We start from the raw sequence: 128,903 nt of genomic DNA, 5'->3' as shown, positions 1-128,903 counted from the left end.
GATCACATATAAACTATATTGAAAGTCTGTTTTACTTTTTGCTACTGATACAAAGCACTGTAAGAGACATCTTTAGCTTCCAGTCAGAGAGACAGGACAGCGTAAAGACTAGCAATCTGCTTAGGTAAAACTGAATGTAGAACTAGTCCTACTGATTTTACCCTTACTGAAGGAAATATATGTAACCATTTTGACTTTCCTCAATTATTATTTTCATTTCTTCATGTATAGGTCTTTCTCATGGCTACATTTTGCCCTCCATTCTCATTTGTTTGATTTTTCCCTGGTTATTTACAATACAAAAAACATCTGCAAAAGATTTCAAGAGCTCATTCTGTGCCTTGGAAGCTGGGAACCAGTGTGACTAATTAAGGCATCTTTAACTTGCATTGGTAAGTAATAAAGTTTTCTACTGTTCATACATAACTTGGGATTCTTCTCAGAATGAGCGCATGAAGTGAAAGACAGGAAAATCAGTTCTTCTTGGTCTATACCTGAATAGACTTTTCTTTAAAAAGATATGTTAGTTGCATCCAGGCTGTGAAGTGAAAGTTTTTAAATCCTGCAAATTAAATCTGCAGCCACATTAAAGGCGTCTGCAGATTTAAGAAATTATTCTCATTTGAACAATGTTAATATATTTCAGGAGCCTACAGAAGTCGTATAACTCATACAAACGTATAACTGCTGTAAGATTACAACTGGACTTGCAATACGTTGATAGTCCTTTTGGTTGGTCATAAATATATATATGTTTATATCCATCTTTGAGATGCCAATGTTTTACTGCTATTACTTTTGTGTGCCAGTCCTGGAGAAGAATCATGCTGTACTCAGTAAGGTTAAAATACTGAAAAAATAAAGACAATCCTTTTTACAAAGAGTTTATAACCTGAGACAAGCATTTTTTTCTGGCTAAGGAATTTTTCAACATACAAGAAGTTTTCTTAAAAAATTCAAATCAATGGATCACAATTTCTTTTTCCTCTTCTTTTTGAGGGCAATCATTTTTCTTGATGTGCATTCAAAGATAGCATGTAAAATCTGTTTTAAAAAACTGGAAAGCGTCACATCTTTATTGCGAGGTGAAGGAAGTCTCATACAAGCACACAGTATTTGCTAAGCCCCTATGATTTTGTAAACTGGCAGGCTACCTCCCCAGCCAGGGAAAAAAATCCAGTACCGCACCCAAGCCTCTTTAAGGCCCTTCCCTCAGGCACAGTTTACAACCTGAAATGCAAACTTTACCAAGCAGCACAACACAAGGTTATTTCCCCAGACTAAAGCTGCCTCCAAGGGCCCCTCCAACCAGGAGTCGATGGATGCAGCTAAGTTTCTTCATCCTTAGCAGGACTCACTTGATACTTTCCCTTTTGGTCAAAAAATGGCTCAGGACCAGCTAGTTCCAGTGCTCCTCTGTTACTTCTTGAGGCTCAAAGGGGCAGCCTTGGTTATTCACCTGCTCTTTGATATGTTTCACTTTTTTTTTTTTTTTAATTCAATCTTGTGTTTTCATAGATAACATCCATTGATATGACTGCCTGAGAACATAGATAAGAAATTTTCTATACCTATTATTATCTTTTGTTGCTCGGTTCATGGTTCCTCTTAGCAGTAATAGTGTGTCTCTCTAAAACAATTTGTTCCACTGGAACTCGATGTACAATTTTGCAGTTTTGTTCTACCAAAATCTTCTCCTTTATATGTTTTGTTGGTCTGGTTAGTGTCAAATTGATTTATGTAAGCAAATCCAGTTACGTCTATTGACTTGAGGTTTGGACCAGACCCAAATTAATTTCTACAAGAAGATGACCAGAATCTTTTAGTTGGAGAGTATTAGTAGAAATCTGCTGTAACATTTATTGAGAATGAAATGTGGATTTCCACATAAGCACAGCTGAATTAAAATGAAATATTTTTTTGTTTCTACTGTGAATAATGCTTTTACTGATCCTGCTTGTAACACTTCCAATCATTCTAAACTTTCTTTTAACAAAGTTGAGAGACCAATGCACACTGCTGGCATTGCATCATAGATGTAAATTATGATCTCAAATGGATGAAATCCAGCAAAGCACTGATGCATCTATCTAATGTTTTGCCTAAGGTTTCTGAATGCTAAGTAGATACTAAAATTTATTGCTATAGGGTTAAATTAATTCCTCATTAAATTTCATTGAAGTCACTTTTACGTGCCTTGCCAAATAAATTATACTGACTTAATTAATCCACTCTTCAGTATCAATTATTAAACACCTAACAGAAGTAATCTGAATATCCTACCAGCAACTTAAGTAATGTAGATAGAATATGACTATATCTATTAAATACTTCAGACTCCAGGAATAGTTTCTGCCAAAGAAAACAAGCTGTTCCACAAACAGTGAAGGGATGAAACCCGGATTCTTCTGCACTGTACCTGTTGTTCTCCAACTACCCTTTACAGCAGTAACCAGAGCTGTCTCTGTATCTCTGTGAGACCATCATCAGGGCCACACCGTGGCTAATGTGAAACTGCATACATGCAGAACATGTAACTGTTCAATTTTAGATGTTTTTCCATCTGAGGGAGCACTAATTTGAGCCCCCCTGTTTCTTACCACTGAATTTTATGAAGATTGAAGGAATATATGAAAACTGTTTTTCCATAAGCTTTGCTTCTACAGAATTTTGCAAAAAAATCCCATCCAGGTTACTGATGTAGAAGGAAAATGAACTTAGTTCTTGATCTCCATGAGCACAGAGCAAAGACAGACTTCATTGCTGCAAGGATCCACTCCATCCAAAGATGATGTAGTTGTTAATGTAAGTCAGATGTGTTAGCCTTTTCAGAGGTTGTCTGCAGGAATGACTGGTACAAGTTACACTTGATTCAGTATGAAGCCTTGTGGGAAATTATTTTATCCATAGCAGAGGAACAGAAAGAACCATTTCTTGCCATTGTGTCCATGCATGATTTGGGAAAAATTACTTTAATGCTAACTGAATTTGGCTTACACTGCACCATTGTTACATCTTTCAAGGAATTCATTGCATAGATATAAAAATAAGAAATACATGAATTTAATGCAAAGATGAAAGTTCACCACACCACCAATCAGCAACAAAATCACATAAAGCAATTATCATTTTAAGCATATTAAGCAAAATTTTATATAGTTAACCTGTCCTCAGAGAAAGCTTAGAAAGTGAGACTATAAACTTTTCACAAGGGGATACTTTGGAGGTAGCATTATGTTTAAATAGAATAGCTAAATCAGTTAAGCTTTTGATACCAGTATTATAATATTGTTTCATAAGGCCTAAGTTAAGTTTGTTTTTATAAACAGGGTGGATATGAAAACTGAGGAGATGAGTAAGATATCTCCAGTTAAACTGAAATCTTGCCATCACCCATGAGGCAGCTGCTGCAGCACCCTAAGACTGAAAGCTTCCATGTTCCTTTTCGTAATGTATGATGTACAGACTAGGGAACTTAGGACTGATACTGTTTTTTTTTTAATTGGTGTTTCTCCTTTATGCTTTGTGGCTAATATTTTCCAATTATCAAGGTCTTGCATATTTTCAGCACCCACCCAGCTCTGTGGTATTATATGTATTTTTTGAAGGTCTGAGTGACAAGTACATTGATATAAGTGAATCATCATTTTGCAGGCATAAAATTTTATCAGATTGGTTTTCTAATAGATTTATACATTTAAGACAGTGCATCTGCTGTACAAGATTAGCTCATGGAAGATAGGACATTTGTGCTAATAGCGAGTGAAAGAATTTTATACTTTAAAAATGTGAAGCAAAGTAGATAGTAAATGAGCATCTTGTTAAGTAGTTCCTGGTTATCAGATAAAGTAAACAAAACTGAACTAAAAGGATATTATTGTGCAAGATTAGGCCAAGTTTCCATTCCCTCCCTGCTGGCGTCACTGCTTTATTCTCCAAGACTACATTTGATGCTATGATACACAAAATATAAGCAGATGACAAAGCAAGAAAAGCAAAAGAAAAGAACAACTGAAGTGCATTATTTCCTGTGATTGCAGGATGAATTAGCAATACGTGCTGTGGGATTCTTCAGTCTGCAGTACATGAGAATTGATTGAGAGATAAATAGGGACTTGATAATTTCATGAAGAATTACCCCTTTAAAATGAAAATTCTGGGGGGGGAGAAAACAAAGGCTTTAACCAAAAGCTGAAGTATAGTATCAGTCTGAATGAAGCCACATTTCTTATTCATCTCATGATGTTCGCTGTCACAATAATACCATATATCTGCTTTCAGCTTGACATATCCCAATTTTACAGGATGAGTTCTGAGTCTCATGTGCAAAGGAATGTGATTCAGGAAAACCCTGAAGGTAGCAGATTGACAAGAGAGGTGAGTATAGGGGTGTCCCTGACACAGTGGCCATGCCATACAGTTTGCCCCTTCTGCATCGCATAAAGGTAACCGAATCTCAGGCTGCCTACAGACCACAGACAGCTGTACAACCTTGCAATGTGGATGCACGGCAATGCTCCACACTCCGTGGTACAGAGGGCAGCAGACTGTGCACACCACTGGTATGTCTGTACTCAAAATGAGCCTAATGAATGCCACGTGGCTGAGATTTCTTTTTCAGGATACCCCACAACTTGCCCAGATCCCACATCTGAGTCTGCACTTCAAATAAAATGGACAGATACTCAGTGAGTCTGTTACAGCCTCAATTGATACATGAATATCAAATAGCAATTCCTCTAGATGTCTTCTGGAAGCCTGAATTTATTCTTCTGCTGCAAGTCTTTGTTGGTTTCCCATGTTTTAGGCAATTCCTCCCCACTCCCCTCTAGGACAGCTTTTTTTTTTTTTTTTTTTTTTAGGTCAGTAATCAGAAAGGGAAAAAAAAAAAAGTCTCTGAGAAGCTAGCATTTGGAGTTTTCTTGACAACATATTCAGTCTGTTCTGCCCAGCATATATAGTTGGGTTTGCCAAAGGCAGGTCCCAAAAATTTAAAAGGGCAGAACACAGAAAACAAAATCAGAATAATTCTAAGATACACTTAGAGTTTAGCAAGCTACCTTCCCAGCAAACCAACTATAATTATGCCTCCCACAGGCATACATCTGTCAGCATTTGTTTTTCATCTAAGGTCTATATGAAGAGATCAGTAGGGGAATGTCCCCATCAGATTTATATCATGAACATCTCACCAGAAAAGTGAGACTTTTCAAACTGTATTCGCCCTGCTTTGATTTGCACGTCTGGATACTTGTGTAATGTTTTTTAAAAGATATTTTCCAGACTCTAAGTTCTTTTTTACTACTGGGGCAACAGAAAATTATCCCACTAGTGTTACTGGAAGCTTGTCTGCATCCCTGTGTTCAATAAACATACCTTGCAACAGACATACTGGTAAAGACAGAGCTTATGGTAGTAGCCAGGATCCATGACAAACTTTTTAAAGTGCTTGCTAAATTGATGTGTACAATCACATACAACAGAATGCTGTCACTACATATATATGTGTCATTATAACATGCTTTAGCACAGACACGTGCATCATATTCCACCAATTCATAATTACAGCCTTCTGTTTTCTCTTCCTTATGTCTGTAGCTCCCATTAATTTATCCTGTCAGTCACCTGCAGCAATTAAAAGAAGACTGAATCACTAACATGAAGATTTTCATACCTTGCAGAACTTTTATATAGATTTTAAATATTTACTGTGATCATGTTTAAGTATTCTTGCCACCTACACAAGTATCTAAGCCGTTTGAATCCTGCTAAGCTTTTGGCTGTGATCATTTCTTCTGGCAGTGAATTTTACAGTCTAATTCTGTGCTGAATGAAAATTGTTTACTTTGATCAGTTTAAAATTTGCCTTTTTTCAATCTCAAGGAATTTCCTCTTTCACTATGAGGGAAAAAAATAGTGGCTTTTTCTAAGCCATTCCCTAGCATAGACTTTGGTCATGTCCCATTTTATACATCTCCTCTGCAAGACAAATTCTTAAGCCTTTTAATCTTTCTTCATGTAAGAAATTTCCCATGCCCCTGATGATTCTCATCACTTATCTCACTCTATATCAACAATACACTTCATAGATCAACTAGAAGTGAATGCCACTCTCTGTTGTAATCATATCTTATTTTTTTATTTGCATTCAGCACTAAAAACAATTGATCCGGGATTTTCGGGGAGTGCTTCACAGTGGCTGTAGCTACCATGCTCTTGGCAACCATGCTTGAATTTGAACTCCTGCTCTCGAATCCACAAGGTTCAAGGCAGTTCCCCTCCTTGCAGACACTGAGCTTCCCCTTCTGGGCTAACGTTTGGGTCACTGCAGATGAGAAACAGTCTGAAAGCCAGCAGGGAGGCAGCAGGATGACAGGGGAATTTGGGATTGAGCCTAAAGTGTTTCAGGCAGTATAGACATAACTAATGTCACTGAAATATTTTATTCCTTATTGTAAGTTTACATACCTGTGAGGAACACAGATGTGATGGACTTGGCAGTGTTAGGTGTATGGTTGGACTCAATAATCTTAAAGGTCTTTTCCAACCTAAACGATTCTATGATTCTATGTTCAACCATCCAGATAGGCAATTTAGCCAGACTAAATTGCCATTACATTACCATCTGACATCACTTGCCATATAACTTAGCTAGATCCTGTTGAAATTGTATAAGGTCTCGACTAACATAAATCAAGAACTCACATGCAAAACTTGTTGTTCTGCTTACTAATCCATCCTGAAAGAAATAATAATATATTTAACAAGTCCATTCATACTGTGGAAAATTTGAGACACTTTCTATTTACCATATGTACAAAATTATCATTTATTAATACTCTTCGCTTTCTGGCTCCTAAATCAGCTTCTAATCTAGATGGTGTCATCTTAAAAAAAACCCAACCCCAACACCCCCCCCCCCCCCGCCTCCCCCCTGAAACAGACAGGCATTTATTGGCTGCAGTTCTTTTCATCTTGTCAGATAATTTAACATATGGAAAAGTGCTTAGTGACATTGATAATATATATATTCCAAAACTTAGCACCCACATCACATAGTGGGGAATAAGATCTGGAATTATGCTGTTTTTTCCCCTGGATCAGGTCTTGCTTAAGAATATTGAAACACACTAAATATTTTTTTAACTAAGAACTTTAAAACTACTAAAAAGCTGGGTAGCTTCACTTTCAGAAGTAGTAACATAATTCGAAAGACTTCTTGCTTAGCTAAAAGTAATGATTAAATATTTTATTAATTTATTTGGACTGTTACAAAAAAAATTTAGTAGTGCTGGGACTGGAAGTGCCCAGGAAACTGCTGAAAAAACCAGGATTGCCAGTAATGCTGCCACCTGGATTGAGACTGGTGGTTTTAGTTCACTTCTTAATGCACATGCCTTAAATATATAATCCCAGTGCACAGGAAGGAAATGAATGCTTGTAGTGTTTACCAGAAGTGACCTGGTTAGTCATTCCTCTGTCAGGGCTGCTGGAGCCAGACTGACGAGGTTCTCTGATGGTGCTTTAATTACTGCTGAAGGAATAATGTTTAGTTATAGACTTTTTTGCTATCAGATGAATACCTTTCGTGAACCTTGCATTCACTTACAAACAGCACTGAGGTATAGTCAGGGCTTGAGGACTAAAGCCTATTATTTCTTGAACACCTTTACCGAAGACATTGACACAGGTTTCAGGCTTAAGGAAAGGCAAGGAATGACCACAGTGTATTTATGACTGTTTGAAAATACTGTTGTAATACGAAGTAATAGTGAGTCTGTAAGAAATTGTTGTTCTTGTGTTGTTTTTTTTTCCTCAGGTCTTCTCATGATATAACCTACTACACTTAAAATGAAGAAAACCAGCAGCCTTCCAAGTTCACTGTTAATGCCACAGAAAGACTACATAGTGTATTATCTCTTACACTGGGTTTAGATCATCTTTACATTCTTACAACTATTATTTATTTTCTTTTTTAAAACACTAATTTGAAATCTTGAAAAAAATGTTACATTTGACTATCAAGAAACAAAATGTGGGTCAAATCTGTGGAGGTCACGGTCACTGAAAATCAAGAGCAATAACGTAACAGAGATGAACGTAAAACTAAGCATGAAATTATTATTTGACAAACAGCTGTTGATTTGTGTAAAAAGCATGAATAAGAAGGATAAAAGAAGCATTTTTGCAATAGGATGATTAGGCGTGAAATGAGAAATGTCACTATTTGAAAGAAAAAAAAAAGCTAAGTTTACATGACTAAGATTTACTGGAGTTTTTAACATTTGAAAAATGGAATCTAAGTAATTTTGGAGGCTGGAAAAAGTGCCATTTCCAAAGCAAAGCCATTGGCTTCCAAAGTAAAGACTGGCAGGATGCTGTGTGGGTTCTAGTGCTACAGTGTCTTAAGTTACTTCACTAAATGCTCAGATAGCACGTGCTGGAATCAGGTTTTTAATTCAGAATTTTGTCATCCTGGCCATATAATATTAAATCATAAAGTATGACAGCAATTCTTCACTTGTGTGTCTTCGACCTTTATCAAGAGATTGACAACTTCTGTCAAACCTCTGCTGTAGAGAACATTTGGGTCACTTAAGGTCCACAGGACACCAGCATTAATTAGAAATCTTTGTTTCCAATTCTATTTTAATCTTAGCACTATATGAAAAAATATTATATAGATCCTAAGTTTGTGCAGCTACATATGCTGTTCTGTACAAATTAGTTAGAAATATGCAAATAACTTAAGAAAACAATCTGCACATTTGCATACAATTTGTATATGAACACAAACTTCCGCTTATGTTTAACACACTCCACCTCCGGCTGTGACCAGGAAGGATGTGGAGTTGCAGATAGTGGCAGTTTTGGCATGTGGGCCAGGATGAGACAATAGTTAGGTGGCAGTTACAAACCCAGGGTATGCGTGTTCGTAGGGATGTGAGGCTATGTGGTGGGATATAGGACACCTGGGGCACGCAGGTGGCTGGAGGAGGCTGGATTTCTGGTTTTGTGAAAGCTGGCTAAAAAGACGGTAAACAAAGTATTAAAGATCTTGAAGATGGAAACATCTGACTTGAGAAATATTCATGGGGTTGTCTGTCTAGCAGCTCCTGAGTATGTAGATGAATGCAGGCATCTGGGGAACAACTGGGCTGGAGGATGTAGAAGCAGCCGAGTCTGTCAGAAATGGCACTCAGCAGGGAGCACTGGCAGGGCCTGGGAACTGGGATGTGTCTCCTCCCCTTGCCACTGAAGCTTACAGTTTTCTCTGCTTGCCCTCCTCTCCTGACACAGTAAAAGGAGTAACTGTAGGGATGTTCCTTGATTACCTGATCCCAACAGCACCTGGAGGCTGAAACTGTTTTAGATGGTGGCTACAGTAATGTGTCAATGAAGTAAAATCAAGACCGCTATAGAGCCTAATACCTTGCCATTTTGCTGCTTAACATTACCAGTAGAAATGCTAATTAATATGGTTTGCATTTACCTGCAAGCCAGCACATTTAATCCCAGCCACTAGTCACTGGATCGTAACAGCCACTAGTTACCAACGAGCCAGGTTAATTTGAGCTGTTTCAGGTCCAGAACTGAAAAAAGCTTGTAGTTAACTTCAAAGCCATACCAACTCTGCTCCTGTGGTGGTACACAAATGTGGAAATGGTGTTTTGAGGGCGTGTTGTAATGCGCATAGCCTTCAGCGAACGTAGGCCAACTCAGAATCCCACATTGTCATCAATGATACAACCATTTTTAATAACTTTAAATACACTTGCCTACATACATGCACATACGGTCGCAGCCATTTATTAAGTGTGAGGTGTGAGTAAGATGTAGCAGTGAGGGTTACACATCAAATGCCAGGACTGCACTCGACTGTAAGATCACAGTCATGACAGTCGGTGGCGGGGTGGTGGGATTGTGGTGGGATGTTGGCGGAGCGGTGGGATAGCTGCCGGGCGAGGCCGGGGCAGTTTGCCCGCCGGGGGGCCGGTGAGGCGTACAGGCCCCACCGCTTTTGGGGCCGGGCCCGCTCCGCGTTACGCAGGGCTGAGCACGGCGCTACCGGAGGAAGCTGCGCGCAAAAACTTCCCGGAGCGCGGGGCCGCAGCGGCCCTTCCCTCAGCGCCTCCGAGGAAGCCGAGGGAGCCCGCGGGCGGGCGGCACGGGCCCTACGGCAGCGACCTCCCCAGCCTCCCCCAGCCCTCCTGCCGCGCCAGGCAAGCCCGCGCCAGCCGCTGACGTCACCACCGGCCCGGCGCAGGGCGGAGCGCGAGCAGCGTAAGGAGCCGCCCCCCCTCGCCCCGCGCGACGGGCCGCCCAGGGAGCGGCCGGGCGAGGCGGGAGACGCCGCGCATGCGCGAGGGCGCGATGAGAGCGGGCGGGCGCGCGGCGCGCCTGCGCAGGGGGACAGCGCCAGCCCCGCCGGACATCAACATGGCGCCCTAGGTCCGCCGCGCCAGCACCACCGCGGGCGAGCGAGGCGGCCGCCGCCGCCATCATGTCCCGACACAGGAACGTCCGAGGCTATAACTACGACGAAGGTAGTGGCGGGCAGGAGGCGGCGGCGGAGCTGCGGGAACCGTCCCAGCCGCCGGCCCCTTCGCGCCCCTCCAGCCCGCACGCCTTCCCCCGGCGGGGCCCTCCGCGCCGCGGCTATGCGCGGCGGTGTCCGCGGGCGGGAAGGTGTGCCGGGGCCCGCGCGGGTGGAGGGGAGGGTGCGGGGGGCTGTCGAGGGCGGTGGGAGGGGAGAAGCAGCCGCCTCCCCTTCCTCCCCTCCGCGGGGGTTGGACGAGGCTCCGTGAGAGGCCTCGCCGCCCCTACCCCGCCCCCAGCCCCCCCCCCCCGCCGCCTCCCGCCTGAGTGGCGGGTGGGGCGCACGTGGCCGCGCGGCCGCTGCCCTCCGGGGCCGCATCCTGCTGCCAAGGTCGCCCCGGGGCTCACACGGGCAAAGCCCAGCTTTGGCGCGCAGGCCGAGCCACGGCAGGGCTTACCTGCCTTGTCTTAAGCTGCCGAAGTTGACTGCTTTTCAGGCGGGTGGGAGTGACCCTCTGTGCAATTGAACCTGCCCTTCTTTAGTCTTGTGAAACTTAAAAATTTGTGTTCCCAGTCTAACTCTAGCAAATTGTTGCTGTTGTTCAGCCATAATAATAGACATGAGGCAGCAGCTCTTCTTTGTAGAAGAAATGTAGTTCTTGAAGATGGAGTTGAATACCTGAGGAAGACCCTGTTTTTCAGACACCTTTCTGACATATGTAACTTCCGTGTGCATGGAATGAACAAGCTCTTGTGTAAGAACTCGGTCATACCTGCAGTACTGAAGCTTGCGTTGTGCCCTGACCCATTAACTTAGGCAAACTATGAACTGTGCACTTTTTTCCAGAGGCTTCCTTTGTGTTGTCTTGGGCTGTGGAAAAGTGGACCACAGTTGATATTGGTGTGGGAGCAGCTATTTTGTTGCCTCACTTTGTCAGGATAGGTAAAAAAACACAGGAAATACTTCTGCCTACCTCTGGTCTTTTGCTGCTGAGTGAACAGATGCAATGTCAATATGTGTTACAGTAGCACAGATTGGGTTATGCATCACAGTCTTGGAATTGGGGAAGTCATGTAAATCCATGTGAACTGTGACATTTGTGTGGCCTACCCTGCAGGTTTTACTAGTGCAAATTTACCCATTATAGGCAACATTTTAGACTGGATTGGGGATTTTACTGTGTCATTCTTTCATCCTCTATAGAGATTTTTCTTCATCACAGAGTACTTGAAATGTTGATTTCAACTGAATCTCTGTCTCTGTGAAGTTGGGTGCCCACTCTGTAGAATTTATTTCAGTGTTTGTACACTGTGATTAGAATCTCTTCTAATGAGGTTGCTGACATACATAGTAATTTGCGGTCATATGAGGCTTAAGTTGATAGTGCTATTTGTAAATTTACTATTGCATTACGCGTAAGGTTTAATTAGAAGTATGTATATGTGTGGTCTTTGTATTTATACCATGTACAACTTCTGTAGTCGCTTACAATAATTTATCCCAAATGAAGTACGCTTCTGTCATCTTTTTTTATTATTATTTCATATAATGCCATTTGTTCTTCTTATGCCATTTATGATTCTGTAATGCTTTGTCTGGCCAAATTATTTGTATCCTTTCTAAAGTAAACATTTGCAGTATTTTTTGGTCTCCTTTCATAGGAAGGCTTCTGAGGTCTTGGATCTTGTGGCCTTTATTTGACCATATTCTATTTCTGCTCTCTTCTTTTTGAGGTATGGTAATATTCCAGCAGAGAGTATGTTGGTGATACAGTTGTTGATACTGTGGAATGCTTCTGTTGGTTCTATTCTGTAATTCCTGTCATTTTTTAATGATCATTTTTATGGTCAATGAAAGGTGAACCATTTTCACAGAGATGTCTTTCTTAGTCTAGAAATTAAACTAGTATAGGATATACAGGTAGTTCAGATAATGCACACTGACAAGACTTACCTTGATTTCACTTAGTACTAAATCTGAATTAACCGTTCACACAAGTCATTTTGGAGTTCCCCGTGACACTCTCCAAGTATTGGCCAAATTATGAAAAGGGATCTTACCTTGAAAAAAATGTATAGCTGTTCTCTAGACTTTTTATAGATTAATTGGTCCTAGCAAGGAACCAGGAGACAGTGGTCAAAAAGTAGATTAACAGTGCACTTTTTTTTTTAAAGACAATCAGTCAAAACAAGCTTATAATATGTTTTCTTTATCCTGAGATACTTAACTTCCAAAGTAGCTTCCTGGGTCCTTCATTAAACTTTTCTTATACTTGTGCCTGCCTTTTTAGCTACTGCTTTTCATTCGTGTTTTTTTGAAAATTACAGAGTTGAGTTTGAGATAAGTGAACCTTTTGTGCTGCAAATTCTGAGGCTTTTATAGATGTGTACAGTGTTTGTAATGTCCCAGTTCTGTGGTCCATAAGTTGGTATCCAGTGCAGATTTTTTTTAGTTGTTAGCTGCTTTTTTTTCTCTGGCTCTTAGAATTACAAACAATACATGTTGTTTGTGAAACTGCCAAGTGTATGCAGTAACATCTTTTTTCATGTATTTCCTTATTAGTTAGTGAAAACTACAAATTTATTTTCAAGGTTACATGGTACTAGGATATTGGGGGAGGGGAATGTGATTGCTTTCTCTTTGTGTTTCCTCATAACTGATTCCTCTTTAATGGGGAAAGTGTATGGTTATATTTAAGTAAATATATAAGGTTCTTGGTTTTTGGCTGAAACAACTTTGCATGTTCAAAGGGAATTGTGAATTGTGTTTTTGCCTTGCTGAACTCAAAAAGTGTGTGGCCGTAAGGATGGACTAGAGAGGAAAGCTGAGAAGTAGACAGGTATGGAGTAGCAGTGCTAATCCTGAGTTGTTGGAGTAGGGATTGTAATTGAACTGTCTTGTGGTTAAGACTGTCGAGAGGTCAAGCAGAAATATCAAGAGAAGTGCCGTGGGTGAAGATTTGTGGAACTGTAGAAAGCTGTGTTTGGACTGTGAGGGCAGCCTTCCAAAGGAGATGCTGAAGGAAGAAGTGTGAAGCATGGCAACCCTTGAAAATTTTCAGCTTTCCTAATGAATAGAGTATTAAAATTACATTATTGTAACTCAGAATTTCTTACCAAGGTAAATAAACAGTACTTACCTGCACTTCTGGAATATTAGATATGCATACTTTCTTAAAACCTTGTGTAAAAACTACACTTTGAATTATAATATTAAGTATTTAGAAATTGTGCAGACTAATCTTACTGTTTCTGCTTCATAGATTTTGAAGATGATGATGTGTATGGCCAATCAGTAGAAGATGATTATTGCATTTCTCCTTCAACAGGTTAGTTCCAATGGTTACCTATAAGCACTGTCCATTGATGCCTACTCTGATATTTATTTGTGTATAAAACGGTTTTTAAAAGCTAGTGAAACTTTTGAAGAGTGCCTAGCGGCCATAATAATTTTCAAGTCAGTTAGGTAACATGAGGCATTGCTGTACTTTTGGAAGTCACATTAGACAACTGGGCACATCTTCAGTCAAACAAGTATATTGTCTTGGATGGTCAGAATAGACTTGATAATATAAAAATCTGAATGTGTTGGTAGTCTTGAAACGTTTGGTATCTTTCAGAATTGTTATTAAGATATAGCTGGGCTTAACAGTTATGATTCTGCACCTGGTAATTTGTCTTTTACACAACTTTGGGTAAATGTGGGGTAGGGAGTCTTATTGTGGGATGCAGCACTGATCCTTACTGGCTTGTGTTCTCATGCAAGATCTCATGGAGCTAAGAAGCCTTCTGGCATTTGTAATGTTGCAAAGTAGGTATGAAAACAGTGATGCTGTGTGCTCAGGTAAGATGTAATTGGAGCGTCTCAGCCCAGATGAATTCGGTCCAACTGTAGAATCATTAGGTTGTGTTCTGCAGTTGAATCTCTGGCAAGATTTTCCCGGATTTGGTGGCAGTGTTTCTAGAGCTGAGTAGGCTCTGAAAATAGTATGGCTGAGGCTGATGTGAAGCTGTGTTGCAGGTAACCATGCCACATCTAAATCCACTGCAACTGTGATGTAGTCTGTGTCCTCTTGCCACAGGTACTTGAGTTAATTAGGTCTTTAAAAATCTGTTCCTCTGTCATCCTGTTGATTTTGGTTAGTGAATCTAGGTGTGTATTTTTATCATTTGTAGTCACATTCCCCAGCAGATTGCTTGCATTCGGTTTCCAAGTATTGCATTTTATGCTAGAATTTTTCAGACACTTTCTAAGAAGAATTAAGGTAGTCTTGTATTTTGTGATGAAAACATGCAACATGCTTACTTTTTACTCAAGTATAAACTGCTAAATTACAAAACTAATTCTTGCTTGTGCACAGCTATTTTCCTAAGAATTCCTTTTACCTAACCTTCATTTATAAAATAATCTGATCTAGATTGTATAGTAATATTTTAATACTTCCTTCAGTTATGGTGATTGAATTTGGAATGGTATGCATTTGGGAAACAGTTGCTAAGGCTATACTACTGCTGGATATACAAATGCTTTACGTATGTGTTTTAGAGCTGGAGAGCGTATTACATAACATAAGGAAATTTGTTTACATTATATTTTGTACATTTCTGAGAGAGGTAATGACTGGGTCTCATGTTCAACAAGAAGTTTTATCTATATATGTCTTAATGTGTTGCAAAATCAGAGTGGAATTATGTACTTGTTTAAAGTTTTGTGTGAATATGTTTTAACTCATGGGCTGTATTTCTAATGAAATTCCAAGAAGAGAAGAATGTGTTTAACTCCATTAAATTATCAGTAGTTTGACAGTGCCATACTGTGAAAGCAATGGTATTTTCATGATAATTTTTTTTTTTACTTGTAACTGAGGTAAAAAAATAATTGCGGAGTATGGTTCTGAAGGCATTAGGCCGTAGAGAGTAATTTGGTATAGAAAATACTACTTTTTTGAACCTGGGGCATATTCTTTTGTTTGAATATTGAACTTGAATAATGCAGAATGAATATTGAATAATGCAGAATTACTGCATTACATGGATATGAGGATATTGCCCAGCCTGTGGTTTCACTGTGAGGATGACTTTCTTATATTCTAGCATGAACTGTTGTAAGCTTTGTACAGTCTTCAGGTAGTAATCATTATACAGTAGTGTTCCCCACCCCTGAAACCACTGCAACGGCAGCATCCTAACACTTTTCCCCCTTCAGATATGTTTTGTTTTTAAAGGAGGAAAAAAGATTTGACTTTTTTTAATACTTTGTTTTGTGCCTAATGCAGCAGCTCAGTTTATCTACTCCAGACGAGACAAACCAGCAATGTGTGCTGAGCCATTAGAAGAAGAAGGATATGGCTATGAAGGTACAGATGATACAGCTGATTATTTTACATCTAATCATCAGTTGACTGACGTTGATAGAGGTAATTATAGACAATAAATAATTCTCAAAACAGTCTATTTTATGAATTAAGGACTTACTAAAATAGCTTTAAATTAATGTTTGTAACTTGACTGACGCTGCTCACAACTTCGTAATCTTGTAGAACACCACCCTCCATGAAATTAGATAGCTTCAGTGGTGATTCTTTAAGCTTGTAACTGCCTTTTGTATAGTACTTGGTTGCATACTTTGAAACATGTTTTAGTTTCTTATTAGATGCAGTGAGATTTGATGTGAAATTCATACATAAGAACAACTGTACTGGCTCAGGCCAAGCATCCATGTAGCTCAAGGTCTTGATACAGCAAATGGATGCTTAGGGAAGAGTATTAGAAATGGAGTAGTTGTAGAATGATTTTTTTTTTTTTGCTTGTATTGCATTCCAAATTATGGCAATTAGCAGTATTTCAGAGGTTTTCAAAGTCATGCATTTCCTTGAAATAGTAGCCAATATCTTCAGATATCTGTATCCTCTGCAATCTTTTCTTACCCTGTTTTGAATTCATTTGGTTTCTATTCTGTCCTTCAGCTGTGAATTCCACGTTACAAGCAGAGTTCTGAGTGGTTGAGGGCAAAATACTTGCTTTAGTTTTTTAAACTTGCTTCCTGATGGCTTAATTACATGCTTTGTGAGAAATACTCACAAGTATCCTTCCCAAGTATTAATAGTTAACTTCAGGTTTTAATGTTTTGGAAAACGAGGATTATTTTTAAAATCTTGATAAGCTCAAAGTAAAGTGTGTTGGTGAATGAATAGTCAATAAAATACATGAATGAAATGTGGTATTTAAAACAAGTTACAGAAAATTCAGAAACAATGGACAGAATAGAAACAATCTAGATTCCATGTCAAGTAAATTGGTAGAAGCTATGCTAATGCGTAGACACACGGGTAAAACATGATAAATTGGGGTGTAATAGACATGTTTTTACAGCAGGAAATAATGCTGTAGAGGGCAGTTTGAAAGAATCAGTATGTGGATACAGGTGATCTGGACGATACAGTATGGTACCCTGGCTCTTCAGAATGCTTTTGACAGACTCAAACAGTTAAGAATTGACATTGAAGAAAGAAGGAAGGTAAAATTCTGGACTAAAAGAAGATGGTAAAGAAACCTAGAAATAACCATTTCTGCTGTGAAAACAGCAGTTGTCCCACAAGACCTGTAATGTTTGGTATAGTGTGCAGTGTTGGCCGTTAACACAAAATGATTAATTGCGGTCCATCTGGCTGCAGAGAGTTTGGTAAGATTGGCCTTGTTGAATGTTAGATAGTAAAATGGCCAACTGGCACATTGTGCCAGGGCTGTGCCAGTACTTGTTCTGCAGAGCAGATATCTGGAGTGCATTGCCTTGCTATTTGGATTACAGGTTGAGGTTGCTGATTTGAGTAACCAGTTGGAATTCTGTGGTGTCAAATTCCCTTAGCAAAGTTCTTTAAACATCACCATCTTTGAGAAGGTGTTCAAATAAATAATCTGTAGTAGTCTTCCTGTTGTTCACTTACTGTTGTCTAAAATCTGAACTAGCAGAACCTATGATACACAGGAAGATTCTCTTCTGTTCTCTTGTGTTTGTATGTCTGATCAGCACACTACTTCCAGTGAGTGGCAGCCTGGTGAATTTTCAGTCTTCCTGGTGTGTGGCAAGTCAAGACTTAAGAAACTTGTCTTACAAGGCTTATACTGGTTGCAGAAATATGCTCCAAAGAAAATTGATTTTATCAGCCAAAAAATGTATTACAGGTTTAGGAAAGGTAAAGATTACAGGTAGTTTAAAACCTGGCGCGTTGATCCAGAGTTTTCAGTTGTTGAGGCCTGAGGCCTCTGAAAATGCTGTTTTACTTTGGGTGTTAATTATAACATCTGTAAACACTGGAATTGTGTTGTTCAATGGGATTCCACGTTGACTTATTAAATTCGGATAATTTTAAGTTGTTTATTTGTGCTTCTCAACAGTGAAGATATTTAATTTCACAACATCAAAGGATTTCAATATTGAGACTTTATAGACTAATAAATAGTAGTTGGTGATATGTTCCTTATAGCAATATCTGGAATTATTCAAATATTCTGCAGGGTTTGGGGGCAGACTTTATCATGGCAGTAAGTGAGATTAAAGTTAATTTCTAAAGGTTTTATCTCTTACTGTGATATTTTTCTCCTGTTTTTGTTAATCAGATGTGTGGTGCTAGTGGTTAGGCCACTTAAGACATTTTTTTTGTGCAGCTTATAACAGTCATATGTCTCTTTTAGCCCGTCTTAATTCATGCCTTGATCAAATGAGAGAAGTTTTGGCAGAGTCTGTACCAGAGCAAAAAATGGTGCAAGCAGTACTGGATAGTAAATTTGATGTACAGAAGGCTTTGGATCTTGTGCTTTCTCAAGGCAGTAAGCAAAATGTGAAGACCAAGAATGAGGACACTGTGACTGTAGGAAAGACAACAAAAGGTATACTTCTATTTAATTGTTTACACTGAAGATGATTCATTTCTAAGTACAGTTTAATTTTGGCTTTACAGGCTGTGAAGATGCTTGTTATTACATTAGAAATTTATTAGAAATTTAAAAAAGATGAACTTTTCTATTTCTGTGTTCTAAAAACATTTAAAGGAAAGTAGCTTTTCTTGAGCTAGAAGTCAAAGTAACAACCTTAGTGTCAGTTTAAATTCAAACTGCGAGTATCCACAGTTCACAGTACATTTCTGATTTCTAATATATAACTTAATTGAATAAATAAGTGTCCTAAAAGTTGGACAACATCTTTAAGTTTTATGCTCTTCCATTATTTGTGAACTGATAATCTCCCATCCCCAGTTCCACCCTTTTTTTGGTAGTATCTGTACATTAACTTTCTTGTTTTGATTTATGTTTAAATCTTTGTAATCCTTACTGGCATACTTTGCTGGTTCTTACAGTTTCTTAGGTATTTCAGTAGATACCCATAATTTAATTGTATAACATTGCATGTCTTTGGATAACACTTAGTAATTAAATGCCTTTTCATGTTTCTCCTTGATTTTTCTGTTGCTGCTGTCAACTTTTAAAAAAATGGATATTTCGTTGTGACTGCATTTGCATCTGAAAATTATTGGCTATTGTAAGGTAAGGAGACTTACTTTGTTGTCCAGAAATGTGTATTGATACAGGTGGTTTCTCTTGTGCAGCAGAAAGTGTTGCTGACAACACCAACAAACCTGGGTTTGGAAACCTGACAGCCAAAAGTGGTTCAGCTTGTTACTCTCTAATTAAAAATGACAGAATACTCCTTAATGCTGAAAAATCCAATATACCTTCATCTGAAAGGAAAGGGTTGAAATCCTCTTCACTTGTTCTGTCATCTTGTTTCAGTGATGATTTATGTAAAGAATTGTTTTGTGAACCTGTGAATAAACAGGCAGAGAATCAACTACCAGAAAGTGCTAATACAGTAAATTTGATTTCTAACAGTGAAGATAATTACTTTAGTATAGGAAGTAACCCATCTGGATATTCTTCTTTTAAGAAGTTGGAATGCAAGGAAACACAGGACTTGAAATCCTTGCCAATGCAGAATGTGCTTTGTGATTCTCTGAGTCCTGAAGACTGCATTCCTCTTGTTTCCTCAGATACTTCTGATCGTAATAGTAATGCGTATTTTTACAGTCCTCCGTGTTTAACAAGTGCTTTAGGAAAATTGGCTCTTGATAACAAAGTCAGTCATACTGTAAATAGAAATAATGAACTTGAAAATTTTTCTTCAGTTGTGCAAAGTAGAAAACAAGAAAGCCCCTCTTCAGATACGGCTGCTTTGCCAGTGTTAAGGTCTGGAAGTACAATGTTGGCTGACTTACTTCAGGAGCACCAGGAAAGCAGTGCTAGCCACTGTTACTCTTTGGCTGACCTTTATACCCAGTCAACAGCAAGTCTCACTGATACAAAGTTGGGAATCTCACCATTATCGCAACTAGTAAGTCAACCTCAAACTTCAGGTGGGATGCCAGAGCTAACAGGATCTTTGTCTTCTCTAGTCCTGTCCAAAGTTTCTCCACGAAAGGAGGTTGAGAATTTATCACTCTCGGATTTAATAGCAGAGACTATTGAAGTAGACAAAACTCAACAACAGACAGACTTCCCCATGCTTGATGTAATTGAACTAAGGCCCTCTAAAAGAATCAACATTGATTTAAGTGTCCTCGTAAAAAATACGGATGTTTCTGCAAAACAAAATGTGGTAGGACAGTCAAGTGTCTTGAGCCCTGAATCTAAACATTTAAAAGAAAAACAAGGAAAATATTCTGGTTTTGCCAAAACAGATAAAAAACCCAAAAGAGGTCTTGCTTCTAAGAGGCAGGATTTGTCCCTTTCATGGATAAAGGCATTGCGTGCAAGACCTTCAGCTTTTGCTTTAACCTTGTGTCTCCGTTATCCTCCAAAAGGTTATAAGCGGCGCACAATTGGTATACATAAGGCTTTCCTATACAGTAGACAAGTACAAGATGTAAAACCCAAGGAAACTGGTCCTATAATAACCATAACACCATTTGACTTCAAATCAGCATCTCCTGATGACATTGTGAAAGCTAACCAAAAAAAAGCTTTCACAAGAGAGTAATGAAAAAAAAAGAAAGCAAAAAACCAAACCAGCCAAGCAACCAAACCCACACAAACAAACCCCTCCAAGAAACAGTGTTTATGTCTTGATATATGAAAAATATTAATTATGTAGGACCTATTTATAATGCAGAATTGGATTTTTTTATTTTTTTAATTGACATGTTACATTCTCACTGTTTGGTAGCAAATTTGTATGTGAACTTTTAAGCTGTTGCACTGAATATCTTTATTTTTGTCTAATTTTCACTGACAATATAACATTTTTAACTTTTGCAAAGTCTTGAACTTTACTATAGATATTGCATGCACAAAATTCTATAAACAGCATTAGACTTCTTGAAACATCTGTAGGTGTTGAAGATACAGTTTGTTGGGAAGAACACAGTTATTATTTTGTAATTTAGTTTTGCTATATGGTGTGTATAGTTTGGGGAGCAGGAACCTCAGTTTATATTATGACTGATGTAATAAATATTCTTAAAGTTAGATTTTCTGATAAGGTATGCTGGTAAACTGCCAGTCTTGTAGTTGATGTTTTCAGTCAATGTCATTATTCTCTTCTATCGTTATACTGATTACAATATTACAACAGAAATACCTTTAGTTTTAAAAAGCCTCGCTAACCTCAGGTCTTAATGGTTTTACTTGTGGTAGGACATGTAATTTTTGATAGGACCAAATTTTCAGGGGAGCAAGCAATTAAAACTGTGTGCCTCCCCTCCACCCCATCAGCTGTCAAAAGTGTGGAATCCGCTATTTTGTGGGCATATACATGTATTTCATTGGAAGATTAGCTAGGATTCTGTGGTTTATTCTCAGGTTTTTTGGAAAAGTATTGGCATGAGCGTTTGCTCAATTGAAAAAAAAAAAATGGGCAGTGTAAGTGCTGTTTGTGTCTCCCTCTTGTCTGTTTTGAAGAAAGCTTTCTTTAGTAATGGAAATGTATTCTCTTCAACTGTTTGCACCAGTCGCTGTTACTTTGAATCTTTAAATGAACGATCAGAATTGGGACATTCTGAAAATTTTTTTTTAGCTGATAGTTACCAGATTCTGGTGCCCCTTCTAGTCAAATTAGTAACTACATGTGTATTTCAACTTCTCTTTTAGTAAATACTACTACTTTTAGTATGTTTCCAGTGTCAGTGTCAGTATTTTAGATTCTGAACAGCAATAAGTGCAATAAAAGTACTGCTGCAACTAGAAGAATGTTTGTTCAGATACTGCCATACGCTTATTCATGCTAAACTTGGCAGCTAGTATGGAACAGTAGATACAATTTTAATCTAATTTCTGTTGAGCATGTTGAATCAAAAAGCAGACAAAAGCTTTAGGTTTATTCCTAAAGTCAGGTTGCACTACAGTTTTGTTTCTAAATAAAAATAAAACATGTTCCAGTGCTCTCAGGTACAAATTTCATGTTCTGTATATTTTGCTTGTTTGTCTAGTTGATGCTATTGTCATTTAGAACTATGGACAGTGTGACCTCTGACCTCTTGAATGAAATTAATATTTCTTACCCTTACTAATAAAAGTTTTATATAATGACAGTGCTGCAGTGTTTATGTTCTAGCTGACATGTTAATCTAGCTATCTGTATTCTTACTTAGTTTGAGTGCCTTAAAGAACTGAAGCGTAAATAGTACAATCCAGGGTACATGCTATGATCTGATAAGTTCATGGGCAGGACCAGAATTTATTTACTTTCTTGGAAGACTTCCTACAGAAGTCTGGCTGATACTGATGGTACACTGGTTGTTTTATTAATTAGTCTTAATAGTAAATTCTGCTTTTTGAACAGTATGGAATGCTTTTCAATGATCAGTTTCTCTGTAGTTACTCCAAATATTAACTTCCTACTGCTTAAAAGTTCAAGTCTCTTTTTCCCACTGAGGCAAAATGTCCTACTTGGAGAGTTTATAATTAAAGTTCAGTTTTTCCAGAATTATATATATTCTTCTAGTAGAGAAATTCAAATTTTTAAAAGTAAAGTATTAGTGCAAAGTTTGGCATCATCATGCCTGGTATATTTTTAGGTGGTTTTGCTTACTTATGTTCCAAATACTCTTGAGGCACTAATTAATGTAGGTAGAGATTTCTAATACATGGCAGTTTGGTTTTTGTGATTTTTTTTAATTTTCACTTGAATAGCTTTGTTTTTCTCTAGAAATCTTTCCTTTTACTCTTGCTGAACTTGTCCTTGATTTTGGTCTATTTTCTCATTCCCCTGGCTGCTTTTCTTTGCGTGACACTTCTTACAATTTTTTAATAATTTTGGAATGTAAACTGGACATACACCTAAATGTATGTGCTATGAATTCCATTGGAAAGTATGTACAAGTAGTGGGTGGCAATGCATAGTACTCAGAGCTCACTTTTGCCATAGGTTTCATGCAGATCAAAGTTGAAACAAGTGACTGAAGCCAAAGGGCATCAGCATTACATCTTTATTGTAGATCTTACTGTGGGATTGATACCTCGGTAAACAATTTTGGGTCTTGTGATATAGCTAAATTTTCATGTATAAATACTTTTTCATTTGCATTTGTGTCAGTGTTGTTAGTGGTCTTGAAGAAGCAATACATGCTGTTTAGTGTATAAGAAGTAGGGGTGGGATTTTTCTTCAGTTTGCAATCCTAAATCCCGAAGTGAGTGTTGAATTAGTACAAACCTGCAGGCTGAACACTGCAGAAGGTACCTAAGTGGTGGATAAACCTAAATTCCAATGAATTTTCAGTAGAGGTTGTTCATTTCCATGCTTGGAAAATCTTACAGTTTTGTTTTTATTAGGAAAAGGGAATGTGTTACTATATTTGCTTTTTAAGTGAAGCAGATATTTTAATAATTTCCTTACTGAGAACTGGGTTTGTGTCATTAGTGACAGGTTTAATTGTTTTAGCATACTGCATGATACTACAGCATATGGCACTTCTGTATAACAAGTCTGTCTTTGGCCTTTGCGCTGAAGTGTTTCTGCCTAATGAATGTTGGAATTCTTGTTAATAAATCTACTTTATGCTTAACACTGAGCTTATTTTATTGATGTATGTATATAAATTTCCCCACCCCCCCACCCCCCATTTTTCAGCTAGTGGGTATCTTTGTCTAATACAGGTTGTGCTACTTGTTTTGGAATTCACATATTAACATTGTAAAGTACTTGTGTCTGTGTTTGCATATGGACATAAAGAGAATACTAAGCTACATAGACCTACTACTTCTAGTATTCAGATTGTGTACTTCTAAGGTATTTTGTACATTAAATTTATTTTGTACATAATTTTAACGTGGCTGCTGAATATTTTTTAATACAAAATTGACTTCTGGGTATTGCTTTATCTACCTTTTAAATAAAGTACGTATTCTTAAAGGACTGACTTAATTACAGTTTCTTGTTAACTTACCTGATGGAAACAGTTGTGATTACATGTTCTAGAATAATTGTATCTATTGTGGAAACGGGCTCCAATTCTTGTCTAGGTTTGCATGGGCATAGTTCGTTCTTTCTATGGAAGACTCCTTTGGAGAAAGTAAGGCAAAAACTAGCATCTGCTAGTGTTTCTTCAGACACCATATTGAGGCTCTGGTTTGCGTTTGGTTAGAAATGGGTTTGTAAATTCTATATTTTATTTTTATTTTTAAGATAATTTTGATAGCATTTTTTTAAACCTTATTTGGATCTTAAAAAGGAAAGGATATCAGTGAAATAAGGAAAAATCAACTGTCTGAAGTTAGTTCTCAAGCTTTGTTACAGTGGAAATTAGAGCTACTACAGTTGAATTCTTAAAATGTCTCAATACCTGTTCCATTTTTCTCTTTTAGGTTTCCTTTTTCTAGCTGATTCTATATGAATTTGTTTTGGAAAATTAGCGCAAATTGAAAGTCACAGTATGTGAAGTATAGGAAAATAACCCCCATGGGGATATAAAAAAATATTAATGCTTTGTACCCTTTTGGGATGTGATTTAATGTAATTAGGTTTAGCTGGTTTTTAATTGCAACAGGAAACAGTTTTGTTTTGAGAAGAGTATACTGTTAGGAGTATAAGCTTCACATTAGAAAAAAACCCTATGGGATTAAAACTTCACATACCTGTTTTTTTACTTCCTATTCAGAAATAACAGTATGAGTAATTTCTCATTGAGTTGTTTAGACAGTTCTCAGGGTCTTAAGCTTCAGAGGCAGCAAGCTACTTGAATTTCTGGAACTGTTGCACAATAGTATTTCAAAATCTTACTTCTAAGACACTTAACTAGTGCAGTGAGGTAGTCCTTGCAATTTTGTAATTTGCCCTATTTCCTCTAATCATGTCATTCAAATACATTTTTCAGTAATCGGTAATTCCTGAAAATCTACACTTATGCAAAAAGCTAAAGAGCAACTTCTACTACTGGAAATAATGAATAGCTATACAAAAGATTTCTATGAAGATAGGATATAGGTTGTCTTTATGAAATGCATAAATACTGAAATAAGCTACATACAAGGGCAGTAGTTCAGGGTTATGCACACAATCATTCATGTCTCTTGCAAATCTAAAGTTTTCAGCTTTTCAGAGTTGTTGAAGTGTTTTTGTATTAAAAGTTGATTATGAATTGTGATTGGGAGGAAAAAAGCAAAAATTTCAATACATTGTAATTCATGCAGTAAAAATAAACTATCAAGTGCTGAAAGGGGATGCTTCTCTGTTTTATTGTTTCTTTGGAAGTGAGTTGAATGTTTGTGGACAAGGTATCCTTTTTTGGTTTGTGTGAAGTGTAGACAGCTGGTAAACTCTTCAGTAGATTTTATGTTCAATTCACTGTGTCCAAAATACTATTTAGATTATGAGGAAATGTCATTAGTCCAAGTTATTTATACTTCTGTGTGTGCTAATGGTTTTGACCTTATAGGATTTTCTGCGGGGAAGTAAGAGAAAAAATTTTTGTGTGTTCATTCTGCACTAGAAAACAATGTGATGAAAACGAAAATCAAAGCCAATGGTGATTTATTTATTTCTTGAAGAAAGCTCTTTTGTTCTTTCTGAATTGCTATTTTAATGCAGTTTGGTGGGAATGGATCTCTATTTTAGCGTTGCTGTAGTGTACAGCCAGTTGCTCCTTTATGCAGACTGTTGAAGTATACATTTTTACCCAAAGTAAGAGCTAATTGCAGTTAGTGAATTTTAAGAACTCTTAATCTCAACAATCACTTATGAAATCGTTCATGGGTTTCTAGTGTCTATGTCATCATGAAGGTGTTCTTTTTTTTTGTTTATGGACATGTTACATTGCATACTTAAAACTGGGCCATTAAAAACAATTGTCAGTGACTTTCGAGGTATGGCAGTGGCTTGTTGGTCTAATAATTGATTTGGGTGCTTAGTGTTCATAGGGTCTTTTTAGAAAATAACCTATTGCCCTTCTCTACAACTTTCTGGTAATAAAATGACCTGTAAAATGGTTGTAGTCTGCAGAGATTAAAATGATATATTTTGGAAGAGAACTCATGAACAGTTTGTTAAGAATTAGACTTATGAAGATACAGTGAAAATTGTCTTTTTTCTTTTTAAATTTATGAGAATATGGAGATTTTGGAGAAGAGTTGCTTGTGACTTATTTACTCGTCACATCAATGTATGGAGATAATAGCTGATGAAGATGGACATTATTTTAATATTTCAATTGGCTATTTTGAGTCTCTTTGTCTTTTTTTTTTTCCTTGCTTACTTTTTCTGGCTAAACTACCTTTTAATTTCTTGTTGCTTGTGTTAGTATTGTAGAACTAATACAGATGCTGGTGAGTGAGCCAGATTCTTTTCCATTTTGGGCACCATTAATGGGATTATGAACCACTTTATGACATTAAGATTTTTTTGTTTCAGTGATGCCCGAGCAAGAAGGAGGTCAGATATCTGTAAATGTGCAATCCTTGCAAGAAATGCAAACTACTGTGAACTGAGCATGTCTTTTGACTGTAATTAGAGTAGCAAGGAAGCTATAATTTATTTTTTTTTTTTCAGGTGAAGTCATTCCCATAGTTGAGCTGTCTTTGTGGGGACACTAGCTGTTTTGGTTTATGGTAATTTCTCGGGAATAGCACCAAGAACAGGGCCTCTACAGGGCTATATGTATAAATACTTCATAAGAAACAACCTTCAGAGTAAAGAGTTAATGTTGAAAGTAAGGCACAGGAAGCTGAAAAGCCTTACTCATGATATGCCAGATAATCTAGGAATAGAGTACAGGTCTCAAGCTTTAGTCTAGTTTTCTAGATACTGGACTATACTACTTCACTTTTAGCTGTTAATAGAGGAGCAGCTTCTTCACTGGCATTTATTTTTTTATTTATGTTTTTTATTAATGCTGCAGGTACTCAGATTTTTGATGTAGCTATTAAGACAGTGTGGGCAGTTTCGAGTATATAAGCCACAAGTAAAATTAGTAGGTGCTTAGCTTGCATTTTATTGATGTTCTTTTGTTTTTCAATTTTCTGGAATTCTTTTCTTTTGCCTCTCCTGTATAACTGTCTTCCTTAATTTTTGCTTTACACCACTAACAAACAAAAATTCCACAAACACCACCACAATGTGACTTAACATAATTAGCTTTTTCTTTTCACTCAGTCAAATGCCGCAAGGTTTGTTTTTGGTTCAGAATGGTGGGTGTTTCTTGGTGCATGGACAAATACCTAATTGTCTTCTGTCTTTTTATGCTACAGGTGGACTCATAGCAGTTGTTTCTGAGTGCAACATGTCAGAATGCAGATTACTGTGCTTTAACAGATAAATTATCTCTTCTGTATTTATTAACCACATCTGTGGTTAATGGACAAGTGAAGTTAGGAGTCTTAGATGAAAAAACAAACTGATACTTTTTGGATTTTATTTATAGGGAGAATTCCAAAGAAATCCTGGAGGAGCAAACGTTCTGCAGTTTAATGGTGATGTACAATATATTTTTATGAGCTTAGAGTCCCTCAGGTTTTACTTCAATTTATCATACTAGGCCCTTAATGCTTTGGTTTTGCACGTTTGAAAAATCCATTATTTGTACCAGAGTAGCTCAGAAGAAATTTTTCTCCCCAACTTCGATCGGCTGTGCTCACTTTTCTGTAACATGACAGTTCTCAAATGTCTGCTGTAGTGATGAGAGCCCATTGTATTTAATACTACTCGGATATGGCATGTATTCAGTCTGTGGCAAAGAGAATGTGTTCTTTACTGAATGGAAATGTTTGAAATCTGACAGAACTGGTGATATAGTTATATCTTAAATCATGGAAAGTAATGAGAATTTAAGACTTCCGTGTTTTGTGTAAGAAAAATATATACACAGACTTCAAGAAGTTATGAATCTGACGCTGAGGTACTGTGTGGGTTTTAGAAAGGAAGTGGCTTATTTCAGGGAAAAATGTGTCACTAGCAATGAAAAGCTTTTTAAAATCCTTTGAGATACTTTTTGAGATTCTCCTCATACATGCTGTACACCTACACTGGAAAAAGTGACACTCCAGGCTTTTTCTCAGTTTTCTTTTATGGGTCTTCAACATTAGTTTGGTTCACTTTTTTTTTACTTTTTTTTTTTCAGACAAAGTATAAACCAATACAAAGGCAATAATTTTCATATTTTCATAATTGACTGTTATCATCTATGAAAGTCAGAACTTTTGAGATTCCAGAAGAACTAGAGATCCTGGGGGGACAGTAATTCCCCTTATTCTTACAGTGGTCTTCTATCTCAGTGCCTTCAGGTCATGGTAAAGATCAACCTTCAGCTGTTTTTTTCTGTCTTTAGAAGGTGAAGTGCAGAATTTTAAGTTCTCAGATGTGATGTGATTGCTGGAGTGCCAGGAAGGTATGGTTGGAGTAACTTTTTAATCCTATTAGGTTTAAGAATGAATGATTGCTGCTGTAGTGCTGTTGTATATGAATTGATACATTTTAAGTCCTACCTGAAGTTTGCACTTGAGTACTCAAAGCAAGGCTGTTGACAATGCTAAGACAGTAGCATTTTGCAGTTGCAAACAAATGCATTTCAGCTCTAGAAACTATTAAGACGTCTAAACATCAGAAGTATAGGTGTATCAAATCCAAAATTGTGGGAGCAAAAGAAACAGTTTAGAATGTATCAGTTACTGATGATGAAAGGAGCTTGAATGCTAACAGGAAGCACATGTAGAAATTCAGAAATTAAGTTGATGGGGGGAAGCCAGGTAGGTGTAAAAATGCAAGCTTAGACCACAAAATTACAATGTCTGTTTATGCTGTGTCTCTCACTACAAACACTGTTGTTCCTTCCCTGTAAAATTTGTTAGCAATACCTGCTTTATCTCTCTACTGTTATCTGGATGTATTTCTGCAGTATCATACTTTTTTTTTTACTCTGTGTGAATCAATATTGTTATAAAACATCAGTTGTGTAGTCTAGTTATTATGCCACATATCAACAGAAATGCCATTCATGCACTGCTTAATGTGCCTTGATTTGCACCTGAACTGGTTTGTTCTTGGGTGACAAAATTTTGCCCGTTTTTCATCTCCTCAGCTTCTGTATTCTTCCATAAAGCTAGTGTTTTGGTCTCCAGAGTGGACAGTTATAAATACTTAAAATACCAGGTTCCTCCCTTCTGTTATACTTGTGAGACTAGAAATGGCCATTAAACTTAAAACCCTTGAGTCTACTGTCAGAATCTCTGGTAGAGATTCATGGTTAAAAAGCCAGAAGTTTGAAAAAGTAGGTAACTTCACTATGGAAAATACCTGTTCCTGCAGAAGCTGTGATGCCCAGTTCACAGAGACATGGAAGAGCTTTGAGTGGTTGTTGCTTCAGTTCTTCAGTATTTTTACTGCATATAGAAGCTTGGTGTAAATGGAAATCTTATATCTAATTAATTCCAAAATATGAGTTGAAGTTGTTTTGGGTACTCCTTGTTTGAGTCCTTTTTACCATTTTTTTTTGTGGTTTTAGAATCACATTTTCCAATTTTTAATGTTTTCCCTATTGCTGACCCACATAAACAGGAAAATGACTAACTTTGCTTGTCAACTAAGCAAGTGTGAAACTCCGTATACACCAAGTGCTGTGCCTAAGTTGGAAAAAAAGGAAGGAAAATATTAAAGATTTTAAGTAAACATTTTTCAAGGCAAAAATGCAATTGGAATTGTATGTTTTCAATGCTATTTTTCTGATAACATGTATACAAACTATTGTAAGGTTGTATATGCTATTTATGTGCTTACAGGTACTCCTGTAAATGTGAAATGTCTTAATTACTCTCACTGCATCAAAGGAAAACATTAAGCAATGAACTTGAGTCCATGGAAGTTTTCCCGTCTAAAGTTACGATAGAGTGAAATGCACTTCTTTAGACTGTCAAATGAACTTTTCCTGGCATTCATTTCCATCTGCTAAATCTTGCAAAGCTTATTTAAAACTACAGATTATATTTTACTATATTATTTTTTTCTTCTAAACTCAGTTATACAGCATTTTATAAATCAGTTTGTGTCTCCAAATGATTTTGGCAATGAAGAATAGAGCTTGCAATGCTGTGTTTCCCATCACATCTGTCATAGGTTGTTATTTTCCAAATACAGGTCTCCCTTATTCAGATTATGGCCATGTTCAAACTGCATTTTTTCTAGATTTAATTAAACAAGTTCATCTCTGATATCTCTGGAATGCAGATATGTTTGGCTGGCACCAGAGGGGTTCATAGGAAAATGTGGAAGAAAGACATTTTCAGAGTAATAATATATATAAATAATGTAGATAAGTAATGCAGATAGTGTCAAACATACTGCAATTAGAAAGGGAAACCTTTGTAAGTTTGTAAGTTTACAAAGTTTCCTTTTTAAGGGAAAACAATGTAAGTGAATACATTTCTTATGCTGAACTGTGGGGTAATTTTTATAATCTCTTCCTAAATTTTAATGTAGAACAGGTTTTTTTAAATGAATTTTGCTTCTCAAATGTATGTTGCTATGTATGTCAGGTAGCTTGCTTTTACTTTGCTTGCTTCATCTTGGCCAGTATCGCTACTTTTCCTTGCAGTGGTTTCCCTGATAAATACAATTAGAGCTATGATTTTATATCAGTTAACTACTGAAAGCCCTACTGTCAGCTTAATTGTCTAATTAATGTTAGATTCACCAAATCCCTAATAATGTCCACTGTTACTGGTAGCATCCGTAATGTGTTTCTTATGGAATGATGTCTTTCTGGTGTATGATCTGTAGTAGGCTAAGTGTACAAACAGCATGGTATACAGTGGTGGTCCAGGAAAATTTCCTTTGCGGCTTTTCAGATAGCTTAAGATTTGTCTCTCAAATTGTAGTAATAGATGTTAGAACTTGTTTGCTCCCCCGCCGCTAATACATTGTTTTTAATACTACAAAATTTCCTAACTGCAGATAAATCAAGTACGCTTCATGAGCCTGCTGCATTGTTATAGCTTGAGTTTGTTTTGCAAGTTAGATTCAGAAATCTTCAGCAGTTTCACACTTAGGTTTCAAAGATTCTTTGTCTGTAAATGTGTTACCACAAACACATTTAAATCACAAAGAATGCTAAAGTTTTTCTTTCTCTGTTACTTGTATTTTTTTAATAGCCATTGCTTCCTCTGCATTTTTGCCCTTCCTCAATGAGTAGGAACAAGGCAAGATAGCAGTGTGGCAAACTAATTCTGTTTATTTAGGAAATGAGCAGGGTGCCTTCAACTAGAATTAAAGGAAGCAGCAAAAGTAGATGTTGAAACCTGTTGATACTACAGAGAAGACAAACAGAAAATCTGACAGAAACAAACGAGAAGAAAATTATGTGGCAGTAAAGTATGCCTTAGTAGTTTCAAACTGCTTTATCTAACAGCTTGCATCTCAAGCCATGCTTTGAGAATGTGCTCATCCTCTCATATAGATGTATTTAGTTATTATTTGTCTTTTGTTATAAACAGCTGCTGTTGAGTAGGTTTATGTGGCATCTATTGAACGTTCATCTGTGTAGCACTGAGGACAAAACTGTGATTGCACTCTTTGCCTCCAAATGGCAGTTGCTCAAGTTTAGAAGGTACATACAGCAAAAAGTCCTTTGCAGCACAGGAATATCTGGAAAGTGTACCAGCAAGGGCTGCTACTGGTGATGTCTAGCTATATCAGAAAAGATGAGCTTTGAACCCTAGTAGGAAGGCAAAATAAAAATGTTGGTTTTCTAGAATAATTATGACCAGGCAAGGTCTTTTCCAGTAGGGAGCAGTCACTTTGAATAACACGTCTTCATATCCTCTGTTGTGGATAGAGTACCAAAAACTGGTAGATACGCAAACCTGATCAGGCTTTTAAGCCTAACTTCCTTTTGTTTCTCTTCTGATGTTCCACCATGAGTGGAAAATAGCATTAAGGAGAGGAGTAAGATGGGAAGATGTTCTGATTTTAGGTGGTATCTAATAAAAAAATGGAGAGAGCACACTGCTAAATAATGGCACGCTGTGAAATGTGATCTTTAGTATTGAGTTGGTAGGTTGCGAGCATATTGTAGAAATGGCTTGTTTGGTGGTGTACCTGCAGCCTTTGGCTTCATGATGTAAGAACATACTGAAAACAAAATTCAGCTAGAAGGAAAAAATCCCAAGTGTTTTCTCCTGATGTTATCTTTTTTAAATTGATGTTTAATGTCTACAGAATACTTACTGCCCCATCTACTTAGAAATAATTTGTAAATCTCATTTCTTTTTAATTAGGTTGAATAGAATATAAGAAAAAGTGTTAAAACTCTGAAGTAGTGTTTCTGAAATTTATACTGAAGAACTGTAATCTCACAGCTAAGTTTTTGGATTTTTTTAAAGCTACTTGATATTTTGTAGTTGAGGAATAATGGAAGATTGAACTAATGGCATAAAGCTCTGCCCCCTTATTCTGAAATCTTGGAACAGTTAAGGAGGGGAAGAGTGGGTACTTGGTCAATATTAGTCTCGATTTGGAGGGGGGAAAAAAACCCAAAGGAAAAACAGCACCTTGTTAATTATTTTGCTTGGTTTGATAAGTGTATGTGTTTTGCTTCAGTACTTGTTTTACTAGGACTAAATGTAAAATAATATAAAAGGTGTAAGTTCACTCAGCAAATTTTCTTTGAACAGATTGTGTGAAATGTTTAACTTTACCGAATTTACATGTGCAAAGGAGAACAGTGCATTTTTAATGCCTTTTGTTTCCAGGTTGTCCTTTCTTAACATTTATTTTTTCTGATACATTAAAAATGGCAAAAATCCGAACATTGAACATTTTTTTCTCTTCAAAGTAATTGTTCAGGTGGCTTTTAAATATGTGTATTAAACTGTTTAAGATTTCACAGCTTTTTGAAATAGACTCGGCTAATGTATCCTTTAAATTTTTACAGGGCTATACATTTCCAGTAGCTGCTTAATTTTTGGATATTAAGAGACATTGGAATAGCAAAAAAGGGAGGATTTTCAAGTAAACAGTACCTTTGAGCTATGCAGTTTTGTAAAACCCTGTAAATTATCGTACTTCAGTCCTCTAATACAGCTTTTTTGTAATCAGGGGCATATCAGATGCTAGGTCTGGAAGCTCTTTATTTAGAGCTTGTCAGCTATCAGCTGTGTTAATAGTTCTTGTGATTTTTTTTCCTTCAAAAATTTTATTTACAATAGTTAGTAACTTAAGGCATCCATGTGCACAGCTACAAATACTTGTCCTGCAAAAAATTCCTATTGTCTTGGGGGCCCACAGGCAGATACTGCTCTGCTAGACTGCCTTAAAAAGTGAGAGCACCTATTACATGTAACATGCCAGTTCCTATTTCACTGCTTATTCTTATTCCTTTGGAAGCTTTTTTTCATCCAGAGTAAAAGGCATTGCTTGGAGTCCCGTTTCTGTTGGCAATCTTGTACCACCATTCCTACTGTCTTCACCTTTAATTAAATTATAATGCATACTGTCATTTCCTTTTGTCTTCATGATAGGTAAAGCTTTCAAAACTGGAGTCTTTGGCTGACTTTTTGTAAAATAGGAAGTAGAGTATGTCTATCTTTTGTCTTTCTAAGGAAAAAAAAAAATAAAAAGAGACATCTCCCTGGATTTGCTGTTTAATTACTGTAATCTTGCAGGCAGAAATGCCTGTCAGTGTCAGTGAGTGATTCTGTCTCCCTTGTACTCTTGACCAGTTCCTGGTTTTTGTTATTAAATGCATTTGTGTTTCAATTTACAGTAAGGGTGTGTATGTATACATAATGTTTTCAATAATTGCTGTACTGCCGGACCTTTATTATTATTTTTTTTTGTTACTCTAACCATACTCAATCTGTTGAAAATTTTTGATTCTTTGAAATCATGTCGTACATAAGTCCCTAAACGTGGTTTTTTTCAATAGCTGGTAAATTCTTGATATGTGATTAGGTTCTTGTTTTGGTCTTCTGAAGCCACAAATATTTCAGTCTGAAATGTGTCCTATGCTGTGACATTGCAGGCGGCACTGCCGTCCCTGAAATGGTGGAAAGACATCAAGTAAATATATTTTTCTTATATAGGGCTAATTTTTCAGAGAAACAGGTGAATGAATAGACAAGTTAAAATTTGCAAATTTGACTGACTTGTAAGAGAAAAATTGATTGATTCTCCTACAGATATGCCAGCTATCTGGCCCAGTCAAGGTCTAGTGTGGTTGTAATGTCACCAGCAGAATGAGAGAGTTGAGAATCCAGAAAACCTAAACAAAATTTAATAAGGTTTCAGCTAATCTTACCTTGAAGTTCTCACTACACTAAAAGTTTGCAAGATACAACTTTCTGGAACTTAGAAATTATGAAGATACATGCAGCTTCAACCTACTTAGTGGGGCAGGACTAGTAAATACTATTTCTTTTTGTTTTTCAACTTTAAAAGGCCATCTCATCAAGTTTTTAGAGAAATTTGCAGAACAATTGTGGAAAAGTTGAACAGATATGAGATGATTTTACTTTTTGTATACCATCAGTTTTGCTGGTATGCTTTTCTTGTTCACTGTTCTTCTATTTAAATATCTGTTTCATACTGAAGTCATCTTGGTGCCTAAATAGAAGTTGTGGATCAGGAAAGGTTTCTTCTGTAAAATGCCTTGCCACTCCTGCAGCACAGTCAACGGGGATGTACTTGTGTAGGTAACGTCAGTGTGTAAAAGGCATGATGATGTTTCGGAATTACCTGGATGATGTGCAGGCAAATAGCACCATCCTCTGGCATTATAATATTAGTTAAGAATTAAACTTGAAGTTGCTGTGTTATTTTTGGAAATTAAATATGATTGTAATAGAATGTACGTATTGTACTTTCAGTTTTACATACTCATTTTGGGCCAGGGTTTTAACAGAAATTCAGGTAATTTGCATGGACTCTGTGTATTCTGTTCAACTAAGTGACTGGCTAAAGGGGGTATCTTTTTAGGGTTATTCTGCCAATAGTGCTGACGCTGCTTTTTACATGACCATTTATGGTAAGAAATTGCACTTCAGAAATACCAGACTGAGCTTTTTCTAAATCCCAGTGAAAGACAATTCACAGTCATTTAAGAAAAATTCGTTGAATTAGAAAACACCACCAACGACTTACAGTTGTGTATGTGTGGGAGAATAAAGGTGCTGTTACAGAACAACTGCGAATGTCTAATAAATTATTTTTACAGCAGATTGTAGCTTCAGTTACGGATTGAGAAAAGGGGCATTTGTTGGCATTGCTAGAGTGCAAAACAATACACCTCCCACAAATAAGGTTTCAGTAGTTACAGGATGAGTTGTACTGAGATATGATTATGTGAAGGACTGGATTTTAGTCCATTTAACTATAAGCAGTAGGTATGAGAAATACCGCAGGGACATTCTTTTCAAAGACTTGACGGATGAGAAAGTCACTGTTTTGATTGTTGTGAATTCCTATTGGACCTTAGATGTTTACGTATCAGAAACATCAAAAGGAGGCAGCTGATGTTAGGGTAATCTCTAGAAAACAGACACATACACACCCAGCCCCAAGTCTGCCTTTCTGTACAGCAGATCTCCATTCCTTTACATCGGAGGTGTTGGCCTAGTGAAACTGGAAATCTTGAGAGTTTTACTCCAGTGACAGTGACTTTCCCTTAATGTATTAACTGTGAATGTAAAGCAGACCAATTATCCATGTTTCTGGAAAGACCATGACAATGGTCTACATACAGAGCTGAACTATGTATTCCTTTGTTGACGTGTGTTGCTTAAACATAACTTCTTAGAGATAGCTACTGATTGGAACGTTGTATTAAGCATCTAGATCTTGAGACATACAAATTCAATTTGCTGAAACGCTTGAATGCTCGCTGTTGTAACAGAGGTCTGTAAAATGTTTTATATTAAAAGATATACCATTCTGAGAGACATTAGATTTTTGTGGGACATCAGATACTGTAAATGAACACCATTCAATGGAATGATTGCAATAGAGTCACAGAGAAAAAATAGCTTTAATAGGTAATGTTGTTTGAGTGTTTGAATGTATGTAATTTGATTAAGTCTTGATGGCCGGAAAAGTTGTATGGGAAGATGTTTGTTTCGGGGAGGAAGAGCAAGGGAACACAGCAGTAGCTGACTGCAATATTCTGTATCATTTGGCTTCTGTCAGGGAGGAAGTGTTGATGACTAGAAGTGGTGAGACTCCAGAAATTTTGGCGAAGTTCCAGGCAGGAGAGAAAATGTGTTACTGCTTTGTTATAAAACATTGCATGCCATCCACTTCAACCTGATTAGTGTCAGTGTCTCTGTCCTGAAATTAAATCCTTCCATTTATTTAGTTAGGTTCAGATTTTGTTGTTTAATTCCTACTTGTGCCCTAAACACAAAATTTCCTCATGTCATTCCAAGTTTTTCATTACTGTTCCATTTTTTCCACTTTATCATTCCAAACCCTTTGTCTAGCCATTTCCAGTTTCCTACCTATTTTCCAGTCATTGGCCATGATTGTTTTCTATGTTTACTTTTTTCCACCGATAGTTTGCGATCATTTTCAGTTCTGATCCTCTTCTGCTTCCTTTGTTTCATGTTTAGCTCTGCACGTAACTTGCCACTGAGTGTGTGGCGTCGCACTTTCTCCATCTCCTTACATGCAGCTTTTCCCCAAGTTAGTTAATGAATACTGTCAATTTTTTTGTGGTCACTGTAGCTCTCATTTCAACTCTGCTTTATTCTTTTTCATTCTTGTAGTCTGTGCCTGTCCTTGATAATCAGGTCGTCTTGTTGCTTGTCAGTGCTTTACTATACTGTTGGATTTTATCCCACTCGCCCCCCAGTTCTGTTTCATTTTTGTGATTCTCTGAGCCAGGTTGATGCCTCCAGTTTCCTGATGTGGTAGTAAACTATGGAGACCACAGGGAGAGGTAGGATTTGCTCTCAGGTGACCCAACAGAGTCTAGCCTGCTCAAAAATGGCCACAACAGCTACATATTGAATGTTGATGAAGTATTTGGGGGATTTAATTGCTAAAACTTAAGCTGTAAGAGCATATGCAAACTGTTTTCTAAGGCCAAATTGAGTGGATTTTCAGAAGGTGGAAAGATCACTTGAAGTATTTAATTTATGCAGAGAGTCTTTTCTTCAGGTGCCATTTTTGAAAATAAACTGTTCTGTCTGATATTTTCTCTTCCGGTTTCCCTATTCTCCCTGTCTGGAATGGGGGGGAAAAAAAGTCATCCCCAGACAGATACCTCACTTGAGCGAATTAATTTTTTGACTGAAGAGTTCAACTTGCTGAAAGTTGCAAGCATTGAAAGTAAAGTCTGAGCAATGAGAAGTGCAAGCTAAATCTAACAGGCGAGGCTGCCAGTGCGTCTCACTGTGCCTACTGCGCATCCAGTTGTTGCAGCTGCATGTGGTGAAGCAAACTGTTTCTGGAACATCAGCCTTGGGGTAGCAAGTTGTGCTGTTTGAGTATTATGGGCCACAGAGAGCTGGCTCATGTTGGTGATATTCAAGCATATCACTCAATAGCCTGCTGTATCAAAAACCTTAAAACCAAAACATTCTTGTAATCAGGTGCAAGTAGACATTTTTATTTTCAGCATTTTTCAATGAAAATGCATACTCCCAAGTTCATGAAAGAAAAAAAAAAACCAAGTCATATTCACCATCCGAAACTTTGCAGAGAATAGAATAGCTATAACAACAAGACGAAGTTACCTGGAAAACCCCTGACTGGTTTCTATTAGGAAATAACCTTCTTTTAAAAAGAAAAAGTTCAGTGCTCTTGTTTGGAGAATTGTTTTCAGTAATATCTTTAGAATGGCTGTATCTCAGCACTAGGGAGTGACTTAGCAAGTTGCCTTCTCTGTTACTTTGGACTGTTGCATTACTTTTATAAGTGCTATAGATGTTCGGTAGCATCCATTTGTATATTGGCAGTTCATGATAGTATGTCATGTGTTTTCCTAAAAATGGGTGTTTTGAACTGGTATAATTTAAATACTAAATAAACCTTTTATTTTGAAATTTTTTCATGTGACATTTTTATTAGAGCTAAGTGGTTGGTTTTTGCTATCAGAGGTGCTCTTTGGAGGGCTAGGATCATAGAAGAGTAGGAAGACTTTTCCAAGTAATTTATTTTTTCCCATTTGTCCAGTATTGCTTTTTATATATCCATAAGACAATTTCTGCATGTTGAACTTCCTTCTCACATATGCTACAGACTGTCACTGATCTGTTACATCCAGCCAAATTTAAATGATGAGCTGTAGGGATGAGTGCACATCACATTGTATGCAGGCATAGTGTTTTAAAGGTTAGTGAACTGTGTTAATTTAGGAAATCTGAGGTGTTCTAAGTTCAGTAGTCATGGTATGTACTGATGGGAAATGACTGAGTCCTGAACTTCTGATATTCCCAGCACTGTGATGTGTTGATAATGCTAATACTCAGTACCATTGTCACTGAAGATCCAGCGTGCTCTGTGACAAACTGTACTGCAAATCGCTGTCATGTCCTATGGCATTTTGTAGAATTTGAGTGTCAAATAATTCACTTGAATTATAAAAAAATAAATAGTGTATGTCTTTATTAAATGAATTTTTGTATTTCCTTATGTTACTGTTTTTCCTGTGTACTGTGAAATTTGAAGGGAGAAAAATGCAATGCTACTGTTTCTAAGGCAGATTAAAGGCTAGAAGCTGGTGAGGTTTGTGGCATAGAAGCATATAAACAGTTTGAAATCTGTCAGCTGGGATAGGTTACAGTCACAATTTTGAAGTAGCTCATTACAGTGATGGGTGGATGTATTAGATGTTAATATAAACCCACATATGTATGGGCAAACAGATGATGCATGCTTCTGAGCATGAAATTGTGTCATGAGGCTGGCATCTCCACATCTGCTTGTCTCGTGTAGTCTGTATTTGGAATATTTTTCACAATTGTAGGGCCTTAAAATCAGTTTTAAATCATAGCACAGCATATAGGAAGGGAACTATTATCTTGATAGAGACCTCAGTTATTAAGTCTGCTTTTCAAGGACAGACAAGACGCAGTTCTGTCTCTGCTGCTACTGATACGGTCAATAGTTTAACTGCCAGTAATGTATTAAAATTATTTTTTTTAATCAGTGAGTCATGAGGCATACTTGGAACAAACTACTGACATGGTGCACAAAACCAGTGTGCTGTCTTTTTTCTTTTATGCAGTTGGTGGCTGTTGCTGTATGATGGTAGACAAAGTTGCAAGTGGCTTGGTTGTGGTTATATAGAAAGTCTGTAGCAGAGTAAGGGATGCAAACTGTGTCTTCTAGATATGAAGGCATGGTGTTATGTGTATATTTTTCAATGACAATGCAGGTTTAGACAGTCCTAGGAGAACTTGCTTAAGTAAATTAGTTCTGGTGTCAATAGCATCTAGGCTTCCCAGCCCCTATTCAAAATCGAAATAGTATGCAGCCTTCTTCAAGTGCTCATACCACTTTTGAAAACAGATGAATCAGTATAAACCAGGTAAGAATTACAAAAGCATGTAAAAGACTTAAAACTTTAAAGAAAAAGAAACTGCAATCTGGCCACAGTTAATTAGCACCTTCAAGGTGCATTCCTTTGCCGGTACTGATGCACTGCTAGTAGTTGTTTTGTATGTAGACAACGATTTATTTAAATGGTGTTGCCATCTGAAAAAGCACAGACTGAGGACATGTCTAACGTTGGTATTCTTCCTTTCTTGTTTTTTTCAAGCTAGATTCAGGTATATTAAAAATTTTGGTTCATCTTACCGGAAGCAGGCTTTTCTGTGCAATGGTATCCTTCAGCTTAAAGTTTCAGTGCCATAATAAAATTTGATGAGGGGAAGACAAATTGGGAGGAGAAGCCTCTGTGTATGGGAATCAAAAATGGCATTTTGTTTCTTTTGTTGAAAAGGTATGGCCATCTGAATGGAGCCAGTGTGGGTTTAAAAACCCAGTGTTAGTATGCATTTCTCCAAATCTGCCAGTATCCCTGTTTCACTTGGTATAAACTTTCACTTGGTGTCTTTCTTGAGATGATGGTTTAACAGGTTCCTCTTGGTTTTATGCACCTCTAAACTACTACACCTCAAAACAGAGTAGACTGACGATCAGCTCTTCCAAGTACTACACTTAACTTCCCAATCTTCAACAGAATTAAAGACCAATTTTTATCTTCCCGTTACTTTCAATGTAAGTATATAAATGAACAAAAACTGAAAAAAGAAATTCTCAAGCCTGTTATGTATGGTAAAGAAGCCCAAATAATCTTTTGTTTGTTTAAATCTTTTACGGGTACTCCTTAACAACCATTTTTACAAGGAGATCCAAAATCTAGGGACTTGCTTTACAGTAAAGGAAAATGGTTGACTATATCCATACACTTTTGCTATTCCAGCTTGAACACCCAGAAAGACTGTTCTAATTTTTAAAGACTGTCCCAATGTTTTACTTGCTTCCTGCATATATATGTGTGTGTCTGTGTCCTGTTTGTCAGTATGCAAATACATTATTGTGTCATCAGATTTTGGGGTTATACTCCTAATAATTTTGACATTATAGCATGTGTCATTAGTATTAATTTTTGACTAAATCAAAAGGATTTTAAGTCAGAAGGCCAACTGGCAGTTACAGGAAAGGTAAAAGCAGACAGAAGGATAGTAAAGGGAAGAGAGCTTTGGCTGTCAAGTTGTTGCACGCTACCATAGTTGTACTGGAGTAACGGCAGTGCAGGTCTGTCTGTACCCTTGGGTATTAGGCTTATCCTAACTTAATACTGAGACAAATTGCATCCGTGCATGTTTTGTTTTGTAATAGTATTTGACTTGTAGCTACAGTATGCTTTAGTCTAAGTACTCTTGTCAGTACAGTCTAAATACCAAATACCTGTCTGAAAACCGCTTTGCTTAAAATAGGCTAGAAGTTTGTGTGTTAAACTTTCTGAATTGTGAGAACTATGGTGCTGACAAGCCTTTACATTTTTTTAAAGGTATGAAGGTATACTTTCTGTTTTCATGGAAGGTAAATTTCTTTAATTTTCCTAATGTTAAGTTAGTGAATTGCCAGAATTTTTATGGAGCGTCCCGTTCAATAAAATCTCTTGCTCTGCAATTTGACGCCATTGGCCAGTCAGTTCGTTTAGATGCATATGATCCACTCTTTCACTTCTTGCAATGCTAGAGTGATGAAAAGTAGCAAAGAGGTGTTTGGGCTTCTTTAGGAGTTTATGAAAGATGTATCTGTGTTTTTATTTTATGTGTACTCTTGATTTAGGAAATGTATTGTCATTGATTTACTTAGGTGTGTGTTTAAGAATGTTCAAATGACAGTAAGTGTGAAGAACCTTTTTTGACAAGAAAGGCTTCGTGCTTATATATCCTTTATATCCTTTCCCTTTAGAGGTTAATATACCTTACCAGTGCTCTTGTCCTAATCAAATTGGAATTACTGCTCCTACACTTCTTCCAGGCTTGTAGTGCACTTCAGCTGCCATAGGATACTCTGATTGTTGATTAAGAAGTGTTCTAAGAATTGTATCACCATTGGGCATTGACTTCCTTTTAGTTCCAAGGTGCAATTTAAGGATTTGCATATGATCTGTTCTGTTAAGTGCTGAATAGTTTTTGCTTTGCCTGCTAAAGCAGGTAATTTATCAGGCGGTTTTCTCTGGTGCCCTATAGATTAGATAGTAAAGTATACTGCTTTCCTAGCCTTGTGCCCTTTGTAATGAGGCCTATAATTATTAATCTTCGTGGTGCCTGCAGTGCATAAAAGATAGACTCGGTCCTTATCTCAAATGTAAATGTGCTGCTTGATTTTTAGTGTACTTGGTTATAAAAATACTGAAGTCAGAAAATTATATTTGACTCTTCAGTCAGTAGTGTTACTAATAATTCTTGTGTTGTCTTTGCATGTATTTGTATACCACTATTCCAGGATTACCTTCTATGGTTTGGTTTGCCTTTATATGATCCTAGCCTGCTTCCTTGCTCCACTTATGCTGAAGTAGTAGTGTTTTATAAAACTAACTAATTACACCTCCCCCTTCCCCAACTATTAGTGCTATTGATGGACAATTACTTTACATTCTCTTGTGCTTTTTAATTTTATTTTTATATCTTCTTTCAACTTCTAGTGTTTCCTGATCTCCAGTGTTAAATTTTTGTGGTTTGTGTCAAAAACTTGGTTCATTGAATGTATTTTGTCTCCTTGTACATTTAACTACAGATCAGTGTCAAACACCCCAACAGTACTTGTACAGAGTGAAGCTTAATTTCTAAATTGATTATAGAAGATGTTTTTTGTAAAACCTTTGACCTGATTTTTGGATCATATGTAGCAAATATTGCTAATAGATTGCAAGTTATTTTCAAGTTACATGATGTGAATTGTTATCTTGGCTTCTTTGAACTAATTTCATTCAGTATCACTGTGTTTTTTTGTAATTATTAGTTCCTAGCAGCCAGATTTCAAAAATGGTACTTTCTGAGAATTAACTGTAATTCATCTTTGAAATGATAATAAAGCATTCATGTTTAACTGGCAGTTGAAGGGCATGGCTGCTTGAAACTTCTCAAAATTGAAGTGGAAAAAACCATACCAAGTTGGCAAGAAAAGTAATTTTTACTGTAACTCAAGTGATTAACTACTTATTACAAAAATGCTGTACGTGATTTGTGTAGGAGCTGGAAGATGAACCAGAATCTTTGTGCTTAAGTAGTAGTCCCTGTCTGAGAATTTTATATTCTGAGTCTTCACTATTTGTTTGTCAGTTAAATAATTTGTGAATATTGTAAACCATGATTTGTGCTGTTGCCTTTATTTCTCTTATTGTTTTTCCTTATTTACAGTGTAGTTGATATGCAGGTACTAGTAATACGCAGAGACTACTTCTTCCAGAGATCTCTAGGTGGCATATAAATGAAATCAGTTACAGCAGATAAGACAAATGAGGGAGATGAAGACCAAGTCATCAGTTAAATAAGAATGTCTCTGTCTATAGCGTGATTGTTTAGAAAAAGTTGCACAACAACTTTTTTGGTATGCTATTATAGACATGCCTGTAGTAGTCTATTTTCTTGCCTGACATCTTCAGCAGCCTTGACCACATCTTTATATGTAACCTACAAAGCAATATTATTCTGTGGTTTTAAAGGTGTAACCATCATACTTCAGTACACAATAGAGTTAACCTAAATGAGTAGGACCAAATGACTCCAATAATTCATCTTGCAGCAGTAATCTAAAATACTTAAAAGATTAACTTGTTATTCAAAATAAGTATTCATTTGACTCTGGCTATCTGAATTGGTCTATTACTGGAAGAATATCAGCATTTTTCTAGTTTTCAGATACATAGATGAAGATTGTTTAAAACTTTTAGTTAAATTCTGAATTCAGGTTACTGGTTTGCTTTCTTGTGTGTATAACGTCCTTCAGAATGCAAGGTATAGCCACCATCACTAATGCTGTAAAGCTGGAAGTCTTTTTTGTTGTTAGGATGCCTTCTCCCTTCATATTAGAGAGGGAATTGCGGAAAGGAAAGAGCTAGTTTACTACTTTCATTTAAACACCCCTTCCCCAGTGTAAATATTTTATTACTTTTTTTAAAGCTTGACAAGAAACTAATAGTGCTGTAGTGTTATTAGTTGTGAAACTGTAGTTTCACAAAAATAAGAATGAACTTTACTGTGCTCATGTTTTCATTTAACTTACGGTACAAATTGATACCTCTAAGTTACTCAACTCTGGTAATTATTTCTGAACATCCTTTAAATTAGCTAGCTTTTGGGTATTGCTTGGCTTCTTCGGTGTAATTCAGTGCAAGACAACTCTGTTTCCAGGTTTCAGGGAAGGCCTGGTAGCCCACACATAGCTTGTGCTGCTGCTGGCAGTACCTGAGGCAGACATGGGTTTTTTTATCTTACTATAGCCTTGAGGATCAACTGTGTTAAGGCAAAAGAAGAACTCTATAAATAAGAATTAATCTGATCAGATAGTGAGCAGCTGCAAAGCATTTCATCCTCATATTGCATGAAATGCTTCTGGCATCTTGCAGAACTGCTGCAAGTAAAGTTCTTGAATGGCGTAGGTGTCATGTGAATGAATATAACTGTAGATTATTTTGAATAAAAATGTAACATATGCAAGTAAGACATGGAAGTGTGGGAATTCATTATCACAGACTGGTATCTTTAGGTTGAAGAGAAGTAATGTACTTGTTAAACTTTGTATTTAACACCTGTTAGTTACAACCTTAAGTTCAAACTTACTTTTTGTCTATTACTAGGAAAAGCAAGAGATTCCCAGTCAGCCAGAATGGAATCTGAAATTGTGCCAAAAATTACCAAAATGACAGTGTCTGGAAAGAAACAGTCTATGGGATTTGAAGTTCCATGGTAAGCCAAGCCCTCTTGTATCAAGGTACATCAGCAGCTCTTCTTTCAGACTGATGCACCTGTAGCAAGTTTCTTCTTCTTTTTTTTCTATTCTTTACAGCAGTTTTAGTGTCACTCTCCAGAACTAACCATCTCAGCTTCTTGTTTGACTCAGAATTACTTTCAGAAGATTGTACCTCACGTTTTGAGTTTAACAAATCCTTTCACTATGAATAGTGCAGAGAGATATCGGCTAGTCAGATTATTTAAACATCCGCTTCATAGAATACTGAACTTTCTTGGGGTTCGTTTATTTTAAATTTAGTTCTCTAAGTGGAATTATGAAATCAATAAATCTTAACTGTAATTGCTTGTTCTTCAAAGGAAGTAATACCTTTAAGAATAATTTCTGGGGAAAGCAATCACTTATGGCTAAACTTTGCCTTCCTCTGCAGCTTTTATTAACTTTAACAGGTGTCCAGGGTATAACTGTTGTGGAGAAGAAATTGGTCCTCCTTATGCTTTAGCTAAATTAGAGTGGTTGAGCTGTATTTCTAATTTTATCCTAACTCAGAACAGTTGGGGGTATGTCTTGTGAGAGTGTGAAAACAGACATCTGGATCAGAGTCTACCTACAACAGTAGCCAGCAGTGAATACTTCAAGAAATACATAAGGACAGGGCATGTGCATAGGGCATACAGTCAGTGGAATGTCATTACATGTAGTGTTCTGTGGCTCGCCACCATATTTTTTTCTTGATTAGGCTGTTTCTGTTAAAAATGGTTAATGTGTTTTTCTTACTTGGATGCACTTATTCTATTTTTGAACCCAACTTATAATAGCCGCCTAATCTGTGGTAAGAAATTCCATAGTTCATCCTCAGGAAAAAATTTGCAAGCATAAGCAGTTCCAACATCCCCGCCTCATCTCCCAGTGTTTGTAGTTCTGATCTGAAAGCATTTTTGGGAGTAAGAAGGCAGCATGGTCATTATTTTACAGTATCTTGTGCATGTTTGGTAACTGAGTGGAAAGTAAGCAGTTGCACCTACTTAGTCTCTTAAGCACATTTAATACAAGGTGTGAAGCTGATGTCATTACACCCTTTGTACGGCTAGATATCATTGCTAAGAGACATCACTTTCATTCAGCTACCTAGATGCAGTAAGCTCCAAATGAAAAATTTATGGGACTTTAAAAATCCTCTTTGCTGTTTGAGATTTGCAATATATAAAAGGGAACAATGTTTGGGTGTTTTTCTCCTTGCCCTACTAATCGGTGACTGGCTGTCACAACTGGCCTCAATCACGAAATTCCTATCAACGTCGTAACATCTTCATCTATGGTGTTTCTACTACACTTCTTTTTTTTGTGGGACTTTTGTGGATTAAATTAATTTGGATGTAAATTTATAAAAATAAAGGAATCTTAAGTGAGTGAAAAAGTTAGACCTGGATAGTAGCGACTGATTATTTTAGCTGTAATAATGACTAATAAAAGGTTTGTTTATAAATAAAAGCAAATACAGAATTTTGTATCTCTGATACTTAGCAACTCCCACACGTTGTGCATGTGTGCCTGCTCCATAGGAGAGAAGAAGGTAAGAATAATGCTTTCTCATCTGTAGACTGGAGTAATTCCTGGACAGGATAGTGATGACTCAGTCCCTGCGGAAAGATGGTTGTCTTTAACATGCTTCTCAGCCACTCTGCCTTCTCTTCAGGGATCCTGAAGTAGTTTGTGTTATACTTGCTTCCATTTTTTTTTTTTTTTTTGTTATATACTATTTTTTGTGACAGAAAAAAATTAAGCCTTCAGGACCTGCAGGTAATTGCTTTAGAAAAATCCTCAATATTGTGAGGTGGTTTTAAATATACTTCACTTGTTTAGTTGTACTGCTGAAATGCTAATCAAGAACAAGCCTCTTCAGCTCTAGAAATTGGATGCACGTTAGGCATTTAGCTTTAAGTGGGAAGAATTAGGTAAGTGGAGCGATTTGTAAAAGCATGTGAGATTTGAAGCCCTGCCAGTCAATAAATACGGAAGAAAGTACAATTTAAGTTGTAAAGTTATCTGCATGCCTAAAGATCCCTGCTTCAAGGAGTCTGTCATGGCCTCCTTTCTTCTTTTGCCTTACAGGCACTGTGGAGACATTGCTAAGGCACTAGGACCTTGACATGAAGAATGAGGGAGGAGGCCTTGACCGTATTTGCATCACATTTTTCCTTCTCTGCTGTAGGACAGTGGCACTTGCTCTCCTGATTATTTTCCTAACAGTTGGAGCTTGACTAGCTTCTTTCCACAGTATCTGCATAAAGCCTGTGCTAAATACGTTCTGGTTAGCTGAAGCATTGGTATTGTCTTGCAAACTTGTAATGACTTTGTATGTGTCTGTTTCTAGATTTCAAAAACAAAGCAAAACATGAACCCCTGCCTCAACTCCATGAGTATCACAGTTGAGTTTTTTCTTCTGCAGTTGTCTTCTGGATTGACAGTGTAAGGATGAGTTTTCAGGGAACAGAATGAATCTGTGTTTATTAACACCTAAGAAAGACTCATTATTTTGACTCTTTTCAGACCCTTTTTATGTTACTGTTGCATTGATAAATGTACTGCAGAGGGTTTACTATTATACAGATTTCTAAGTACATAGTTTATATTACTGACAAAAAAATACAGTGTTATAAATTACTCGTAGCAGTTTAGATTCTAAAACACCTGTAACTGTGTCCCTTACTCTCATCCCCAAAAACTGTGTTGGTGCAGACACCATTAAAAAGTGATTGTATAGTATGTATGAACTATTTTTTTTGTCACTTCTTATAGGATCTTAAATGTAATTCATGAACCGTATTTTCAAGCCAGTGGCCTAGCTATTCAGCCTTTATGATTGTCTTATGATGATGTCATATCACATAACAATTAATTTTACTTAAAATGAATGGGTTATTAGAAGTCATGAAGTGCTTTAAGCATTGATTGCCTTTTTTTGGGGTATTCTTAAGGGGATTGTCTACAGAAGATGGTTTGCTCACTTCTGACAAACTGTTTTTCTGATGTTCTAGCAAAATTATTTACCAGGCTTTTTCTTCCTGGTAAGTCATGAAGGAAGCCAGAAGTTGTGAGCAAAAAGAGTGATTATTTTAACCAGCCTGACCGATATTGTATAATTAATAATTTTGAAAGGGGAAATAAACGTAGACATTCCTGTAATGACTGTAAGTACTCCGAAAGAGTCGGTTGTATAAAAATAATTCACTAAGCATCCAGACCAGAAGATTGAAAATAATGTTTAAGAGCTTAATTATGCAGAGTTAATCTTCAGCAGATAAGCTTTCAGGTTCTTTGAATGCATGGTAGCATGAACCTCTCAACAGTTGTTGAGATTGAGTATCTTCTAACATGTCTTACAACAACATATGTTGTATTTCTTAGTTTTCCTCAGAAAGGAGATGTAAGCATAACATTTTAGTCCATTTACTCTTATGGTTCTTGTTGGCAAGACAACGTAGGATGTTTCTGGCCTGGCAGTTTTAATTTTGACTAAATGTTGGTCCTTGGCAGGCTTTTGTGTCTGCTGATGTCTTAACAAAAAGCTGTGGTAAGCTCTCTTGACGTTTGTGCCAGAATTGCTGGTTGTGAGGCTTTCTTGAGTACATGACCTCAGTGCGCGTACAAGGTGTGTAATGGTTCTGTCCTTTAAAAGAAGTCAAGAGCTGTTTAATCAGAAACTCCATGTTACTGGCTAGCGGTGATGTGGCAGACAGGCACAGATGTTGGCAAATGCAGCTGCTCTTGGTAGTTCCATCAAGTCCTCATACAAAGCCACAAGCAGTTGGTTAGGAAGTGCTGTTCTTCCAAATGTGAATAATTCTTGATATGGTGGCTCAAATAGCTCAGACCAAGTTGGAGCTTTGCTACTGAAGATGCTTGCTAATGCAGTCGACTTGTTTATACCCTCAACTGCCTGCACCAGTGTATACTAGGTACTAGTATGCTATCCTATATTCTCTGTCATCTGCCAGAAATTTTCAGTTCAATAATTTTGAGAAATCTCAGTGGAAAAGGCTTACTGAAAAGTGTTTCCAAGGTCACTAATTTCTTCATTGACTGTTAGAGATGAAGCTCCTTGGCATTTTTCTGAGCTGTTATCGAGCTTTAAATAAACTACTCATCTGGTTGCCATGAAGAATGGCTGTCAGGGTCTTACTGCTGCATCTCTTTTCATGTACTTCCATGAGACTGGAATTGTACATTTTATCTGCCCATCTTCCTGTTTTGGTACCTAGCAATAAACTCACTTTTCCTTTTCCTCACATTGATCTGCTGAAAGCTGAATTCACTCTACCCATTCTGAAGTTTATACTATGAAATGGCAAGTCATGGTTTATCATGGCACAAGTTGTTTTCAAGTTTCCAAAATAGGGTAGTACCTGAAACTTGCAAAACCCTAAATGGAGCGGTGTACTGACTGTTCAAGTACGGCACCACTGAAAAATTAGCAAGGCCTAATGCTATGGTGCCTGGAGTCACGTTTCACTCATTATTTCACTTGTATCTAGCGCTTTTTTTTTTTTTTTTGCACCACCTAAAATAAAAAATGTCAGCTTTAAGCAGTAGTAGTCACAGTAAAAGCTACTTAGAATTGAGAGAGTAGTTATTTTATCTGGCAATAACTGTGATTCTTTCAGGTACTGTAATTAGTTTGAATTCTACCGCTTGACATCCATCCTAGTTCTGGGAATCCTTACTGACATAGGGTTTGGCCTACAGGATGATTAGCGCATCTGGGATTACAAAAAAAAAAATCAATTACCTAGCTAAACAAAATAGAATTTAGAATCTTATAGGTAACCTGTCTTTCAAAATACATTTTGGATTTTAATAGTCTTGATTGTGACAGTCTTTGAATATATTTTTGAAAGCTACAGAAAAACATGAGAGTTATGTTTTTGGGTCACATCACTTGGAGCTTCATCTAAATATCTTTTACATTTTTCATTTTTTGAAATTTGGTTTGGAAAGAAATGCAGACGTTGAAAAGGAGAGAAAACTACTGCCAACTGCAAAAGCTGCTTTGATATGACTGCTTATACAAATACTTCTTTCTAGAACTTCAAATATCAGAATTCTAAGGAAGAAAACTTGATACCAGTGTAAAATACTGTATTTGTATTACAGTGTGACCTTTGCATATTGGCATTGGTCCTAGTACTTAAGTGTGAAAGTGCTAGATAGTATGCTGACACTGAACTGAAGTTTACCTGAAGAAAGGGAAGAAGATGGAAGAGAGCCTCAACCTTTATGAAGGATGTCTAATGCAAATTAATTGTAAATATTTGAAGATCTCTTAATGCATGATTCAGGCAAAAATGATCTGGTGTACTTTGTTTATTCAGATTATTTAAAAGTTATATATAGAAAGCTTTGTCACCACAGTTTTGTGCATAATTGCCTCCTATCAACTGGACTGTTTCCAGTCAGTTTTTATGAAGTAAAATTCCCTGAAGAGACATTGGAGAACACAATTCTGCCATTCCAAAGCAGAGTTTTCAGCTTGATCTTAATGTACTATTTAAGGAATTTTAAAAATAGAGCCTTCTGCTCAGTCTTAGGGAAATGCACTGATCTTTTCCAGTAAAAGAGCACAAATAACTGTAGTGACTATTTTTCTGTGGAATAGTTCATGTGTAATCACCTTTCTTCATAGCTACATCTAAAGCAATGATGACCCACTAATTTTTGGAACTTGGGCAATCAATTGTATCTTCTTGTAAAGGGTATTCAGCTTGTCAAGACACGATGTTATATACTGGAACTTGTTTAAGGCTGTATTTGGTGCTACTGTACAGCTGGTTTCATAGTGCAGAGTTCAAAATGTCATGATTGTGTGACCTAAGACAGTAGCTTGATATTGACTTGCCCTTCTCTCTCAAGTGATTTAGAATATTTTGATAGGACGAGTTCTTGTGAACAGGCTTTATACAGAATTGTCTATCCAGGTAGCATCTGTGCCCCTGTAACCAGCATGGCTGGCATAAACTAAGTTCTTTGCTTAGCAAAGGTGAGAAATGTGTTTGTGTATCCAGCCTTGATGCAAGAACCAGGCCTTGGGTTATGGAACTGTAGGGGGATAAAAAAAACCCCAACCAACCACCAAATGAGTGCTCATATTTCTGCTTTCGAGTCTCAGAATCAAGAGAAAAACTTGGCTTTGGGCCTCATGAAAAAAGTGTCAAGTCAATAATTGGCTGCAGTACTGATTACATAGGTGGGTTCTGAAACTGAGGGGAAAAAGGGACATGCATAAAATATCCCATGTTACATAGTGCTGTGTAATGAGGGGCAAATTTTCTGTTCAGTCTGAACGTTTCCTAGGTTTAATTTTTTTAGACTGTAACCCTTGAACTGATTTGTTCAAGAAACTTAACGTGCTTGGACTGTATTGTTTCCTGAGATACATGTAATGGAAAGGGACTAATACAATGCAAATACTCCTACGCAGACAGAAAATGAGAAGCAATGTCAAATAAAAGCAGTTGGTATCACAATGGGATTCTGAAGTACAGAATAAGTAGTTTTGTTTGTAGAAGTTGAAAAGAGGAAACTGAGGAGACAATTGTGGTACTTAAACAGAAAATGGAGAGAAAAATTCATACTGGATGTGCAGACACTTGAGTCTGAGAGCCTACATGAATCTGTTCCATAGAAAGCAGCCCGCGGCATGGTGGTACTGCATTGGAAAGGATTTCCATTTTTCCAGGGGAAGAAGCCTCTTCTGTATTGTTTTAAATACAGTACTTTGTAGGTATTTTCAATAATCTGTAATGGTCAGTGGTTGGTATATTGAAGTTTGCTGTGATACAGTGTTGTCACACCTGTAATTACTGCTTCTGTTCCTGTCTTGCTGCTTACATTAATGCCTCGCTGTGGAGCTCTGTCAGGCAATAAGAAAGCTTTTGTTGTCTTAAAGATGTTGCTTAGCGTTCGTTTTTAGTGGTCATTTCTGCCATAACAGGTGAAGAATCGTATATTCTCAGAGTGCTTGTGTAAATTAGAAAAATATCTCGTTTACAAATTGGAGAGAAAAAGAGTGAGAGAGTGTAATATAATAATATATATAGGATTATTTATTATTAGGATTAGTATGGTGATCTGTTGGAAAACAGGGTGTTAGAGAAGGAGAGTTGGGGAACCCAAATCTCCTTAGTCCCAGATGCCTTGTTTTATGCATAGAACACATTATATTGATAAATATAACTTATCTGTTATGGCTCTGTATAAGCATTGCACCATAAATTGCAGCTCAGGTATGCTTAGTTCTTTATGCTGTATTGCTGTTCTCACTATAGAACATTGCTACGTTCCGCTGTAATACTTTGTAGCGTATGTGGAAGCTGTTTTAGAATCCATGCTTCAGGGTTGACTTAGGCTCTTAGTTCAGAGACAGCCAGCTCTAGTTGCTCTGCACAACTGTCCTTTCCCTCCCCATTAAAAGAAGTGGCTGTGGGAAGCTTTTGTTTATCTGTTTCATGTATTTTACAAGATTATTTCTTATCTTGCTTTTGTACACAGGGCTTTTCAGACAAGATGTTCAGAGCTGGTATCTGTGCAGTTTGTATCTAGCTGCTTATCGCCTCCACCTTAACGGGTTTATCACATGCTCTTTGTCTGGGGCTTTACAGGGTAGTGGAAGGAAAACTTAGTTTCTCTCCTATATTTCTACAGCTTCTTTGTCATTTGTATTCCTTGTGTTTTCTTTTTTCCCTAGTGTGATTGCTGAAGAAAATGGCCATGCTAACACACCTCAGAAAGGACTGTTAACTGAAGACGCCAGTGTAGCTTCTGGGGTGCTTCAGGCAGTCTCAAAATCTGCTCTTTTACCCCAAGTAGCGCAGGTTTCAGAAGAGCAAAATATGGTGCCTACTCCAGTAAAAAAGTCAAGCAAGACAAAACTGCAAATAGATGTGAAAGCAGAGTTGGAGAAGAGACAAGGAGGAAAGCAACTGCTTAATTTGGTGGTAATAGGTAATACTGTTAAATTGTATTTTTGACAGACATAGAGATTAAAAACTGTGGTGATCGTATCTGGAAGTAATACCGAAGCAAATCTATCCTCTCTCTAGGGAAGGGAAATTTCATACCGTTTTCAGTCGCGTCTGCTTGACCATTATTCATTGGAAAAAGAGTACATTCAGATGTCCTTGACTAGGGCACAGGGGTTGATTTAGCTTCCTTTTGAGAGTATAATAAAATGTACTTTGGTTTGGTTTCATTCTTGGCGGTGTGTTCTTTTTAGTATGAATTTGGACATCCTATATTACTGTCATGCTCTGTTTCAATAAATTTCCTCTCTGTAACTCTCTTACAGGATTGTGAAATTCTGTGGATTGCATAGGCATTATTAGTGCACATGATTTTCATAATGGTTTAGTGTTTTTCTTCTTGTACTGTATTTAAAATCCTTAAAATAATAAAACTGATACAGTGTTTATTTCCCTCTGTAGGACATGTTGATGCAGGTAAAAGTACTTTAATGGGTCATCTGCTCTACCTTTTGGGAAATGTGAACAAAAGAACTATGCATAAATACGAACAGGAATCTAAGAAGGCTGGCAAAGCTTCATTTGCCTATGCATGGGTCTTGGATGAAACTGGTGAAGAAAGAGAAAGGTAGAAATATCTTTTAATGGGAATTACCTTGTTTTCCCTGAAAGAACAGCATTTGTTAGAAAGTATCGGTCTACTAATAATGCTTTGGTAGAAATAATCTAAATTTAAAGATACTTAATACTTACAAAGAAAAATATTTGCTAATATGAGTACATGTTATCAAAAGAAAAAATAATATTCTTGTTTTGTTATAAGAAGTGTGAACAAGAAGCTGAGCATTTCATGACTTATTTCTGTGCTGTGGAATGCAGTGTACGGCTACAATGCAGAATGCTTCTCATAGCTGAGTTAGTTCATTTAAAGCTGCCTTACCAATTTATTGCTGCCACATTTCTCTGTTTGATATAATTATATGGGAAAGATCTAGGTTTAAATTTTTCTGTGAAAGGCTGGCAGAATTATAAACTAAACACTGAAATGTCAGTTTATCACTTAGATTACATTAAATATAAAATCTATAAATTAAATTAATAAATAATTCATATTTTTATAACCTGTCTTTTATTATTGAAATATGAAATTTTAAATTAAACTTTATCATATTTAAGTAGTACATAAAGGGGAAGTAGTGAAGCTAATAAAAAAAAAAGTAAGAGCTTTGAGAACACTATATGGGAAGCTAAGGACATGGTATTCTGTGTTCACAAAAAAAAAGGCGTTTTCTTTTGTGTTTATTTTTTTACAATCATTTGTCACCCATGGTTTCATAGCATATAAGCTCTTCTGGTTAGGAAGATAACCTTCACAATGTAAACTGATGCTTGAAGAACATGGAGTAAGGCAGTCCTTATCAAGCATGTAACTTACTGTTTTCAAAGGCAGATATGCTTTTGCAGTGTCCCTGTATATAGCTAAACTTTTGCCTGTGTGAGTCCTTTAATTTACGAAGTGCACATACACATCTGAGTGGGGGTGTCTGTCTTGGGTGGGGTGCAGGTACGAGGAGGGGGGAACAATCCTGAAATGACCAAACATAAACTTTGAAAGTAGCCTTACATCAATTAAGGCTGTTGATATTGTAGTGGTAGTGTTGTTGTGACATTACAGTCTTGAGGATGTAAAAGAGGAAAAGCTAATGGAAAGGAATTTTCTTTATCCTTGTAGATGTAGCGCAGTGTAAAACAAACAAACTTTGAAGATCAATTTCTTTCACAGATCTGTAATAAAACCATATTATGTTATTTTATTAATATAAGCTACCTTTGATAGGATGTAATTAACATGTGAAACAGGAAATAGAGACAAGTATTTATAGCCCGTGAAGAGTAAAATGTTAACAGAAAGTAATTGTGGAATAATTGTCATGAGCCTTAAAAGTGATATTTCTTGGTTTGTGATTTTTTTATTATTTTTTTTTTAAGTATCCAACAGTTGTGCATTTAGGTACATGACTTCAGAAGATAATTTCTAATTATTAAGGGAAACATCTTCTGAATTGGTATTTTGGATTGATTGTGTTTTCTTTTTACTTTGAGTTTTGTATTTTAAAAGGAAAACTTTCTGGAGCCATCTGTAAATGTTTGGGGGTTGGGAGGGGTTATTTTGTTGGGGTTTTTTTGTCATTGGAAGTAGCCTATTTTAAGTATCTGTGCTAATGTAAGAATTTCGTCCATTTAAAGTGCCTGTGTGTCTTCATTGTCTATAAAGGGAGATGGGGATGACTTAACACAGATAGACATGTGCGTTATAGGTGTTTGCATTTGAGCAGATGAATCCTATCCTATTTGCCATGCAGAACATGTGGTTGTTAGTGAGATGTGGAACTGAGTCAAAGCACTGCCTTCCATCCCAGCTAATCAGCTTGTGGATTTTTGCATGTATAACTGTATTGCTATAGTCCCATACCTTCAATTTTTTTATTCTTGGCTGTGTTTTTGTTACTTTATGATGTCTTTTTTCTGAAGAGCTATGTATTAAAAATAGAATTAATAATGATACAAATATGCAGTACAATTACCATGTCCTCGCTGTGCTTGTTGGGACATTGTCTATAGGTGCATGGGGTTACTATTGTGAATTCTGCATGTTTGTTTCTTTATGACTAGAGTTACTGAAAGGCAGTTCTAGAGATCTGCTTTTCCAGCACGCAGGTTTCTTTTGGTACAGACTAAACCAAGTGAAAGCTATGAAGTGTATAATTTCACGATGGTGTTTTTAATAGCTTACTTGATACCTCTCTGAAGCTTTCAAAGCAGTTTTAATGGTGCATTGTGTATGTGCTTTGTTTAAGGGGAGTGACAATGGATGTGGGTATGACCAAATTTGAGACAAAGACTAAAGTAATTACACTGATGGATGCTCCAGGCCACAAAGACTTCATTCCAAATATGATCACAGGAGCGGCACAGGTAGCGTTGGTCTAAAACTCTTTTTCCAATGGCATTATTATTTATAACTTAAATTGTTTTTCTTCTTTTAAAATCTAAGATGAAATGGAATTATGGTGCTGAGATACCTTTGATATTTTCATGAGTTTTCTAAACTTAAGAAAATGTTTAACTGTAAAGGCAGCTACTTTGCTTTTTTGGGATGTTAACTTTTTGGAGAAGAGTTTTATTAGGGAAGTAATTTGAATACTAAGTTCAGTTTGATAACATCAGAGTTGAGCCTTGAAAGCTATTCAAATGTGGCATATGTCTACTCAACAAGAAGCTCTGTGAAAGTGGTCCCGTAGATAAAGACTTTAAGTGGTTTTGAGCTTAAAGAGAAAAGCTTTGTGTCATGGTTTAACCCCAGCTGGCAACTGAGCACCACACAGCTGCTCAGTCACTCCACCTCTCCCCTGGTGGGGTGGGGAGGAGTATCAGGGAAAAAGGTGAGACTCGTAGGTTGAGATAGAATTCAATAATTGAAATAAAATTAAATATAATAATAATTGTAATGGAAATGAGAGAGAGGGAAAGAGAAATAATAGCCAAAAGGAGAGGGGGGAAAGAAAAAACAATACAATTGCTCACCACCTGCTGACAGATGCTCAGCCAGTCCCCAAGCAGCAGTCAGCAGGCCTAAGCCAGCTCCCCCCAGTTTATATACTGAGCATGACATTCTATGGTATGGAGTATCCCTTTGGCTAGTTTGGGTTACCTGTCCTGGCTGTGTCCCCTCCAAATTTCTTGTGACCCTCCAGCCTTCTCGGCGGCAGGGCCTCAGAAACTGGAAAGTCTTCGACTTGGTATAAACATTATTTAACAACAACTAAACCCATCAGTGTGTTATCAACATTATTCTCATACTGAATGTAAAACGCAGCATTGTACCAGCTACTGAAAAGAAAATTAACTCTATCCCAGCCAAAACCAGGACAATTTGGAGAGGTCAAACAAAAGGCATTCTTGTATTTAACAATGTATTTTATGTGGGATGAGAAAACATACTACAATGTTTATGCAGAAGTCATCTGTATTGCCAATAGGACTTTTGCAGAGAATACTTGCCACTTGTTTTAGGAACGGTAGGTAAAGTCAAAAGTACTGGGCACTACCCATTTAATTCAGTATGACACTTACCATTCTTATATAGGTTAGTTATTTAATTTATGGAAATAATAAAGGGGAGGGGAGAATAATGTGATTACATAAAATGTGTGAAATTTTTTCCACTTAAAGGCACCATTTTTATAATACTAGATTTGATTCTTCAAAGTAGAGATTAATAAAAAATTATTTTTTTCCCAAAACGAAGCTACTGTGTAGAGTTTTCTGCTTTGTGCATGTCATTACAGTGTAAAATGTGAATTTTAACTTAACATCTCAGTAAGAATGGGTACTGCTAGTATGATTTTACAGTAAAGAGAACTATACTGTAAGAAGACTAGCTTGCCCCAAATTCTGCTCTAGCTCTGAAGCAGAGCCTGAGTAAGAATTCAGACCTTGTGACCCAATGGTTAGGCTGCAGAACAGTCAGAAGTTTGGAAATTAGTGTAGAGCTTGTACAGTTATCTGTATTATGGAGCATATCTTGTAGGAAGTCCAGGATTTTTAAAATTAGAAATTGATCTTCAGTTTCAGAACAGTGGAATACACCAACTCAGCCATGCCATTTTCTTTAGAACTTTATTTTGAATTGGTTTGTCTTTTGGGGAAAAACTAATACAGGTAGAAGTGTTAAAAGAAGACCTGCAGATACACCAGCAGTTGTATCAGTTCAGCAGAAGATGGGGCTGGCCAAATAGCACTTGTTATCTCTGTGTTCCCTCAGCTCTCGAGATGGTGAGGGGCTGCTCTAGTCTGGAGCTCTTTAAGGAATCACTGAAACTTTGCAATTTTCGGTTGCCTGTTAAAGTAGTCTCAGTGCTGAAGCAGTGGGTGGAAGGAAAGCATATGTGGCAATGGCTCTGATGCCTTTTTATCATGGAGAATTCTGTTAGGAGGTGAATCCCCAACTGCTGTTATGCAAAATGCAAATCAGCCTTATCAGGGTCAGGATCTGGCCTTTGATACATATGGTTAATTCACGTAAGTCCCGAGGTATTTTTTTGTAATTTAGAAAATACAGGATGTCCTTTTTTGAGGGAGAAGTTTACCACATGTACTTCTGAGGCAGAGAGCTGTGGGGAAACTCATCCCTCATCCTTTCCCGTTCTCACACTTGGGCCGTCTCTGTATGAACTGTGAGGATTTCGTGTCTAGGACAAGGCAAGGGGAGTTCAGAGCCAGGACAGTGTGCTGTCTCTGTTCCTTCTTCTGGCACCCCGAAGCATAAGCATATAAGGAAAGGGAGAAAGTACCGCTTTTTCTCCTCTCTTTCCGTTATGTCCATCTCATCAGTCCTATTAAATTTTCTTAAACCTGCCTCTTGATAGCAGTATCTTTGTTGTTCGCATCTTGTTGCTGTTGCTTGGTACATGAAGGTGGTCTAACTGGCTGTTACCAAAGCAGGAAAAGTAAAAGAAGTATTAGCAGCATTTAAGGCTAATAGCAAAATCTGTGGTTTTCCCTGGGCTTACATGCTGACTTTTGTGCAGTGCTGTCGAGTCTCTGATACCTCTTTGCTCTTAATGCTGTGTGGCAGAGAGTTTGCCTAGAAGATAAAATAGGCTTACACGGTCTTTTCCATCGTGTGATTTTGGCATGCTCCAGTGTGTTGAGTGGACTGTGAAGCATCCACATCCAATATGCAGTTGACCAGTTGTCCCAGTTGTATAGTGAGGTGATTTATCTGTAATTTTTGCAGCTTCTCACTATGAAGTTTTTCAGACTGAGGCAGGGAGGCATAGACACTGTGCTCATACCCATTCTTAAACTTCTGGAGCACGGGCTGCATTTGTTTAGTTGAGGTCTGTGCAGCACATCCATAGTGGGTAGTTTGAAGAGGACAGGTTCCCAAAACCAAGAGTTGGCTTGTGTTTAACAGAAAATGGTGGTTTATGACATGAGATGACATAATGCCATAATACTCACCAAAGTGGGCATGACTGAGCAGCTCAAAATACATTTAAGGCACATGAGGATTCCTCCCATGTAAAGTACATTTGTATATTTATTTTTTTTTAATTTGTGAAACATTGCTGATGGGCATAATCTTGGTAAATATGTCAACCTCTTAACCACTTTTGATTGTATTGGTTTTTTTTAATCTAGGCTGATGTGGCTATTTTGGTTGTGGATGCTAGCAGAGGAGAGTTTGAAGCAGGGTTTGAGACAGGTGGACAAACACGAGAACATGGATTATTAGTGCGTTCTCTTGGAGTTACACAGCTAGCTGTTGCAGTCAATAAAATGGACCAGGTATGTGCTTATTTTTTTCATTTTCTGAAGGGCTTCCACCTAGGATCGTGGACCCTGAGTTTAAAGATCAGTATTGTAAAACTAATAACAAAGTATCATTTCTTTCTTTGATTCTCTGCTCTGTCTCTTGTGTTTAGACTTTACAATACTTCTTTTTTTTTTTTTTTTGGTTATGGTATATTTTCAAAGTACACAGAAGGATAGTTGTGGTGCTAAAATGTGTAGGGGTCCCTCTTGTACTTGTGAAGATCTTACATGAGCAGTTAACCCAGTGGTATCTGCAAGGGCATCTTGGTGGTCATTCAGTTCAAGACCTCAGGAGCTTTACTTAAAACTGTAAGGTGTGTTAAATATTACTAGTTGTGTTTTAGATTATTACTGTGTTATATATAATCTTGCTAAATCTGAATTTTATGTAAGTTTATTTAAAAAAAAAAGGATGCTGTTCAAAGACAGCTCAAACTAAAGGGGCTTGCAAGTTAATCAATGTGTTGCTTGCTATCAGTAATTGTTAATGTATATGTTCAACTGAATCCACCCAGAAGTCTTGTGTTTATGAATTCATTGGGTGCTGTGTGTGGAGAACACCTACTGATACTACATGTTGTGTACACACAGTTGATGACATGCAGCTGTATGTTTGAGTCATAGTTAAAAAACTGCTATTTTATTATAATCTGTTTTCTATTTTAGGTCAATTGGCAACAGGAAAGATTTCAGGAAATTACGAGTAAGCTTGGCCAATTTCTTAAGCAAGCTGGCTTTAAGGTAATACAGATTTCAGTGGTTGTTGCTTTGTTCAGGCATTTGGATAGGATAAGCTTTTCTTACAGTCAGGTTATTTATTTTTTTTTAGTCGCTTTCCTGCTACTACTATGTGTACATATTCTAGCATATTCCATTTCTTACTGGTAGGGTGTACACTGAGCCCTGGCTAAGGTTAGTCAGTTCTTCAGTGATCTGTCTGTCATCAGCTTTGTTTAGGTCTGTAGAATCTTCGGGGCACTCACCTTATTTGTAGTTTCTTGGAATTGTTGACTGCAAAGCAGAACAGACCAAGTATTATGTCTTAATGTTTAGTACTACAGGATCGACAGGAGAGTTTTATACCAGAGCAGGTGTCAAGTGTGGATTATGAACTCATAAGGACACTCTCCATTTGCCATTCCTGACCGTTCTTGTGTTTCCTCAGATCCAACTACTATCCATTTGGACTGGTTGTGGCCTTCCTGAAATCCAGCAATTCAAACTGAAGTTTTGCTTGTCAGATAGGGAATTTGAGTTTGTTACCTGAACTTGGTTTCTAGTAGTTAATGTTGCTATCATCACGTTTAAATATCGCCAACTCTTTGTTGGAGTACTGTGATCAGGCAAGAGGTAAACAGAGAGGAAATGGATCCCCCGAGTAGTCTGCCTTCTCCACGGGAAGTACAAATGTGCCAGTTGTTCTTTTATAGCTTAGATGTGTAACGTTTTAAAAATGCACCTCTTGTTTCTGCTAGAAGATCCTGTTGTTAATGTGTGCTTAACTTCTATTTGTTTTCTTAATTAGGAATCAGATGTGGCTTATATCCCAACAAGTGGCCTTGGTGGTGAAAATCTGGTCACAAGGGGTCAGTCAAGTGACCTCACACAGTGGTATAAAGGAAAATGTTTGTTAGAGCAAATTGGTGAGTGTAATTTTCCTCATTTAAAAATTAATATATCTTAGTCCTGTGTATGCCAAAACTTTTATTTTGGGGAAAGTGTGGGGCAAAACCTTTGGAATACAATGCAGTTGCTTTATCCCTAAGTGAGAAGTTACTGAATACAGAAATTCTAAAAGTTCTTGTCAATTTATTTGCAGATTCTTTCAAGCCACCACAGAGATCAGTGGATAAACCATTTAGGTTGTGTGTTGCTGATGTTTTTAAAGGTTGGTTGTTTTTATAGTTTTTTCACCATCATTTCACTGATATTTAACACAGGTGTTGAAAAATGATGTAAAAATAAGACTTAAAGTAGTAGCTCTATGTGTATCAGTAGTCTTGAACAGGAATATTAAGTTTCAAGCACTGTTCTTTGTTGAATTTTACACAGTGCTGCTGAAGGAAAAACATACTGGGAAAGAAATTGAGGAAGAAAATCTGCATGACCAGCTAATTGGCTATGTAATGAGTTGATGGTTTTGTGGGACAGAATTTGGGAGTTTCTCTCCCAAACTGGTTCCTGTTGCTTAAATTAATGTTTCTCAAACTTTCTACGTGTGTGACTTTGGTTTCTTTTACATTTCACTCTTAGATTTTAAGAGTTTGACTTGTTCCTTTTATGTTCATTGTTGTAGCTGTAAATAATGATACATTTCTTCTTTTTTGTATAAAAATTTGGGGAGTGGGAGGTAGAAGAAAAGGGTGGTAGTGGTCAGACTGTTATAACCAGCCAAGGATTTAATGAAAGGCAGCTAGCTATTCCCTAGCACGAATAGCGATATGGAAAGCAGCTATAACCAGTTCTTACTTCCATTGCCTGGAGAAAATAGACTGCCCTGAGCTCTTAAGGTTTTCATGGTAAACTTTTTTTTTTTTAGTTAAATGCATTTACATTTACAGGTAATTTAGGAAACATAAGGTTTGTAATGCTCATCCCACTTGAAACATTCTGTAGGACCCTTGAGAAAAATTGCAAACTAAGTGACAGCATGATTTGAAATGTTGTAAATATTTTTCTATTTTAAAATTCATATTTTAAAATAAACTTTGCTTTATATATAGGGTGTTTATAGGGGGAGTACAAACAAACCAGATCAAAATACTGATTTTTTTTAATTGGAAAAATCAGTTTTGTGCAATTTTCATGTGGGTGTTTGAGGAGACACTGGATGCTGTACATGCCCTGGGTTAGTTGACTTAATGTACTGAAGCCATAATGCTGAATATTGAAACTTTGCATGAGAATGTGACCGCTAGTTTCGTCATCTAGGTTGTCACTGCATGTTTTCTTTTCTTTTTTTTTTTTTTTTTAATAATTTTGTGAGCTGTGGGAAAGGGTGTTAGGATTGTTGATTGAGATCTTTTGAAGTATTATCATAACTTTTTTTGTTGCATCAATCATTTTGGTGTTGAACCAAGTTTCACAAAACGAGCAATTTTGACTAAATTTGTTCTGTGGAAAATATTTTTTTTTTTTTTTTTTTGCTAAAGTATGCAAAAAAAAAGTCATGGCTTTGGAAGGGACTCAATTTACATATACAGGGTTTATCACTAAATGTGGCCTTTTAGGTGTTTTTTTAGGCTATTTTTTTCTTGGCTTGTGATCTCAAATTGGATGTCAGCAGAGGAAGTATCTGCAGGTTACAAGTACATGAAGCAACAGTTGTTCTCAGCTCTGTTCCAGTGGCTGTGTGTGCTCGGGAGGAGCTGTCCATAGAAGTGTGTAAAAAGTGAGAGTGCTGAGTGTACTCTTGCGTAGTTTGGAAAACCCCTTTATTAAGGTTACCCACACATATGATTCATCAGCCTCAGCCTGATTTTAGCAGTTGTACTTCATAGCTCTCATAATATTCTGTGCAGGCAAGCTATCCCCTGATGCAAGAGATGCCTGTAAATTCCTTCATTGCTGCATCAGTCCCCAGTTACCATATGATAATGCTGTCTAGGGTATGACTTGACCTGACTTCAGGAAAGCCTTGTCCAGCAGCCAAATTCTGAGGACAAAGAACATGTCCTGGCAGAAGCAGAGTACCATGATACACAGAAATCCAGCTATTTTTTATGCCCCCGATTCTGTTCCCCACTATCCATTTTGTACTTGTGTTGATTTCATGGGGAGCTGAAGGAACTTGACACTTTGCAGGAAGCAATCAGTATGGGAGAGGGTGAAGCTTCAAACACCACACTGGTTTACCAAGCCAGAGCTGGTGGTGATGTGAAAAAAAGAAAAATTATTCTTGATTGTGCTTGGGAGTGGTTAGGAACCTGGAACCAGTTCTCGTCTCTGGTTGCCTGCAAGTTCTGGTTGCCTTTAAGGTTGCCTGCAACCTTCAGGTTCTGTTGTGTACCGTATTGAGGTCGTGTTTGTACCGTGACTTGGGGAGCAAGTAGCTGCTTCACCAGTTTTCTGTTCTTTTGACTTCTGATGTCATCTGTTAATTGACTACATTCATCTCACTTGCTGGAATGAATAGAGGAAGATCAGCTTGCAGGCATACTGCAATGCAACAGTACTTTCCCAGCTAGATAGATGCAAGCATTCATCAGTAAAATGGTGATGAATGCAAAAGAGCAAGTTGGTAGTATGTGACCTCAAGATTTGAGGTCAGTTTGCTCTTTTGAATTCAATTTTAAATTAAGCTTTTAAACTAATGTGACAGACAAAATAGTAAACTGTTTGCTTATCACAAAGTTCTAATGTTCAGCAAAAGGTATACTTGTTGTTTGTATGGATACTGAAAATGACATTGTAGAATCACTTTGTGAGATTCTTCTTAAACACACATGCAGACACGCTAAGGAGATGAGACATTTCTTAAAGTGTATGTGCTTAAATGTGCACGTGTAGCGTGTCTATTGAAAAGAACTGATGTATTGTTCACATAATGAAGAGACTATTAGAACGTTGAGGAAGAAAAACTTTGCAGATCTTTTAGATTCAGAAATATTTAAGTCATCCACAATTACAATAGCTCCTCATATTAAACAGGACCGATTCAATCTCTTGACTTTCCAGGACTAAAACTAATATGCAGACAGTATGTAGGATTCTGACTCAGTTAAATGGTAAATGGCATAGGAATTTGCACCTGTATGCATGAGAATTTTTGAGAGGTCTGTAGTATGTTTTTATCTATGTTTGAATGAGAAAGTATTGAATTAAATGAAATTGTTAGAAATTAAGGGGCTTAATGTAATATGGAAAAACTAAAAAATATTTCTTGATGTACCTACGTTTATGAAAAGAAGGATGTATCTCCCTTAGTTCTGAAAAACATAAGATCTAGAGGTTTTGAATTTAATGTTTCATTTTCGTTATGATGCGCAGCTGGCTAACTTGCAAGTACTGAACGCTCTACTTGGCTGTGTGTGGGGATTTGTATTAAAAACTTATGTATGCATTGCTGAAGGGCTAACTTGTGTTGGGAAACTGACCTTACTAAGAAGTTTTTTGAAATATTACTGCTGTGTTTATTACAGACCAAGGATCAGGATTTTGTGTGACTGGTAAAATAGAAGCAGGCTATATTCAGGTTGGGGAACGACTTCTGGCAATGCCTCCCAATGAAACTTGCACTGCAAAAGGTACAGTCTTCAGAAGTGTGTTTACTTTCAGGTCAATACTGGGCTAGAAGCAGTTACTGAAATGGTAACAGACTGTCAAATTGATACCAACTGTCAAACATAAAATGTGAAAGCATAAAACGAATTTCTTCAGATGTGACTGTGACTGTATAAATATGTCTATGAAGAGTATGTGAAATCTTGCATGTTTTTTTTTTTTCTTTTACCGTATCAGATATTCCAAATGTTACAGCCTCATGACTTTTTACAGGTTCTTCATAAAGCAATGTCAAAACATCTGAGTTACAGCAATGTCTATAAAAATAAGCAGTACAGGAATCATTAATATTCAGCTTTGCTGTGGAGTGTTACTTCTGTTAGGAAGTGTGAGGATGTTGAACAACCCTTAAAATTAATCTTACGAATTAATGTGAAAAAGCTTGAGAATTAAGTCTCTGCTGTTTGATGTTCATGAGATTTGTCACTGATCCTTTCATAATATTCAAACTTTCAGGATGCCATTGTTCTGAGCAGCTACAAAAGAGAAGAAAATTGGGTTTAAATTTCAATACCTTTGACTTCTGGAAAGAGGAATAGCTAAGTCAAGACATTAAATGTTTAGCTGTTTCCCGATTGCTGTCTTTAAACTGCAGAGCTGGTTTTGTTTCATATGCAAACACAAAGATAAAATTACGATTTTCCTACATTGACCAATGAATAAAAAATTAAGCCCTCAAAATAAATGAATAGGTTTCTGTATCTAACTATTTAGCCTGAATTCAGCAATGTGTCAGTTTATCTGTCCTGTTCTGTTCCGGAACCAGATCGTTCAATGCTAATTTGGGAAGCTCCTCAGTATGCCTCTGCTTTTCATGTGGTTGTATGCACATTGTCTGCATGCACAAGAATGTTAAAATAACACGGATGAATATGGGTATCAGACCACTGTAGTCACTCCTCTGTTTTGCAAGTGGAGGAAGTAGCATGGAAAAAGATGTATTTTGAGTATCCCCAGTGGTGCAATTCTATGGTTTTTCTTCTGTACTGTCTCTCATATGGGTGAAATGCAGGTGAAGGTTGGAGGCATGCGTTCATTAAGCATGTTAAATAACATTATCTCCTCTTTACATTAATCATACAATGTTTACTGAAGATAGCATGCACATTAGGATTCCTGTTTTTCATTTCAAGAGGTTCTTCTCACTTATTCTTTCTTAGTCTCACTTACTTATATTCATTCGTGAGAATGAAATGTGTATGTGAAATTATTACCAACACTGCTTAAAAATCAGTACTTAACATGCTTGTAGTTGAGTGATGCTTTCTGGCATGTTCTTGACAAGTGGTTTTGGGAACAGATTTGCAAATCAATAAATACAATCTCTAGTGAAATAGAATTAGATCCTATAAATGTATGCAGTATTTATAAAAAGTGGGGTTTTTCTCTTTTCTTCTTGGTGTCTTATCAGAAACCTCAGAATGTTAAGTCAGGAGCAGTTGATTTTGCCCTCACCCACCAGCCAGGTTATCTTTTAAAGGGATTAAAATACTTAAAAGTCAGAATTATTTTTTTTAAAGATGCTTTCTAATAGACGCAATGTCATGAACGAAAGGCATCAGTTACACTTTTTTATGAAAGAGTCAGCAAACCCACTTAAGGTAAATGAAAGTTGACATAATACCATTAAAGTATATGAAAGATGCGGTCTAGGGTGTGCGTGTGCCTGAAAGGAAGGGTGGGGCGATACAGAGATACTAGTACTACAGCATTTTCAGGACTGCGTCATCTGCACTGTGTGACAAGTGCCCGGTCCCTTCCTCTAGCTTAAATAAAGCCATGTTATTGTGCAGGGTGGGGTGAGAGAATAGTGAGTCCTTACCACGGGGGGAAAAAAGCTTCCTCAGTCTTCTGAGTTAAAAAGCTTTTACTCTCAACCCATTCATACTGAAAATTGATGAGTAATGGTTGATGAAGCACAAATGGCCCAAACAGAACTGTTTGTTTGTAGCTCAGAACCTAGGTACTTCACTGTGAGGTTCTGTTCTTACTCATTTCCAGGAATCACACTGCATGATGAACCAGTTGATTGGGCTGCAGCAGGAGATCACGTTAGTCTCACTTTGACCGGCATGGATATCATCAAAATCAAGTGAGCAAAACTGGGTTTCAGTCTAAGTAACGGTTTGTTTTTAATGAAAAGCTTTGTTAAAGTATTACACTTAACAATCGGCGGTTTACTTGAAGAATGATGTGGCTACCAGGATATTTAAAACCAAAGTGATGCATATCACCTGTCTTGCATGTACAAACGTTGGAAACATCTGCTACATGTACAACGGCAACCTCAGAATACTGTTAGTTTTCATACTTTTCCCCTAGTGCTGACACTGATAACTTTCAAAGCCTTTTTCCTTAAGACTTGTCCTTGGACGTTCTAATTACTGAATTAAGTAAATCCTTACTGCTAAATAAAACAAAATGCTTTTGAAGAGCTTATTGCATCATAAATCATTCTAACAAAACCCATCCAAACAACTGCCATTGCGTACCAATGAGTAAATCTGGACAAGTGGAATTGACGGAGGCTTTATTCAACACATTTAGCTGCTTGTGATACTTGTTTTGGTAATTGTTTTGCTGACCCTTGTTTTTTTGGGGGTCCGATACATTCAGTGAGACACAGCAAATCTGTTTGTGTCTATTTCAGTCTATAGGTTTCATGCTAAGCATTAGCCTCAAGCTTTTTAATAAGTGTCAGTTATTGTTCAGGCTAGAAAATTGGATCCATAATTTGATCAGCTTTTTTACATTTCAGTTGGACTTCAGACAGCAAACTTTCAAGCTAGTGTTTGAAAAACTCCTTGTGTTGATAGTTTTGTAAATTTATGCTCTGTTAAGGGAAAAGGACAGGCTTTTCTGTATTGCTGTTTCATAACGGGGTTTGATTCTGTGTTAAATGGATTGGAAAAAAAAAAGTCTTGTTCTGCTTGTTGAATAAGGCTTGAGTCAATTCATTAACTTGATGTCATTTATCTTTTGGAGATATATTAGATTTTTCAAGAAAAAGTATGAAGTTTTAAGTCCTCTTGATACTGATGAAATCTGATTACATCTGATGTATATAGTTTAATCGTGCTGTTTGGTCTCTTCAGTCGTGTTTTTCTGCATGGGACTGTTTTTCCTTTAATTTTAGATAGCTAAAGCCAGCCACTGTGATAAAGCTTGTCTACCTCGTGGGCTTGTAACGAGCAGCATCTTTCTTGTTCACTCCATGTAGTGTTCTTTGGAAATGAGTGCTGCTGAGAGCTTAAGTTCTGCAAGTGCTGATCATGATGTTCCTTTATCAACAAAATAGTTGTTACAGGGAGCAACATTGCAGTTTTGGGCACCCTGCAGTATTTTATGCTATTGATCTGAAACAATTAATCTCTGAATGAAAGTCTTATTTCTTCAAAGTACCTACGCACAGGAAACAGTGACATTTTTAGAAACTGATTAGCAATGGACGTAATTGTTCACTGAATTAGACAGACCTCTTCATGCATACCCACAAAATACTGTAGACATTGTCTAGGAATTAATTTCATTACAGGCTTTAATACGGTGTTCCTGGTTTCTTCTCTCCCCCGCCCACCCCACCCCCAGGTTATAGTAAAGCAGTGTTGTCTTTGCTTTGCTTGTCTTAAATATTTATCTTTTTCCAGTGCACTGATTAACATTTGTATGCCAAGATAGATATTGGTTTCTTTTGTTCTCCTCTCTTGTAGTGTTGGCTGTGTATTTTGTGATCCCAAGGAACCCATTAAAGTTTGCACTCGTTTCAGAGCTCGGGTTCTCATCTTCAATATTGAGGTTCCAATCACTAAAGGTTTTCCTGTAAGTCTCTGTGAAAGTTGCTGTGTTCATTACAGGCTGTTTTGGGGCTTTTCCTCTCCATGTTCAACCACCTGTATATGAGAGGTATTTAGTGTCCAGAAGTGGTTCTGTCTCTCCAGAGGAAACTGATTTATTTGTAACTTGAAGAGGATATAAGGGGATACTGTGGCCACTTATGCATATTCTTACTGGCTTTTAACACGCAGCTGAGCCATTTTGGAGAACATGAGTTCCACCACAGTCAGGCTACACTGTGCTTTAGAAAGCTCATGCCTTTTAGGAGTATAATGATGCATTTAGTTATAAGATACCTTTTAAAATAAATAATATATCAGTTCATGCTACAGAAGTGCACTGAAGTGGCAAAAGCAAAACACTTAAAGAATGAAAAATGTATTTTTGATGAATTAATACATGATCTTTGTCATATCTGTAGAGATCACAAAGTTTAGGAACTGGGAACAGTTACTGAATGTGAGGCAGAGACTCCTGTAAGGAAGCTTTATAAGCATTTGTTCAAAAAATCAGTCTTAAAAGAAGTTGATGCTTTTAAGTATTAACACCTAGGATTTCTGATTATTGTAGAATGTTTAATAACAACTAAAATATTTTTAGGTGCTTTTACACTATCAAACCATAAGTGAACCTGCTACTATTAGAAAACTGTTGAGTGTCCTGCACAAAAGCACTGGTGAAGTGACAAAGAAAAAACCAAAGTAAGTGTTTTGAATAGTTAATAATTGCTCAAGAAATAGGCTGACTTTTGATTTAATATATGGTATATCAAGCAGGTTCTATTATATAGCTATAACGTGTTTGTAAGAGTATGCTTTCATTGTTCTAGTTGGTTTCATGTTTATATTTCAATGTGAAAAACCTCCTGCCCACTTGATACGTCTGTGGAGCACCTGAGAAGAAAATGACTTGGCTAAGTTCACTTGCAGAACTGGGAGTGAATCCTAGATCACCAGCTTGCACTTAAAGGATTATTCCGAGCCCCTCACCCCCTTTTTTTTAAAAAACGATCTCGTCTTCCTGCAATAGCATGGGAGCGTTGCTATAATTCTGGAGATGGGTTGCTGTAGACAGCGGTTCAGAGAAAGAGAGATTTTTAGGGAGCCTTCCCATACAAGTTAAACTATGGGAATATCCCTCTAGTTATTTAAAGCTGTATTTGGATAGAAATGCTGTTTGGTACATACAACGTTATCAGAATAATCCTTTTCCAGAAATTGCGTGGCTGAAACTGTTGCTGAAAAGTAATGGAAAGAAAAATCTTGACTTCTGAAGAGCAATAAATTAGCTGTTTAGTCATCGAGTTTGAAATAACACTTGTTTTCTACTAGACGTGACAAAACAGGTGTTAATGAGGTAATTAACTTCAAAACAATTTGCTGAAGGTTGTGGTGGATATCCTCTAGAAGTTTTTAAAGAAAACTCAAACGCCATTTTAAAAGGTATGCTCCAGGCAAATGAGTTTTCAGTCTGGTGGCTTGGGTTATACTTGAAGTCAAGCTTGATTATTATACTTTTGGCCTTTTAAGTGGTTGGTTGTTTTTTTTCATTTATGCATGCATGTATTTATAGTAGAGTTTTCTGCCTATTTGCCTGCAGGTTCTTGAGTAAAGGACAGAATGCGCTAATAGAACTACAAACTCAAAGACCTGTTGCTCTAGAGTTGTATAAAGATTTTAAAGAGCTTGGGAGGTTTATGTTACGCTACAGTGGTTCCACTATTGCTGCAGGAGTCGTGACGGAGGTATAGTATTTTTGTAACAGACCTTCTGTACTGTAAAGGAGCAGTGTTAACTTTCACGTAGCATTTAGTTTTTATGGTTAAGACCTGGTTTACACCCATTGGTCTAAAAAGTGAATTTATTCTGCTGAAAAAGAGACAGTCTTCAACAAGGTGTAAGGAAGACTTGCCACAGTTCTGTTAAGTTTATTAGGAACAAAAATGACTCTATTTAGAATTTTTGACTTGTGCATTTTTCCCCATCTCATCTGTCACTGTTTTAACATACACTGGTCTTTCTGAAATCTAATTGCCTATATAACGGTACTGGAAGTAGTTCATAAATGAGACATGTTGGCCATTTTAATTGTGGCTAGTGGGTCCCAGGTCTTTTTCTGTTAGTGTTAAAGATGATTATGCATTTGATTTTTACTGATGCCTATAGACATTTTCTGATCCTGTGTAAGTGAGAAGGAAGCAAAGGCTGTGAGGCTAAATGTAAATGTTTTGCCTTCCATTAGGAGCAAAAATATGAATGTCCCCCTATCTGTCACTTTAAAAAAAATTTGCTATGATTTCTGGATTAGAATTGAAATTATAATTCTAGGCTTGAGGGAGAGCCATTTAGTCGTGTTAGTCACCTTCTGGTACTGAGACTTAAAGCTGAGTCATTTAATGTCAAAACTTGGAACTAGAGCATGAGAATTTCTGGCTTCTCCCTGTGTGCATAGGAGTGATATGCTACGTCTGTCAGAAGCTCTGGGCTTTACGGAACTTCAAGGCTCTTAATCTGTCTGGTCTTAAATAGGATCTACAATTACTTGCACCCATTTTTCATTAAATTTAACTTGAACTCAATGGGGTCCATGGTCTATGATACCCAATGTTTGTAGAAGAGTTGGGGACTAAACTCTTTGATTGTTATTTGGGAATTACTATTTTAGTACTTGTTAAATTGTCCCAGAGAATTTCAGAGCAAAAGGAATTATTTTTTCCACAGCTAACTATATCATGTTGAAAAAGGCTGTGACTGTTTTACATTTAGTACTCCATTTTTCACCATAGGTTTTTTTCCATTTACTTGTATTTTTAGATTAAAGAATGACAGTGGTGCAAGAACTTCACCGTCCAACCAAAATTCAATCAGATATCCAAACTTCTGTTTAAGAGTTGAAGGAACAAGTGCAATTAATCGGGGAGATGATGATGATGACAAAAGTTGTGTGAGACGTCTGGGGAGCCCTTCATCAGTCTCTCCCACTGCAGAACAAGATGCCAACTGACAAGGAACTGCTAATGTTGCACTTCTCAATCTCAAGAATCTCATGTGTTTCTCCATGTGGAATTTAGCCTTTAGAGAGCTTGACGGAAAAATTTTAGCAAGTTGAATTAGAGGAAAAGATGATGAATCATCATGAAACAAACTCCTTCCAGACATAAATTGTTTACATGTTTTCTTTGGTTTGCTTTTTTCCTGCACATCAATTCGTTAAAGTAACTTTATTGGTCTAATATATTTTTAGGTTTGAGTTGAATGCATATTCAGGGGAAAAAAAAGAGCTATTTACTTTGGTTTCAAGAAAATGGCATGTAGTATTATCTTGGGATTATTTTCCCTGTCCCAAAATTTATTTAAAAAAATTTTCTTTTGCTGTGTAGTGGAAGCTGTGCCAACATTGGCTAATTTTATTTTTTAAACTGTAAGAATAATAAAATAACTTTGTCTGAGCATAATTTTTGTCTCCTTCATCTTTTGTTATTTAAGCACTTTCAAATTGTGTTAAATCATTCTTTACTTTCCATAGCTCAGAAGTTTCAGAGTAAACTTCTGAGTTAAAATGCGAAACTGGCATGCGACTTGTCTTTCTGTGGAAATAATTTCAGTTTTTCTCACATTACTCAATGCACTTACTGTGCATACACGTCCTTCATCCAGACTTAGTGCTCTTTGAACAGAAGCTGGCAGTTTAATCTATGGTAAAGCCTGATTATTCTTGCTCAAGCCTGTAACTCCTTCCCACTATTCAGTAATTGGGTCTGCAAAAACCTCCAAAATGAAAAGGGGGTCCTTCTGCCACCTCCAGCATAAGCTCAGGACAGACACGCTTTACTACAGTTTGGAAGTTTATGTTCAATAGGAAGTGTGACAGGACCTCAGGTATTTAAGGACCTGTACGCAAGTGCAGGGTGGAGACAACTCTACTTTGACTATAGTAGCGTGGGGAAGGAACTAAAGTACCGCTCCAGAGCATCAGTTACTGGGGTTAACTGCAGTAAAGCTCTGTGCCCTGTGTAGTGAAAAACACAAAAAGCATAAACGATCATTACTTAGTTCAAAGTCTTGTACAATCCGTACCTACTCTTCCCATGTGCTTTTTTTGGTAGGTAACTTTTTTTTTGCACTTGGATGCTTTAGCCCCATTTTCAGCAGATACCTGCACTTGGCCACATAGATACAATACAAATTGTACTGTTGACTGCATGCACATTTGTAGAAGCATCGGCAATGCTTTATGTGGAAATGGCTTCTGTGAAATCTTACGAATCTGAAATAACTGGAAAATGTTATTGCCAAAACTGAAGCTTATGAACTATCACTATTTGTTATGTCTTTTTATAGTCCAGAAATGCATTTAAATACTTACCAGTTTTAGCATGCCAGAAGGTTTCAGTGCACTCATTGGATTCCAGAGATTTGTACTGCCAAGCACCCATGTTAAACCTGTTCCACTTGAACTTGCCTTCAAACCTTGAAAATGGTTGCTTTTAAGTCAGAGGACAGCTGAAGTGCTACAGGCAGAGGAATGTGTCTTCAGTTTTAGGACTGAAGTAAATTCCTGGCTGTTTGTGGACAAGGACGTGTGATACGGGATGAACCTATGATAACCATTCTCACACGTGGTTACATTAAATTTTGAGATTCGGTATTCTGTGACGACAGAAAAGCTAGGGCATGCTTTCCCAGTTTGTAGCTTGGGACAGCCGAAAGTATTGCCTAACGCAGTTTCAACATGACTGCACCTACCTTTCAGCCCTGATTTGAACTTTGCCCAGAGGTGCCAGCTGGCTAATGTATAAATGATCTGTTGTTGTGCAACAACAGACTCGGAGCCTTTATCGATCAAAACATGTTTGCATGTTAATCCATAAGAAATGCAATGGCTTGGCAATGGTCTAGGGCGCAAAAGCTTTATAAACTTCTGATTTGAGATATTCACAATCCCCTGGTAACAAAGCATACTGCTGTCCCATATGTATGTCGTGTTTTGAGTATCTCTGGAAAGCAAGGAGGTGACATGCAGTCTTAGAGCAATTTGATCATCTACGCGTTCTCTCTTGGAGAAAAATGTCTTTTACGCAGCTCTTATCGGGCAGTTTGGGTTCTTGGGAAGTTAAAGAAAAACCTAATTGTATGTAATGGGCTTCTCTATAGTAAGGTGGTTTCCGCTGGAATATGGAAGGGAAGGTGTGAAAGCTGGTGTCTTGCTGCTTTTTTAAGAACTGGATTTCTGACAATATACAACTGATTGTACCAGGTAGGGTTGTGCTCCCTCAGCCGTTTTGAATTGAAGGCCCACTCAGCTGCTTGTATTGTTTGATGTTTGGGGACATTGGTGGAAAAAAAAGGTTTCTTAAGTTTAAAAAAACGTTTGTTTTGGTAGCAGCATTGTTTTGGGGATTACAAGGAAAAGTACTGATGATGACAAAGCTGAGCATGAGTTGCAGACATGGTAGTCCAAGTTTTTCTGTCTGCTGTCAGTAAGGAGCAGGTCCCTGGCTGGGTGTTTTGTTCTTGAATTATTTTGTGTAGATTTTGCAAAATGTCTTTAGACTGTAAACTGTCTAGACTTGAAAAACTGCTGTAGGGAGAAATTTCCCTGTCAAACCATTCTTCTCCCCTTCTTCAGTACTTTGTTTCCTATAGGCAGAGAGGAGCTGTTTTCTAACAACTGAGCTGAACCTGCCTCCCTGCCTCAACTCCTAGAAAAGATCCAAGTGTCACAGAAATAGTAATTTTTAGCCTCTTTCCTCTTTTTTGCTGGTGTTACCAGGGGTTTGTTCCCACTCACAGGCGAGCGGTGCAGGGAAGGCTGAGAGAGGGGGAGGAGTTCAGACTCGCTGTGCAAATATATACAGACCTACTTATCTAAACTGATGCCATGCAGAAAAAAATCACGGATGAAGCAAGCGGCTAACAATGGCTCACTCAAAGAGTCTCCTAGTGCTGGAAAACTTTATAGGTGGCAAATTTGTTCCTTGTTCCTCCTACATAGACTCCTATAATCCATCAACTGGAGATGTCTATTGCAGGGTGCCAGATAGTGGCAAAGCAGAGGTGAGTACTATCCAAACGTACAAATAAGAGAAAACATTAGATGCACTCAACGTTAGTATTTTGAGTGGGAAAGGCTGAAGGTGAGAGAACAGAAAAAAACCTGAAGCCTTTAATGCTTAAATGAGTAAGTTCTTGATTGTATTGTAGCATGCTGTCCTGTACCCTATTGCTGCAGCAGTGAATACTGTTACTTTTTTGCACTCTGCTGTTAAAAACTTACAGGCTGCATGCTGGGCTGCTGTAGCTCAACAAAGCTTCAGGAACTTCAGTGGAGCAGCTTCAGCTCATGTGGGAGATGTCTTGTACGTAAATTAACAATAGTGCTCAGACTGGCTGTAAGTATAAAATATTTGTAAGAGAGAAAAAGGATTATTGATCTCTTCTGTAAATAAGCTTAGAGGTACTATATACAACTGAATGTATTTTCCCTTAGTATCTTGATGATTTGCAGTTGTCATTTAAAAGGATTTTTGGTATTAGCAGTTGGATATTAAGCGGAGGTGATGAAGTGGCTGTGATGAGTGTACATTTCCTTAAAACGTAGCCTGTCCTCTGCATCAATGTAATGCTTCCTAGTTCTGTGCTCTCTAGTGGGATGAATATTTCCTGGCACCCTATACATCCTCAGGTGTGTATGGGCAATGTGACGTTCATCTGGGGATCTGCAGTTTCATTGATGCTACTTGGTAAGGGACCTACAAGTATGTGTTCAGCGTAGTGTTTAAGGCTTATTGAAGAGAGAGACAACTGGAAAACCTAGAATAATGCCAAGGTCTTGGAAAATATTGACAAGAAGTGTACAGTACTTTCAAAACATTTTTTAAAATAAACTGCTGCAGTATGTAGCTGTTCACTTGTATTTCAGTCCTGTGGACATCTTTTTTCTATGCTTTTCTCAGCAGAAACCTTTGCACTGTAGTTTCAACTGGGTAAATATTTGCTAGATGCTGATGACCAAGAGTTAAACAGTAACAGGTTGAGTTTGCTAGAATACATCTGTGTAGGTTCATTCCAACCCTAATTATGCCTCAAGAGACTTCTCTTTGATGTGCAGGTGCAAATCTTTTTGCAAAATTTGCAAAATAAGAGATGTGAGAATGCTAGAACATCTTAACAAAAGTAGGTTGCTGGCCATTCTGGAGATACAGGTCAAATATGCTGAAGAGCAATGGCTTTCCTCTTTTCAGCCTTTCCAGTTAGCTAGCGGTTGTGTATAGCAGCAGGAACCCAGTTTAAACACCTGTAAAGTCAGTGGCTGCTTTACTCCTGCCTTTAGAGAACTATGCAAGGAGGTTGGGCTCTGCAGTGCTGGTATCTGCCTGTGACTGATGGAATATGCTGCAGGGGAAAAATGCAATCACATATTATTTAGACATACCTAGAGATATCAAAATACACATCTAGACCCAAGTTCAATGAAGAGCTCAAGAACTCAGGATGCTGGTTTCTAGCAAGGCTCAGTGTCCAGCTGGATTTTTTCTTGGTTAGTTTTAGTGGAAAGTGAGAAGGCAGAAGAGAGACACAGTGAATCTGTCGCTGACCCTGGAATTTAACACCTGCTTAACAGCTGCAATGGCCATTTCAGCCAGTTTCTGCGGAATGTTTTTATTCATGGGTTAATTAGTCCCCCAGCTAGATGTCTTAAATTCCAAGTAGCAACACCAAAGCAAGCTGAGCAGGTGCCCTGTATCTCCAAAAGACAGGTCTAATTAGTCCTGGTTAATATCTCCTTTAAAAAGAAATAAATCTCTCTTTAAAGAACCTTGTTGCTGGCATCATCCCCTGGAAAGCAAACATCATGTCCTGAGGGCAGTTTTGAGTATTTTAGTATCAATCTTTTATGATAGGTCTTGATTGTGTGTTCTTTCTTGGTGTTTGTCTTGTGCAGGAGAGGAAAGCAGAAGGAAGCGTTTCAGACACACGAGTTCATAGTTGAATTCTTAGGCATGTTTTCTTTGTGGCTCAGCTTTCTTTGCTGCTTTTTGCTAGTCAAACTAAGTAACTGTCTTACTTCTGAACAAATCTCTCCTTTTTTGCCCTCTTGCTTTTTATTAATCTACTGCCACTTCATTCCTTCCTTTTTCTCTTCTGCTATCTGTGAAAATGCAACTTTTTTTTCTTTCTTATAAATGTACTTGGAGGGTTAGAAATGCAGATAGCCTTAACTTCACATTAGCCCTCTCTTGAAACGCAAAGCACCCAGTAGAAAAGGCCACAGAGGAGAGGACAGATGAAAAGCAGCACCACAATGGCACCTAATGATAGGAGGGTGGAAGAACAAGTTGATTAGTAAAGGTGGTATTTTCAGGGTAGTGTGCCATCTGCACCTGACTCACTCAAGATGCTGTAGTTCCCCTTTCCCAGGCCTGTTTTGACCTTGCTCCAGCTGTGGGGTAGCTGACAGCCTGCCACCGTTGGCATCTGAGCAGTAGGTTGTTGAACTACAGTTGTAAGAGTAGAGTCTAGGTTTCTGAGCTTAGCCAGTGATCCACGTGATCTTGGTGATTTGATTTGTTTCCAGCCTTGGCCTCTGTACTAATATTGTTCTGGCCCTCAAACTCTGGTCCTTATTTTTAGGAAGACCATAAATTCTGATGTGCTTGGCAGGGAGGCTTTTTCACCCGTTTCAACTTTTGCACCTTCATTAGTAAAGCATCATCGGAGTGTCCATAAAATATTTTGTGATGGGTTTTATAGCACTCATCACACTCTGAAGAAACAAATTTGGAACTCGGTTTTGTGGAATTGGTAGAAAGGAGCCTTCAGTGACTGCATGGGAACCAGCAACATGGCAATGTTAAGAGAGATCAGAATCATCTGATAGATGTTAGACCAGTGTCCTCCTAGTTACTGACTCTGGCAGATTTCCAAAAGCTGAAGAAATTAATGAGCAAAAATTGTGGGAAACCAGTTAAGACAGCTTTGGCTAAAAGCCCACCTTGATGCATGTGTTAGTCACTGGAAGCAATAAAGATGTGATACGTAGGAAGCAAAAATTGGGAAATAGGGCAGTTAATTAAAATATGGAAGGATGCTGATAACCCTCTCTAGTAATCTGAGAGACTGGTAAACATCTGGAAGAAACTGCTTATAAATCAATAGATGCAGGTACCTTCCATTTAACAGCCCAGAGGAAATGACTGGTGGGAGAGAAAGCTTCCTGGGGAACTGCAATCCTTTGAGGCCCAGCCTGCTTCAGAAAGTGCTGGTAATCTGCCACTATTCAGACAGGTCAGGCTGAAGGACCATGCAGCAGTTATGTACATCTCAGGCAAAATAGTGACAAGACTGGTATGCATCTATGTAAAAACATATAATTATCTTTTATATCTGTGGATTTCATTAGGTATCTGATGAGAGAACAGACTAAACCCCAAGAGTTTAGGAAGGAACTTCTTTCTTTTTCTGTGAGGGCACTAATGAGTTTCTAGCTGTGATCAGGTAAGGCTTGACTGTCTGTTCTGTACACATATTCTTAATCCTTGCTTGCACAAGCCGGTGGAAAGGAAAGAGGAAATCTAAGGCTAGCAGGGCATGCAGTCTGTTCCTTCCCCAGCCCCTTAATTTCATCATTGCTCGGTGTGGCTGAAGCCCTGTGTTGCAAGGACTGTGGATGTTTCGACTGAGGATGCGTTTGTTCTGGGAGATTCTTGCACTTTCCTCCAGGAGAAACAAGGTTCTACATGGGTTCAGCCAGGGGCACTTGCTGCTGCTAGTTGACTGGTCTGGCGTTTCCTGCAGGCCTGGAGGGTTGCCCACAAGTTGCTGGAGAAAAGCAAGACTTACAGTGACTGTTTCTTTTCTAGATACTCATTTCAACAACACCTCCTGAGTTATGGGAAAGTGTCCTGGGAAGATAAAATAGTCAAAACTCTGAAGAGATGCAGTCTTCCCAACAGTGTGATCTAGATTGTTAGCCTCACCATCCCTCTTCTGCTTTTTTAGGTGGAAGCTGCTGTCAAAGCTGCCAAAGATGCCTTCCCAATTTGGTCCTCAAAAAGTCCATTGGAGAGATCTCAGATCCTGAACAAAATGGCAGACCTGATCGAACATGACCTGGAAGCATTTGCACAAGCAGAGTCAAAGGATCAGGGTAAAAATTGGAACTGTTGATCTCAAATACACTGTGTCTTGCCGAATATTGAAATGGTGGATATGATCTAAATTTTTAGCATGGCATGAACTGTTGGAGCAAATTGGAGTTGATGTGTGCATGACCTTTGCAGAAGCTACTGATTTTGGATTCCTGGAGTGTTCTTGCTTTTCAGAATTGCTGAGTTTGACTTCAGTTGTTAGTTATTCGGAATGCAATACCACAGGGGAACTGCTGCTGTTGGCTATGGTTGCACTGTGCTCGGGATTACTTGGGTGCAGGACAAAAGACATTTCCCAAAAAACATGCAAATCAGCTTTCAGAGAAGAGCAAACAGAGCAACTGTTTCTGCCCATGATAACACAGCATTGTGCTTGGTTTTGTTTCAGGAAAAACTATTACATTTGCTAGAACAGTGGACATCCCTCGGGCCGTGTACAACTTCAGATTCTTTGCCTCTTCCGTCCTTCATCATGTGACAGAATGCACTGAGATGTCAACCATAGGCTGTGTGCATTACACCTCAAGGACACCTGTGGGAGTTGGTATGGTGCTCCTGAAATGCTGATAAGCTTGGCTTCGATCCTCAGCAGTGGCTCAACAAAGAAAGAGCATTTTTCAAAAGCGTTTATTGTTTCTGGATCAGGTGCTAAACACGACTGGTCTGCTAAAGCATGAGCAACTTTATCTAAAATCAATTATTCTACTTCATGGTAAAAATAATGCCTTAAAAAACATCTGTTTTAACTTGGTAGCTCTTATCCTCAAAATCTGTCTTGTGTTTTGCACGTTGGGTGACCATGTGGGCATGCACGTGTGTGTCCATGTTGGCAAGTATGTGTTACTGCTGTGGGTCAGTGAGATGCTCAGCAGCACTGAGCTGCTGCTTCTGCCGGGAGAGCTGGGTCCTCCTCACCTTTGGGGAAGGAGGAGTAGTTTGCAACCTGACATACCAGCCTGTGACTGGAGTGCATGTGGGTGGCTGAACCGCTTTGAGCTGGGAAATGGCTGAACGAAGCCACTAGATGCTGCTAATGTTTCAGAAATAAAGTGGCCGTGCTAAACTGACGAGTGATGGCATCCTGATGCCATTATTAGGTATTGATCTAAATATATATGAATGTTCTATGTTCACGCTTGAATTATTTAAAACATAGGATTGGCTAACCTAGAGAACCCATTTAAAAGTGTTCTTGAACAGTGGAGAACGTGAGTGCTTCTGGTAAAAACTGTCATAAGGAAAAGTCACTTGCTGCATCTGCTCCATCAAACAGTGAGAAATCCTGTGGCTTTTTTGAGCAGTCACGCCTAATGATTACAGACGGTTTTTCACCATTTCCTATAAGTATGTAAAGTATTCCCAAAAGTGCTTACTGAAAAAATTGAGTAAATTGTGGAAACAGCAGCTTTTACACTGATAAACTTTGGCACTCATTACTTAGGCTGAAATTTATCAGGAAAATGTGTGCTATATTTTATGTGTGTTCTTTTTAATATTAAAATTGGGGGGGAAAAAGCTCTAAAGACAACAGAAAGCAAGAGTGATCTCAGCTAACACATTACTTTGCTGTTTGCTATCAAAGAATATTATCACAGACTGGCTGAGGTAAATAATTGTTATGACTAACCTTGCATTAATGTTTCTAGAAAACACTGAAAAGCTTCCTGTGAATATAAGATGCTGCCCTGAAGAAGTAGCAGAACTTATTCAGAGACTTTGGCTGATCGTCTTTTAGGATCATTTGCACAAATCTTTTAAAGTTATTTGTCTGTGAGAAATGTTTCTAGCTGCAAATTTATTGTACAGTTGTCAGGAAGCAAAGGCCGTAGCCAGATTCCCATCATAAATCTGAACTGGTGTATAACTGTTTGAGATCAGAGAAATAAATTTTATATCCTGGTAAACTAAACTCCTGTCTTTTGTGGGTTTGTATTGTAGCTGGTTTAATCAGTCCTTGGAATTTGCCACTGTATTTGTTGACCTGGAAAATAGCTCCTGCCATTGCATGTGGAAATACTGTGGTTGCCAAGCCAAGTGAGATGACATCTGTCACAGCCTGGATGATGTGCAAACTCTTGGAGAAAGCAGGTAAATCCTGTAGTGTTCTAGGGAGGGGGAACGAGGTAGAAATGCTTGTCTGTGCACCATTTTTTGTTGCAGATATCAGAATGTGCTCAAAGACTGGCTGCACCAGAGAACAAAAAGTTCTCCCTGTCCTCATGCTATCCCATCTCCCCACCCCAGCTATTGCCCATTTTTTTCATGAGAAGATAGTGGAAAAGTCTTCATGGGCCTTCTTTCCTCTTTCTGCACTCCACTTAAGGATGTCCTAAGTCTGTGGTGCCAACAGAGGAACCATGAGAGCATAAGAGGGTGAGAATCAGCTCTCGGCGGTTGTGTTGTGGCTGCATTTGATGCGTTTTTAAGAGAAACCGGGAGGACAAATGCTGCTTCCCTGAATGACTGAAAACTGAATCTCTGTTGATGGGTATCAGGCAAGCTTGACTGATCAGCAGAATTAATGTTATCATTTAACTCATGGCCCGCGGAGCTGTTTAAGATCATGCATTTCAGCTACTATGAAAGTTAAGGGTCAGTCTTTGTCACCCGAGGTGATGTTCTAACTTCAGTGGCAAGACACGGTGAGCTGAAACCAGCTGAGCAAGGGAAAGCGTAGGAGAACTGTGTGCCTTTCTTCCCATCAGGGGTGCCTCACGGGGTGGTGAATGTGGTATTTGGAACGGGCGCCAAGGCAGGAGAAGCCCTTGTCTGCCACCCTGACGTGCCTCTGATCTCCTTCACGGGAAGCACGCTGACGGCCCAGCGGATCATGGAGAGAAGTGCTCCGCACTGCAAACGGCTTTCGCTGGAACTGGGAGGCAAAAACCCCGCGATTGTCTTCAATGATGCCGACTTGAGCCAGTGCATCCCCACAACCCTGAGGTCCAGCTTTGCCAACCAGGTGCCTCCCGCTGCTGTAGTGTACAAACCCCGCTTGCAACAGCTGTGCATGTGTCTGAGAAGTGTGTGTGCGCACGTGCACATATCTCTGCTAATACCAAATCCTAAATTGTCAAGGTCTGTTTCAACATTCTGTGTTGTGAGCAAATCCTAAGTACAAAAATATGAGAAATGCTTCATTATTCCACAAGCAGGGAAACAAAATAAAAAAGGGCTCTTTGCATTCTCCATCAGAAGATAACAAGATGTCATTATCCCTCTCAAAATAGATATATTACTTATCCCTCCAGGAAGCAGCTGCTTTAAATCCTACCCTGCAAGTAGGTGGGAAGCTTGCTGATTTTCTGGAATTAAGTTAGGAGACTTCCCCCAAAATTCTTCCAATGATCTTCCCTCATCAACGCCCTCAGGACAGATCACCAAAGCCAGGAAACTGTATCAGGACAAATGTTCAGAAAAATAGCTTGGTGTCAGAAAGGGAATACCAGGAAATGAAGACAGAGAGCATTCAGAGTTGGAAATCACATTTCCTATGAAAAATGTTGGAGAGGAAAACAGGTAATCAATGAAAAATTGTATTTACTTGCGTTAGGAAGTGACTGCACAATCTGATACTGTTGTTTTGTCTTTTTCTTCTCTTTTTCCCTTTTAATCTGGGAAAAAAAAACTACTTTTCAGTGTTGGTGAATGTAGTTTGCACTCCTGAGGATGCAGGGACACAAGTCTCATTCTGGGATGTGATTCCCAGTACTCATCAATAGTATAATGAACTAAAATTTTTTTCTTGTTTGTTTCTTTTCTGTAGGGTGAGATCTGTCTCTGTACATCCAGAATCTTTGTTCAGAGGGGCATATACAGTGAGTTTTTGAAGAGGTTTGTGGCAGAGGCTAAGAAGTGGAAGGCTGGCAACCCCTCAGATCCTACAGTCGACATAGGAGCGCTAATAAGTAAAGAACATCTAGAAAAGGTGATGTTATGTGGACCTTATGTGATCACATCTCATCATTTAGAGGGCTATAAAGGGTGATTTCAGAGGTATATAGAAAAGGACCATGTCCTCTCCAAGATTAGCTCTGAGAAATGACAATTCAAAGCCATAATAAGGTATCTTTTAGATAAGGTTTCTGTTGCCTGTGGACTGGGATCATGTGATTCCTCTGGAAAAATCAGCTCCATAGGGAAAATAATTTTAAATTACAAAAAATATTTCTTCCTGTTTGAAATAATTCAGAATGGTGAATTCTAAATAATGAATCTGAATACTAACCAATCTTGGAGCTTAGCAACATTTTCATAGATTTTAATATTCCATTTGCTAAGATCACTTATTTGCCTAATAAGTTAGTTAACAAGATAATTATTTATTTATTTTTATATCACCATCAAATCCTGGAGAGTGCAAGACACGGCTTCCTAGGACTGCTTGCAGTAATTTGGAATTGCATGTGTGGAGGGCAGCTGAGATGATGCACCACTAAGACATAGTCTGCTTTAGTGGCTTACATGAAATGAATTTTACGGTGTCAGGCAGAGTTCAGGAGAGCAGGTGTTTGTATCCCCAGCACTATCTGACACAATCGGTATAAGCAAGAAGCAGACTGAAACCGCAGCATGAGAGAGAAAGCCAGACCTTTGTCATGTTTCCTGGTGCCTCAGCAGGCTCTCCAGGGCTGTTATGAAGTGGGGTGGTAGAAATACCCACTTCCCGAGATCCTCAGTCTGTGGCACCACAGAAAACTTCCGAGTCTAACCTACTAAGGTGGTTGAAAGAAGAGAAAGAAGCCCAATGGGTATCTCCCTGATGTTTCCATAGAGAGAGGAACCAAGCAACTGTTTCAGAACAGCAGCAGATTAAAAGCATGTCCTATCTGTTCAAGGTAGCATAGGATAGCAGCAGCCATGGAAACAACTTTAATTATTTATTGATGAGATTTTCTATAGCATTGATGGCTTCATCATCCTAGTGGCATGTAAACATTTAACAAGCCTGCCTGCGAGGTAGGAAGATATTACTGATCCCTTGGAGTAAATGGATGAACCATGGCATGGAATATATGGCAAACTGCCCAAGCTCCAGGAAGGATGGAGGGAGGCTCTGGGACAGCTTGTGTTTTCATCAGGGGCTCTACCCTTTTGCGGATATTTAGTGAGGAGGGCCACTGGTGTTACCTGCTAAGCTAATAAATGTTTGGAGAGAGAGAACAGTTGTTTTACAGCAAGAAACACCTAGTCTTACTTTTACAGAAATGTAACGAAAAACTAGGGAATAACCCTCTGTTGTTAGAAGGGAAGTAAAGGCAGCATGATACAGTTGGAGATATTCAGGGGCTCCTGATGATGTGTCCAGGCTTGTGAGGTGGACTCTCAGATTCGGTGTTCTTCAGCAGTGACGTTTTCCTGCTGCTTCCCCAGGTAAGGAACTATGTGAAGAAAGCCCAGGCTGAAGGAGCCAGAGTCCTCTGCGGAGAGGGAGTGGATTCCTTGGCTCTCCCAGCTGGCAACCAGAAAGGCTATTTCATGTTGCCCACGGTTATTGCTGAAGTCAAGGATGAATCTTGTTGCATGCAAGAAGAGATCTTTGGTCCTGTGACATGCGTGGTAGCATTTGACACAGAAGAAGAAGTGATCAAAAGAGCCAACAGCGTGAAATATGGCTTGGCAGCCACTGTGTGGTCCAGCAACGTGGGACGCGTTCACCGGGTGGCACGAAGACTGCAGTCTGGATTGGTGTGGACCAACTGCTGGCTTATTAGAGATCTGAACTTGCCATTTGGTGGGATGAAAGCCTCAGGCATAGGAAGGGAGGGAGCAAAGGACTCCTATGAGTTCTTCACTGAGGTCAAAACCATCACAATAAAGCACTGACATACGTCAATGGAAGTATTCTGGAGTAAAATAAATGGCAGTAATCTGTGTTACCAAAAGTGGCTTTCTAGAACACAGGTTGCTATTGTGGCCATCTTTTTCTTGAACTTTGGTCAAGTAATACTGATGACAGCTGAAAAGAGTCATCCCCAAGGCTAATGTTGAATGCAGCCTTTCATCTTGCATAGGAAGATCAGTGTGGACTCCACAATCAACCCATCCTAAGCCAGATGACTTGCTTCTCTCACGGATCCTAAAGCTTTTTTAGTATTCCTGTGCAAAAATCTCTCCCTCTAAGGCAGATTGGAGAAAGGATGATATATGACTGTACCTGCAGTGGGTGAATTACCTTGATGGACAAAGCGGCAAGCACATTGTGAGGCTGATACTGTAACGGAAATCAGGCTGTTTCCACTATGAACAGTATGGTCCACATACCAATCCATATTGCACTTCACTGATACCAGACTGCTGCAGCATGCTAAAAGCCTGAGGCAGTACTTTTAATCTACTATGTGGTGTTAAACCATGGGGTCGTGAAATTCTCGTGATACACGGAGACAATAAAAATTTTAATTATAACCTGCTTTATGGTATGCAGCTGAATCATCCTGAGACTTGTTCTCTTAGCTATTTTCAAATTACCGCTTTTTGTCACTTCTAGGCCTCACTGATGGTGTTTTTCACATCCCCGCACAAAGATTTGGCTCCATCAGACAGTGTTATTCTTCATTACTAAAGACTGGAAGTGACTCCTAGGAGAGCTGACTGTTGGAAATGTTTGTCACCAAGATGTAAAAACACTGGTGACCTTTCCTCATTTGTTTACAACGGGAATTTTTTTAATCCGATATCTCACAAACTTGTTTGCATTCTGCAGAAACAGAAATAAAGTTGGATACATGTTTCCCCCCTGAGATGGCTATGTTGCTATTGAATTTTTACAGTAGCCCTTCATGACTTGTTTTTCAAGTTTTGAGCTGAATTTGACAGTAAACAAAGCTCCATGTAATTTCATAAATGCCTGTATTCTAAGAAGAGCTTATGAGTTACTGGCATGTGTTTTTCAGGGCTGTTGGAAAAAAAAGGGCACCTCTAAAATACAAAAAAAACCCTGATGAAAAATTATTACTAATGAGACGTGAAAGAATAGAGTAGCAAACTGCCCTGCTGCTCCTAATCACAACAGAAAGAAAATATATAGAGAGATCTGGGGTTAATAGAAAAGACAATTTTATTTTTTGTATGCTTTATAACATTTTTAGCAATGTGGAGCTATGACATGCAGGGCTGTAATACCAGTTTCTAGGTCTTGAATACTAATCCATACCTTTATTTTGATATTTCTATTTAAGATAGATTTTTTTGCATAGCGTACTATTCAAGAGTATATTTTCCAGAATGGATTTATCTTTTTCTCTCCAGAGTTTGGCCAAGCTAACACTGGATTTCCACTTTGCTTAGTAAAAATAAAAATGCCAACATGGTGTTTTAAATTCCAGCTGCAGAAAGGCAGTCTTTCTTAAGTGCTCTTTGGTGGGGGGAGTACTGCAGTAAATAGTCGTGGTGGTGTCCTCACTTTGCCGAAGTTGTGCCAGGAACTGCTTTAAAGGCCTTAGCGTAGGGGATGAGTCCACCCCCACTTCCAGAAGCATTTGCTGCATATGTCCCAAGTTGGTTGAAAACCTGGTTCTCTTTCAGAAGACTTTTTGAAAGTAATTTTTACCTCAGAGCTGAGGCCCAAGTGTGTGGTGAACCTGGATCCAGCCTGGTGGCAGGGCAGACCTTCCAGGCAGGCAGGGACCTTGGTCATCTGATATACAAGTACCCCCAGCTGGGCATGAGCTAAGGAAATACATAAAAGTGATAGCCTCGGTGAACTGATGTGTTCTGAAGCACAAGCATTTCGTGGTATTCTAAAACAATGCCTAGGTCTGTCCGTGACCGTGTGGTGGCAGCAGAACCCTGCTCTGGTGGTTTTAGTCCCCCAGTCAATCATTTTGCTTGGAGGGGAACCAATAGCTGTATCAGTGCCTATTGGAAATTTTTTTTTTTTTTTTTTTTTAAGAAATCCTATTTGGTAGAGCAGAAGAGCCCAAAAGCTGTGGAATGCTTAATTAATTTGGGGGGCAGACGTTTTCAGCAACGGCAGGTGGGATATTACACAGTTAGTAGATTTTGATGGATTCCTCCCCCCACCTGGATCTGGTATAGGTTCAGTTTTAATGAGCTGAATTTTCTTTCAGGTGTTGGTTCTGATTTGGCTTGAGATGTGATGGGAGATTCTGTATATATTTCACGTACAGGAGACAGAGGCCTCATCTATGTGTTTCTGGCCCAAGATATCAGAGGCGGAGTAGTAGGTGGGGAGGGGACAGAGCTCTGAAGGACCCTTGAGTGAAGGGTATGGAGTTGGCAGCTCCATGTCCGGCATGGCTCTGAGGGTTTCTCAGAGGTGAATTCCTGGGATGCCCCATTTGGTCATCCCTGTGTCCAGCACCTCAGCGAGGTAAGGGAGGTCCGCTGCTGCCGCTGCTGCTTACTATGAGGCAGGAGGGAGAGCCTAGGTGAAGATACAAAATATTGTCCATTTCTGCATTTTCCATCTGTAACGGACTTCTTCCTTCTCCGGTTAAAGTGCAGGTCATGCTCCTTGTTTATTCTGCTATTTCTTGCCCTTTTAGATGAGTAGAGATTCACATATGTAACTACACACGTGGGTGGCTGGGTAACCTGGTGGGGGATTTCTTTTCCTGCCTGTAGTGATGGGTAATTCTTGCCTTTCACGTGCCCACCTCTGTCGTCAGGTCCTGGCCCACAGGGGAGCTGCTGGTCCTCGTGGCTGTGAAGCAGATGACATGAGAGAGGTTATCTGCTTGTACCAGGGGCTGCCTGTGGAGACACTGAATTCTCCCACATACCAAGTGCTGTGAACTTTCCCATATTTTCTTTATTCAGACTGACTCCTAGTATAGCAGTGTGCATGGATAACTGTCTCTCATCTTACAGATAAAGTAGTCCAAGAACTTCTTCCTGCAGATGATGAAGGTGCCTGTTGCAGCTGCTTTGTTTCTGGATTTTCTGCTCTTGGTCCCAGAGCACAGCGAAGAGGATATCCTGGAGGACAAGGCACGCTGATCCAAGGCATTAGGCTGATGCTTTTGCAGAGCTCTCTGGGCTACATGGCCTGGAATTTTCCAACCTGGCAGAAAAGCTTTTTTCGTGGACTGCTCTGGCTTGTGCATGAAATCATGTGGCTATTGTGAGGATTTGTTTAATTACTGTTACGTAAACCCCAAAGAGTTGTTCCATCTGTTAATTCTTACAGATGGAGCGAGTACAGTTCTGTTTAACACGAGCAGATTATCTCACTGGTGTGAGATGATTACTTTACATGGGTAGGTAGTAATGTATTTGCCATACCTAACAGCTCTCAGTTAGCATAGTGTTATTTTTGTTGTATTTCAGTTCTTTTCTCAGCATGTTTATATCTGTATCCAGCTATGGTATAATGCTTGAAAGCAGCTTTGCTTCGGGAAACTCTGGGTGTACTTTGGAGAGAAGACTGATCAGTTCTAATGATTATATTCAAATCAAGCTACATCCCTGTTCCCACAGTGTTTTTAACTTAAGGCAGAACAAGAAGTATTCGTAGAACACACAGGGATGAAAACAGATTTGATTTTTTGGGTCAAAGAAAGTTTCATGCCTAACTTAAATGCGCAGGACTAGAGTGTAAGCTAGGCTAGTTTTAAAACCTTAGCTTTGGATTTCTGAACTTCAGAAAGCTATACCATAAGATTCAGCTTCAGAGATAGAGTTAGATCTCTTATCCTTGAGACTTTCCTCTGACAACAGCAACAACAAAAAAAGAAGAAGAAAGAAAGAAAGAAAGAAAAGCGGGGGGCAGCAGGACAGGGGGATGATTCTGAGAGAACTGTGAGGATTTCTGTCAAGGTTGTTCTCAGGGCTGAGGTATATGTTTTGCTCAGTCTGGAAGGATGTTTGCTCAACACCTGTTTCAGCTCTAGAAGGGATGCCATCTGAAGTGTCCAAGTACTTGACTTCAAGCTTCTTATTAAGTCTTTGGATTTTCTATGTGTTGAGAGAGTGAAAAATGGAAATTGAATGAAATTTTCCTAGGCTGGAGGAACACCTTGGTCCCACTCTCCACCCTAGCTAGCAGTTAAGTATGCTGTAGAAAGCTGTATGTAATGAATAGAGGAGACCCAGAACAGTTGCAGGAAATCCTGGTGCCTGCGCCAGTTTCTTCATTGAATTCTGTTCCCCTCCTTTCCAGGCATTTGTTTTTGTATCTGGAGGATGATGCTTGTATTTTGGGGGCCTCAATGCACCAGCTTTGTTGTTCTACCAATATATTAAATCCCTCTTGGTAACGCTTGGACTCTAGGTGAAGACTGGTATATAATGAGAAAAAGAAGGAAGTCCTGCAGTATTATAACCGGTAAATTGAACGCATTTTAATGCAGCTGAAAGCTAGTTATGCATCTAGAAGCTGTATGTGTGTGTTGCTGCTGCCTCCTGAAAAGGAGCAGTTGAAAAGGATTTAGAGATCATGAGGGAAAGCACAATCAGTATGAGAATACCAGCTCAGCCAAACAGTGTAGAACTCAGCAGAGCTCATGCTACATCATTGTAATTAATGGGGGAGCCAGCATGATCCCAGAGAGAATAAGCAGAATTGTGCTGAAACTGCAAATAAACTGTACCTTTGTATGTAGTGTTGCTGTCATATTGTGCATCTATTTCTGACCTCTTTTAAAGGATATGGAGGGAGAAAAATTATTCCCAGTTTGAAAAAAAAGGCCTTCTATTGTGAGGCTTAGACCTTGGGCCACGTGTTGCAACATCCTTTGGCTTCAGGAACACCTGCTTTACTAAGACAACTCGTGTATGTGTATGTGTGTGTATGCAGATGCAGGAGAGCAATTACAGGGATCATTTTTGAGTCCAGAGGGGCAGATGCATACAATTGGGCTGGTATTTCGAGAGCAAGTTTTGTCTTCTGAAACACAGGAGGTGGTGGAGCACACCTGACAGATATTCTCTCTGTTGGGTGATCAGTTAACCATAGCACAACCTGGCTTATGGTGTTTCCCTCTGGCACCAGGTGTCCTTAATCATTTCCGAGAAAATGCAAATGCTCCCACAGAAGGGAGCATGAGTGTCCTGAACAGGCTACATCCTGTGCTTTAAAGCTTGCTTTTTACGGAAAGGGGGAGATGCGGAGTCGTGACCCATCAGGTGGATCAGGCCAAGGCTTCTCACCTGGTTGTGACCACTCAGTCTTTGTCCTGGGCTCTGGGAAGATGGGCTGGACCTTGCAGCTTGGCTCAGGTACGGGCAGGGATGGCTGGTCCAAGGAGCCTTCTGGGACATGAGTGGGTGAGAGACGTATGCTGAACTGCTGCCAGAACTTCATGGTAGGCATGTGGGACCTTTGCTGTTACATGCAAGATGAAGTAAGAAAACTTCCCTGGGTATGAGAGGTGTTGTGGAGTGCTCAGATATGATAATGATGGGGCTTATATAAGCCCCCAAAAGAGCAAAAGTCGTCTTCCAGAGTAATGCTAATAAGAGCTATTTCCTCGTTTCAGAGAAATGGAAGTAATTACAGACCATTTATTGTGGAGAAGTACGGACACACGTTCATTCACAGGGTGCTAAACTGGCCCAGTTAACTCTGAGCTCCTGAAATAATAATGAAAAGATTATGCTACCATTTTAGTAATTGAATTTTCTCCTCCTTTGGGAACAGTGCATATTAAAGTGAGGGTTTACCCTCGGTTACAGAGAATTTTCTTGTTTTTCCTCAAGTTTGGCTGACCCAACAAAAAAGTCAGGCAAAAGTCACATTTTCTGCAGCTGTAAAATAGCATTTTCAAGGCTTGATTTAAAAAAAAAAAAAGACCATTTCCTAATCTTGCCTTAATTTTTCAAAATTGATTTGTTTACACTTACTTGGCTTGAGTGAATTAACTGTTTACCTGCTAAAAATGCAAGCTTTTGTCATCAGGAGGAATGCCAAAATGTGTGTTAGTGGAAATAGCAGAAAGTTGGTTTGGGATTCCGTTTGGGATTCTTGTGCTAAAATATCCATGTTTTCACATGTGTACTTGTTAGCTGAAAATAGATAATTTCAGTCCTGCTTCATGGCTGTATTTCAGTCACCATTTTCCAAGGAGCCAGTGGAGCCAGTTTTCCATGTAGAGGACATTGAGTAGCTATGATAAGATTGTTTCAGAAGTTTTATTAGGAAATTACCTCCTTCCTGTGCTGTTTTACTCCCCAAACTAGAGTAAGATTTTTCAGGATGGAAACAATACTTTTGTAGTCCATGATTATATTTTTACAGTTAATAATATATTTTCAGAGCTGCCACTTTTGCCTTTTCAAATGCACAGTGTGGAGGGTTTTTTTGATCATAGAATAGTTTGGGTTGGAAGGGACCTTTAAAGGTCATCAAGTCTACCCCCCCGCCCCTGCAATGAACTGGGATGTCTTCAACAAATCGAGCAGCTGAGGGAACTGGCTACAGTTGTTTAGCCTGGAGAAAAGGAGGCTGAGGGAAGATCTTACTGCTCTCCACAACTACCTGAAAGGAGGTGATAGACAGGCAGACATCATTCTCTTCTCCCAGATAACAAGCAATGAGACAAGAGTAAACAGCCACAGGTTTGTCAGAGAAGGTTTAGATAGGATAGTAGGAAAAATTTCATCACTGAAAGGGTCATCAAGATTGGAACAGGCTGCCCAGGGAGGTGGCTGAGTCACCATCCCCAGAGGTATTCAAAAGACGTGTAGATGTAGCGTTTAGGGACATGTTTAGTGATGAACTTGGCAGTGTTGGGTTAACAGCTGGGGTCCATGGTCATCAAGGTCTTTTCCAACATAAATGAGTCTATGATTCTTTCAAATGTGTCTCTGGACGTTGTGGCTTCGAGTCACATGGGACAGGGGTGAAAACCAGCATCCTGTAACAGCCACATGCACGAGAGTTTATTGGCAATTTGCAGAGAAATTTGCTGCTACAGCGCTCTGAGATTCTTCTAATCTTTTCACCCCTGCAAGGAGCTTCAGGCTGCCTCCTCTGTTGGTGATATGTTTTGAAACCTTTGCTTTGTGTTTAAAAAATAAATATGTGTATGTGTGTATGTGCATAACTGTTCAGAGCTCTAGTTTCCATAGTGTGGTGCTCCAGTAAGAAGGGCAAGCTGAGCTATTGATCCATGTGCTTCCAAAGAAAATCTCACTCTGGTCTGAGACCTTACCTTCCTGTTCAGTTTCTTTCCATGAGCAGCATAAAAGAAAACCAGTTTTTTAGATTCCAGAGCTCTTTATAGCACAACCTGCTGTGTATTTGTATAGCGCTTAACACCACAGACTCATCTAAATAATAAAATTCCCTTATTTTAAGAACAAGGGTCCAGGGGAGGTCGTGTTTCTCTCAGCTGATACAAATCAATTTCAGCTTTTGATCATCAGCTGTTGGCTTGTTCCTGATTTTGCTGTCATCCTGCCAAGGACTTGCTTTTCCTTTTCCTCCCAGGGTCTGATCAATATCACTTTTCCCCAGCGGGATTAGAACACTGTTTACCAAAGCACCTTGCTCTTCTCCTGGGAGATGTGGCTTTTCACTACTGGAGAAGGGAAGTAACTTCTCCAGTTATTCTTCCTGAGATTTGGCTAGGTTATTGCAGTTTATGAAGTTTGGAAGTGAAGATGATGATGTTCTGTCAAAGGACAGAATTCAGCGAGAGGTGCGTTTTTGTCTGGTTTTTAAATATGCTTAATCTTTCTTCCCTTCCTAATTAATGTTTGGAAATGAGCTTTCATGAACTCGGATTCACTTGGTTTTTTGCTCCTAGATACCATTTCTCACCAGTGTTAGTCAGTGATATGAGGTATTTAGTGGGCATACTCGACTTCAGAAGCAGCATTTGTAGCTGGGCTGCTATGTACTTGAGCAGAAAAAAAGATCAGTTTTTGAGGAAGCTGTTAGAAGTCTCCTGTATTTTAAACATCAAAACTGCGAGCCCTGAATGTGATAGAGTTCTAGCAATATTTACTCTAATATCTCATTTGATTCTCCTGTCAAAAGTAGGTTGTGAAATCAAATCTCTGACTGCGATACAGCTTGGAAATACCAGTTTCTAAACAATCCCTGAGGCTCCCAGTAAAACTTTGATGAATAATCCTATGATTGGATGATTTTTCTGGCATACATTTTCTGTGCAACATCAATCTGCTTTTTATGTTGGGTTTTTGGGGGTTTTGTTGTGGTTTTTTTTTTTAATACTAGAAAGATGGATTCTGGTTGTCTATTCTTAGCACTTCATTCAGAGGTCTTCCCATCTTCAAAGCAGTATATAAACTTTAGCTAATTAAGCCTCTTTATACATTTTACATCTGGAAGTATGAAGCATTTTTCATTTTGCTGCTGAGACAATTTATGGAGAGAATATACTCTTAATATCTGCAAGATATTTTCTTCAAAGGGATTTGAGGGTGTTTTTTTCTTCATGCAGTCATATCCTGAAGTGTTTGAATAACCTTGCCAGAAGAGAAAGTCAATTTGGAGGGGGGAGGCAAAAAGTTCCTGGCTGAAATTTCTTGCTTATTCCTTTCCTTGGTTGTAGTGTGGTTTATGTGGTCTCCAAGCATCCCGGAAAATGCTCACTGCTGGAATTCAGGGAAGGAGGTGTTGGCCAGTGTGTACTCTGGCTGCTGGGTTATCTGGTAAGGATGAGTTGGAGCAGAGCTGAGGTAGAAAAAGTAAGAGTGAATGCTTTCAGCGTGTGTTACTGGGAGGTCAGACTGCTTTAATTCAGGCAGTCTGACTTCGTAGTTCTTTTTTCATTGTAGATAAATCTTCTAAATCCGTTTATATACCTCTAAATCATAAAGAAACCTTAATGTAACAGTAGATGGTATTTATACCACGAGTTAATTCATAAATGTAAAGAAGTCAGAATCTAAGTGAGAACTAGACTCAGGTAAAGCTCAGAAAATAAAAGAATAAAAAAGCTTTTACAGATGGTGTTGGCTTTTGCCTTTGAGAGCACTCAAATCATATGCACAGAGAAAAAGCACCTGCTGACACTTACTCGTGCACAGGACAGGAATATCATGAATCTACAGTAATATTCTGAGCAATGCTAAATTTTCATTTGGATTTTATTGTCATGAAGTAGTGTAAGAACTTATTTTGGTTTGAGGAAACAGCCATTAAGGGCTGGACTTGGACTTCATGCATCTGTCATTGGGATGATGTCAGATTTTGATAGCTCTTGAAAGAGTTCTGTTCCTTGAAGCTACATCAGATCATTTCTGTGATTAATGCACAGCATTATTTCTCTTTACGTGTGCAGGCTACTTAGTTATTCTCTGAGTTACATTTTAAAAAATGCAATCACTCAAAGCAGTGATCGTGCATGGACTAAGCCCTGCATGGTCAGAGCAGCAGGAGCATTAGGCATACCAGATCAGGAGTGTGCAGTCTTAACTAAACTGGAAGTTGCCCATGGTTTCACAAACCTCAGCTGAAATCTGTTTCCTTTTTCTATGTGGCCCTGAATAATTTTCCATGCTTTGAATAGGTCTAATTTCTGAGCTTGCAGCTCTCTGTGCAAAACACTTGACATCTGAAACAGCAGGAATGGGAGTAACTTCTATTTCTCTGATCCATACTTTGTTAATGGCTAAGTATGAATGAGGAAAGTGCTCTGTAGTCCAAGGGAGGATGTTGAATGCAGCATTTTGTTCTTCCAGCATAAATGGATGTCTCTCTACCATCAGGGACAGCTCTGCTCTGGATGGGTGAGCATGGATGTGGAGCTCAGACCAGTCCTGCAGAGCTGGGAGGAGGACTCAGCCCATTCTCATAACTGTGCTTCAGGTCATTGCAATAGGAAGTTTGGCCGAGCACAGTTTCAATCCGCAGCTCCAGCTCTCAACTTTCCACTTAGAGCTGCAATTTTCCCCTGGAGTGGGATGGGGCAAAGGTAAAGAGACAGTCATTAGACTGTGTGACCAAAGTATTGTTTCAAGGTGACTGTGTATCCCAGATCGGTGGCTGCCTCATTTTCTCCTTTTCCCTCCACAAGCCCTCCAGAAGGTTAATGCAGTTCATGCTCTCAGACGGCAGTCATGCAGAGCGGCACTGCACCCTTTCCTCAGGATGTGTCCCGTGCAGCCTAATCTTTATAAAGACCAGGTCCTGAACTGAGAGGTGAGGGTCACATTGCCACACATGGAAACGAGAAACCTTTCCCTACGCTTCTTGTAAATGTCAAGACTAAGTGATGAGCCCTGTGAAAAGGTGAGGGGAATCTCCCCACCCCATCCATGGACCTTTTGGCACTGCATTGTGCGGCGTAAAACATGCTCCGCCTTGGGTGATAAAAGGAGCACTACTATTTCTGCCTTTTGGCACTGCCGGGTCCCTGCTGCAGGTTCATGGTGACAGACGAGCTGTGAACTGCTCATATGGAGTGGCCCTGGCGGTGGCTGCACTTGGTCTTTTGATGGTAAGGCAGAGCGTGCCATGCGGGAATGCCGAGGAGAGCCTGCGGATGGTAACCACTACTCGTGACACATCCCCACCTGTTCTGGAAAAGAAATACGGGCAGGGTCACGCACTCTTTCCTCATAAAACATTCCCATAACCTTGAAATTACAGTTTTCAAAGGGAGCATTGCTTTTGCTATATGCAATTTAAAATGATGGCTTTGTGCTATTTTTAGGGTGGTGCTTGCCTTCTACTGTAAAATGCTTGTATTGTGGTTATTTAGACTTGTTTCCTCCACCACCCTTAATTCTGAGAAGACCGTGGGGAAGTTATGAAGGAATGCTGGTAGCATTAACAGCCCAAGACACCTGAATTTGCTTCTCCACAAATGGAGGCAGATCAGGCAATAACTTCTGCAGTAGGGCTCAGCTCTGCTCTGCTAAGACTGAGAAGAAACTCGTTCTCCGTGTACACAGAAACTGCCAGCAAAGGTGCCAGCAGCCATGTCATTGCTAAGGGTTGCATCCAGCTCGTTTACTTTCTGTTGGTCATCAAGAAGGCATCAGGTAATGCTAGCTTTTGAGCTACGGCACTAGCTTAGTTCCAGACTGAACCGATAGCCCAGCTAACAAAAGGCACTGCAGTTTATGGCTGGCTCAGAGTATCGGGCAAAGCACAACAAAGATGTTGCTGTGAGGAGAAGCAGGTGTGTGTACGTGCTCACCCACCCACCCTCCTGCACAGCAGGATTGTGCCGGGGTCTCTGTAGGCTCCCTTCTGATAATGGATCTGTTTTAGGCCCTGAAATGGCAGTGTATCTTTTGCTTGGTACAGCGGTTAGCCACTGAGGCGTGTATATACACACACGTACTCTTCCTTAAAGCCCATTATCTGGCAATTCTCCACAGTAGCCTGGACCTCATTTCATGCTGCTTTAGCTCCTAATAGAGGTCAGAGAGAGAAACTGAGCATATGTATAAACTCCCCATTTTTTTTCCACGCCACTGCAGAGCCCCTCGAGAGCACAAGCGTGCCGTAAGAGCACTCCTTCCTCGAAAGCCACCTGGAAAGCAGTAACTACCCCAACTGCGTCCCTATAAACGCATTTTTTGGTTTTTTACTGTTCTCTCCCTGTAGACCTCCAGTCATTCTTGGAGTGACAGGTGTTCAATCCGCAGCTGATACATTGGGGCACAGCTTCATTGGTTTGCACTGGTTACCAGTTTGACCCTTTTCCTTGGAGTAGTTCACGAGGGGTTTAACAGGACAAAAGTACACTGCAGCCTGTTTTAATGCCCTCGCATGCTCGCTTGTGGCTGCAAGCACTTGTGAAGCTGAGTAGACTTACAGAGCCAGATTCACCAAAGGCTTTAGATGGACAAGGGAAGATTTTTAGTGCTGTTCAGTGACTTCTCACACTGCAATTTCCTAAGCCCCTGCTTAGCCACCACATAAACCTGCTGTCCTTTCTGCATTTATCACCAAACCGTGCCAGGTTTCTCAATCCTTTCAACATGTGTGTCTAGAAGCATCACTACTTCTGCCTCGTGCCAACCCTGCTAGCAGCTGGATGGCAGAGGGCAGGGAAATCCCTGGTAAAGCTTTGTTTTTCATACAGTCCCTAAAGGTAAATAGTGACAGAGCGGGAGAGCTAGGTACACAAAACTCTTGGTTTTTTGCTTCCAGGGCAGCCTGTCCAATTTATCTAATGGGACATAAAAGCAGGTTTTAACAGAAATGCCTGCAGTCATGGGAGTAGGAACCCAGACTGGCTCTTCCCTGGAGCAGAGTGCTCACATTCAGTTTCTCTGGCCCATTTAAGCATGGCCAGCATGACAGAATTTGCTTTGCGTCTAAAAATTTGGAGTTACTATGCCTAGATTGCACAGGCCTGTGGGTTTTCACATGGCTTCCTGAATGTTTTTGAAAGGTTAAAGCTGAGGGGAGAAAATGGTGTAATTATCGAGGGAAAGGAAGGTCACACTTTTCCTATCACTGTATCTGATAGCCTGCTCTCTCCTTCCTCTGCCCTGCCCAGGCTATGAATAGGGAGTTCAGGGGTGTTTCCTGCAGGCCAGCTGCGGTGTGGTTGCTGGAAAGTCTCAGTTCCAAGTGAAGAACACAGGCTGGATCAAAAGCGATGAGTTACTGGTGACTGATCTCAGCTGATGAGGGAAAAAAATGACTCCTCGGTGAACTGGGCTAGTCCCCAAAAAAAGAATCCATCACTTTGGAAAAGAGATTAATGGAGTGCATCCAGCAGCTCCGCTGGCCCGTGGACAGCAGTTTGCACTGCAGCCACCGGATGAGGCGTTTCGTTGTGTCATCGTGTGATTATTTATATCTTCCGTTGACTAGCACATTTGTTTCCCCAAAGCCGAGTGGGTGTATGATTTGCTATTTTTTATTTTTTATTAAGTTCTAAATATAAACCAGCCCTGAAGGGTGTGTAGAGCTGTAGTGCTGATTGATTGGGATGGGATGGGGTGGGGCGGGGCGGGGGAACTCCCCCTACCCACAGAGGTCTTCTCCCCTTCTCCAGTGTTCACAGACTTCTGAGCCAAGCAATGAATTTGCCTTTCTGCCTGGTTGCTGTTGATTTGAGGAACAGTTTGACTTAGTCTGCAGAATTAAGACCATTTTATATCTTGTCTCTCAAGCACCACAAAGGATTTTGCCGATAAAATAATTCGCAGTGTTGTGTGTGTTCATGATTTTTGCTAGAACAAGCATATATTCTGATAGTTATAAGCCTCTGTGGCCATACATGGCAAGGAGGACTAAGTTTATGGGGTATTTTAGTAGTGTTGAACTGCAAAGTGAAACCTTCTTGAAGCAAATCTGTTGATAGCTGTAGAAAACTTACCTGACTGATCATTTACATTAGGAAATTTCTCAGTTTTTTCCCTCCTTTTGATAAGGGTTTTTTTCAGTCTTCTATGAATTTGTATTTCAGTCCTGTAGTAATGTAAGTTTCAGAAGTACAAAATGATTAGTTACTTATATATAAATCTAACGTTTTTATAAATGAGAAGGAGAGTGGGTGAAAGTTCTGCTACTTCTGCAAAAGCTAATTAATGTCAAAAAAAAAAAAAAAAGGAACATCAAGTTCTCATACTGGGTCCCGTATAACCACTTAAAAGTGGGGAAGGTGTATTGCTGGAGGGCATCCCTAATTTTGAGCTGGAGACCCAGGGTTTGTTTTCCTGAGGCTTTCCTATGTGCCTGTCAAGGATGACTTCCCAGAAAGTAATGCTCTAGTGTTTCTCTGGACAAGGGGGAGATACTGGTTACCACCTCAGAGCCTACTGACCTTTATCACAGGGGTCTGTGTGCAACATTAAAGACAGTGAAAAACTTCGGAAATGTTTTAAAAATACAAATAAGAATTTAAAAGAAGTAGTTATCTGAAGCTCACCAACTTCTCAAAGCAGATTTTGGTTCTGATATTCAAAACCTTTATTTTCCACTTTTTACCGTGATGTTGTTCCTGTTTGCTTTACCTTTGCCTCTGTAAGTTTGAAATACTGAATAGCAAAAGGCTAAAAAAGCACTGAAAAGCTAGCAGGAAAGTTACTCCTGCGAGGGATCCTTCTCCTTAAGGTTTTACGTTGATATTACACCAGATCCAGATGTGATATACTTTGAAACATCAAATCTTTGGAAATTTGCCTGAAATTAATGTGAACCTGTGCCTATCAAAATGTTCAGGCACCTCTGGTGGCAGAGTATAGTTCTATTATGTTCTTTTTCCAGCTTCCACCAGTTATGCTGAAACTTAATTTGGTGTCTTTTAAGTGGAAGGGTATATGAGATTTACAGCTGTAAATACTGTAAATACTGATTCTGATATTATGGGTTGAACCGTAGACATCAGGTTTTACCAACACAGTTTGGCTGAAGTAAGGCAAGCTCTGTTGCTGGACATGAGGAAGCACAGCAGTATGAGAAGTATGCAGGGGAGAGCAATAAACATTTTATCAGCTGAGGATCTAGGTGAAATGGTTGATTTTATGAGAAACTGTTTTTCACAAGTCCAAAAATAGATAGCATATCCAAAATTTTCCATCCTATGTGTTTCCCATTGCAGAGCGAGCTTAGTTAAGCAGAGTTGAAGCGGCTTTTTGGATCCACTGTGAAGTAGCACTTATGAACTCTATTCAGCCTTTTACTTATTTATTTTCTTTTACATGAAAACTGTCAGAATAAGTACAAATTCCTTTAGAAATATGCTGTGGACAGTACCTATCATTTTTTTTCAGCTATACTCTTGGAGACTTGGTGTATGTCTCTTATCAGAGATGTATTTGAATTGAGTTTCAGGGATGTTGTCAGTGCTTTACTTTTGAAGCATAGCATCAGGGCATGTTGAATCTTGGGTCACCCTTGGGACTTTAACTGTTTCTGTTAACGTTGTCTTTTGTAGCAACCTGTATTCAGATTGTGTATAAATCCCATCTGCTCTTGTGGCAAGTGATAGCAAGACACTGGGTCCTTGATTATCCTACAGTGATGTCTGGGAAAACCATCTAATATTTTTCTACCAGGCATGGTTTCTGGAAGGGCAGAGGGTACAGCTGGATGATGCAAAAGCCCAACTGTGCTTCAGCTGAGTCGTGAGGACACTGTTGGGGAGCTGAGTTTTCCTGAAATTCCTATAAGGTTGTTCAGGACCAGCCCTGAGAGCATCTCCTAACAGTGGGCAGTTTAGGAGGTCTGAGGTTATTCAGTGCAGAAAATAGTTTCAGAAATTTGTACAAACTTGCCTGTGACCTTCAGGCCAAACAGCAACTTCTCCCTTCTTATTCTGTCTTCATTGGTAATTTTTTATTTATTTTTTCCTACATACCTATTTTTTCTTCTGGCTAATTAGAGATGCTTTCAGTGGACAAGTTGATACTGTATTTGTTCTTTGCTTTATAAAGTTCTGATAGGAATCAAATGCATATTGTGCATCAGAATAAACTATACAGACTATCATGGATTGGATATCTCTTCTCATAACTGCTTTGATTGTGATTAACATTTGTGTAACAGAGCCTATTAGGTGTTAATTTTTGAGGAGATGAATGGAAAGATTTCCTTACCAACGCAAAGATAGTTTCCTTGTAGATTAAATGTCTGCTCTATAGTGTTATCTTTGGCATGTTGTACAGGGAGTCAATGACTTGTTTATTCTGCAATACTAAGTGGTCTTTTAGAGCATGCTGTACAATTGCTGTCTTGGTGCTGCTTATTAGAGCTAATAAAGACTCGCTGCAGTCTGTTGAGCCAACAGGAGGGGCATTAGCTGCTAGTAAAACAATTTAATTCTGAAGGTTTGAATCTTCATTTAATAATGAAAACATACTGCCTTTCACCACAAGTGCTATGCTACTGATTGTTGCCATAGCAGCTATATTGTATTGGGGAAAAAAAACCCCCTGTATACTGAGTTAACCACAGATTTATTTTTAAACAAAATTCTGATTGACCTCAGAAGACAACTTGCACGCTTAAATTTAAGTATATGCTTAAATATCTTATTAGAGTTGAGCAACTGTCAGAGATAATATTATGACTGAAGACAGAATCTTAAATTCAGCTGAGTGGAGGTGCCTCTTTAATTGTCTGTTGTGGCAATAAACAATGGAAACCATAATCTGGCATTCAAAGTTAATAACCTGAAGTTAATGCTTGCTTATTTCAGAATTGTATTATATTTAGAAACAGTGGAAAATAAGGAGCTTTGCTAGAGCAGAAATATAGGACACGATTGCCAAATAATGTGAGAAATAGCGAAGTTATTGCCCTACTCAAGCAAGAGCATTACTGTAGCGTTGAGTGGAAGTTGTCCTTGCTTGGTACCCTCTCAGTTATGGACTGTTGGGGGTGCTCATTGTGTCAGTAGGAGTTAGGTGTCCTGGAGACAAAGTGAGAAAGTGTGAGTTGATCCCGTTCCCACTGAGGCTGCTGGGAGACTTGTCAACTGGTCTCAGCAAGGGCAGCCACGCTGGTTGACAGTGTGTCTCTCTAGATGATAAAAAGCCATCTCCTAGTCATTTACTGAATTCCATCAAAAGGCCAGTAAAGGGGAATTAATTTCTAAAATTTTGGTGAGAGTATCTTCTGTGATCTAATTTAATTTGGGAATATGCAAAGCACCCTGCTTAATGAACTGATCATCCAGCAGACATCTGGGGTGAGAAAAATGCGATCTCTGTGTAACAGACAGAGGAAACTGGGGCACAGAGAAGATCAAAGATTTAGCTAGGCCCTTTGGTTCTGTTTTTAATTAGTACTTACCATGTACAAAATTAGCCAGTTCAAAAAAGAAAGTTGTGTGAAACTGTTAACTACAGAAGTCAGGTTTATTAAGTGAAATTATATAAAGAATTTACTGATCTCCAAACCTCCCATCAGTAGGTATCAGACATGGTGCAGGGGCACCAAAGCATTTGATTTTTCTCCCAGATAATTTTTTTTCTACCCTCCTACACTGCTCAGGTGCCAGGGTAGTAAGGTGACAATATAGTTATTCCTATAAAACCCAGAATAGAACAGAACAAAGAAACTAGTATGGGTACAAAAAATATCTTGAAATTGCTTTGTCTTACATTAAAATCCTTTAGCTTAATGATCTTGAATGACATCTTTCTGGGCTTTACAATGGCGTAAGTCCACTGCCCTTAGCTAAGTACCTCCTGATTGACACTGGTGTGTGTGAAATCCAGCTGTACTTGTAATTTGATCGTGTTTGCAGTTGGAAGGGAGCTTAGACACGATGATCTTAAAGGTCTTTTCCAACCTAAATGATTCTATGATTCTGTGATTATGTTTTCTAGGCTAGAATTTTAATATCAGAGGCTCATGGAAAAACAGGGCTGGAAGAACCTCATGTATTTGTCTAGGCTTTGCTTCTGCTTCAGGCCAGAAAAATTAAACCTCTATGTTTATTAAATTTGTCCTTAAAGACCTCTGAAGGTAGAAAGTCCACAGCCTCTCAGGCACACTATGTCAGTATCGCTACCTGTACCACTGAAATGCCTTTTGCTAATATCTAACCTGAATTCTCGTAACTGCAAATGAAGATCATTACATCTTCCTCACATCCGTGATAAACAGGAAGATCTTACTAGTTCTGTTCTCCTTTCAGTAGCTTTTAATATGTTGCTAGATGATTTTACCCCATGCAAGTTCTTCCTTGTAGGGCACACTTTCTGGATCTCTCTTGTTTTTCACTGCTTTCCACTGGATTTCTTCACACACTTTCTGAAGGTGACACCCAGTCCTGGCTGTGGTATCCAAGTGGGAGCTTGCCAGGACAGAATAGGGCAAATGGCTACTTTCTGTATCTCATGTAATTTGAGAATTACATGTTAGTGCTGAACCAAGATCAACTTTGAATTATTAGAGCCCTCAGGATCCTGCTCCTCTACCATTTGGAAAGCTCTTTCCCCATCATTTACAGTGGACCTTCTCAGGCTCTGTGTGACCATCATGTTATTATGGCCCAATAGGCAAACTACAGTTTGCAGGAAAGTATTTCCAGTTGAAGAAAAAGTTATTAATGGGAAAAGGTAAATTCTGCATCACTGAGGAAAAACTAGCCCAATCACAAATGTACACACATTTCTATTTGGTTCTGCATCAGGAATTTCATTTCTGCTGGGGTATGTTGCTATTTCGCACTTAAAGAATATGGGAAAAAAGTAGTTACTGCTACTCCATTGACAAATATATTCCTTTCACCAAAACTCTTTTTACAATTATGAGAGAGAATATCATGTCCCTGTGGGAAACTCTCTTCCCAGTATTAGGTTAATCCTGAAGTCTTCACACAGACAGAAAAAATGCATCAGCCTTGCTGGAATATTTTCCTCAAATCCAGGCTTTGAGTTGTTAAGGAGTCCTTCCTCCTTCCTTTACTCTGGTGCTGTATTTAATGCTTGAGTTTAGTCCTTTGACTTTCAACCCGAAACACGGCTATCGAGGTGATGGTGAATGGTACTGCTTGTGTTTTCAAGTACTCTTGGTGGTTTTGAAAGGCAATATGTTGTTCAGTGTTCAGTATTTTAGTGCTCTCCCATTAATTTTTATCTCCATAAAATTAACCCTTTTTGGGGGGGAATAACGGAATTGTTGGCACGATATTCCTCTAAACATGAGGTTTCAGTTTGTGTTCAGTTGTCAAGAAATTTCTGTTACCTGTTTTTGGGTTCATAGCGCTGTTAGAGAACTGGTGATAGAGGCAGTACTATTTAGAACAGTGCACTGAGCACACCTGATCAAAAATAAAACAGTCCTGTGCTGATCTTGATTGCCTCCAACCCTGTTGCAGCCTCAAATTCCTGAGGGACAGCAGCGTGCTCCTTCACATGCAGGTTGCATGCCGAGCACATCTTTGTCATGGGATGCAGTGACTGGCAGAAACAGTTCTCCTCAACATCTTGTGTTACTTACAGCTGGAAATCCATAAGGAAGGTCTAGTTTTCTATTTCTTGAATTCTGAGTAGGTAGGAACACCCTGATTAAAGGTACAATCTTTACCATAAGTTATTCTTTTATACCTATTAGGTATATTTAGTATATCAGGTTAGCTATATATTATACATATCAGGTTAAATGCTCTGGATTTGCCAGTGGAAACACTCATTTGCCATGGGAGGCACAGCTGTGTGCCAGCCTTCAAAATGGCTTAGGACTTCGAGGTCCTGGCTGGTATTTGGTTATCTTATTCCCTTGAGTGACTGGCTTTTAATTTTAGTCCTTATTTTCCCCATCTGCAAAATAAGGCAATATTATTAATTCCCCAGTCTGAAAGGCAGAGCCTTATGCCCTGTAGACCCCTGCACTGGTCCCTCCTAGGCACCTTGGGCTTTGTTTGTGGGATATGGGGAACAGGGGAAGAAGACAGGCAGGGTAAATGGAAGGGAATGATGTAACTTCTGGGCCATACTTAAGAGCAAGGACGGGACATGGCCAGAGAGTGCATTTGGATGTGGGAGCCAGGCAGCACCCCTTGCCTCACATGCCTAGGGAAACACAGGGTCACTACGATTTATGGCAGACGGTGAGCTATATTTGGCACTCCTAAAGCCCAGGCTGGTTGGCCAGTCTTCCTCTCACTCGTTGCCCTCTTGGTTAGTAGTAAAGAAGATGAAACATAGATTTGCTGGTGAGGAAAAGGTGGTGGTCCTGTATCAGCACCTGCTAATGGAGCACACACTGGGGCGGTCATGTGCCAAAGCTGACAGCATGCAACTGTACCCCAGTACACCCCTGTATGTGCAGCCTGCTGTTGGCTTCTGTCCTGGGGGCAGCTATACAGCAAAAAACCAAGAGGGATGGGTTTCTTCAGGCCAGGTGGATGCAGAAACAGAAATATGTGGGATTTCCCAGCACCCAGCCCGGCACTTTGCTTGTGTGCCTTCTGGAAGGCACCCACACCAACACGCCTGAACCTCAGTTTACAAGGATGGGGATAAATCAGATTTTGAGTAACTACCAGCATCCAGAGATCACTGTATGTTCATGAAGTCTTCTGTGTGGAGAAATTTTGGTTTTACTTTTCTTTAAAAAAAAAAAATAAATCCCATTTTTGTAGTTTTTCACACCTATGAAATAAATCTTTTGGATTTAGCTATAGGTAGTTGAGACAGGTAAGATCCAGTGTCGCGAAGCTTGTGTTAAAAATCAGGATAGCTGGCAACATTTGATTTTTTTCTGTAGGAGTTTGTAATCATACAGTAACGTCTTAGTCACTGTTTTAAATGATAATGATGATGATGATGATGATAATAATAATAAGCAGCAGCCTTGTTCTCATGACTGGTCAGAGAAAACCTGCGAACATGAACAAACTGAGCACCGAGGGACCGGGAGACCAGAAATCCGAGTAAAAGCTTGGGTACCCCTCACGGAAGAAGCTGGCCTCTCCAGCCCCGCTGGCAGCCTGAGGGCAGAGGGAGGAAGGAGGGTCCCGTAGCTGCTCGGGGGCTGCCGTGCTGCTCCCGGCACCGCGCTGCAGCTCCCCGCCAGGCTCGCTCGGCCCCGCGGGCACGGGGCGCGGCCGCCCACCAGCGCCGCCGAAGGGACCCCCGGCCGCACCCGCGGGCCCGTCGAACCGCTGCGGCGGGGGGCTGGCGGGGAGAGCCGCTGCCCGCCCCGCAGGGGGTGGCGGAGGCGGTGGTGGCGGTGCCTTTCGCCCCGAACCTCCCCGGCAGCCAGTGCCGGCGGCAGGGGAGATGCTCACACCCGCGCCGTGCTGTAGGAGCGGGCTGCCTGCCAGGCGCCCACCCCTCCCCCGAGGTGGGATTTAGTTTTGGTGGGATTTTTTTTTTTTTTGGTTTTTTTTGTTGTTTTTTTTTTTGGGGGGGGGGGGGGGGGGGGGATGTTTTTTAACCCGGAGATGTAATTTAGTGGATTTTCCTTTGAAGGAAGGAATCACTAGATGGCACTGCATCACCGCAGGACAAGCCACCTCCCTCTGCCTCTCGGATGGATGAAAGACATTGCCTACCTCTTTTATTTTCAGCCGCTTTCAATCTATACCAGGAACAGAAAAAAAGAAGGAGGAAAAAGCTGTATCTGTCTTAATAAAATGTCCTTCAGCACGGTTTCCCTCTCTAGCTTTAGGAGTGCTAGTCCTGAATCGTTTGCCCTTGGGACCTCCTGGCTAGAATAATACACTTGCATGACTTTGATTTTTGTACTTTGCTCTTTTAGCCTCTCTCCCTGCTGTCACCAATGCAAGACACTCAGAAGGCTCAGTGGAAGAAAAGTGGGACTAGATGTTTAGTTTAAGACTGAGCTTGCCTAAATGCGGGTGATGTTTGGGAATGCTGGTCCCCAGCTAGGCTTCTAAGTTCTTAAAACAAATGAAAATATTTGTAAATGGATGTGCTTAGCTACATGCACATAAATGGCTAATGGAAAGCCATCCACTGACACATGAATATAGATAATATTGTTCACAAAGCTGTAGTTTTGATAAATCATTGTTATTCTGTGCTGCAAATATCCTTAATCAGAGGCTTGACCAAAATTACCTTCTGCCACCAAGCTTGCAAAAATGAGCTGCCTAATGACTATGGAGTCGATGGCAATAGTTTCACATTTCTAGACCTAGTTGTGATCCATAAAATCACGGTTTGGCAGAAAAAGAGAATAAACTGATGAAAAAAGCATTAAAATGCATAAAATGTTTACTTTGGTCTGAAGCCCAAATGAAATGGTTTTGGTCATTTCCTATCAGCTCCATGAACCTTAATATACTAGTGTTTCTTTCTTCAAGAAACCTTGCCAATTAGCAGCACTTGGAAGAAGTGGGTGTTTGAGCTCTTCTTTGCAGTCTCAGAGAATCAGCCTTATCATTGTGCTGTTCTCGTTAGTAGCTGCTGTAGTTGCAGTACAGTTAAAGAGGGCAGAAATCTCATTGTTGGGAAAGAGACCAACCTATTTACAAAATTTGCGAGAAATTGCACTGCACACGGAGATGTGATTCTTGGCTTAATGCTGCTTTAATCCATTTCTGTGTTGCAAGACCATTAACATGAAAGGTATTTGAGTTTTGAAAGTGAAAGTATTAAAAGGTGCCACCGCTGTGCCAAGTTTCTTCTCTGTTCTTACGAAGGGAGTTGGTTAGGCTAGAGCTGTAGCCTACTGATAATGAAGATTAGATTAACTTTGTCAAATAATTCATGTTTGCCAGCAGTCACTGGACATAGATTTTCATAATTATTTGATTGTATTTCCCCTTTGAATTCACAAACAGATATTTATTTCTGTGAGATCTCATTGCAATTGGGGGATGCGATACTTCTGTATTCTTCAGTCTCTCCATGGCAACTGTAAATAGGTCAAGCACCGGTGCAGCCTGGCACGCAAAAGTGATAGGAAGGCAGCTGCAGGAGTCTACCCTTGCAGTGCCCTACGTTATCCTCACCTGGAGCTCCCATAGGTGATGCTTCCTAGGACAGTACTGAGTGCTGCAGCCGAGAGGTATCATGGAAAAGGTCTTTTGGTGGTAACTAAACCTTGAACATCCCCTGGATCTGCTGTAGGTTCTATTAGAGGCTACATGTTCAGACAGCTGGTGTTGCGTAGACCCACGCTTCACATCCATGTGATTATTACAGGTACATCATAGTGCTTTCCCATACAGGTGCAGAGCTTGTTTCAAGCTCTGCTCCAGACTCATGACCAAGAGAGCCTGGGCTAAGGCAGACTGAGGGAAGTGCTTAGGGGAAAGGGAGGATGATGTTGAGTCTGTCATGTTGTGTGCAAGAGAGGAAGGAGAGCTACAGGCACAATTAATGCAGGCTCTGCTCTGTTGCAAGGGAAACTAATTTTCAGCACATTGGGATGCAGGGAGAACTCACTGAGGATAGGGATGTACAGAGAAGCAGCAGCAAGGAGAGGTGTCCTGGTACCTTGGTGCAGGGGTACTTTGGCATTAGGCAACCCTGTTTGGATCCAACATTGTATGGCTTGTGAGGCTACTTGCCTTCCATGTGGATAAGTAATTGCATGGTCTGAAGTTTACATGATTCAGTGCTGCAACTAAAATGGACAATATGAAACAAGAATTGGAAATTACCCAACTTTGCAATATTGCGAGAATAATTCTAGACTGATTTTTGAGGGAGAAAACCCAGACATGTTTAGCCATAAAATTATAGTAGTGCTAGACAGATGAACTGGAGGCATGCATTAGGGTTTTGTAATAGGGACACTGAGGGCTATTCCCAAGGCCAAAATACAATTTACATTTCCGAACATCTGCCTGTGGAAACTGGGGTGGGGAACTCTAAATCTAATCTCTGGTGCCTGTAAATCTTGTTATAGGATCTGTTCATTTCCACAGCAGTCCTGATCATTCAGTGGTGGGAATCTTTCCTCTCTGCTGATCTGTGACATGAGGTGTTATATTTTCTGAACACTATATATTGTGCAATAGGATCATAAAAGGCAAAGAAATTCTTTTGAACAACTATTTAAATTGTTGGAGTAAGAAGCAGCCTTGTCATTATGCTCTCTGTTAGTACCAGTGTCTGCTAAGGAAACTGATGTCCAGCCAATAGTCCATTTAATTGAATCTTGGTTGGGTGTACAGGTACTAGGAAGAATAGACACTGATTATCACTTCGTTGAGGCACAAGTGAGTTTCTATTCACCACTGAGAAAAAAAACCCCAAACAAACCAACGGCAATCACAGACCTGATGGAGCTATTAAAACTCAACCTTCACCTGGAGAAATAAAGGTTTTGTCTCTGTGGCCATGTTTCCATAAGCAATTAGTTCTGTGCAAAAGGAGCAGATCAGTAGACTGGGGCAGATGGATCACCTTCTAATATATCATAATTGTTAATGGTTTGGGTATTTTACTCTGGACTAGATTTAATCTGGTTCCCTGATACCCCCAGCTCACACATGGTTTGATGCTGCCTGAAGTCACCAATTTAGCCACTTACAGTCTCTCGCTGGGGTGAGTTTTGTGCATAGGTGGATGAAGGAGAGATTTTGGATGAGCTTCCTCCTCAGAACATGTAGTTTGAATGTACTAAAACTACTTTGCAATCCCAACTGTCAGGTGGTAAATTGGGACAGTCAAGGTTTCACTTCAACAGTGAACCAGGACAGTATGGGCACAACCTGGTGAACACAGCAAGAACAGGTTGTTGGGGTCAAATGCTTCTGGTGTCTAAGTGGAGACTGTTTTGTTCTCAAGCCATTAAAAACTCAGTGGGGAACTAGTTCCTTTGTCGACAGTATTGTCTAAATGATCACTTAGCTCACCATGGCAATTAATCTTTATTTCTGTCTAAAATACATGTCATGACACAATTGTTAGATCATTTGCCCTCAGGGTGCTCTTCATACTGTTTTTTTCAACCTGTTAGCACAAAACCTTTTCTCTTCTGAGTCTTTAAACACATAGGTGAACTCATTTGAGTCATACATGCTCTCTAATTCTTCAGCACCATGCAGTGATTAGAGTTATTCTTTAATTTAAGGACAGCTAATGACCATTATTTAAAATGCTTACATTCCCTTTGGGTGCAGAACCTGAGATACACAGAAGCTGATTTTGGAGGGGTGTGGAGCAATAGCAAAGCCATTCACATCACTGGGGCTGTACTGCTTTAGCCCTTCTGAATATTATTGACTACTCTAAATTGAGCATCTTTCTTTTTAAAAAATTTAGAACTACGAATGAAGAAATATCTCTTGATTTTATTCAGCAAATTTCACCATCACAGTCTGTGGCTGTCTGAGTTCAATTAAATTAAGTCGTGTCATTGTTAGTGGTGGAAAAGGAGAAAAAACAATGAACAGCTAGTAAAGAGATCAATGTTGGTATTTTCAGTTTGGAGCAGTCGCCTTCTTCTCAGGTCACTTGCTATCCATATACACAGCTAGATATAGCGAAGAGTTGCCTTAAGATAGCAGTTACTTCACTACTTCCTCTTAACTAGCGTGGACTGTCCCGGTGTAGAATCAAACAACCTGGAACTTGGCGATTTTTATCCTTTATGTACTTAATCTTGTCTCAAGTATAATTCCAGACGTCTCAGAGGTGGCCCCTGTGCTGTAGTCCAGGGCAGCATGTGAAGTAGAGACCTGACACAGACCATTGTGTTGTAATTCTTTTCACAGACTGTTCAGCCTTCATCTTAAACCTGGCTAAATTTATTCTCCCTAATTTCTGCTGAGTTATTTGAATTTTCCAGGACCTTACTGGTCTGCTGGTTAGATACCTTCAGTTTTCCATATCCAATTTATTCAAAGCTCTTTATTCTTTGGCAAGACAATTAATACATTTAAATTTTCCTAGCCTTTACTTTTCTAGGCTAAGATAAACTAAGTTCTCCTTGTCTCCTTTCAATAAGAAGGTTCTTCCATTCACTTGATTAATGTAGTGTCATGTCATGTTGTCCTGTCCCTGGTCCCCCGCCCCCCATCTCTTTTGATGCACAGTAGATTTTGTTTAATGTATGTTGCTGGAATTGTATATAGCATTGCAGTGCCTTGTGCAGTGGCAATAACATTAGCACATCTCTATCTTTCTTTGGGGAAATAACTTTTCTCAGGACTGCATGTTTTTGGCATAGATTTTATGGTTACCCTGAGATTAAATAAAGCATCTAGGTCTTTTATTTTCTCAGTTGTTTCCTAGTGTTGCTTCCCCATTATTACTGTGTTATTAGTTTGTATGTATTTTTTCTATTACTTACCCATTTTCTCCAGTCTTCAAGAGCATTCAGCCTCTGTGATGATATTCTGGTCCTACTCCCCATTAGCAGTGATTGTCAGCAGTGCCTCCCAGCTTTGTCAGCTGTGAATTTCATTACAATATTCTTTCTTGTTGGTATCAAGATCAGTGCTAAAAATAGTAAGGAGAGATTGGTTCAAAGACTGTGGGCTGAATTACTAACTTTCCTCTGATTTAACACATCTCTTCTGTGCTGTCTGTTGGCACATGCAGGTTCCCTATCAATGCAGAAATTTTCTTCTCCAGCTGAACCACTCGTCTCCTGTTTAGTACTGCATCAAATGCCTTGCTAAATTAGATCCAAGGCACTTCCACAGGATCACCGGGCTTCTGAGGTGGGAGGGCAGCTCTGAATATTTTTCTAGTTCAACCCCCCGCTCAAGAGCAGGGTGCTCAGGGACTTGTCCTGTCGGGTTCTGAATATCTCCAAGGAGGGAGACTCTGCAGCCTCTCTGGGCAACATCTTCCAACATTCAAACACCACTATGAAAAAAAGTTTCTTAAGTTTAGATGGAATTCCCTGTGTTTCAGTTTGTACCCATTGCCTCTTATCCTGTCACTGGGCACCACTGAAAGGAGCCTGGCTCCTCCTTTGCTTTCCCCCAGCTCTCCCAGCCTTCCATCACACAAAGAATGCTTCAGTCCCTTAATTATCATTGTGGCCTTCCACTGGACTTGCTCCAGTATGTCCATGTCTCTCTTGGACTGGAGAGCCCAGTGCTGGACCCAGCACTACAGGTGTGTCTCACCAGGGCTGAGCAGAGGGGAAGGATCCCCTCTCTCCAGCTGCTGGCAAGACTTCCTAAGGCATGTTTGCTGCAAGGGCACACTGCTGGCTCATGATCAACATACCATCAACCCTCTTCGTGCCCTCCTGCCTTTTTTGCTTTCCTGCCAAGCTGCTTTCCAGCTGGCCAGCCCCCAGCCTGTGCTGATACCTGGCCGTGTTCCTCCCCAGGTGCAGGGCTTTGCATTCCTCTGTTGGCGTGTTTTCCCAGCCTGTTTGAGGACCCTCTGAATGACAGCATGACTCTCTGGCATACCAGTCACTCTTCCCAATTTGATGTCATCAGCAAACTCGCTGGGATCACACTCAGTCCCATCATCCAGGTCATTAATGAAGTCATTAAACAGTGCTGGCCCAAGTATTGACCCCTGGTGCACAACCCTAGTGAATGGCCTCCAACTAGACTTTGTGTTGCTTATTGCCACCCTTAGTTATGGTAACTTTTTTTACATAGTCAGATAAAAATGATCAGTTTAGTCTAGTTTGTTGTGTGCTTGCCGAATGCAAATGGTACTTCATCCAGATTTGGTGTCAACTCTCCATCTTTAAGAGTTTTCTGAGTGGAAATAGGCTCCAGGACCTGCACCTTGACAAGACAAATGTGGTGAGGTTCATAGGTGTGTTAGAGGAAGAAATCTTTACTTGTGGGTAGGAAGGAACTCTTGGATGTTACTGTTGCATCAGATCTGTGGAATATGGTTCAGCTGATAATCTGCAGGGCCTTTCTGGATTTTTTTTTCCCCAGTATTATCAGCAAAAATAAAATTTCAGATAAAAAGGTTTTTTGAGCATGCACCTTAGTTTGCTAATCCTTACTTTTGGAATTGGGATTGCTTCTGAGAAAAAGGAGTCTAGTTTTCATTTAGAAGAAATATGCAGTGTAGAATATGTATAGTTGGAGTACCTGAGGATACAAAACCTTTCTCTAGCTTTTCTACACTTATTTTCATTTCACATAAAAAGCTTTACAGTTAGATATCAAACAAACATAATATCTCTTGTCTCCTTGGGGAAATTGAGCATAAAAGCATCTGTAAGGAGGAAATTACATAAAAATGAGATGACAGAAGTAATGGAGATTTAGATGAGGAGAAATCAGCTCTCATTATGAGGTAATAAGATTGCTTATCTGGCTACATATTAGAATAGAGTTCATCAATGAGATGTCTGTTGGTGAAGCTAGATAATGGAATGAACATCATTTTCTTGCCTTTGGAGCTGGTAGTTTCTATCCTTAGTGAGTGTATTGCTCATGTGTTTCCAAACATTTTGTGAATCACAAATAATACACATATGGAATTCAGCAAAGCAAGCATGATTGATGTGAACAAAGAAAATCAAAGTCCCTTCAGTTTAATGAATCACATCTTGACCAAAAAAGAAAGCAGATGATCAGGACAACTGGGGATCAGAAAAGCAAATCTTCAGCAATAGTTTGTGGCAATTATATATCCTGAGATGCAGGAGTTACCAGCTAAATAGATTGGACATACTACAGTACAGTCTTAAATACGATTCTCTGGCATTGTTGTGAACAGCATTGGAAAAAACTAACTATGGGGGACACAGTCTCTGATCCTGCAGATGCTCATGGATGAGTTTAACTTTAAGCATTGATTTCTACTGAAGTCAGGGCTAAGAACTGACTGCTTAACTAGGCCAAAATACACCGAAGTATTTGTGGGATGAGTGGCCAGCTTTTCTTCAGTGATATCAAATCCTCGTATTGTCCATTAGTGGTCAATGGAAAAAAAGTAATACGTATTTTTGATGACTGCTGTTCCCTGGTATCATTTCCAATATACACATCTGTTGGTTGGGTTTTTTTTTTATTATTTCCTTTTTACTGCAAATGGTAGCTCTGCATTTATAGACCTGGAAGCTACCTCACAGTAATTTCTCAGCAGTCCAGTCTCAGTGTAAAAGCATCATGTCAGTAAGCCACATACTTGAGAGGGGTCATGGAATAGATACCCTGTTCTCAGAGCTGCTCTGGCTCCCACAGGTCCCATGGGTGCACTTTAGGGTGTTGGTTCTGACACTAAATGGGTTGGGAGTGGAGCCACATTTCCAAAGCTGACCCCTTCTCTTGATTCCTCTTCCTATAAAAGAAAAGGGAGGGGACAGTGGGCAGGGAGTTGTCTACCATAATCCCTTTGCTCTGAAATTCACTTTCAACTCTGTTTGACCCAGGCTGAACTTGATGGAAATGGGACTTCCAGACTTGGTCATTTGGGAACCACTGCTCAGAAGCAGTTGCTAGCTTTCAGGGCAGTTTGCATGTCCCTGCTTGCTTCCCAAACCAGAATTCCACTCCCACCCATCTTCCCTTCCCAACCTTAAGGTTCTTGCTTCCTTCTACACACCCTCAAGCAACAGTTCACTCCCTGGCTCCTATTTCTTCTCTTTCCTTTCCTATCTGCCAAAATAAGGCCTCCAAGTCTACCTCTCTTCCTTCTTAATCGCTCTTCTCCTTTCACCTTAGGGCTAAAACTGATCTAGCCTTTCTTCCATCCTAATACAATACTCTCTACCTCATTCTAACAAATTTCTGTCATTTGCATTGGAATTAAAGGCATGGTTGTGTTTGGTTCTAATTGTATCAACTCCTGGTTGCCCTCTGGGAACCATGAGGAATTCATCCAGCAGCTCCTGTGGAAACCTCCATGCAGCCATTGTCAAGAACTGCTGCTGCCACCTGCCCCACACATTTACCTGGAAGAATTTTGCATACCCCTTGTGGCACGTAGACCATGGATTTGGGTCCTCAGATCTTGATATCTGTTATGTGGGACTGCCAAGAAAACTGAAGGACAGTGGTTTTAGGTGTGGTGGGTATATGTTGTGGAGTGTCTGCATATGGTAAGAAAGAATATACACCTGGTTAGAGAGAAGGGAGGAAGGGTTTGTACATAAGTTGCATGAATGTGAACCGTGTACCTATAGTATTTCAGTTTTGACCCATGATTTATAACATTATATCCATTTTATCCATGAAGGCATGAACTTCCACTTAAAACTAACTGGGAACACAAAAGAACCTGTCACTGAAGTCAACTTACTCTTTTACAGGTGTATGAATCAGTGGCTTAAAGTGCTCACTTTCTTGCCAGCACCAACCTTTATGATAGCTACTCTCCAATTTTCACAATATAGTTGGTTTTTTTTCCTTTTCTGAAATATTTGAAGAGAAATGGTGTTTCTAAAAGATACCAAGTAGCTGGCTTCTAATTTCAGTGGTGATTGCACGTCTAACTTACTTAGACTGGTTTGAAAAAGTCAACTCTGTTGAAGAAAGAAAACCCCAAGAATAAAATTTCTAGATGTTCACTATAGTCTCATCCACATTTGAAAAACTCGCCATGCTTTGTATTTAGGCTATGCTTAGAATGGGTCAATTAAACAATCAGTGGACATTTAAATATGCAGTTAATCGATTGTGAGATCCCTGTTGATTCTGTTTTGTTAGTGTGCTCTTTATAGCCATTGCCTATGCCCTCATGTAAAGCTTACTGCTAATGTGCTTGTAACACTCAGGAGGCACGCTCCTCTGATCAGTCTTTTAAAAACAAAGCAGTGTGTGCCATGCAGAAAACTGATTGAAACCCGTGGCCTGTTTCAGCACAAGATTCAATGCAAAAGCTTTCAGACACACTGGTAAAGCATGCCTAAATAGCAGGGATACGTGATTTTTCAGACCAATCTTTGTAAAAACTCCATCAGTATGTGTTTATAGAACTATTCATAAAGAGGGTGTGTCTATGCCTTGAATGCTTATTTATAGCCATATTTTAGATGTAAGCAGCATCATTTTTAATAGCTTTGAAAAATAGTTTTGGGAGAGGGTCTCAAAGAGTTTAAGCTGGGTGATTCAGGCACCTCAGGTCATGTACAAAGCATTGAACTAGGAGCAAGTTACTTGAAGCTCACCTCTTTATGCCATTGTCCTCCCGAAAGATGGGAGAGACATCTCTTGCTCTTGGATTTCCCTTTTTATCTTCATTAGCTTTGCTTATTTATATTGTAGCACCTTGAGACAGAAAAATTCAGGTCCAATCCATCAAGACTACCTAAGATCACAGGCGACTTTCAGAGGGACAGGTCTTCTTTCCATCAACTGTATCTTTCTAGAATGAATATAAAGAGAATCTAACTTAAATGACAGTCAGTAATAGTCACTAATCAAGTTTGCCTGAACTAGATAGTTGGTTGCTATGTGTGGATTATACTACAGCTGGACTCTCCAAGGACATCTGTAACTTAAATGATCACTATGCCTAGAAATGTCACTGTTTTACCTCCTAGGGTATATGCTAGCTTTACTTTATTTTAGACTTTACTGGTGATTAAAGGTCTTAGACAATATAAATATATTTATTCAAAAGCAATTTGGGCATAGTCTTGGGCAACCGGCTCCAGATGACTCTGCTTGAGCAGGGGGGTTGGACAAGATGACCTCCAGAGGTCCCATCCAACTTCAACCATCCCGGGATTCTGTGAAATACAACAGGAAATTAGAGAGGAGCATGCAGAAGGGGAAAAGAAAACCTGTAATCATGTAGGGATAGATAGAAGCACTTCTACTTGCTCATGAAGATGTTGGCTTCAATGTGAGTGCAAAAAGTCTTTGGGGTTGGCACAAACTGAGCTGTGGTGTAGCTCTGTGAAATGTGGTGAAGTGGCAATGGGACTGAACACAGTTTGTTTTGCCTTTGGGTGGAAAAGATGTGGGCAGTAGCTTGGGTCTTTAATAACTAAGTATATTGGTCCAGAACTGGAATCCCTCCCTCCCTCTGCCATACACTTGCCCTTTATGTCCTTTGTGAGGCTGACACTGAAACTGAGCAAACATTATCTTATTCTAGTGATACATGCCTCAATGGTAGCTGTAAGTGAAAACAGAGCTTTTTGCAATTTTTAATCTCTGTGTTAGTTGAGTATAAAAATCAACAGTACTTAACTACCATACAGGATAATTTCCACTCCTTTTGGTTAACCTAGCCAGTTTATTTCCTTACTCAATATTTATGCTTTTCAAATTATTTAATGCTTACAGCCACCTCCCATTTTAGAAGATGTTCAACCAAGCTAAACACATTTAGTGATGTTAATCTTTCTGCATAAATCTGACTCCCATGCTGTATACTCCGAGGTTGTATCAGATGGAGCAGGTGAAGGAAGCTGTGTCATGGATTAACATTTCCACCCCATGAGTGCTCATCTTGCTGCCAGATGGTCAAGAGAAGAAATTTTTAATATAATCCTGGATAAAAACAGTCTTGGTTGGTCAGAACAGGAATGCTTCTTATCTCCTTTCAAAAAATCTATATAGCCCAGCAGTGAGGAGAGTCCAGGGGCTGGAACACCAGAGTTTATGAGCAGATTCAGGAATGCCTGAATTTATGCCCCTGCTTCACCTTCACCCACCTTTTTCCTATTACTGTTGGCAAACTGTTCAGGGCCAGGCCCTCAGAGGTGCTTGCACTTGGGTTTTCTCCTCAGCACTGGAAGACCTGACTCCTTCCTCACCATTCCAAGTGCGCAGGTGTCCTACGCTGTGTGCGGGGAGCAGCAGCCAGCTGCGGAGAGGCAGCCATGAGCACAGTCCACAGGGAAGTTTTAGGCACCACCTTAACGGGCCTCATCAGAGGTGGATACTTACTTTATGGCATTCCTATCTGTCCACACTTTTTCCTGAAGTGGGTTAAATGCTCAGATGCAGAGGTGTGGCATCAAACTGTATGCATGAGCAGCTGCTGAGCTGCACTGAAAATGTCCAGGATGACTGAGAGATGAATCCATTTCTTTGCCTATTTGGGAGCAGAGACTCAAGGTCTTCCTCAGCCTGGGGAGGTACCACAGCCATGGATAATGTCTCCCTGTCCCTTTGCTGGGAGGATATTTTTCTGCCCTTGGACTTTTGGCTGCTCAGGGCTCAGTTCTGCTGTAATTGCCAGGAACTGGCAGAGCAAGGATTGTGCCTTAGAAGAACCCCCAGAGACCCATGGCCCCAGTGGTTTGCTGAAAGCTTGAGTGAGCACCAGCGATACCAAGGGCAGATGCAGGGTTAGGTGGCTGCTGAGCAGCCAGCTCCAGCCTTTCCCGGCTGCCTGTGCCAGGGGTTCAGGTGCACAACTCAGCAAAGGGTGCGAGCAGTGAGGGACCGGCTTCTATTCATCAGCCCACTTGGCAGATGGGGATAACAGTGCTTTGCTGTCTCTCAGGGGTGCCATCAGGATAAATAGATTAAAAAATTCTGTGGTGCTCAGAGGTGTGTGATGGGGGCTTTAAAAGAAGTTCAGATCAATAATATGGCAGCAGTACAACAAAAGGTCTCCTCCAGTTTAAGAAGAGCAATATTAATGCTATCTTGAAAACAGCATCTACCTCTTCGTAATGGAAATTATAAAAATTATTTTCATTTTGCGGTTTTTGGAAAGCAAGCATTTCTGTTTAGCTAAAACTGCTTTTTTTTTTTTAATAGCAAACTTGTTTTCAAATGCTGGGATTTTAAAACTTTAATATCCTTCTTTTCTGGGGGCATGGAGGAAGCAATAAAAAGAAGTCAGAATTGGTCAAGTTTTGGAAAAAATTCTAATGTGGGTTTTTTCCACACTGATATTTCTTTATAATATAGGAAATTCACTTGAAATGTTCATTGTTTATTTGATGCCACTTGATAAATCAGTAAAAGCTGGTTTAGGAGCTTTGGTTTGTGTTTTTCAGCTTCATATCTTAACAGCTGATGTGAGGAGAACTACAATTCTTAGAAGTTTTACCAAGAGGCTTGCGGTCACTATTTTATACAGTGAAGTTGTTAGGAAGCAAATGATTTTTGTGTCATAGCTGTATGTGTAGTAACAGTTGAAATCCCTTCTTGATTCCAGAATGGTAACTTTTTATTTCTTATTCTTCTCTTTCAGTTTTATATCAAGATGTGGGAACAGGAATTAAAGAAGTAGTAGTAGTAGTAGTAATTATAATAATAATAGCGCAAAGTGAATAGCTGGCTACAGTTGCCAATTTGTTATTAAGATAAAAATCTGAATTTCTCTTTTTTTCCCGCTGTAGTATAAAAGCAATTAAGAATGTTGAATCCCTCCCTGATTTTCCCCTTGTGACATTTATTTATTCTAGTTCTCAGGGCCTCAAAGACTTGTTTTTGTTCTCTGTCACTCATTAGCATCTGTCAGATTTAAGTCTGTGGGATTTCTCTGTTTAAAAACACAATGTTTTCTTCTCTGAAGATGTCAAAATCATGAAAGTGTTGATTTATTTTAATGGTATATGTTGAAGCAGATGAATGATGAACATTACTCCTCTCTTTCAGGTTAATGATCAGTTACATGGATGTCATTTATGTGCTCTACATTTGCTCTGTCTCATCTGTGGTGCCCAAGCATAGTATGACTTTCATTTACTGCCTCTCTGCTGGTAGCACACTAGGTAATGGACTTTTCATGGTACAAGTCAAATTCAATTCAACTTGTTCTTTTTAACCCTGAGGGGATGTCTTCAAACAGTTCTAATTTTCATTCCGGTTCTTTCAACAGCATGTCTAACAAACAGAGCTCGTTTGCCTTAAGAGTGCACGACGTAGCTGTGCGGTTTGATTTTGCCCAGCATATTGCCCATCGCATTTTAATTTTAATTTAGAGAAGCAGAAATTGTCCCCTCAGCTATTTGCAACAAAGACTACACTGGTGTAAAGCAAAATGGGAATGGTCCTCAATTTTTGTCCTGCACTGTATCGGGAGGTAACTTGCTTCCACATAGAAAGTTTCTTGCCTTACATGTATTGTAGTGTCTCTGTTATTTTTAGCAACATAGGTTGTTCTTAAAAATAAAATGCAGACCTGAAAAAGTGAAATGTAATGCAAAATCAGTTGAGCTGATCATCTGGGCTACTTTTGTATAGGACTATGAGAGGAAAATGGACAGAGAAGGAACAATTGATAGAGAAATGGTAGCTGAGGTTCTCCCTTAGGCTCCAAAATCAATGGCAAAGACCCTGAAAGCTTGAGACCTGGGGGGTGAGTTAGTGCTGATTATGGTAAAATGCCCCAGAAGCTGAAATGCAGGAATCTTTGTTACTTTTAAATGCCCCAAAGGAAAAGTGGCAGGACGAGTTCAGGACAAACTCCTGTCTTTCACTGCAATTTGGCCAAAACTTCTTGTTTTTGACCAGTCAATAGTCTCCAACGAAAATCAAAATGTTTTGTTGGGAAGTTCCCCAGCAAGTGTAATAAGGCCCATACTGAATTGTTGACATAACATATGAATGAGTAATAGCTCATCCCTCAAGTGGATGAAAAGATGGAGAACGTCTAGAAAAGGCTACATTGAACTCTGCCATTTGATGTACAGCCTGAAGAATGCCAGTGTTGTTCTGAAAGACTTGCTGACTCCACTAAATGCAATCCTGTTGAATGATTCTGCGCAAATGTCTTCACAGTCCTTCCTGTTGCTTCCTGCTTGTTTTTAATTACACAGACATTTGCATGAAGACAGAATGGGTTTTGCCCACAAGTTCATCTGCTTCTCCGTTTGGTCGCTGGCTGAACTCCTAGTCCCCCGTGACATCATTGTATTCCTCACTTCAGCTGTCACCCACTGGGATCAGAGCATCTTGTATTTGCCCTTTCTGGATCGGACAGGCGGAAGAGTGCTACAGTCCCCCCGCAGTGCCTGCTTTCTAACTGAAGTGATGTCCTCTATCATGCCTAGCTCTGGAGCCGCTGGAAATAAATGCCAGCTGGGGTGCCAGTCACAGCAGTAGCCATAATCACTGACAGTTCACAACCTGTCAGTTAATAAAACATGAGAGGCTAAACAAGTCTCATCCGTCTTTGCATAAATATCCTTCACAATACAGTGGACCAGGTGAGGAGAAATCACAGGACAGACAGGCAGGATTAACTCAGAAATGAAAGGCCTGAAAATTAGGGCAGCAGAGGTGTAAAGCCAGTGAGGGATCCTCAGGAACAGGAATGAATGGACAGGATATGTGTTTTCTTGCAAAGTTGAAACTAATTTCATGTACCTGAAATGAGCTTGACTTGCATACTCCTACATATATATTATATGCATATTATATATCTATAAGTATGTATGTACCAGAGGTTCACATTCCAATATTAGCGGTACTGTTAGTATAGTTTAATTGTTAAAAGAAGGCAATTCAAAGGATTTAATAATCAGATTATTTCTTTCTAGTTTCTTCCTTCCCTGGCCAGGCAGGAAGTAAGAAGTGTCAGTTTAAGGAATATTAAAAAGATGACAGAAACAGTCTTTCTCGTAATATCTTAATTCCCTTAGTACAGTACCTGGGACTTGCAGAGTGCTGTCAGACATGCTAAGAAGCTCCTTAGTTCCTGCATGGCAGAGACATGGAGCTGCCTAAGGAACTCTCCAGTAAACTGGCTGTGTGAAAACCTCAGAGAAGAATCTGATACAGGATAAGTCAGCTTATTGCAGCCTTTTAAAATTTTTTTTTTGCTCTTGGTGACTCCCCTGGGTGCCTAAGAGATTGAGAATGAAGCAGGCACTTAAACCCTGACTGGATCTATATCTTTCCAAGGAGCAGATGGCCACAGCTTTGCCTTCTCTTTCCTCTGCACCAGATGGAGTCTGGGTCCTGGGCAATGTTTGGGGATGCTGCAGTTCAGAGCACAATACTCTGTTAGTTCAGACCTGTAATGCGATTTTCAGTTGTGTAACTCTGAAAGGGGAAAGATTTTAGGGTATATCACAGCTGTCAAATGAAATTTCTAAGAGGCAGATAGCAAGGCAGGAGCTGTGTTACCACAACTACAGAACCATCGGTTGGAAGTCATGGTAGGAAAGAATCTGGAGGTTTTAAAACTCACCTCTTGAGCCACACAACATATGGTTCTCAGAAGAGCTTAAGAGCTGCCCAAATAAAATACTCACTGTCCAGTAGCCCTGGAGCTCATTATCCATAAATACTACAGGGTTTATTGGTATGCCAAGGAGGCGAAGGAGATGAAATGTACTTCTGCCTTCAGAAGGGGAATTAATGTAATAGCATTCATTCCTTTTATAGATAATGCTGCTCTTTAGGAAGTCCTAAAGTACATGATGTCTTTGCTGATTAAATTTCCTGTGAGAGCAAAATGTTCATAACGTTACATAACTGCATTTTTCTTCATACCTCATTGCTGGCAGCAGCACCACAGGTTTCTGGAGCGCTGCAAGCCTTGCTTTGCCTCCATTTCTAGATGACTTCAACAGTGAGGAGAAAAGAGTGGAGGGAGAACAGGGGATCTGAGAGAAAAAGAGTGATGCTGTTGCAATAAATCGTTCATTCCATCTGTGTAACTCATACACAGTTCCTGCTTTCCTCTTGCATCTCCCAACAGATCTAGGCTCCCTATGGCCTGATGCTTCCCACCTGAGGTCATTAATGCAATCCTGACCCAGCGAAGTGGCTGACGTAATTTCCTTTTATATCCCTGGTGAATGGAGCTGAGAAACCAAGACCACCTCTCCCTGTGGGGCTGAGCCTGCTAGACAACCCTTTCCCCCATGCTTATGTCACACAGTCTCTTTTCCCATGCTGTGGGGCTGCTTTCCCCTAATGTAACTTTAGGACTGGTGAGTAAAAAGTGCCAGGTTGCGAGACAGATGTTTGGTCAGAGGATGTCAGACAGGCATCCTCTGCATCATCTTCTGCAACCAGTTCAACAGAAACAATTGTGGTGGGGAGTGTTTTGGGCATGTCCTCTAAGTGAAAAATTATAGGGAGTAATTTTCCTGCCTCTGCTCTGGCTTATCTGACTTTTGTATCCCTTTGTGGTAGAGCAGGCCCTTGCCCTGTTTTTTTAGTCAATTTAAAGAGTGAGTCAGGGCAAGAGGAGTCTATTTCAAAGTTTCCATAGTAATTATTATGAATCAAAGTAAAAATGAATATAAGATTAGTTGTTTTACTTAACTAGCACTGTCCAATCTGATTAATAACTAGCCTTCTGCTGACCTCAAAATATGTTGTAAAACTTCTCCAAGATAAGGACCAAAAAATGTACCAAGACACTTCTGCAGTTCTTGTATTTGTTTATTGTACTTCTGCTCCAGTTTCCTTTGCTGCCAACAGCTTTTAAATACAAAGGAGCAAACTGTGGTCCAAATTAAAGGAAAGAAACAAGATTTTTAAAGAAAATGGTGGGACCTCAGCAGTGGAATGTATATGAAATCAAAGTTTTATTGTATAGTTTTGTAATACTCTCAACATATGGACCGTTGCCCTGCTGAGGTGACAACCTCATGGCTGAACCCTTAAGGGACCTGGTGCAGTTAGACAGGAGAGCTTAAAACCACCTATGCAGCGTTTGAAAAGTCAAGCCCAAAAACTGTTAGGCCCAGGGAACATTCAATCTGGAAATTAACAAAGGGAAAAGGTGTATGAAGAGAGGAGACAGTTCTTAAGAAGACTCTAAAACCAGCTCTGGTTTTCGTCAGCATTCTGTTAACTATTATATTGCATTTTTAAGTTGTTTGACATGGGGTGATGATAATCTGCCGCACGGCTCTGGGAGCAGCAAGGAGTGACAAGCTCAGCACATTGGCCACTCATTCTGAGCGAAAGGTAGAAGCACGAGCTGTGCTGCAAGCCCTTTGCCCAAGAATGAGGAAAAGCTGCTCTTTGTCCTGTTCTGCCTCTTCAGGAATCAGCAGCAGCCCTCTTTCAGACAATGCATGATGGAAGGGTCAATCTCCTCCTCTTCAGTTGAAACTTTTCTCTGTAGTGTCGTTTGTCTTATTTTTGGCAGCAATCAGCAGTTTTGCTCAGTGTACGTGGGACACTTGCTGCAGACAATTTACAAACATCAGGGGCAAGAAGGGAGTTGGTGGTGTTTTTGAATTCCTATGTTCTTCTTTTTTTGTTGTTTCTAATGAAACCGAAAAACAAAATGGTTGTTTTATTTCCTGATGAGGACAAATATTTGTCCAAAATATCTTAAATTGTTAATGTGACTCCACTTGAACAATTCTTTTTTAGACACCATGTGAAAGCTCTTATTTCTTTCATGATGGATATTTGTCATCAGCTCATGTGAATGTTTTGGTGAACGAAAGGATGGATTGTTCTCTTTTGCTTGCTTGGGTTGTGAAATAGGGATATCTGTAACATGACAGGGCATGAAAGAGCCTGAAATGAATTAAGGCTGTACTTTAATGAATGGGCTTTTCATTTAGCAGATTCTTTATAAACAACTGTGGTAAATCCACTTTCAGTAAATCCAAAGGATGGTTGACACATACATTTCATATGGGTGGGTACTGGCAGACTAGAACTGATGATACATCATTCCAGATGGGTCATTTTGCAGCAGATGAGTGTTCTAGATATTATATTTCAACTGGAATAACTGCTCTGGTGTAGAGCAAATACAATATGTACTATGTTTAATCTGATTATCTCAGCTCAAAACCTGGACAGATGAGGACATTCTCAGGCTGGATACTCCAGGAATCACCCAGCTAATGTGGATCTCTCGGCTTTCACTGTGAAAGGAGCAGGTTTCTACCTGCTGAATTATTTGCTAAGTTGGGCTGAAGATAATCGAGCCAATGGATATTCCATGCTGAAGATGGATGAACTGAGCAGGCATATACAAGTAAAACGTGTGATAATGCCTAGTGCATCATTCAAAGCTGTGTATTTATTCAAATGCAGAGTCCCTCTAGGCAAATGTTGCACCTGACTTTTTCAAGTATTAAACCATAAACAAAGATAACACCTACGATCCATACTTAAGAGAAAATTAAAGAGATCTGTATCTAAATGTGAGTACGATGGAAAATGCTGTGACTGTGCATCTGTTGTAAGTATTTAAAACCATTGAATTTTGCCAAGATAACTGTGCCAAAAATGCAGGTCATGAGAAAGCAAGATCTGTAAGGAGCACAAGCAGTAAGCTGGATCATTTTGCTTTGCTGATTTTTTCAGGAAGTACAGTGGCTGAGGGTAAATGTAGTATTTGTTCCTTAAGGGCTTACTAACCCACTTGGAACAGAACCTGAGGTACATCTAGACGTCTAATTTCTCATGATGATGTAGGCTTACATCACTTTTTGCTTTATACCTCAAAGAGTACCACTGGTGTCCATGTGCCAGTTTGCCTGGAAAGAGTTCAAGGTGATTGACACTCACTGTGTGCTCTTGTTCACATCAGAGAATACTGGAACTGAGTCCCTATAATCACAACCCCAAATAAAAATCTGGGATTCCTGATTGCCAACAGGTTCCTTGGAAAGTTGCATACATCCAGTGCTAGTCTGGATAAATATTTTTGTGGGATATGTGGCAAGAACAGTCTTAAAGATATCTGTGCCCCTTGCCTGTGGCCGCTTTTTATTGTTGAAAGTACTAATGTGTTTTTCAGTCCTTGGTGATCCCTTTGTGTTAGATTTTGTATTAACCTGCTGTTAGGCATCTAGTTTCAGCTACAGACACTGACTCATAACTGTAGAAACACCTCCTACTGCTCGGTGAGGCAATGGACTGTGAACAAACTTACCGTCATCAATCAAAATGATTTCACAAACTTGTTCCTGACTTTTGTTGACCCTACATTTTCAAAGTTGAGAATGCAAACCACAAGCTCTGTAGCTCAGGGCTGAAAGTTTGGGTCAGATAAGAGAGTGTTGCTTTGCACTCAAGTATAAGAGTGTAATTAAAATCAGATTACTGGTGACTACTCAGAGAGGTAAAATGTAAAAACCTTGCATGTGTAAGCATAAGCTCTATCTTTGTAGATCTTTTAACCGATTTAAATAGGTAGTTGAATGTTTCCGGGAAGAGTGCACAAGATGTGAACACAGCAGAAGACAATTTCTCTTGTCTTTTTAAAAAGATGCTCAGATTTTTCACCCTAGCATTTGCACAGCTCTTGCTGAGCATAATAGCAGGTATACCTAATGTGACTGTCTATCCTGCATTGGAAGATACCAGTCAGTACATTACATACATTAGAGTCTGTTAGCGCATCAGTGACCCAATTATTGTGCAGTAAACAGATGCATACCCTGGAAGCATTCCCATAACTATGTTAAGTCTGACTCTTTCCATATTTAATAACAAGTCATTATGATAGATAAGGGACAGAGGGTACAGAATCCAGTCAAATGAGTATTTCAGGCATCATTTAACTATGGTAAGCAAGGGGTTAACTTGGAAATTAGATGCCAGAGTAAACATGATAAAACAATTTATCAAATTTAGCAAGAATGTCCATTCTAGTCTAATCATGATGTAGACTCGTACTGAACTGAAGGTTATGGACCTGACCTGTTTTGCATCTGATAGTGCTGATTTGGAGAGCAGATGAATTCTGGTTCCATAAGGTGTCCAGTTTGTCAGCAGGTAAGCATTGTCTGTCCTTCTCTTTCAGACTGCTTTGTGCAAACCCACCCCTAATGACTCCCACCGATCATGTAAGTGGAGTGAAACAGGCTGCTGGAAGTAGTAGTTACTCAAATCTCACTGGTCCCCTCTGGATGAGCAGGACACAATCGATACCTGCATGTGCATTAGTTACACACGTGCCTGTTCCCGCTGAGCCTATGAGAGAGGAAGGGTCCTACAGCAGTTCTGTATAGCACAGCTCGGTGAAAGGCTGGTGGTCACATCTGACCCCCCTGACTTCAGATTTTAGATGCCTAGATATTACCAAGGAGTCTTTCCCCTTAAGCAGTGGTCTGAACTAATGCTAAAAGCCGCAGAGTCAATCTGCTCTGTAACCCCGTGTGGCACTTCCAGTTGTCTTTCCACCGTGTGTCTGGGACTGCGGCAGCCACTGGTGGGTGAGGAGGAGCAAATCGTAGCTCCTTTCCCCAGCCAGTGTTGACCCATTGCATTTTGAGCTGAGCTGCCCTGGGCGGCTGAACCACAATAATCTCAAAATACAGGATTTCTGTTTAGAAATAGAGCCAGCTGAGCTTTGGTTTTTCCAGGACTTTGATGTGCTTTACACCTGATGTAATCAGGGTAACCGGATAAAACCAAGGTAACATTGATGGTAACTGGAATGTAAACAATTGTGTTGAAAATGGCCTCTTGTAAATGTTGCATTAATCTGTGCTGGTTTACTGCAGGTCACTGTGGACTAGCTGTTTTGGCTAAATGGACAGGTGATCCCAACCGAAACAAAAACTTCCTGAAGTACTACAGTTCTTCTTAGTCTATGCATATTTTTTCTGTAAATGGAATTGAAAACATGTCTTCATAGCATTTCAGCTAAATTTTTAGAAATATTTAGCTGATATAAATTTACTTTTGAGAGTATTTCCACCATGTTCAGAAAAAAAAAAGCCATTTATTTAAACCAATGTTCTGAATTTTTCAAGGTTTCCAGTGCACCTTGAGCAATGGAGGTAGAAATGTTCTGTATAATAAGAGTCTTGAGACAGACATATATGTATGATGCTGCAGGACTATTGTTTTTTTAAATTAAAGTAGAGATTGGCCTCCGCTAGGTATCATTCACACTGGCTTCTTGCGTGGGTTGTAAACTGGAAATAAATCTGCAGGAATAAGTGGCATGCTTTTCTGCTCCATTTGGTCTTGCGAAGAACTTACTTGACCATTATGGTCTCAGGCCCCTACCAGTCACAAGGGCCGGCAGACAGGTAAGCAAAACTGTTCTTGAAAGGCACACAGCTGCATCAGTAACAGGGAAAATGAATGATCCATTGCATCCAGAGAGTTACCAGAGCCTGTTGCCTCGGCAGTCAGAAGACCGAGACTGCCTTTGCTGGTGGAAAGCATCTTTCTGATTGTATCTATGGTCCTCTAACCCTAGCGAGCTGCTGTTGCTTGTGCTGTTCAGTGCTTCACAGGAACTTGAGGTGGTGGGTTTCTACTGTGTCTCTAAACAGTGGTTTCAAGACACGATTAAGAGCACTGTTTTGGAACTATTTATTTGTATCCAGATGGCTGACCATGAAGGTACAGGTCAGTATGTTGTCTGTGAGCTCTCTTAACGACTATATAATGGCTTAGGGTTTTGCATGGTATAAACCAGGGTGTAAATTATGTGTGTGTCAGCTTACTCACATTCAGGCCCTGCCAGATACACACTGGAGCAAATCTAGTTGAATCTTCTTAGAGAGTGGCTATCCCATATTGGGGCGTCTATTAAGGTCTTGAAACATTCTTTGGTTCCATGCAGAAACAAAACCAAGCTCTTCCAAACATGTTCACCAAACTGAGTTGTGTCAAAATAACACTTTCCATCAAAATCTGAACTGTTCGGGAAGTGTTACACGTGTCTATTCCCATGTGCTTTGTCTTCCTCTCTTCTTTACTTTTTCCCCTACCCCACCCTCTTCCCTCCTTCCTGTCAAAACAGCCACAGCCTGTGTTTTGTAAAATGGGCAAGTTCTGATTTTAACAAAATTTAATACAGTAAAAAATTTTTGCTATCTCTAAACATGTGCTTTCTTCTGTTGCCTAGCTCAGGGGTAAAAAGTACCTTCCACCTCACCCCGCCCCTACACCGCTTGCCCATAAGCTAATAATACAAGACAATTTTAATACAAGACAATATATTCCTGTTAGTTTAAACATCTCTTCATTTTTCAAGCATACAAGCAGCATCCTTTCCTCACTGTCCATCCTGCCCCCATACTAAAACAAAGCAAAGGACACTGGGTCCGGTGTGTGGGAATTCCACTGTCTCCCTCCTCAGCCACAAACAGCCTTCCCTCCTGCAGGGGGGTGAACGCTGTCCACACATCATTTGAGACAGGAACAATATAACAAAATCTGTTTTCAAATTTTCTAAATATTTCCCAACTTCCATTGCAGGCTGTTGTCTTCATGCTGCAAATTTGTGCCAAGAACTCCCCAACAGCATTCTTCTCTGCCTTCCCAAATCACTCAGAGCACAAACAAACCTCTCCTTGAGCCATTGATTTCTCCAAGAAAGCGTTTGTGTTTATTACATTTGAAGGAGGAATGGCTAGACTGCATATTTTACAGCTCAGAGTTCTCCAGTGAAAGCCATAAGTAAGACTTTTGACAGCACAGAGCTGCTTTCTCCTCAGCATATTTTGATCTTTGAACAGGACTTGTCTCTTCCCAGAGCAGCCGGGTACTGCTGCGCTGGGTGGGAAACAACTGCCTGGCAGTTTTCTATCCCCTCCAAGCCCATAAGACTCTGGGACATGTTGTGCCATCTATAACTGGTTTTATTGCCTGAACATAAAGCTTTTAATGTAATAAGCAGTGTACACAGTGCAGTTTCACAGGATAATAAGATCATCTGTATTGCACTGAGCTGTACTGAATGGCTCAGTCTAGACAGGAATGTGTTAAATCAGTACTGGAACAATTTAGCTGGCACTAGAATTAATTAGGAGAGGAATCTTTTTTTTCTACAGTAAAATAATGTAAGATATCTAGCACCTAATAATTAAGTTGGACCACAGAAATTGTCAGTACTCATCATCAGAAATACTTAAGTCATCTCAGTATGTGCTAATGCTTCTCTGTGAGGTCCTATACTCGTTACAGTAGCAGAACTTTGCCTGCCCTATATAAGGGCATTTGTGCCTGGCCATGACTACATTTTGAGCAGGCACAGTTCTTGATTGTCTCCATTTATTTCCTCACTGCTTTAGCAATGTAGCATGCTTGTATTTCTCTATTTTTTTTCCTCTGGGTCAAATCACCAGAGGAATCACATTCTACTTTTTTAAAGTGCTATTGGAGCAAGTGTCCTACCATTTGGTGTTTGTGTTTCAGTTCCCCTACTCTTCACTGAGCTGTTCCGGTACAGTAAGCATGATTCAGTGATCAAAGCAAAGAAAGGAGGTTAATAGGCTGTGGTTCTGTTTCTCAATAGGGCATCAGTAGCTCTCACATCAAACTACTAAACAACTTTTTAAGTTCCTTGAGTCACACTGTATAATGATACTCTGCACTGGGATGTAACTCAGCCTGCAGGTGCTCAGCATCAGGTAAACAGAGTGAGTTTCCTTTCTGTGCAGAAAACTTGTGTACCTGCAAGATTGTCTGATTTTCTGTCCCTAGCTGTATCACCTGGTTTAAAACACATAACTACCTCTTCTTACTACCTTACTTATATTTTTGTGCTAGTTCATTGTGCAGTTGACATAAAGAAGTCAGTGTACTTTCTGAGGTGTGGAGAGCTCATATTATCCACAGGTCTGAAGCCACATTGCCACAGCCTGGTGCCTGATGTCTGGAAATTTGGGTGAATATATCCTAATTTTGGCACCCAGCTTCTGAGGTGCCTATATTAAATGGCATCTGATAATTGTGTAAGTTGGTCCAATTGCCTAACACAAATGAGCTATCACCAAACCTAATTTGGCATCCTTACAAAATGTGTCAGGATACCTATATATAGCTGA

At 39.3% G+C, this 128,903-nt stretch overlaps 2 protein-coding genes and 1 long non-coding RNA gene across 8 annotated transcripts; 2 read left to right on the top strand and 1 right to left on the bottom strand.

The window, feature by feature from the left end:
* Window positions 1-10,374: 10,374 nt before the first annotated feature.
* On the top strand, window positions 10,375-71,404 carry HBS1L (HBS1 like translational GTPase). Of its 6 annotated transcripts, none has more exons than XM_037391341.1 (19): window positions 10,387-10,547; window positions 13,803-13,868; window positions 15,816-15,896; window positions 18,232-18,426; window positions 27,445-27,489; window positions 44,322-44,430; window positions 52,179-52,435; window positions 52,915-53,080; window positions 55,311-55,428; window positions 58,660-58,806; window positions 59,500-59,574; window positions 60,359-60,476; window positions 60,653-60,721; window positions 63,975-64,079; window positions 66,118-66,208; window positions 67,827-67,935; window positions 68,551-68,651; window positions 69,550-69,694; window positions 70,764-71,404. In XM_037391341.1, the coding sequence occupies exons 1-19, from the start codon at window positions 10,505-10,507 to the stop codon at window positions 70,773-70,775; spliced, it is 2,052 nt and encodes a 683-aa protein (XP_037247238.1). In that variant the 5' UTR covers window positions 10,387-10,504; the 3' UTR covers window positions 70,776-71,404. The 6 variants fall into 6 exon arrangements, with proteins under 6 accessions (XP_037247239.1, XP_037247238.1, XP_037247236.1 ...); XM_037391339.1 differs by having other exon boundaries at window positions 15,816-15,956; XM_037391340.1 differs by lacking the exon at window positions 27,445-27,489 and having other exon boundaries at window positions 10,388-10,547; window positions 15,816-15,956.
* LOC119149726 lies at window positions 66,630-72,619 on the bottom strand. Its single transcript, XR_005104845.1, has 2 exons — window positions 72,316-72,619; window positions 66,630-67,518 (listed from the first exon to the last, which is right to left on the bottom strand). It is a non-coding gene; the product is annotated as an uncharacterized LOC119149726 (long non-coding RNA).
* Window positions 72,620-73,740: 1,121 nt separating this feature from the next.
* On the top strand, window positions 73,741-84,843 carry ALDH8A1 (aldehyde dehydrogenase 8 family member A1). The gene is made up of 7 exons (XM_037391338.1): window positions 73,741-74,006; window positions 77,952-78,099; window positions 78,489-78,644; window positions 80,039-80,188; window positions 80,806-81,062; window positions 81,867-82,028; window positions 83,474-84,843. Exons 1-7 carry the CDS (start codon window positions 73,869-73,871, stop codon window positions 83,924-83,926), a joined length of 1,464 nt encoding a protein of 487 aa, XP_037247235.1. The 5' UTR covers window positions 73,741-73,868; the 3' UTR covers window positions 83,927-84,843.
* The last annotated feature ends 44,060 nt before the right edge of the window (window positions 84,844-128,903 follow it).

This window comes from Falco rusticolus, chromosome 6 (genome assembly GCF_015220075.1).
Source record: "Falco rusticolus isolate bFalRus1 chromosome 6, bFalRus1.pri, whole genome shotgun sequence".
Lineage (NCBI taxonomy): Eukaryota > Metazoa > Chordata > Aves > Falconiformes > Falconidae > Falco > Falco rusticolus.
This window is presented reverse-complemented; position numbering and strand designations above follow the sequence as displayed.

Bases quoted from the DNA above. Each gene is read 5' to 3' on its own strand.
- HBS1L (XM_037391339.1), top strand. From the start codon at position 10,505: ATGTCCCGACACAGGAACGTCCGAGGCTATAACTACGACGAAG. The intron at 55,429-58,659 runs GTAGCGTTGGTC...TTTTTAATCTAG, and splicing joins TGATCACAGGAGCGGCACAG to GCTGATGTGGCTATTTTGGT. The intron at 66,209-67,826 runs GTGAGCAAAACT...CCTCTCTTGTAG, and splicing joins ATGGATATCATCAAAATCAA to TGTTGGCTGTGTATTTTGTG.
- ALDH8A1 (XM_037391338.1), top strand. From the start codon at position 73,869: ATGGCTCACTCAAAGAGTCTCCTAGTGCTGGAAAACTTTATAGGTGGC. The intron at 74,007-77,951 runs GTGAGTACTATC...CTGCTTTTTTAG, and splicing joins CAGATAGTGGCAAAGCAGAG to GTGGAAGCTGCTGTCAAAGC. The intron at 81,063-81,866 runs GTGCCTCCCGCT...TCTTTTCTGTAG, and splicing joins GGTCCAGCTTTGCCAACCAG to GGTGAGATCTGTCTCTGTAC.